The sequence below is a fragment of the Pelophylax lessonae genome (genome assembly GCF_965119305.1).
Source record: "Pelophylax lessonae genome assembly, chromosome: 3".
NCBI classification, from domain to species: Eukaryota; Metazoa; Chordata; class Amphibia; order Anura; family Ranidae; genus Pelophylax; species Pelophylax lessonae.
In genome coordinates, this window is record NC_138770.1 from 253,837,354 (window position 1) to 253,981,532 (window position 144,179).

The window sequence follows — 144,179 nt, forward strand, 5'->3', positions numbered from 1 at the left end:
CACATGAAAAGATATAATAAAATATTTACAAAAATGTGAGGAGGGGTGTACTCACTTTTGTGAGATACTGTATATATATATATATATATATATATTATATATGTGTGTGTATATATATATATATGTATATATATATATATATATATATATATATATATATATATATATATATATATATATATATATATATATATATATATATATATAAACATACTGAATCCACCAAAATGCAAAATAACATATTGTAATTTACCTAGTGTCACAGCGAATTAAACCTTCACTGTGAGCTCCAGGAACATAAAAATGCTACTTTTTTTTTGAGAGCTATGGTGATTGAGATCTCATATCTGTGCACAGGTTCATTACCACATAGAAAATTTAAAAACATTTTGGTACTAGTACTGAGCTCAATAGAACAAGGAAAGAAAAAAAAAAAAATGAACACATGTGTGTTACAGTAATCACATTTTTTGACAGCCATCAAACAATAGTGTGTCCACACCATCTGAAAAAAGTATGAGTTTACACATATAGACACAGTTTATACACCCGGTTCTAACTTTTAATATCTGTTTATTATTTTACTTTAGAAAAAAAATAAATGACAAGACATAACATTCAAAATCCCATAAAAACATAGTATTCCTAGATTATACATACTACAAAACATTTTATATTCCTCTTAATATACGTATAGTTCTATAAATCTTTTAGTCCCCCAGAGAAAAAAAAGAGTGTAAAAAATTATACCTAATGTAGGAGGGAGAACCCGGGGGGCTCCACCACTGGAAGTCTCCCCAGTTCTACCCATCAAAAATCAAAAATGCCAATTCCCTTCCCCCTAAATCTCAAATTGATGAACTCTCCACAAACAAAAACCCTCTTGATTAAAAAAAACCCTTCCAAAAAAAAAAAAAGAGTGGATTATTAATTGATTTAATATTGATTAAGGGGTGAATCCCAGAATACCAGCATACATACGACCAACGCCCGGGGTCTACTCTAATTACCGCATACCCTTTTCTATTTTTCGGTAGCGGGTGGGCAACGTGATCATAGGGGGACACAATTTTTTTATTTTTATTTCTTAATAAAGGACTTGTGCAAACTGGCTTTTGTCTTTAATTATTTTTTTTTTGTACACTTTTTTTGGTGAATGGGTAGGGTTACGATGTACCCGATATCCATTCACATGGGGGGGAGGGATCTAGGGGCCCCCTTGTTAAAGGGGGCTTCCAGATTCCGATAAGCCTCCCCCCCACAGACCCTCACAACCACAGCCCACGGTTGTCAAGAAGAGACCCCTGTCCCCATCAACATGGGGGCAAGGTGCTTTGGGGTGGGCATGTGACCTGGTATGGTTCAGGCTGTGTGCTCGGATAAGGGTCTGGTATGGATATTAGGGGGAACCGCATGCCGTTTTTTTTTTTTTTTTGGCGTGGGGTTACCCTAAAATCCATACCAGATCCGAGGGGCCTGGTATGGTCTGGAGGGCACCCATTACCATTTTTTTCAGCAGTACTGACATAAACTGATATAAACTGAAGTGCCTATATATATAAATAACTTTGTGGTTTCTGATCTCAACAAACTGTAAAAAGCAAAAATATTTCTCACTGCCAGCAATGTATTATTAACTATACTACACTGCACTATCTGTTAAACTCCTAGACTCTCCCTGAAGGAATTCCACTTATAAACCACCCGCTGGCCAAGGGATTCAAACTCACAACCTCTCAATTGCAAGCCTGGTATTCTACCACCTACACCACTGTCAAGCCTGCTTAGGATTAACACACTTTCCCTGCTTAACTAACTAACTTCTATCTTGCCCTAAACGGCAACCACCCCAGAGCCATGATTGGCTAAAGGCACCTGCCTTTGGCTAATCATGGCACAGATGATTTGATTGGCTAAAGCATGGAGGGCAGAGTCCATGCTTTGGCCAATCACATAATGCACTGCCAGTGCGCAGTGCATTATATATGCAGGAACTCGAAGTTCCCGAAAAGAAGCCTATTTGTTTGCCATTCAGGGAACGGGCTGTGTTCGAGTAGAAACTTAGGTTCGACTCGAACATGAAACCATCCCTATGAATAACTTACATTCCTGATCCTGCGCACTGGTGTATGAATTGTGTTAGGATAATGTATTCTAAAAACACATTGGTTAACTTAAAGTGATATTAAATCCTTAGTATTAAGCATTTCAGCGGCTGATTTAATCATTTACTGAGTATGAAGCTTCTTTATTTGTAAACCTTTTTCTATGTTCTAGTGTAAACTGGTGCCATGTCCCAGGTTTCCTGTTACAGGGTGTCATCTTGCAGAATCCTCTGGAGTCACCCCTGCATGTAGGCAGGGCTGTTGTTAGAAATCACAGGGCCCTGTACAGCCTACCAGACAGCCCCCCCCCCCCCCCCCATAAAGATCAAATACATTTTCTTGCTAAATAGCGATGGTTGCAATGCTGTTTTGCAGCCATGGCAGAAATTATACCCTTACTACAGCCACCCCGACACCTGTTTTTGTTATACATTTTTTAAATTGCTGAATGGTCATTTTACATTGTGACATCGTGCTGAAATTGTGAACCAAGTCTTTGGCTTGCAGTGGCAGAGTGCCCCCATTGAACTCAATGGGGATTTTGATAGTGGGTGCTGCTTGTCAAAATCTTCAGCCTGCATTAAAAATTCCACAGCTGTGTAGTAAAACATTGCAGCTACAGTATGTACAGATATTATACAGGAAAAATGTGCTTATTATCTCCACTTTCATTTTCATTTTCTGTACTTAGTATTTCAAACCATAAAATTTAAAGCGGAGTTCCGGCCTCATTTTCTTCTTTTCTGATTCCTGTAGGGAAAAGCATTTTAAAAAAAGAATTGGACATTCATTTTTTTTTTTTGGGGTCACTTACCTTATTTTACGGGCATCTCTGTCCGACTTCCTCCTTCTGCGGCTGCGGCCCCGGACGTCACTTCCGGTTTCACAATGCATCCTGGGAGATGTGTGTCATCCATCCCAGGATGCAATAGGAATGGCCGGCCTCTACTTTGATACAGTGCATCCGCGAGATTGCGATCAACATTCTGGGTAGCCAGAAACCAGGAAGAGGGACACAGCGGGGGACACAGCGGGGGACACAGCGGCTTCAGACGCTCACACCGGAGATGGCCGCGATCTTCAATCAATTTTAAAGGTAAGATTTTATCTATATTCATTTACTGTACTCTACTGTAATGTGGGAATAGTATTAGTGTAATTGGCGATAGCTTAGAATTAGGGGGGTATTTTTATCTCAAAAATGTTTTTGTGGCCGGAACTCCGCTTTAAATATGTTTTCACTCCCACGCAGATACATATCTAGTAGCATAACATGTCACATATGTGCTTTTGCTCAAACTTGATGCATGTTGTGGGCCTATAGTATTGAAAAACACTGATACAACAGCAAACTAGGCAGTGTCATGCAAACAACAGAAAAAACATTTTTCATAGATTTATCATTAAATTAAGTAAAGTCTTAATACAAGCAAACATAAAGCTTATTTTTATTTCTAAGCTACTGGTGCTCTTTGAGGTGATGATTATTAGAAAATCAGGGCAAAACTAAAGAATTGTGAGGGGCGTGGCTAGCGCGGGACCGAGATGGGCGCTTGATTCCTCGCTCCGGCACCAGACGATCGCATCCAGCGCCATCCTCAGCTACTGGGACAGGATCCATACCCAATTCACGCTCAGACACAGCGTGGAATACACCTGCTATGTCCAGGAAAAGAAAGGAGGAGAAAGGATCAAAGAAACTGACAGCGTTCTTTCCTCTGAACCAAATCAAATCCCTGAACCAAACTGAACCAAACCAATCCCTCTGCTGACCTAAAAAAGAAACTCACGACACTCCGACAGGAACTCAGGCCTTCCCTTCTAGACACTTATTAGAGAAACCTACAAAAATCCAAAGCCAAATACTATGTCACCAGTAACAAGGCGTGTAAATTTTTAGCCGCCAAACTAAAGGGCCAATGTACAAAAAACAAAATTAACTCCATCGTACATCCGACCACGGGCGAATTATTACACGACCCTAGAGATATCGCAAATGCCTTTAGTAGCTACTATGACTCCTTGTACAACCTTCAGGCTTCTCAAAGCACTTCCCCTACCCCAGAACTCATCAATAAATTTCTCTATACCATAGCCCTCCCGACCCTTTCTCCTGCACAAGCTGCACAACTTAATGCCCCCTTCACGATAGAGGAGATATGTACAGCCATCACGTCCTTACCTGCTGGAAAATCCCCAGGTCCAGACGGCATTATTAACGAATATTATAAGCTATTGAAAGAGACCCTAGCTCCACACCTATGTGCAGTCTTTAACGATGCCACCTCTTCATCCGTGTTCCCGACAGAAATGCTTACAGCAACCGTAATAACTCTACCTAAACCAGGCAAAGAACCTAATTCCCCACAGAACTTCCGCCCAATATCCCTGCTTAACACTGACATTAAAATATATGCAAAAACTGTAGCTAACAGACTGATGCCAATTTTACCGCAACTTATACACAAAGATCAACCGGGATTCACTACAGGTAGGCAGTCAGCAGATGCAACAAGGAGGCTCATTAATATCATACATACCACCAGAACGCCTTCTCTGCTTCTATCATTAGACGCAGAGAATGCGTTCAATAGGGTCCATTGGGGATACCTCCGAGAGGTGATCAGGCGCTTCGGCATAGATGGCAGAATGCACTCAGCCATTTTCGCATTGTACTCACATCCCTCTGCCCAGGTTCTAATAGATAACTTGTTGTCCAAACCATTTGACATTACGAACGGGACAAGACAGGGATGTTCCCTCTCTCCCCTTATCTTTAATCTGGCTATCGAACCCTTAGCCCAGAAAATACGGACAGATCCACGCATTACAGGCATCACTGTAGGCACTCAGGAACATCGCATCAGCCTATTCGCAGATCACGTTATTCTGATGGTCTCCAACCCCACTACATACCTTCCGAGGATTAAACACATTCTCACAGAGTTCAGAGCTGTCTCTCTATATAAAGTAAATGAAGCTAAATCCCACATTTTGGACCTAGGGGTAGATGGCATAACTAGAAATATCCTAACATGCTCTTTTCCATTTAAATGGACTGATGCCAGTATCACATACCTAGGTATAACTCTTACTAGGTCTACAAAACGCCTATTCCAAGCCAATTATGCCCCCTTTAAGTCCCAAATGTCTAAGGAGCTCCAGTCTCTATCCAAATTTGAACTTACATGATCAGGAAGGTTAGCAGACTTTAAGATGTGCACCTTGCTCAAATTACTATATCTCTATAGGTCCCTTCCCATACCCATTCCTAAATCCTTCATACACTCACTACAGTCTATGCTGTCCCAATATTTATGGCAGGGTAAAAGAGCCAGGTGTGCTAGAATTACATTAATGAAAACTAAATATGTGGGGGGTGCCTCTATGCCAAACCTAGAGGAGTACTACTTAGCAACTATACTGTCACAACTACGCACATGGTTCCAGAACTCTCCAGATAATCTTTGGGGACTGATAGAACGGGATTTAACTCCTCACTACGACCTCACCACATGGCTATGCAGTAAAAAGAGAGGAGAAAAACTTCCAGCTTATATATCCCCAACTATCAGGGCATCGGTATCGGCATGGCTCCACTTGACACACACCAGATGGAAATGCACACCATTCACCACAATCACTCTACCGCTACTAATGATACTCCAACTTGTTCCTGACATAAACTTACACCCGTGGCTGAAAACCGCCCCTGTATCATTAGATGCACTATTTTCTGAAGGATCTCTCAAACCCTTTTCGCAATGGTCCTCTGAACTGCACTTAGAGACAGTGGAATGGTATCGATACAAACAAATAGCATCCTGTCTGCATCAAAACCCTCAGCTTAGGGCCAAGATTCCTACCAACATATGGGGATATCTAACATCTCCCTTGCCAATGGCTAAGGGTATATTGATTATTTACCCCGTACTTGGAGAAAAAAAGCTCATTCACCCAGACTCCCCCCCTCGCAAAATGGGAACAGGACCTAGGGGCTACACCCCATACCAATGGAAGATAGCAGTAACATCGGGATATAAAGCCACACTCAGCGCATCTCTTAGGGAACTACACCTGAAAATATCCCTCCGGTGGTACCTTACACCATCCACCATAGCAAAATTTGCTCCAAACTCCCCATCCACTTGTTGGAGGGGATGTGGCCAAGTGGGTACAATCAAACACATTATGTGGGAATGTCCCCCCATATTCACATTATGGTATTGTAGGAGCCACAATCCCTCCGTCACCCAAGCTAGCCCTGTTGAACTTATCAATCGAAAATCGAAAAGCATTATTAGAAAATGGAAGTGCGATCAACCTCCATCTCTCAGAGATTATCAATACTACTCAAAATCACCACACAATTGAATTACTTATGACCCCTACTCATGAGCTTTATCAAAAGGAAAAGTCCAAAGGGCAACAATGGACACATTGGTATAGAATACACTTTTACAACTAATTTCATCCGATATCATTAGACCCTGTACTTTCTTGTTTGAATGCTAGATGGCAATAGTGTGCATCTTAGGGACAGTAGTTAATATGTGAAAGTTCATATTAGCACTACCAACTTTTGCCGCTAGAGGGCATGGCATGTATACATCATTAATTTTATGTTCCACGGCTTGAACCTGCTGTACACGCATCTCACTACCCTGTTGTTGTTTGGTTATGTTGACGTGATATACTGTTGAATTTCGCCTGCTTGTACATTTACACCTGTTGTTTGAGAAAATTGCAATAAAAATCATTTGAAAGAAAAACTAAAGAATTGTTTTTATTGCATTATAGTATGAAATAATAACTGACTGAAAGTCCCTAAAAAGTTGTGGAACTTTTAGGCAGATCATGAAATGTTTATTACTCAACTTTGTAGGTTAGCATGCATTTAAATATATATAAAAATGTACATAAAAATTAAAGAAAAAATGATTTACGTTTAGCACATGATTTGGGGCTAATAATTTCAAATCGTGCCTTTCAGGGTTTCTTTCATTATTATGTTGATTACATCTTCAAAAATGTTTTCTTCCCCTATAATTTTAAACTGATATCCTGATTGCACCATTTTACATGTTCTTACTTCTAATTTTAATTGCTGCCTATATGTAGTTATAGATTGCACATTTTTAGATATAATTCTGTCTCTGTCTGCAGGAAAGTTTGGTATTCAAACAACCAAAGTTGTTAGTCACTATGTAATTCTGTATACATTAGGCTTTTACTTTATTCAAATAACTGCCCTATTTTAATTGCATAATGTTAGCCACTCTGAATGAAAACACTAGTTGAGTCACTTTGGTGTGCTACATTTAGTGAGTATGAAATGTTTTGCTCCTGGAACTTATGCCTGTGAATTCTGTTTATTGTTCTACAAAATGTGCAGATGCACATTTTGAATTGGCCTATAATTAATCCCTGACTCATTTTGCTTCTGTTTTCCATTTGCATTAGAGGTTCTGTACAAAATAAAACAATTCTATGAAAATGGTAGGTGGGAATGTGTTAATGTCACTTAGCAATCCTTATCACAAATTGGTTGAATAATATAGAAAAACAGAGGATCATCATTAGTGTTCATCACTTGGGGTCTTTTCTGCTTCTTTAAAAAGTAATACAAAATGAAAAGACCACTCCTAAAGGTTGCGGGACTTTAGAGGCAAGGAGAACACAGCTTATATAAAAAATATTGAGTTTAATAGTTCCTTTTAAAAAAGACATGGAAATATTGGACATACATTTAAAAATATCACAGAGAATTATCAAAGGGATTTTCACATAACAATATATTTAGCAGCATAGGTAGATAGTCGCATAGCGAAAGTTACACGTATTTCCAAAGTACCCAACACGTTTCGGGAAAACCCTTTGTCAGGGGTGTAGATATAGGAAAACACCTTTTAACATGTAATATTTTGTGAAACGAGAGAGTAGTAATACAGATAAAGTACAGCTGCAAGAAAAAGTATGTGAACCCTTTGGAATGATATGGATTTCTGCACAAATTGGTCATAAAATTTGATCTGATCATCATCTAAGTCACAACAATAGACAATCACAGTCTGCCTAAACTAATAACACACAAAGAATGACATTTTGCCATGTTTTTATTGAACACACCATGTAAACATTCTCAGTGCAGGTGGAAAAAGTATGTGAACACCTAGACTAATGACATCTCCAAGAGCTAATTGAGATGTCAGCCAACTGGAGTCCAATCAATGAGATGAGATTGGAGCTGTTGGTTACAGCTGCCCTGCCCTATAACAAACACACACCAGTTCTGGGTTTGCTTTTCACAAGAAGCATTGCCTGATGTGAATGATGCCTCGCACAAAAGAGAAAGAATTGTTGACTCGCACAACGCTTGAAAGGGTTATAAAAGTATCTCCAAAAGCCTTGCTGTTCATCAGTCCACGGTAAGACAAATTGTCTATGAATGGAGAAAGTTCAGCACTGCTGCTACTCTCCCTAGGAATGGCCGTCCTGTAAAGATGACTGCAAGAGCACAGCACAGACTGCTCAATGAGGTGAAGAAGAATCCTAGAGTGTCAGCTAAAGACTTACAAAAGTCACTGGCAAATGCTAAAATCCTTGTTAGCGAATCTACAACACATAAAACACTAAACAAGAAAGGATTTCATGGGAGGATACCACAGAGGAAGCCACTGCTGTCCAAACAAAACATTGCTGCATGTTTATAGTTTGCACAAGAGAACTTGGATGTTCCACAGCAGTACTGGCAAAATATTCTGTGGACAGATGAAACCAAAGTTGAGTTGTTTGGAAGAAACACACCACACTATGTGTGGCGAAAAAGAGGCACAGCACACCAACATCAAAACATCATCCCAACTGTGAAGTGTGGTGGTGGGGGCATCATGGTTTGGGGCTGCTTTGCTGCATCAGGGCCTGCACGGATTGCTATCATCTAAGGAAAAATGAATTCCCAAGTCTATCAAGACATTTTGCAGGAGAATGTAAGGCCATCTGTCTACTAACTGAAGCTCAACAGAAGATGGGTGTTGCAACAGGACAATGACCCAAAGCGTAGAAGTAAATCAACAACAGAATGGCTTAAACAGAAGAAAATAAGCCTTCTGAAGTGGCCCAGTCAGAGTCCTGACCTCAACCCGATTGAGATGCTGTGGCATGACCTCAAGAAAGCGATTCACACCAGACATCCCAAGAATATTGCTGAAATGAAACAGTTCTGTAAAGAGGAATGGTTAGGAATTACTCTTGACCGTTGTGCACGTCTGATCTGCAACTACAGGAAGCGTTTGGTTGAAGTTATTGCTGCCAAAGGAGGTTCAACCAGTTATTAAATCCAAGGGTTTACATACTTTTTCCACCTGCACTGTGAATGTTTACATGGTGTGTTCAATAAAAACATGGCAACATTTCATTCTTTGTGTGTTATTAGTTTAAGCAGACTGTGATTGTCTATTGTTGTGACTTAGATGATGATGATCAGATCACATTTTATGACCAATTTGTGCAGAAATCCATATCATTCCAAAGGGTTCACATACTTTTTCTTGCAGCTGTACATAACTACACACAAAAAAAAAAAAAAAACAATATATATAGCAGCATAGGTAGATAGTCGCCTAGCGAAAGTTACATGTATTTCCAAAGCACCCAACGCATTTCAGGAAAACCCTTCGTAAGGGATGTAGATATAGGAAAAAAACCTTTTTAACATGTAATAGTTTTCTGAAATGAGAGAGTTGTAATACAAATAAAGAACAAAAATACACAAAAAAATATATATACAAAAATGATATATGTATACATGTGATAAACATTTATGACAATATATTTGCTGATAGTACACATTGCACCACTGTATCAATAAATGAATACATACCACATAGGAGAATCCAGATGGCCAATCACAGCTACTAATACATTAGTAGGCATGGCTGTGATGGCGCACACCAGTTAAACGCTTGTTGATTGGCTGTTGAAAGCCCGCCATTAAAAGCGCGCCATTACATACAAAACAGGAAATAAAATGACCGAACACGGATTTTAAACCCGAACATACAGTAAAGTTTTCGGGTCCGTGTTCGGGTAACAAAAATCCAATTATTCGGTACGAACACGAATAATACAGTCCGTGTTCGCTCAACACTAATACTGTGTTCTCCTTGCCTCTAAAGTCCCGCAACCTTTAGGGGGGTTTTTTCGGTTTGTATTTCCCTTGGGATGTTGGCAACGAGACACTATACTCTGTAAGGGTGAGTCTACATTTAATTTAAAAAGTATTATTACAACAATCTTTCTGTTCTGACCCATAAAGTGACATTAGACTTTAAAGATCAGGTGGGTAAAATGACAGAATTATGTATTATTTACCTGGACTTTTTTTTTTTTTACAGAGCACTAGGTTAACTATGTTAAATTCTTTCAGCCAGGGCCACCAAAACGGTGCTGTTTATCTTCCATTATAACAAAAATGTCCCAAACCAGATCTCATTTGTGGATAACAGCCCCCTATTCTGCTATCGTATTGATACAAACTGCTTTCCATGCTTACCTAATTAAAAGAACAGAGCTAGTAGACTCTCTCCAGACTCAGAAGAAGGATGCTTCCAGAGCTTTCGAAACTACAAGCCTTACTAAACCTGTCACCTACATCTTTAGCATCACCTTTAACCAGATTAAATCTTCATGAAGATGATTTCTACTGAAACAGAAAACACTTCTACTGAATGCCTTTTTGTTCAGAGTGAATGTATTGGCAGAAACAGTTGCAGAATTTGTTAAATTTATTGCTTGGCATTTAAAGGGCTAATTTCAAGCAAAACCAGTCTAATGCCATCCAGCTGCATTACATTGCAGCTGTATTCATCTTACATATTCCTGACCACATTACTCTGTATACCATACTGTACATTACATACATTTGACCATTACACTCCATGTACATTCCATGTTCCTTATTCCTACACCCTATACACTTTGCTATTCATTACATACTCCTGACCGCTGCACTCTTTACACTATGTTGTATATGCTCACTGCATAGGCTCCATTCGCAAAGCCGTATCTTATCACATCCAAGTAGAAATCCAAGTATGTGGTAAGATACCGCACAGCGTTTTTCAAAAAGTTTTGTAGCATTTGCAAAAAAAACGCTACTAAAATATCACATGAGTTTTTTTTATGAAGACATGCAGTATTTTAGTAGTGAAGGCCTGCAGAAATTTACCATCGGCCGTACCTGTTGTTCCTATCACAGGTTATCAATAGCTGGTTGTGAAGGAGCGGGTGGCCGCCGGCTTCCTTATTAACCAGTAAATGTCATGGTTGTTAAAGAGTGGACGGTCACTGCGTCCTTAACAACCGATCAGTCATCAGCTGTCAGCAGGGTTCCACGCTACCAGCTGAATGTAAAAAAAGAATTGCCGGCAATTAAAAAAAAAAAAGAAAAAAACATCCCATACCCCCTCCTGAACCATACTAGGCCACATGCCTTCAAAATGGGGGGGCGCTTTGGGGCAGGGGGTCTCTGCCACCCAAAACACGTTGTCCTCATGTTGATGGGGAAAAGGGCCTATTTCCCACCACCTTGGCCGGTGGTTGTGGGGGTCTGCGGGTGGGGGGCTTATTGGAATCCGGAAGCCCCCTTTAACAAGGGGGCCTGCAGATCCCAGCCCCTCCTTTGTAAATGAGTATGGGGTACATAGTATCCCTACTCCTTTACCCTCAAAAAAAGGTGTAGTGTAAAAAAAAAAAGACAGTAGGCAGTTTTTGACAAGTACTTTTTTTAAAAACAAAAATAAAAAAAATATTTCATGATGTAGATTTATAGTCAATCACAATGCCCACCGCCAACCCGAAAAATAAAAAGATCTGTTCACACCGAAGGCTCCGCCATCAGACAGTTCTTAAATAACTAAGGGGTGGGGCCACCCAGTGACATCACTAGATGCCCCGCCCCTTGTGACATCATTGGCCAGGGGCATGCTCGGTCAGTCGGGTGGCCCCACCCCTTTGTTATTTAAAAGCTGTCAGACAGCAGAAGCCTCTGGTGGGAACTGACCTTTTTTTTCTTTTTTGGGGTCAGCAGTGGAAGCTGGCATCATGATTGATGATGGATCTAAACCTGGGGACATTTTCTTATTTTTGTTTTTTTAATAAAGAGTTTTTTTTTTACACCACACTTTTTGGTGAATGAGTAGGGGTACTATGTAATATGTTACATTTTGATGTGCAGGTTCTCCAAACAATTAATTCAGTATTTTAGTAGTGTTTTTTTTGTGAATGCTACAGAAATTTTTGAAAAACGCTGTACAGTATCTTACACATACTCGGATGTGGTAAGATACCGCTTTGTGAATGGAGCCCATGCAGTGATCATGTACAAAATAGTGTAAAGAGTGCAGTAGTCAGGAGAATATAATGAATAGCAAAGTGTATAGGGTGGTAATGTATAGCGTGGTATACAGACTGATGTGGTCAGGATGGAATATGTAAGGTGATCATTAATGGAGGGGTGAACTGCCCCTTACCCTGTGTCAGTTGAAGGAAGACTGTCCTTTGAATTGTTGTCACTAAGATAAAGATGGTCCCTTAGATTATGGTGTGTTACTTAACTGAGAGATGAGAAGAGACTCCAGTGCCTAAACTAGGCACTGTTGGGTAGGAAGATAATATATAGAGCCTTCATCAAGCTGGGCATTGCTGACCCTAGGCACCGCAGGGCACTGGCCGGCTGCTTCAGAGGCAAATAGGCATTTTATGGAACAAGACAGAGATGTTTGTATAGGGCGCTACCTGTTTGAGCAGTTATTTCAAAAAAGGAAGGATACAGAACCCCTACCCAAGATATGTGTGCACAAAAAGCTCAGTGGTAAGTGAAGAGCTGAGGAAGCTCGTGAAAGGGGTGGATTGACATGCACCCCTTAAGAATAAAGTGCTCTGTGCAGGATAAATAAACGACTGCTCATATACATAAAAACATGAAATAAGAAAAGTGCACAAAAAGTGTCATAAATAATTTAATGCCTGATGGCAGTGCCAGTGAAATGCATATGATATACAAGAACAAGTGAACAATGGTGTTATTTAAAAATGTCACTGACAGTAGATAAAAAATAAATAGATAAAACACCTTTACAAGTGGTGTGTATAACAGTGATTAGGTGATACTAAACGTGAAATGAAAATGTTTGCAAAAAAAGTGCCACCCGTAGGTAACACTCTCACCCTGTTTCCCTCTTCTGGGCCAAGTGTGCAAGAAAAGCCACAGATAGGGGGGTTTCTTTGAAGATAGTTCCGGGGTTCCTTCAGGCTAGAGCGAGCCGCTATGGGAGCTGCCTCCCTCCAAAGAAGTGGATCTGTGGTGCTCAAGCAGAGAAAAGGGGACCCGATGGCATAGTATATAACAGTAATACAATAGCAAGCATAGGCAGACTCACATTTCGGACCGATCACATCAGCTTCAGTGGCGCCGCTCCAGTAGACGTCTGATGACGAAACGCGTAGGGCGGAGCTACGTACGCCACACGTCACTTCTGGTTTAGTGGTTCGGAGCCGTGGAACGTGGAAGCGGAAGCGTCCCGGCGTCCATTTGTTTGAAGCTGAAGTGATCGGTCCGAAATGTGAGTCTGCCTATGCTTGCTATTGTACAGTATTACTGTTATATACTACGCCATCGGGGTCCCCTTTTCTCTGCTTGAGCACCACAGATCCGCTTCTTTGGAGGGAGGCAGCTCCCATAGCGGCTCGCTCTAGCCTGAAGGAACCCCGGAAATATCTTCAAAGAAACCCCCCTATCTGTGGCTTTTCTTGCACACTTGGCCCAGAAGAGGGAAACAGGGTGAGAGTGTTACCTACGGGTGGCACTTTTTTTGCAAACATTTTCATTTCACGTTTAGTTCACCTAATCACTGTTATACACACCACTTGTAAAGGTGTTTTATCTATTTATTTTTTATCTACTTGTCAGTGACATTTTTAAATAACACCATTGTTCACTTGTTCTTGTATATCATTTGTATTTCACTGGCACTGCCATCAGGCATTAAATTATTTATGACACTTTTTGTGCACTTTTCTTATTTCATGTTTTTATGTATATGAGCAGTCGTTTATTTATCCTGCACAGAGCACTTTATTCTTAAGGGGTGCATGTCAATCCACCCCTTTCACGAGCTTCCTCAGCACTTCACTTACCACTGAGCTTTTTGTGCACACATATCTTGGGTGTGGGGTTCTGTACCCTTCCTTTTTTGAAATAACTGCTCAAACAGGTAGCGCCCTATACAAACATCTCTGTCTTGTTCCATATATTGCATCCCTGTTTTTTCAGGGTTGGGTTTGTGGCAGCTTACACCTGTATTTTTATCCCACCTATATTTGAATCACCCCATAGTGCTGGTCACTTTTGTGTTTTAAATAGGCATTTTGATCCGTCTGTGCATGTTAACCTGAATCCAGGGAGGAAATTCCTCTTCATGAAAACTATGGAGTTATATTCCCACAAACTACTGGATGGATAAGTATACAATCATGCATGCATGCACAATTTGGAACATCCACTGATCATTTGACCTTTCAGGTCACTTTCAATTACTTTGAGGACATACTTCCAAGGTGGTTGATGGAAGGGTTAACCTGAACATTTACTGGTGTGCGAGGAAGGTTATGTTCACAAATATATCTTAAGTTAATCAAAGGACTATGCGACTATATGCCTAGGATACTAAATGACTTTGCTCACTTGGTGAACTGTTTACCTCCTCTGGACCACACTAATCCACCCCTCCCTTTATAAATACAGCAGTTCTTTCAGTTTGAGTTAACCAGAGATCCATGTTTCATCACCGGGCACTGTGAATTACTAATCATCATTTCTCATAAGGGCATTATCATTGGATGGTTGTCATGGTTTAAAATATTTTTGCATCACAATGCATTGAGTTTTTCTTCACGGTTCCATTTACAAACAATGCATTGAATCACCAATTCTAACCCCAACTACTTATTTACAATATTATGCATATACGCTCATAGGGGCCTTTTCAGTACATTGTTTACAGTGAGAGAGGTAGATGCATGTTATTAGGTGTGTATGATGTGGTTCTTGGTACCATTTTAATTCATTACACAATTTGCAGTTATTCAGTTTTCTTTATGTTTTTAAGTAATTAATAAAATAAGATGAGAATTTTCTTTTACAGCCTAGTGAGTAATGATATATACTTTATGTAGTTTTCTTGTGGTTGAGTGAAATCAGGTCATTTAACTTAGCTTTGCATACAGATAACCAACCGTAGGGCTCATTCAATCGCCCTCTTAGCAAACTCAATGACACATAATGTATTATGAGGGGAATAAATCCTCTTCCTTAGAGTTCAGGGATTTTTGCCCTCAAAACACCAGCTCCATGTCTCACTGAGTTGACTACAGGTGGTGTCTAAACCACCTGTGTATCTGTATCCAGTGTATTAGTGATAGTATCTTTGAAACTTTTTGCTATTATGCACCTTTGAGTATACAAAACATTTACTAATATATATATATATATATATATATATATATATATATATATATATATATATATATATATTATTATTATTATTTTTTTTTTTTTTGCAGATTTTGCCCAAGGCAAGGGAGCTTTCTTTTGGTGCTAGCTGAAGATTTTCCAATCTGAAGAGAGCTGCAAGGCCAAAAATATTATCAGTTTACAGTGACACTGGATTATTTATAGTGAGTTGAACAATGTATTAATAATGGGATTGTAGCTATTTAGAACTTAAGTGTTGGCAGTTTTACACATTTTTATTTTCAAATACCAGTCCATGCTCTCTATATGCCAGACACATCCAAGATCTGTGGTCAAATCAGGACATCATAGAAACATCATTTTTTTTTTTTCAAGTTGCATTCAATGATATATACAGATGGAGAGTGAACAAATCCGTAATATCCCATCTCAGCATTAGATAAGTCATTTCAGATCACCTGAAAATCTTTTCTGATAAGAAGGAAGTAGCATCTTATAATCCCTGCTGGGTAAGGCTTTCGTCAAAGCATATCTAAGAGGTATTATTATTTAACAAGCATCTAAACACAAAAAGCAAGAAATTACAAGCTAGCTAAACTGGAGAAAAAATTAGAACATCTGGACTTAAATAATAAAAATAGTAGTCACCTTCTCTTTACCCTATTAAACAAAGTTCTGATCTGAAATTACAATTTTGGCATGGCTTTACTGAGATCATGTCTGACTAATCATACAAGGTTTTCGACTATATCACAAATGTTTTAGACCAGAGTGGTGCTGAGGACATACCCTTTATAAATATCAGCAAAGTATTTCACGGAGTTCTATATAATCACTTAAAAAAAGTTGTACAAGCTAGGACAGTGCGTTTAGAAATGAAGGTAATTTAGAACAGAGACCAGTCTCTAGTCGTGTACCACATGGCTCTGTACTAGGACCTGTTCTAGTTAATCTGTGTTGTAATTGATATAACCACAGGTTTGGTGGGTAAGATATATTGTTTTGTGCAATAGGGCTTATATTCTAGTAGGTGCTTGAAACATGGAACATGATTTGGCATTGCTAGAAGAATGGTCAAAGCAATGGTAACTGCAGTTCATTTTTTCTACATGCAGTATAACGCACTTAGAGAAAAGGTATATTCTGATTAAATATATTATTAGGGGCACAGCTTTGGCCAGAATGAGTAAATGATGAAACATGCGAAAATAAAGGGTGCGCTGATATAGGTGAAGCTGCTACCAAGAAACTAAACCTAATAGTGTGTAAATGTTGAAAAAATTGGTGTGCTAAACATACATTCCTATATTATGAGCCAAAGCAAATAAATAAGGTGTTATATATGGTCACAAATGAATGTGATATAAATGGTGCAAACAAAAAATCCACAGTGTTCCAAATGTATAAAACATATGTTAATTGATATGTGAAAAGTCCAGTGACAAGTGAATGTCCATATTAGTCCAATCAAAATCAATTTTCTCCACCGTGCGACTTCAAAAAAAATGATTGGAAAAAAAAAAAAGTGCTGGAAATCAAATGCTGTTCAAACTGTTTTATACATTTGGAACACTGTGGATTTTTTGTTTGCACCATTTATATCACATTTATTTGTGACCATATATAACACCTTATTTATTTGCTTTGGCTCATAATACAGGAATTTATGTTTAGCGCACCAATTTTTTCAACAAAATGATAAAACATATTTAGGGGAGACTCATTCAGGTGAATGAGCAAATAGTGTGTCCCGTCAGCAGAGACTATAAGAACTTAATACATGTAATCTGAAGGAAGGGAAAGGAAAGACATGACTAAAACTAGGGTTGCGCCGATACTGCTTTTTTAATTGGCGAGTATGAGTACCAATTAGAGTTGAGCGGACACCTGGATGTCCGTGTTCAGAGGGTTTTACCTTGACACCGAACCCCATTGAAGTCAATGGGGACCCGAACTTTCAGGCACTAAAATGGCTCTTAAAAACCAATGGAAAGGGCTAGAGTGCTGCAAATGGCAACAAAATGTAGTTAAGAGCATGGCAAGTGCTCTGCAAACAAATGTGGATAGGGAAATAAGTTAAAACAACAAAAAAAAACAGAAAAATAAAACAATTTTCTTCATCTGTGAAAGACGAGGCCCATATGGAGTAGGAGGGAGGTTGAGGTGGCGGTGGATGTGGCGTTGTAGGTGGAAGTGGCGGTGGAGGGGGACAAGGTAGTCAACACTGCTTTTTTTTAGTCATTTTAAATTAGGGTACACCCCAAAAGAGTGAGAAAGATCAAAAATATAACAATGGCTGGGTAAGGTCGGTATCCATCTCTATTCTGCACAAGGTACGGAAAAGTCCTGTGGGATCCATGCATGGTTCATTTTAATGAATGTGAGCTTGTCCACATTGGCTCTGGACAGGCGGCTGCGCTTGTCTGTGATAACGCCCCAAGCAGTGCTAAATACACGTTCAGATAATACACTGGCTGCAGGGCACGCCAGCACCTCCAAGGCGTAAAGGGCAAGCTCAGGCCATGTGCCCAATTTGGAGACCCAGAAGATGAAGGGGGCAGACCCGTCATTCACTACATGTAGGCGTGTGCACACATACTGCTCCACCATGTTGGTGAAATGCTGCCTCCTGCTAAGACGTTCCATATGAGCTGCTGGTGCTGCTGTTTGCTGTGGCATGCTGACAAAGCTTTTCCACATTTCGGCCATGCTAGCCCTGCCTTCTGAGGTGCTGGCGGTGCCCTGGTTGTGTTGGCGACCTCTTCCTCCTCCTCCTCGGCCTTGTGCTTCCACCGTGGCCCCGCTGTCAGGTGGGAATGCCAGCAGCATCGCGTCTACCAGCGTGCGCTTGTACTCGCGCATCTTGCGATCACGCACCAGTGAGTGACTTAAGGACGGTACGTTGTCCTTGTAATGGGGATCCAGCAGCGTGGCCACCCAGTAATCAGCACAAGTTAGAATGTGGGCAACTCGGCGGTCATTGTGGAGACACTGCAGCATGTAATCGCTCATGTGTGCCAGGCTGCCCAGAGGCAACGAAAGGCTGTCCTCTGTGGGAGGTGTATCATCGGTGTCCTCTGTATCCCCCCAGCCATGCACCAGTGATGGCCATGAGCTGGCCTGGGTACCACCCTGCTGTGAACATGGTTCCATCTCCTCCTCCATCTCCTCCTCCTCATCCTCCTCATCCTCCAGAACTGTGCCCCTGCTGGACAATTGTGTACCTGGCGTTTGTGGGTGCAGGAACCCACCCTCGGAGCCACTTGTGAATGACTGCCCTGAAAGCCTTGGAAATGATCCCTCTTCCTCCTCCTCCTCCTGTGCCACATCCTCTTCCATCATCGCCTGAATCGTTTTTTGAAGGAGGCATAGAAGTGGGATAGTTAAGCTGACAACGGCGTCTTCGGCACTGGACATGTTGGTGGAGTACTCAAAACAGCGCAACAAAGCACACAGGTCTTGCATGGAGGCCCAGTTATTGGTGGTGAAGCGGTGCTGTTCTGCAGAGCGACTCACGCGTGCGTGCTGCAGCTGAAACTCCACTATGGCCTGCTGCTGCTCGCACAGTCTTTCCAGCATGTGCAAGGTGGAGTTCCACCTTGTGGGCACGTCACATATGAGACGGTGAGTGGGAAGGCCGAAGTTACGCTGCAGCGCTGACAGTCGAGCAGCAGCAGGGTGAGAACGCCGAAAGTGCGCACAGACGGCCCGCACTTTCTGCAGCAGCTCTGACATATCGGGGTAATTTTTAAGGAACCTGTGCACCACCAAATTCAGCACATGCGCCAGGCAAGGGATGTGCGTCAAACCGGCTAGGCCCAGAGCTGCTATGAGATTTCGCCCGTTATCGCACACCACCAGGCCGGGCTTGAGGCTCGCTGGCAGCAACCACTCATTTGTCTGCTGTTCCATGCTCCTCCACAACTCCTGCACGGTGTGTGGTTTCCCCCCAAACAGGCAAGTTTTAAAACTCCTCGCTGTCGTTTACCCCTGGATGTGCTGAAGTTGGTGGTGAAGGTGTTACGCTGACCGTATGAGGAGGCGGTAGAGGATGAGGAAGCGGAGTAGGAGGAGTTAGGAACAGGAGGCAAACTGAAGCGCCCTGCAATCCTCGGTGGTGGAAGGGCATGCGCCAAATTGCTATCCGCCTCAGGCCCAGCCGCCACTGCATTTACCCAGTGTGCCTTTAGGGAGATATAACGCCCCTGACAGTGCTTACTGGTCTACATATCAGTAGTTAGGTGGACCTTGCCACAGATGGCGTTGTGCAGTGCACACCTGATTTTTCCCCCCACTTGGTTGTGCAGGGAAGGGATGGCTTGCCTGGTGAAGTAGTGGTGGCTGGGCACGACGTACTGTGGGACAGCCACCGACATAAGGCTTTTAAAACTGTGCGTCTCCACCAGACGGAATGACAGCATTTCAAAGGCCAAGAATTTTGAAATGCTGGCATTCAGGGCCAGGGATCGCGGGTGGGTAGGGGGGCACTTCCTCTTCCTCTGAAGTGTTTGGGAGATGGAAAGCTGAACGCTTCCACGGGACATTGTGGAGATGGTTGGTGACCCAGGTGGTGGTGTTGCTGACAGATCCTCTGTTTGCGGGGTGGCAGGTGCCGGTATCACTACAGAGGTGGATGAAGAGGCCGAGACTGCAGCAGAAGAGGAAGCAGGAGGAGCCAGAGACCTTTCTTGGTTTTGAAGGTGTCTACTCCACTGCAGCTCGTGCTTTACACTTAGATGCCTGATCATGCAGGTTGTGCTCAGGTTGAGAAGGTTTATGCCTCGCTTCAGGCTCTGATTGCACAGGGTGCAAACCACTCGTGTCCTGTCATCAGCACATTTTCTGAAGAACTTCCACGCTAGAGAACTCCTTTGAGCTGGCTTTGGTGCGCTCGGTCCCTTGCTGCGTTGGGCAGTAGCAGGCGTAGTGTCTAGGGCATGGCCGCTCCGCTTCTGCACCCTGCTTCCTCTTCTGCTGTGCTGGTGGCTCTGTGCGACCACCGCCTCTTCCTCCAAACTACTCAGGTCACCTTAAAACAAACACAAAGAAAGGGCGCACCAGCCTAGCGCATTATTCTCAGCAAGCTTTTTAATAAAATAGTTTAAAATCAGCTACTCACAAACATGCATGATAGGTCAGCACATAGATTGAGGAAGAGGAAAGGCCTCGAAACGCGTCAGTCTTCCGTTTACATGTGACATTCGGACTTTTCTATTTTGATGCTGTTTGTTGGAATCTATATGCTGACCTATCATGCATGTTTGTGAGTAGCTGATTTTAAACTATTTTATTAAAAAGCTTGCTGAGGATAATGCGCTAGGCTGGTGTGCCCTTTCTTTGTGTTTGTTTTACAGTGTCTTTGACCACCCCGGTTGTAGAGGGCAGCAAGGCCTAGCCATACGGGATGCCAAGTGTGGGTTCCTAAATTGAAACAGCCTGAGGACCTGATTTTGAGCGCAGGAGCAGGGTGCTTAGCATCACTCTTTTCTTTTTTGGACTACTCAGGTCACCTGCATGACCTTCATTCCATGTGGGGTCGAGGACCTCATCGTCCTCCACATCATCTTCCACCCAGTCTTCACCCCTGCCCTCCTTGTCGGTCTCCGCAATTCTGTGTGCCGCAGCAGTTGGCACCTGCGTTTTGTCATCATCGGAGACGTGCTGCGATGGTCCTTCCATGTACTCATCTTGAGAAATAAGTGGTTGGGCATCGCTGCACTCAATCTCTTCCAATTCTGGGGCAGGGCTAGGTGGATGGCCCTGGGAAACCCTGCTAACAGAGTCATCAAAAAGAAGAAGAGACTGCTGCATGACTTGGGGCTCAGACTGCTTGCCTGATTTGCAAGGGGGTGAGGTGAAAGACGGTTGGACATCGGCTGCAGGTGCCAACTCTGACCTTTCTGCAGTAGACTGGGTGGGAGACAAGGTGAAGGAACTGGAGGCACTGTCAGCAACCCAATCTATGTTTGCCTGTACTTGTTCTTGCTTCAACACTTGTAGAGGCGCATGATGCCCTACCAAATACTGCTGCAGGGTCTGTCGCCTACTCACACTTGAGGAAGGTGTTTCACTTGTGCGTGTAGCTGGCACAGATTGACCATGTCCTCTCCTTGCAACAGTAGCTCTACCAGCAGCACCACGACCCAGGCCACGGCCCCTATTTGACGTTTATCCTCATATTTCTGTAATTTATGATCTTGCCCTAGAAAGGTGTTTATTGAATAGCGGAACAAAACAAAAACAGTACCGCACGGGTGTATCTCACAGTCAAATATGCAAACTATGCCGCAATTTAATTTTTTTTACCCCAAAAGGGTGTTTATTAAATAGCGGTATAGAAAAACAGTATACAAATACAACTGGTGTATCTCACAGTCAAATATGCAAAGTATGCAGCAATTTAATTTTTTTCACCCCAAAAGGGTGTATATTGAATAGCGGAATAGAAAAAAATTTATAAAACGGTGTATCTCACACGTACAAAAACAGACTAGGCCCCGATTACAATTTTTTGTACCCTAAAGGCAGGATGAGGAAGAGGAGTAAGAGGAGTTCGGAACAGGAGGCAAACTGAAGCGCCCTGCAATCCTCGGCGGTGGAAGGAGATGCGCCAAACAAATTTGAAAGGTGTATCTCACACGTACCGATACAGACTATGCCGCAATTTAATTTTTTTTACCCCAAAAGGGTGTATATTGAATAGCGGAATAGAAAAAAATTTATAAAACGGTGTATCTCACACGTACAAACACAGACTAGGCCCCGATTACAATTTTTTTTACCCTAAAGGCAGGATGAGGAAGAGGCGTAGGAAGAGTTCGGAACAGGAGGCAAACTGAAGCGCCCTGCAATCCTCGGCGGTGGAAGGAGATGCGCCAAACAAATTTGAAAGGTGTATCTCACACGTACCGATACAGACTATGCCGCAATTTAATTTTTTTTACCCCAAAAGGGTGAATATTGTATAGCGTAATAGAAAAATTTTTATAAAACAGTGTATCTCACAGGTACAAACACAGACTAGGCCCTGATTACAATTTTTTGTACCCTAAAGGCAGGATGAGGATGAGGAAGAGGAGTAGGAGGAGTTCGGAACAGGAGGCAAACTAAAGCGCCCTGCAATCCTCAGCGGTGGAAGATGCGCCCAAAAAATTTTTAAGGTGTATCTCACACGTACCGATACAGACTATTCCGCAATTTAATTTTTTTTAACCCAAAAGGGTGTATATTGAATAGCGGAATAGAAAAAAATTTATAAAACGGTGTATCTCACACGTACAAGCACAGACTAGGCCCCGATTACAATTTTTTGTACCCTAAAGGTAGGATGAGGAAGAGGAGTAGGAGGAGTTCGGAACAGGAGGCAAACTGAAGCGCCCTGCAATCCTCGGCGGTGGAAGATGCGCCCAAAAAATTTGAAAGGTGTATCTCACACGTACCGATACAGACTATGCCGCAATTTAATTTTTTTTTACCCCAAAAGGGTGTATATTGAATAGCGGAATATAATTTTTTTTATAAAACGGTGTATCTCACACGTACAAACACAGACTAGCCCCCGATTACAATTTTTTGTACCCTAAAGGCAGGATGAGGATGAGGAGTAGGAGGAGTTCGGAACAGGAGGCAAAGTGAAGCACCCTGCAATCCTCGGCGGTGGAAGATGCGCCCAAAAAATTTGAAAGGTGTATCTCACACGTACCGATACAGACTATGCCGCAATTTAATTTTTTTTACCCCAAAAGGGTGTATATTGAATAGCGGAATAGAAAACATTTTATAAAACGGTGCATCTCACACGTACAAACACAGACTAGCCCCCTTTTACAATTTTTTGTACCCTAAAGTCAGGATGAGGAGTAGGAGGAGTTCGGAACAGGAGGCAAACTGAAGCGCCCTGCAATCCTCTGCGGTGGAAGATGCGCCCAAAAAATTTGAAAAGTGTATCTCACACGTACCGATACAGACTATGCCGCAATTTAATTATTTTTACCCCAAAAGGGTGTATATTGAGTAGTGGAATAGAAAAAAGTATATAAAATTGGTGATTTTTCAATAGCACATGTGAACACAGCAGTGTCTTATGTTTTATGTCACGGTCAGCAGCAGGCTATGAAGGGAAAAAAAAAATTCCCCTTTAACGTTGTAATTTTTAAATAGCAGATTAGAACAGCACTCTGTAGTAAAATATAGCTGAACACTGCACACAACAGACTGATAAAAATAAATTTTTTCTCCCTCCTCCTCAGTGGGCTCAAGTGAGGGCAAAAAGATTGTTCACTGCACCACCCCCACACAGCAAAATCGATGTAGATCGCTAACGGACGATTGTTCTGTCCTGTGTCTCCTAATCTCTCCCTGCCTAATCACTCCGGCTTGTCCCTAAAATGCTCAAATATCTTTCCCTGCCTACACTCCGACCTGTCCCTGCATTCTTTTCTGGCACAATGTTGTTTTACCCTGTCTGTCCCTAATCAGCAGTAGCCAGCACCGTTATGTTTGCTCTCTCCCTACACTACAGCAGACTGACGCACTGCGCACTTTGTCTCGAGCTTATAAAGACCTGGGTCACATGCTTCAGCTGGCCAATCACAGCCATGCCATTAGTAGGCATGGCTGTGATGGCTTCTTTGGCACACCAGTTAAACGCTTGTTAATTGGCTGTTGAAAGCCCGCCATTAAAAGCACGCCATAACATACAAAACAGGAAATAAAATTACCGAACACGGATTTTAAACCTGAACATACAGTAAAGTTTTCGGGTCCGTGTCCGGGTAGCGAAAATCCATTTATCCGGTACAGACCCGAATAATACAGTCCGTGTTCGCTCAACACTAGTAAAAATACTTGTGCTCAAGTACTCGCCAATATCAATTACCAATACCTTTGCAGTGCAAATTGAGCCCATACAAAATGCATGGGCTCAAATTGCACTGCAAATAATCGCATGTAATTTAAACAGGAATGAGGTGTGATTCCTGTCTGAATGTCATGCGGTTTCTCACACCGCTCCTGAGTGAACCCAGTCTGAAGTCACAATGACAAGATTGGGTTCACATAGGAGCAGTGGGGGAAACTGCATGTAATTTGGACAGAAAATATATCGCATTCCTGTTCAAATGATATGCGATTCTTTGCATTGCTTTTTGAGCCCATTCTTTTTGTATGGGCAAAAATTGTACCACAAAGGTATTGGTATAAGAGAATTTGCATGAACACGAGTACTCATGGAAATGCTTAGAATTGATAATGATACCTGTATCGGTATTAGGGCAAGCCTACTGAAACCTTAAAACACATTAAGTATTTTCAATATGAAGTTATGATCAAGAATATGAGGGACATAACTTCAAACTAGTAGAACGAAAGTTTGAAATGAATCTTAAAATGTTTTTTTTTTTTATGAAAGAGTAGATTATGAAATAGAATTGTGTAAAAACAAAGAAATAATAATAATAATAAAGGGGTGAACTCAGTATACCATTTTTCTGCCATCACTTTTCTTTTTTTACAGTATATGCCCTTATGAAATTAAAAATGTACATTTATTACTTTAAATTTAAACTAATATTTTTTTATTTTGCCGGCTGTTTAGTGAAGGGGTCCCAAAAGATCTGTTACAAATTCACTGGGGGACTCTTTATTAAAGGTGTGAGCAGGCTTTAGTGGCTACAGTGGCTTACTAGGGGGGGGGGGGATGGGGTTCTAGCTGGGGGTGCCATAGGCACCTGACACTTATTTTTTTGTGTTGCATAGCACTGCCTTGCACAGCCACACCCCCAGTGAGTCTGAAACTATACCTTGCTGAGACTGGGAGATAATAAAGAGAGGAAGTCTCTTCAGTCTGCCTCTGCTCCACCCATCACTCTCCTCACCTATATATCCTTCTGTGAGTAAGTGTACAGAATTCTGTATTGGAGTTGGGGGGGGGGGCAATCAGGGAGAAGGTAGTATTCTCTGCTTGAAGTGTGGAGTAATAATGGGGGTATGGGGACAAGTTCTATACCCAGAGGGGCAGTGTTCAGCACCAAGGAAGCTAATAATGGGAGTTCAGTATTCTATACCTGGTGGAGAGAGAGGTTAATAATTGGGGACAATATTCAGTATCATGGAATATACTGATGGGGTCTATAACCAGGGGAGGGAATATAATTGGGGAAGTACATGGGGGTCTAATGGCGTGGAAGCTGGTAATAATTGTGAAGAGTATTCTTTACTTATGGATATAGGGAAAGGGTAATGAGGTCAGTTTGGGGGTCATCAATCACAAGTGTTCTTAGGGTTCTGAACCGGGGGGGTGGGCATTTCTGCACAGATGACTGTGTACTAGAGAGCATAGCGATGTCTGTACTGAGGGGTCTGGTCATGAGGAGGGAGTCTGTTAGGAATGTTAGGAGGGGACATTTAGGAATGTTAGGAGATCAGCCTGTATTGAGGGGTCTGGGCTGTGGGGGTGTATTTGTACTGGAGGAGTGGATTTGTGTTGGGTAAGGGGTTGGTCTGTGCTGACTGGGGTTTGTATTTGGGGTATCATTCTGTGTAGGGGAATCAGTCTGGGCTGAGGGGTCTGTACTGGGGGTGTCAGTCTGTGCTGAGGGGTCTGTGCTAAGGGGGTCCATCTGTACTTAGGAGTTTGGGTTGAGGGGGTTGAGGGGGTTGGTATGTATTGGATGTTGAGTCTGTACTTAGGGTTTGTACCGGGGTGTATCTGTACTGAGGGGGAAGACTGGAGGGTTTGGAAAGTTGATTGGGTATCCTGTATCCTGTGGAAGATATGGGCTTAAGGGGGGTTGTGCTGAGAAAGGGGGGTAATTTTGTTTGTTCTCTTTAGGATGTCCTGTGTATTACACATTGCTTGTTGTACAGTCAATAAAGTATATTTTGTCAGGCATGCGCGGCAGCTTCCGAGATGGCAGCTTGATTTGGGAGCTCCGTCCCGCTCCAGCCGAGAGACAGCCTCTACGCTAGCTACCGATAGCGGTCTTCATCCCTCTTTTTCCGCCTACACTTTGGACCCATCAGTGACCCCTCCTGCATGTTGGGTGAGCAGTATAGGAAAGAGGTGTCCTGCCAGCTAAGCTTTGGAGAGCAGGCCCTGGGAAAATCCAAGATGGTGGCCGAAACCCCTCCACGTGGAGACACAGAGAACACTGATTCCATAGCAGATCCTCTCCCTGCACCCCAAGACACTTTTGGTCTTCCATCTACACCAGTAAGTAACGTTATCCCCCTGCAGTCTCCCCTGCATCTACTGAATTGCCTATAGACAGAACCTTTGATGAACTGCTGGGCACACTGATGATAAACAGCCCTTTAGGTCTCACTGAGCTGCAACAGGCCTCTCCTCTCCCACAGGGTTATCCACCGGACAACACTCATATCCTTGCAAAAGTTTCTGCAATGTTGGCTAATTAGCCCAAACTGCAGCCAAAATAACAAATACAATTAAAATGGATCAATAGATCATCTATAGACCAAATGGTCGTGAGGGAAAACCAAAATACTGCATGTATTCAAACTTTACAGAAACAGCTGGAAGCAGCCCTGTCTAAAATTGATGATCTTGAGAATAGGAGCAGATGTTCCAATTTTTGTATTAGGGGGTTTCCTGAATCGATTCTTGATGTCCAAAGGTCGGTTAAGACTTTCATTAGGGTTCCCTTCCCGGATATCCCTGACCACAGGTTAGAATTTGATAGAGCTCATAGAGCCCTTCAACCCCCTTGCCAAGATGGTCTTCCCAGGAACGTTGTGATTAAACCATATTTTTACACTGTAAAAGAGGAGGTCATGAGGAAGATCCATGTTTCTGAAATTCTCTCCATTCAAGGACACCCGGATACCCAGTGCAAGTATTTGCGGGCCTGTCTCCCACAACTATCCAACGTCGGAGGTCCCTGAAACCCCTTCTGGAGGCTTTATCCCACAAATCCATGAAATACTGGTGATTCTTCACCTTCCGACTACAGTTCCAATATCGAAATAAATCATACAGTTTTGCATGTCTCCAAGACGGTAAACACCTGCTGCTACAATTTGGCTTAATCTCCCAAGCTTCATCCTCTTCATCGTCTGCTAATCGCCTAAGCTTTTTCAAGCGACCCCCCCCCCCCAAAATAGCCCCCTGACCCCATTCTGGCATAAGCAGAAACAAATAAGACATCAGAACTCCAAACCCCCCTGAGGGTGCCATCCACATTCAAGTTTTTCATCTCACCTACTACAGTCCCCTCTTAATTGGAAGAAAAACTTCCCTGGTTTTGAGATTCTAACTGAGCCCTTCTATATTTTCATGTCTTGGGGGTATCCTCATCTCAAATGATCTTCCACCAACATCTGTTTGAACTTAAGTTTAATTGGATTTACAATTAATAGGGTACACCTCTTATCATGCTCCCTTTCCAGATGTTGTGCTCTTTTGAGTGCGCCTCTTAAGGGTACCATGCCTTGTCTTGTTAAAGCATTTTCGAGGAGACATCTCTCTTTGGTTCATGACATTCATGTCGGTTTAAGATCTCTCCGCTTTAAATGCTTTCTGAACCCATACCTTACATCTTGATAGTTATTTTTCCTGGCTACGTTTTAGTTTGTTTTTACTTTGTGAGGGATGGCCTTGGGCCATAAGATTTATTTTGAGCTTTATTCATATTTTGGTATTATTCTATATTTTTTTAAAACTGAGGATTTAAGGCTGGAGTGGTTTTAGTGCTCCTCCCCCTGTAGGAACACAGAGGTTATAGATGTCTTTGGTGACAACAGGTTAGCGCCCTGTTTGTTTCAGGATGCACTGGTATTTTTCTCATTTTGCAGGACTAGGCATGTCCGGTACTGTGTCCAGAGAACAATCCCAGTTCTGGGTTCTCTTCTCCTCCCCTTCTGCTGTTTTCTTTTATGTTTTTTCATGCTCTTTCTCCTCTTTCAGATACCTTGAACAGTGGCCTCAGCGATTCTTGAACAGTTTGGGACTTCAATTTCTGCGGCTCAGTTTCTCTGTGGACCCTCGGCAGACTTCCTGGGTGTGTGTCCATCAACTGATGGCGTTTAACTCCTCTCCTTTTCATGACTAATCCTGATCAGCAGGGTGGGACTCTTAGAGTGGCACCTCACAATACACATCTTAACTCTCAGATAAAGAGAGGCAAGACATTTCAGCATTACCATTCCCAGGGTTTTGATGTATTCCTTCATCATAAATTTCCCACATTATACATAATGCAGAGGCCAAAAAAATAGGGATTAGCTGTCTTTTTTCCACACTCTCAGACAATTAAGGACTGAGAAGGTAGATACATCCTGGTCAAGGGACATATTGATGGCTGTCTGAAGGCTACACTCCTTTTCTCCTCATTTTGAGGGTCGAATCGTAGAGGGTGGGGACTCTAATATTGCATTCGACCAGCTCTTTTAGAAAAATCAGGGGCATCCCAGTTTAAAAGACCCCCCTAAACAAAGCCTTTGCATAGCCCGGCTTCTCCATTCTCTGGGATTGGTAGACATTTGGAGGGAGCTGAACCCCTGTTCTCTGGACTTCACACACTAGTCGGCACCTCACAAAACATACGTTAGGAATGATCATATTTTTCTCCCTATCATAGACATGCGTATCGCATCTCAGGCATCCATCCGGGACATCGCCTGGTCTGATCCCTCTCTGATCCTATTAAAACTCATTAAGGCCCCTTCCTATTCGGGCCCCCACCCCTGGTAACTTAATTAATCCCATCTAGGCGATCCAGTTAGATGTACTATGCTAGAGAAGGAGTTCTTCCTTCTGAATGATGTGGAAGACATATCTCAAGGGCTCTCTATAGGGGGCACACAAAGCGGTAATCCACGGGAAACTCATTCAGTTAGCTTCCCAATTGAAAAGGTGAGTCTCAGGTTGACTTAGTTAAGCTTGAAAAGGAGTTAAAATAACTTAGCAAAGCCCACAAACGTAACCCTGCTCCCACTTCACTATGACCTTGAACCTGACCCTTACCTTTGTAGCAGAAAAAAGCTGGAGGTGGCAGGAAGCCCGCTATCACATTCAGAAAGACAAAATTGGGTCAAAACTCACAACTAGTGTTGAGCGAACACGGACTGTATTATTCGTGTTCGTACCGAATAATTGGATTTTTTTTACCCGAACACGGACACGGACACTTTACTGTATGTTCGGGTAAAAATCCGTGTTCGGTCGTTTTATTTCCGGGTTTTGCATGCTTTGGCGCTCTTTTCATGGCGGGCTTTCAACAGCCAATCAACAATCGTTTAACTGGTGTGCCTTAAGCCATCCCAGCCATGCCTGCAAATGTCTTAGTAGCTGTGATTGGCCGTCTGAAGCATGTGACCAAGTCTTTATAAGTTCGAGGCAGCCGCCGCAGCAGCGTCATTCTGCTGCTTAGCTAAGGGACAGAGCACACATCAATGTGCTGGCTGCTGATTAGGGAAAGATAGGCAGGAAAAAAACATTTGTGTCCGGATAGAATTGAGGGACAGGTCGGAGTGTTTAGGCAGGGCGAGTTGTAGGCATTTTAGGGATAGAGTCTGCTGAATTATAGGGTCAGTGTCTTCTACAAACTACAATCGATATTGCTGTGTGGGGGGTGGGGTGAATCTGCACTCAATCCTGATCTACGATCTCTTCTCAATGCTGTTAGGGACAGAGTCTGCTGAATTTTAGGGAAACTGTGTTCTACAAACTACAATCGATATTGCTGTGTGGTGTGGGATTGGAGATAGGCAGGTGTCAGTGATCCACATCCATTTTTCTGTGTGTGAGCTGCAGTGAACACAATCTTTTTGGGCTGCAGTGAACACAATCTTTTTGGGCTGCAGTGAACACAATCTTTTTGGGCTGCAGTGAACACAATCTTTTTGGGGTGCATTGAACAAAATCTTTTTGGGGTGCAGTGAACACAATCCTTTTTGGTGTGCAGTGAACACAATCTTTGTGGGGTGCAGTGAACAAAATCCTTTGTGGGGTGCAGTGAACACAATCTTTTTGGGGTGCAGTGAACAAAATCCTTTTTGGGGTGCAGTGAACAACATCCTTTTTGGGGTGCAGTGAACACAATCTTTTTGGGGTGCAGTGAACAAAATCCTTTGTGGGGTGCAGTGAACACAATCTTTTTGGGGTGCAGTGAACACAATCTTTTTGGGGTGGAGTGAACAACATCCTTTTTGGGGTGCAGTGAACAAAATCCTTTTTGGGGTGCAGTGAACAAAATCATTTTTGGGGTGCAGTGAACACAATCTTTTTGGGGTGCAGTGAACACAATCTTTGTGGGGTGCAGTGAACACAATCTTTTTGGGGTGGAGTGAACAACATCCTTTTTGGGGTGCAGTGAACAACATCCTTTTTGGGGTGCAGTGAACACAATCTTTTTGGGGTGCAGTGAACACAATCTTTGTGGGGTACAGTGAACAGAATCTTTGTGGGGTGCAGTGAACACAATCTTTGGGGGGTACAGTGAACACAATCTTTTTGGGGTGCAGTGAACACAATCTTTGTGGGGTGCAGTGAACACAATCTTTTTGGGGTGGAGTGAACAAAATCATTTTTGGGGTGCAGTGAACAACATTCTTTTTGGGGTGCAGTGATCAAAATCCTTTTTGGGGTGCAGTGAACACAATCTTTTTGGGGTGCAGTGAACAAAATCCTTTGTGGGGTGCAGTGAACAGAATCTTTGTGGGGTGCAGTGAACACAATCTTTGGGGGGGTACAGTGAACACAATCTTTTTGGGGTGCAGTGAACACAATCTTTGTGGGGTACAGTGAACAGAATCTTTGTGGGGTGCAGTGAACACAATCTTTGGGGGGTACAGTGAACACAATCTTTTTGGGGTGCAGTGAACACAATCTTTGGGGGGTACAGTGAACACAATCTTTTTGGGGTGCAGTGAACACAATCTTTGTGGGGTGCAGTGAACACAATCTTTGGGGGGGTACAGTGAACACAATCTTTTTGGGGTGCAGTGAACAACATCCTTTTAGGGTGCAGTGAACACAATCTTTGTGGGGTGCAGTGAACAACATCCTTTTAGGGTGCAGTGAACACAATCTTTGTGGGGTACAGTGAACAGAATCTTTGTGGGGTGCAGTGAACACAATCTTTGGGGGGTACAGTGAACACAATCTTTGTGAGGTGCAGTGAACACAATCTTTGTGGGGTGCAGTGAACACAATCATTGTGGGGTGCAGTGAACTCAATCTTTGTGGGGTACAGTGAACACAATCTCATACTTCTGAAGATTTGAGGGTGCTGCCTGTTCCATACTCCCCCTACTCCTCATCTAGCCTTTTAGGGGTACAAACAATAGTAATTGGGGCCTAGTGTGGTTGTGTACGTGTGATATACATACACTTTTTTTGGATCATATTTTCTATTCCGCTATTTAATCAAAAACCTTTGGGGATCAGTTAAATTGGGGGATAGTCTGTGTTGGTACGTGTGAGAGAGATCCACCTTTCCAAGTTGTTGGGGTTCATCTCATACTTCTGAAGGTTTGAGGGTGCTGCCTGTTCCATACTCCCCCTACTCCTAGCCTTTTAGGGGTACAAACAATAGTAATTGGGGCCTAGTGTGGTTGTGTACGTGTGATATACATACACTTTTTTTGGATCATATTTTCTATTCCGCTATTTAATCAAAAACCTTTGGGGATCAGTTAAATTGGGGGATAGTCTGTGTTGGTACGTGTGAGAGAGATCCACCTTTCCAAGTTGTTGGGGTTCATCTCATACTTCTGAAGGTTTGAGGGTGCTGCCTGTTCCATACCCCCCCCTACTCCTCATCTAGCCTTTTAGGGGTACAAACAATAGTAATTGGGGCCTAGTGTGGTTGTGTACGTGTGATATACATACACTTTTTTTGGATCATATTTTCTATTCCGCTATTTAATCAAAAACCTTTGGGGATCAGTTAAATTGGGGGATAGTCTGTGTTGGTACGTGTGAGAGAGATCCACCTTTCCAAGTTGTTGGGGTTCATCTCATACTTCTGAAGGTTTGAGGGTGCTGCCTGTTCCATACCCCCCCTACTCCTCATCTAGCCTTTTAGGGGTACAAACAATAGTAATTGGGGCCTAGTGTGGTTGTGTACGTGTGATATACATACACTTTTTTTGGATCATATTTTCTATTCCGCTATTTAATCAAAAACCTTTGGGGATCAGTTAAATTGGGGGATAGTCTGTGTTGGTACGTGTGAGAGAGATCCACCTTTCCAAGTTGTTGGGGTTCATCTCATACTTCTGAAGGTTTGAGGGTGCTGCCTGTTCCATACCCCCCCTACTCCTCATCTAGCCTTTTAGGGGTACAAACAATAGTAATTGGGGCCTAGTGTGGTTGTGTACGTGTGATATACATACACTTTTTTTGGATCATATTTTCTATTCCGCTATTTAATCAAAAACCTTTGGGGATCAGTTAAATTGGGGGATAGTCTGTGTTGGTACGTGTGAGAGAGATCCACCTTTCCAAGTTGTTGGGGTTCATCTCATACTTCTGAAGGTTTGAGGGTGCTGCCTGTTCCATACCCCCCCTACTCCTCATCTAGCCTTTTAGGGGTACAAACAATAGTAATTGGGGCCTAGTGTGGTTGTGTACGTGTGATATACATACACTTTTTTTGGATCATATTTTCTATTCCGCTATTTAATCAAAAACCTTTGGGGATCAGTTAAATTGGGGGATAGTCTGTGTTGGTACGTGTGAGAGAGATCCACCTTTCCAAGTTTTTGGGGTTCATCTCATACTTCTGAAGATTTGAGGGTGCTGCCTGTTCCATACCCCCCCTACTCCTCATCTAGCCTTTTAGGGGTACAAACAATAGTAATTGGGGCCTAGTGTGGTTGTGTACGTGTGATATACATACACTTTTTTTGGATCATATTTTCTATTCCGCTATTTAATCAAAAACCTTTGGGGATCAGTTAAATTGGGGGATAGTCTGTGTTGGTACATGTGAGAGAGATCCACCTTTCCAAGTTGTTGGGGTTCATCTCATACTTCTGAAGGTTTGAGGGTGCTGCCTGTTCCATACTCCCCCTACTCCTAGCCTTTTAGGGGTACAAACAATAGTAATTGGGGCCTAGTGTGGTTGTGTACGTGTGATATACATACACTTTTTTTGGATCATATTTTCTATTCCGCTATTTAATCAAAAACCTTTGGGGATCAGTTAAATTGGGGGATAGTCTGTGTTGGTACGTGTGAGAGAGATCCACCTTTCCAAGTTGTTGGGGTTCATCTCATACTTCTGAAGGTTTGAGGGTGCTGCCTGTTCCATACTCCCCCTACTCCTCATCTAGCCTTTTAGGGGTACAAACAATAGTAATTGGGGCCCAGTGTGGTTGTGTACGTGTGATATACATACACTTTTTTTGGATCATATTTTCTATTCCGCTATTTAATCAAAAACCTTTGGGGATCAGTTAAATTGGGGGATAGTCTGTGTTGGTACGTGTGAGAGAGATCCACCTTTCCAAGTTGTTGGGGTTCATCTCATACTTCTGAAGGTTTGAGGGTGCTGCCTGTTCCATACCCCCCCTACTCCTCATCTAGCCTTTTAGGGGTACAAACAATAGTAATTGGGGCCTAGTGTGGTTGTGTACGTGTGATATACATACACTTTTTTTGGATCATATTTTCTATTCCGCTATTTAATCAAAAACCTTTGGGGATCAGTTAAATTGGGGGATAGTCTGTGTTGGTACGTGTGAGAGAGATCCACCTTTCCAAGTTTTTGGGGTTCATCTCATACTTCTGAAGATTTGAGGGTGCTGCCTGTTCCATACCCCCCTACTCCTCATCTAGCCTTTTAGGGGTACAAACAATAGTAATTGGGGCCTAGTGTGGTTGTGTACGTGTGATATACATACACTTTTTTTGGATCATATTTTCTATTCCGCTATTTAATCAAAAACCTTTGGGGATCAGTTAAATTGGGGGATAGTCTGTGTTGGTACGTGTGAGAGAGATCCACCTTTCCAAGTTGTTGGGGTTCATCTCATACTTCTGAAGGTTTGAGGGTGCTGCCTGTTCCATACTCCCCCTACTCCTAGCCTTTTAGGGGTACAAACAATAGTAATTGGGGCCTAGTGTGGTTGTGTACGTGTGATATACATACACTTTTTTTGGATCATATTTTCTATTCCGCTATTTAATCAAAAACCTTTGGGGATCAGTTAAATTGGGGGATAGTCTGTGTTGGTACGTGTGAGAGAGATCCACCTTTCCAAGTTGTTGGGGTTCATCTCATACTTCTGAAGGTTTGAGGGTGCTGCCTGTTCCATACTCCCCCTACTCCTCATCTAGCCTTTTAGGGGTACAAACAATAGTAATTGGGGCCCAGTGTGGTTGTGTACGTGTGATATACATACACTTTTTTTGGATCATATTTTCTATTCCGCTATTTAATCAAAAACCTTTGGGGATCAGTTAAATTGGGGGATAGTCTGTGTTGGTACGTGTGAGAGAGATCCACCTTTCCAAGTTGTTGGGGTTCATCTCATACTTCTGAAGGTTTGAGGGTGCTGCCTGTTCCATACCCCCCCTACTCCTCATCTAGCCTTTTAGGGGTACAAACAATAGTAATTGGGGCCTAGTGTGGTTGTGTACGTGTGATATACATACACTTTTTTTGGATCATATTTTCTATTCCGCTATTTAATCAAAAACCTTTGGGGATCAGTTAAATTGGGGGATAGTCTGTGTTGGTACGTGTGAGAGAGATCCACCTTTCCAAGTTGTTGGGGTTCATCTCATACTTCTGAAGGTTTGAGGGTGATGCCTGTTCCATACTCCCCCTACTCCTCATCTAGCCTTTTAGGGGTACAAACAATAGTAATTGGGGCCCAGTGTGGTTGTGTACGTGTGATATACATACACTTTTTTTGGATCATATTTTCTATTCCGCTATTTAATCAAAAACCTTTGGGGATCAGTTAAATTGGGGGATAGTCTGTGTTGGTACGTGTGAGAGAGATCCACCTTTCCAAGTTGTTGGGGTTCATCTCATACTTCTGAAGGTTTGAGGGTGCTGCCTGTTCCATACTCCCCCTACTCCTCATCTAGCCTTTTAGGGGTACAAACAATAGTAATTGGGGCCCAGTGTGGTTGTGTACGTGTGATATACATACACTTTTTTTGGATCATATTTTCTATTCCGCTATTTAATCAAAAACCTTTGGGGATCAGTTAAATTGGGGGATAGTCTGTGTTGGTACGTGTGAGAGAGATCCACCTTTCCAAGTTGTTGGGGTTCATCTCATACTTCTGAAGGTTTGAGGGTGCTGCCTGTTCCATACCCCCCCTACTCCTCATCTAGCCTTTTAGGGGTACAAACAATAGTAATTGGGGCCTAGTGTGGTTGTGTACGTGTGATATACATACACTTTTTTTGGATCATATTTTCTATTCCGCTATTTAATCAAAAACCTTTGGGGATCAGTTAAATTGGGGGATAGTCTGTGTTGGTACGTGTGAGAGAGATCCACCTTTCCAAGTTGTTGGGGTTCATCTCATACTTCTGAAGGTTTGAGGGTGCTGCCTGTTCCATACCCCCCCTACTCCTCATCTAGCCTTTTAGGGGTACAAACAATAGTAATTGGGGCCTAGTGTGGTTGTGTACGTGTGATATACATACACTTTTTTTGGATCATATTTTCTATTCCGCTATTTAATCAAAAACCTTTGGGGATCAGTTAAATTGGGGGATAGTCTGTGTTGGTACGTGTGAGAGAGATCCACCTTTCCAAGTTTTTGGGGTTCATCTCATACTTCTGAAGATTTGAGGGTGCTGCCTGTTCCATACCCCCCCTACTCCTCATCTAGCCTTTTAGGGGTACAAACAATAGTAATTGGGGCCTAGTGTGGTTGTGTACGTGTGATATACATACACTTTTTTTGGATCATATTTTCTATTCCGCTATTTAATCAAAAACCTTTGGGGATCAGTTAAATTGGGGGATAGTCTGTGTTGGTACGTGTGAGAGAGATCCACCTTTCCAAGTTGTTGGGGTTCATCTCATACTTCTGAAGGTTTGAGGGTGCTGCCTGTTCCATACTCCCCCTACTCCTAGCCTTTTAGGGGTACAAACAATAGTAATTGGGGCCTAGTGTGGTTGTGTACGTGTGATATACATACACTTTTTTTGGATCATATTTTCTATTCCGCTATTTAATCAAAAACCTTTGGGGATCAGTTAAATTGGGGGATAGTCTGTGTTGGTACGTGTGAGAGAGATCCACCTTTCCAAGTTGTTGGGGTTCATCTCATACTTCTGAAGGTTTGAGTGTGCTGCCTGTTCCATACCCCCCCTACTCCTCATCTAGCCTTTTAGGGGTACAAACAATAGTAATTGGGGCCTAGTGTGGTTGTGTACGTGTGATATACATACACTTTTTTTGGATCATATTTTCTATTCCGCTATTTAATCAAAAACCTTTGGGGATCAGTTAAATTGGGGGATAGTCTGTGTTGGTACGTGTGAGAGAGATCCACCTTTCCAAGTTGTTGGGGTTCATCTCATACTTCTGAAGGTTTGAGGGTGCTGCCTGTTCCATACCCCCCCTACTCCTCATCTAGCCTTTTAGGGGTACAAACAATAGTAATTGGGGCCTAGTGTGGTTGTGTACGTGTGATATACATACACTTTTTTTGGATCATATTTTCTATTCCGCTATTAAATCAATAACCTTTGGGGATCAGTTAAATTGGGGGATAGTCTGTGTTGGTACGTGTGAGAGAGATCCACCTTTCCAAGTTGTTGGGGTTCATCTCATACTTCTGAAGGTTTGAGGGTGCTGCCTGTTCCATACTCCCCCTACTCCTCATCTAGCCTTTTAGGGGTACAAACAATAGTAATTGGGGCCCAGTGTGGTTGTGTACGTGTGATATACATACACTTTTTTTGGATCATATTTTCTATTCCGCTATTTAATTTAACTGGGCCTCCATGCGAGACCTGTGTGCCTTGTTGCGCTGTTTTGAGTACTCCACCAACATGGCCAGTGGCAATGACGCCGTTCTCAGCTTAACTATCCCACTTCTATGCCTCCTTGAAAAAACAATTCGGGCGATGATGGAAGAGGATGTGGCACAGGATGAGGAGGAGGAGGAGGATGAAGAGGTAACATTTCCAAGGCTTTCAGGGCAGTCATTCGCAAGGGGCTCCGAGGGTGGGTTCCTGCACACGCAAACGCCAGGGACGCAATTGTCCAGCAGGGGCACAGTTCTGGAGGATGAGGAGGATGAGGAGGAGGAGGAGCTGGAGGAGGAGATGGAACCATGTTCACAGCAGGGTGGCACCCAGGCCAGCTCATGGCCATCACTGGTGCGTGGCTGGGGGGATACAGAGGACACGGACGATACACCTCCCACAGAGGACAGCCTTTCGTTGCCTCTGGGCAGCCTGGCACACATGAGCGATTACATGCTGCAGTGTCTCCACAACGACCGCCGAGTTGCCCACATTCTAACTTGTGCTGATTACTGGGTGGCCACGCTGCTGGATCCCCGTTACAAGGACAACGTACCGTCCTTAATTCACTCACTGGAGCGCGATCGCAAGATGCGCGAGTACAAGCGCACGCTGGTAGACGCCATGCTGCTGGCATTCCCATCTGACAGCGGGGCCACAGTGGAAGCACAAGGCAGAGGAGGAGGAGGAGGAGGTCGCCAACGCAACCAGGGCACCGCCAGCACCTCAGAAGGCAGGGTTAGCATGGCCGAAATGTGGAAAAGCTTTGTCAGCACGCCACAACAAACAGCAGCACCAGCAGCTCAGATGGAACGTCTTAGCAGGAGGCAGCATTTTACCAACATGGTGGAGCAGTATGTGTGCACACGCCTACATGTAGTGAATGACGGGTCTGCCCCCTTCAACTTCTGGGTCTCCAAATTGGGCACATGGCCTGAGCTTGCCCTTTACGCCTTGGAGGTGCTGGCGTGCCCTGCAGCCAGTGTATTATCTGAACGGGTATTTAGCACGGCTGGGGGCGTTATAACAGACAAGCGCAGCCGCCTGTCCAGAGACAATGTGGACAAGCTCACGTTCATTAAAATGAACCAGGCATGGATCCCACGGGACTTTTCCGTACCTTATGCAGAATAGCAATGGATACCGACCTTACCCACCCATTGTTCCATTTTTGCTCTTTCTCACTCTTTTGGGGTGTACCCTCATTTAAAATTTTTGAAAAGAAGCAGTGTTGGCTACCTCGTCCTCCTCCTCAGGGCCAGATTAATGTAGGGGCTATTGGAGCTGCAGCTCCAGGCCCCTACCTTTTATATAGGCCCCGGGTTGGCCATATTCACTGTTACCGCTCTTCTGTCACTTGTAAACACAGAAGTCTGGCTTCTATGCTCGCTTCCCCAGGCAGCACCCTCAGAACCTCCCCACACAGCGTGAAGGCCGGACAAGGAGGGACAGTTGGCGATGCATGGATGTGTTTATGGGCTTCAGAGACAGCATCCCATGTTGAATTAGGCATGCATGGCTGCACCCTTCCTCCTCTGGGTGCATGGCAAGGCACGGCCCTTAAGGCCCTTCAAAATCCTCAGCACCAAGCCCATGATGCTGTTAATCCGGCCCTGGTCCTCCTCCACCGCCGCTTCCACCTACACCGCCCATAGGTGTGCGCAGCCTATTGCATTAAGGTGTGCACCCCAAAGTTGAAATACACATGCATGTGTTTGCCAGCAGGGAGAGTAATGTATCGGGGCCATGTACCTGTAGGCAAGGAGAAATAGAGCAGAGCAGGTCCCAGGGAGATCTTTCCCATCTCCTCACTGGCAATGCTATGTGCCCTAGGTGATTAGGGTGTGCCCAGGCACACCCAGCACACCCTGTGCGCACGCCTATGTCACCGCCACATCCACCACCACCTCAACCTCCCTCCTACTCCATATGGGCCTCGTCCTTCAGAGATGAAGAAGAACATTGTTTTATTTTTCTGTTTTTTTTTGTTGTTTTAAGTTATTTCCCTATCCACATTTGTTTGCAGAGCACTTGCCATGCTCTTAATTACATTTTGCTGCCATTTGCAGCACTCTAGCCCTTTCCTTTGGTGTTTTAGAGCCATTTTAGTGCCTTAAAGTTCGGGTCCCCATTGACTTCAATGGGGTTCGGTGTCCGGGAAAAGTTCGGTAAAAGTCCGGGACACGGACCCGGACTTTTTTTTAAAGTTCGGCCGAACCCGTCGAACACGGACATCTAGGTGTCCGCTCAACCCTACTCACAACCAAACTTACCCCTAAATATCATGTGATCTCTATTCCTAAAATTAGAACCTTGTCAGGAGCAATTACCCAAAATCCCATTCATATTATGGAAACATTTCACTATTCTAAACTATACAGTAGTGATATTTCTGCTGACCCCAACCGTCTCGATGCCTTCTTGGAGAGGATTCCCCTTCCTAATATAGTCACCACTCTCTCCTCGATTCCCCTATTTTGGAAGCTGAGGTTCTGGAGGTTATTAATGGACTCAGTACTGGGTCGGCCCTGGGACCTGATGGGTTCTCCACTTGTCAACTCTCACTTCTTATATGGTCCAATTCTTTAACTCTCTGGAGAAAGGTAAGCCTTTGGACCCTGCCTCTAACCTTACTTTTATCTCTGTTATCCCAAAACTGGGGAAAGACCATAGTGAAGTAGGAAATTATAGACCTATGTCTCTGGTCCACAATGACTTGAAAATTCTGTCCAAAATTGTATTCAATCATTTAGCCTCCTTCATAAGTAATAACGTTTATAAAGACCAGGTGGGTTTTATACTGGGTAGGCAGGGCCCAGACCAAATAAGGAGAGCGATAGACATTATTTCCCTGATAAAGTCAGGAAGCTTAATTATTGTCATTAGATCTTCAAAAGCTTTAGATACGGTTTAATGGCCTTTTCTTTTCTCCATCCTTAAAAGATGTGGCTTTGGATCCAATTTTTCTAAAGTGTTGGAAGCTTTCTACTCTCACCTTTCGGCACTAGTCAGGATGCAGGGTATTTATTTGGAGCCTTTACCCATAGTTAGAGGGACAAGACAGGGATGCCCCCTATCCCCTTTAATTTTTGCTATAGCGAGAGAGACCCTGGCTATTGCCATCTGAACTACCCCAACATCCATGGAGTCCATTGTGGCCCGTCTACCTATAAATGCACCCTCTTTACAGATGATATCCTCTTATTTGTCACCTCTCCCCTTATCTCAACTCCTAATATTTTTAAATTGTTACACAAATTTGGTCTAGTATCTGGTCTTAAAATCAATATGTCCAAATCTCAGGCCCTTAATGTGTCAACCTCCCCTGCCTTGGTGGAACAATTGAGGGAATAATAAGTCAATGCCCTATCTTGGTATCAATTTGGCTACCTCTATAGAGCAGCTCTATAGTGTTAACTACTCCCCTCTTTTTAATAAATTATCTAATGACTTGTCACAGTGGTCATCTCTATGTCATCCCTAGGGCTCTCCTGGTTAAGCGGCGAGCGCTCTGCATGGACACTTGAGAGCAGAGCTCCGCACTGACCCAAGGATATAGAGACGCTACACAGCAGCCAGAGACCCGCCACCGCCACCGCCAGCTACCCTACCGGCCGGAGAACAGAGCAGGATGTCCCCCAAACGGAAGGAGGAAAGAATACCAAAGAAACTCACGGCCTTCTTTCTGCAGCCTGCACGAGGAGGCAGGCAAGATGGCGCCGGCGCTCTGGCCCCCTCCTCCTCTCTGCACTACTCTCCCTGATGCAGACCTGTTAACAGAAAGTCATGTGAGCACCAGCTCATCCACCCCACTGAAGCCACTCAGCCCGAATTGCAGCAGCCCTGCAAAGGCTCATATGTGATTGGACCAGGACACCTCTAACACAGAAGTAATCACTAATGCTTCAACCATGTCATAGACACTGTCCCCCATTGCGGCCTTCCCTACCAGCAACCAGCTTGTCCTGGATACATTACTAAAAGATATGTTGATATCCCTCCATACCTCAATACAAGCAGAATTCTTAAAGGTGGCCAAACATCTCACTACTGAAATTAACTCCTTGGGTGACAGAGTCAATCACATCAAACACTCAATGGCTGACATTACTGACACTGTTAATAATTTAGTGGAGGCACATGAGGAAACTGCAGAAGACCACACATGGTTTAAAGCCAAACTGGCGGACTTGGAGGACCACTCAAGATGCAGTAACCTTAAAATGAGGGGCATGCCAGAGTCAATCCAGACAGCAGACTTGCGTAAATTCGCCACCGACCTATTTACCATGATTCTCCCGAAGAGCACTCCACCCCCAGAGACGGGGTCACGAGGATCCACTTCTATCACACAAAGGAACAGATTACTAGGCACACTCCCTGACCCATACAGAGGTATTCAAATTTTCACTAACCTTTCCAAATATAGACTTGACCTCAGAAGATAACTCAACACTATCACTAAGGCCTTACGCAACCACAAGGTGGAGTATAAATGGAAACAACCGACCAAACTTCTGATAGTGAAGGGTGACAGGTCCTACACAAGAAGGCCTAGCTCTGCTTAGGAGGTGGGATATCATTCCCGCCCCCCCCCAGCATGACAAACTTCCCAGACAACACGGAAAAATGACAAAAACATGGCACATCGTCAGCGACAGGGCAAGACATCAGCCTGGCTGAGGCAACTCCATTGTCTCTGGAGTCTACCCAGCTTACTAGACCCCCCTGGGTCCAACCTCTCTCCCCCGCTACTCGGTTAAAGGAACTTAACCCCCCTTGAAAACCATGCAGCACAGCGATGCAAAGTATAGCTGCATTATTTTCCTTTTGTTGCTCGTTTATGTTTTTTTTTCTCTTTCTTGTTTACTTGAGGTTCCAGTCTACAGGTACAAAGTTTCAGGAGCGTCATTGAACACCTGTCCAGAGAGGTTCATCCTGCGGACCCACTGCTCCAGAACACTCCAGAACACTCAACAGCTCTCCCATCTTCATCCCTGTGAGTACAATGCACTGCGATACACTCACACGTACCTATGGCCATAAAAATCTTATCTCTTAACGCCCATGGACTAAACCATCCTGTCAAACGATCTTCGATTGTAAACATTTATGCCCCCAACAAGCGCCCCATAAACTTTCTCAGAAGGACTCTTGCTAAGGCAAAACAAGTACAAAGAGGTCACCTTGTCCTCTGTGGCGACTTTAATGCCATCCCAGATATATCAATGGACACCACTAACCCTTCACCTAGGAGAGATAATCACATGGCCAAATTCATTCATGCCAATGACTTGGCACTGCCATCACCCATCTGAAAAGGGATTCACCTTCTGCTCGGCTGCGCATAATACCTACACTCATTATAGACTACTTTCTGGTAGATAAGTGGCTCCTGTATAAGATTGGGGACTCTGTCATAGAGCTCATTACGTGGTCAGACCACACACTGGTAAGCATTATTATTTTCAACTCAAACTCCCCCTCACCCACTAAACTTTGGAGAGCTAACATGAAAATCTTAAACCACCAACCTAATGCAGACTTAATCACTAAGCATTTGGAGGAATTCTTCCAAAATATTGTGGGGTCTGTGTCAGACCCCATGACATTGTGGAGTGCACATAAGGCCTTTGTGGGCGGTGTACTGATCCAACTGAGTTCCCAGGCTAGGCGGAGGAGGACGTGGCAAATCGATGACCTAACTAGACAAATATCCACACTAGATATCCAAATCCAAAACTAACCCATCCCAGGGGACATTGCATAAGCTTCTGGTGCTTTGTCAAGAGCTTAGAGGTTTACTACTAGACTCATTTGAAGTAATCAATCGCAAAATTAAGGCAACGCACTATTTGACCAACAACAAAGTGGGGAAAGCAATGGCATTGCGCATCAGGGGCCAACGCATAAAATCGAAAATCCCCTACATTCTACTTTCCATTACTAAAACCAAATTGTATGACCCACAATCTATAGCTGACACGCTCAGCGACTACTACAACTCTCTCTATAATATCTCCAGTGAGGCTTCTACCCCCCTACCCTCTTCTGAGGCTATAGATTAATTCCTGCAAAACGTCAAACTCCCCTCCCTTTCTCAAGAACAACTGGAGACACTCAATGCTACCTTCTCGATCACTGAAATTTCAAAAGTGATTGCCTCACTTCCCAAAGACAAAGCGCCAGGCCCCGACGGTCTCCCAGGGTTATAATTTAAATGATTCCACCACGTTCTTACTTCCCATCTCTGCCAGGTCTTCGACAAAGTCGCCTCCTCCTCCTTCCCAAATGAAATGCTTACTGCAACCATTATTGCTCTTCCAAAACCGGGTAAGGAACCAGATAGGCCACAAAACTTTAGACCCATCTCTCTTTTAAACTGCAACATAAAGGTATATGCCAAGCTTTAGCAAATAGACTTCTGGACATTCTTCCCACCCTTATCCATAGGGATCAAACAGGATTCACCAGGGGAAGGCAGTCGACAGACGCTACTAGGCGGCTGATAAATGTTCTTAATTTCATGAACAAAACCAAGTAAATTGGTCTTACCTACGGGCAGTGCTCTCGAAATTTGGCTTCACAGACAGGATTACTTCTGCAATAACGGCGTTATATTCCACACCCTCAGCCCAGGTTTATGTCGAAAATGTACTGTCCCACCCTTTCAATATAACGAATGGGACTAGACAGGGGTGCCCCCTGTCCCCCTTAATTTTCAATTTAATTATGGAACCCCTAGCTGAGTCCATCAGAAACAACACTCAAATCTCGGGAGTACAAATAGGAGAGCTAACACATAAAATCAGCCTGTTCACGGATGATGTGATCCTTATGATCACAAATCTGTCCACCTCCTTTCCGGCAGTACAAAATGAACTTAAGAAATTTGGAGAAGTATCATTTTACAAAGTAAATGAAACCAAATTGCACATCCTTGATTTAGGGTTAGAAGCAATTATGAAACACCTTCTGGAACACCGCTACCCTTACCCATGGAGTGAAGAAGGCATAGATTACCTTGGTATTACCATTCCTAAAAACACTAGATCGCTATGCAACTGTAATTTTCTCCCGTTTAAACAAACTTTTCAAAAGGACCTAGACTCAATAAGCAAATCCAAATTTTCATGGACAGGCCACCTTGCGGCCTTTAAGTTGACCACCCTCCCAAAACTACTATATCTCTATTCCTATAAACATTTCTAATTCCTACATTAAGTCCCTGCAAAACTTCCTTATATATATATGGAAGGGGAAAAAGCCTAGGAGTGCTTTCGCCACCCTCACCAAAAACAAAACAGCAGGCGGGTCCAACCTATTAGATTTGACCAACCTATTAGACTACTTTCATGCATCCCTTTTAGTGCCACTCAAGGATTGGTTTAACGTTGTGGGGACACATTGAAAGAGAAACAATACCATTCCATAACCTGCCTCTATGGCTATGTAGAATAGACCCCAAAATCAAAATTCCCACCCACTATTCCCCCACTATTCAAGCAGCCGCTAAAGCTTGGTGGAAACTGATATCTCACAGATGGATGGAAACACCAACCTCATCACTAAACCACCCCATAGAAATCTTTAAAAACCTAATACCAGATATTAACATCACCCACTGGAATAAAAACCGGGAAGTACACCTAGACAACTTCTTTGACACACAAACCCTAAAACCTTTCAGTGTCATAGTGGCAGAACTAAAGCTTCCCGCTACGCAATATTATCAATACATACAAATTAAAAGTAGTATCAGACATAACCCCCCATATCCACACGATTGCCACTGAAACTTTACCTCTGCCAACAACTATATAATAGGAAATTAATTCCCCTTTTCTATGATACCCTAGGAGAGAAATCAATATTTACTAAATATCCTCCCATACTCAAATGTTAAAACGATCTTCAATGTACATTCCCCATTCAAAATTGGAAGAGGGCACTTAACACCATCTATTGCACCACAAAAAATGCAACCTTGTGGGAAATTACACAAAAGCTAACCAAAAGATGGTACCTCACACCCTCAGTGATAGCATCCTTCACAGGGAATGCCTCCCCTAATTGCTGGAGGGCATGCGGTCAAATAGGAACTTTAATTCATGTCCTATCGGAGTGCCCCTAATACAATATTCTGGAAGGAAATGTTTGACCTCATATTTGAGGTAACGGGCTTCCAACTGCCCCCCCCCCCCCGAAATAGCCACCGTGAACTTGAATATGGACAGGGTTCCTCCCCCTGTGAGAAAAATAACGACACACCTATTATTAGCGGCCAGGCTTTCTATAATGAGAGTATGGAAAGCGCAGTCACCCCCTAACATGTTAGCAGTGGTCCACCTGTTTCAAACTCACTGTACGTATGAATTTATTTTGTCCAATGACTGAAATATTAAAAAATGGGAAAAATTGATCTATTGGTTTGGCAAATATGCTAACTGAACCTCCTGTATCTGTTCACATTATAGTTGTTAACATTGGAATGTGTACCTTTCCTGTAACATGTTCATTATCACTTTTTTTGTTAACCTCTTGTTATCTGTATTTCCTAAAACTTTAATAAAAATCTATTGAAACTAAATTGCAATCTTCCATTATCAGCTTTTTGTGGGGTAAGACAGGTCACTGCTTCTTGAAGGATATTCTATACAGATCTAAACTCCGGGGATGACTGGGTCTTCCCAACTTATGGTGGTACTACCAGGCAGCACAACTAGCTCAGATTTCCATAATTAATTTTAGAAGTGTCAAACCTGACTGGGTTACTATGGAGAGACAATCGGTCCCTCCCTTCACTATGGACTTCCTCATTTGGAGTGCCCCAAAATCCCGACCCCCCATACTCTCCACTCTCTTCACAAGTCTCCCAAAATCTCATCAGTGTGGCACCCGCTTGCTCATATTTTCCATATCCCCCTCTTCCCCCCTAGGTTTGGCATACAGGCTTTTCAATGGTGGACAAACAAAGGCCTATATCAAATTGGACATTTTTTTTTTTTTTATTTCTAACGGTCCTATATCAGTCAGTTTCTCTGTTAGTAAATTAGAGATGCTTATCTCAGAGGAGTTCTGATTCACAAAAATGTCTCACTTTTTACACTCTATTTGGGTTGTAAGACGAATTCCTTGAACAACCACACCATACAAATAATGCTGTTCTAAAGGCATGGAAATGAGAGGAGGTATTTCCTTATCTACTCGGCCTTAGCAGAGTCCACGGAGAAAACCTCATATATGTTGGGATGGGAACGGGATCTTGATTTTGAATGCATTTTTTTAAGGGGTTCTGCAATATCTCATTCATAAAAGGCAACTTGAAAGTTATGTCCCGCTGGTACCTGGTACCCACTCGCCTTGTCAAACTATACTCAGCAGTTTCCCCTTTATGCTTCAGAGAGTGTGGACATATGGGCTCATTGCTTCACATCTTCTGGCAATGCCCCAGAATCAGGGGGTTCTGGAATCAAGTTTTTCACATGATCTACAAAATTACCTTTGGCCTTTAGCCTAGGATCCCAGGACAGCTTTTCTCAATAAATGTATTACCAAAACTCCCAAACTTATCCAAGCCCTGATTAGGTTTATCCTACTTGGGGCTAAAATTATATTTGCCCGGGCCTGGAAGAGACCCTTTATCTCCTTTGTATTGGCACATGCCAAATGGCAAATTTCCTGGATAATGTCTCAAGAAAAGATTGCTAGCATTCTCCAGAATGACCTGGGAACCCTGGGCTACCTACATGAATGTCTCCCTTTAATCCTGAGGACATTTTACTCCCATCTCATACAGATATTATATTCTGACCTCTCGCATAGGTACCCTCTTTTTCTTTCATTCCTCTCTCTTCTCTCCCTTTTCCTTTCCTCTTTTCCACTGCTCTATTTCTCCCCAAACCCCTTACATTATCCATTTTTTTTTTTTTTTATAATTTGGGTTATATTACTAACTTTCTGAATTATTTGCCGATTGTGTCTATGCATAGGTTTTGAGACACTAGAGGTCTTCTTAGTCCTCTCCTAGGGGGCAAGTTGTCTGCCTTTCCTGGGATAGGACTCTGCAGTACCACTTGGCTTTAGGCTCTCTTCGCCTCCCATACCCATTCAGGTTTGCCCCTGATATCTAGCCTATGCCTTAGTGGTGGACGTAACCTGTACATCCTCTTCGTGTTTTTTTTTTTCTCGAGGTGGACCAGGTTGGGCTAGCACATAATATGGGGGTTACACCCACCAGCTAGGCTCTACAAGGTCTTGACAGCTTCTATAGTCTGTAAATGTGTTTTTGTTCTTTAAATTTGTACATTGCATAGCATTCAAGCATTACAATTTCTTCTTTCCTTCAGCACGGAGCAACAAGGACATTGTCATTTTGCATAGGCGGTTTTTCTATGCTTCTCCGGTATGGTCAATCATGCTGTTTTACCTTTTGTTCAAATGCTTTTGTATGTGTTTTCCCTGTATGCATACTTTATCCTTTTCTCAATTAAAAAGATTGAAACATAAAGCATATTTTGTGTGTAAAAGGACAGTGGCATGTATGTTCTGAGTTTAGGGGTAAAAGGCTCAGGTTTTATTTAACTATGCCCCTTTAAGCTCCCTGTACTGTTAACACAATTTGACCACCACCACAATTTGGTGTGGCCTGTGTAGCCGCACTGCTTTGTTTATTCATACCACATTTTTGGGGGAAGGGGGAGGGGGTTGTTAAACAATTTCGGGCCCTAGGTGGCACTTGTGCTAGGTATACCACTTATTGGGGGATCAGGCTTTTATGAACTGACAGAGAGCACAGTGTGCTCTGCGACACACAACAGCTATGGGCAAACTGGCAAAAATATAGATTGAGGCAGATTTTAAGCAGCGCAAACAAACTACATGTTTTTAATCAACAAAAGATGGCTAATACAAAATACATATTAGTAGCAGATGTTTCCAGCTGCCGCAGCCTGAGTGAGGCAACAGAATCTATTGTACTTAATGGATAATTATGTGCAATCTTATCTAATCATGCCTTTCAGAAATTCTATTGTGTATAATTTGTTTTGAAATCTAATTGCATTAAACTTCTTAACTGGATTTATTATGATTTGGAATGCTGTAGAAAAATACACTTTTCTGATTTCGGAAACTGAAAAATGTTTATGACTGACTTTAGTTATTGCGTCATCTGGTAACCTTGCCCAGACTGTCCAAAACAATTTTATCCATTTGCACCATTTGTACCAGAAGTGTTTACCTCTCAGAAATACATCAAATGCCATATTTTTCAAACCTTCCTAGTAGGTAGTAAAACTTCAATTTGGTAAGTACTTGCTTATTGTCAGTACACAGAACATGGAAATGCAATTGTTTTAGTAAATATAAACTGCTAAATCCCTTTTCTCATCAGCAGCTAGAGCAGTCTTGTGACTTCTATCAGTGTCTGCTTAAAGATTGTAGGAGGAGTTTTCATTCTACACTGGCTGTCTTACGAGGTTGTTGGACCCCTGACCCTCTGTCTGGACAGTGCTGATTGGCACTGTGCTAATCACATGCATTCTCCCAAGAACAAAAAAAAAAAAACTCTCTAGCAATACACACCAAACTAAGCATGTGCAGCTTATCCCCTATGCTCTGTTCTATCAGGAGATGGTTTGGGAAAGGTGGAAGAAGGGGAGCAACAGAGAAGACAGGATCAAACAGCCATATACACAATGCAGTGGTTTACCCCTTAGGTTCCACTGTGAGTATAACAAGGATGCTTTACTGCATATACAGACTGATGTTACTGTTGTGGGTTTAGTAACACTTTACATTTACAATTTAAAGTATTTTATTATGTTTCTTAAATAAATGCAACCAATATCTCTTGATCTTGCTCAAAATCTTTTAAGTTGATAGCTTCCTGTACTTCTTGTCTGTGATGAGTTCTTGTCAATTACCTTGTTCATAGCTCTTTTTCAACACTACAGAAAACCTCCCCAAGATGTTATGAAGACGAGGGAATGTATTCTGTAGTCTTGCCATATTATGACCATGTGGATTCTCAATACATTTAGTATGGGAAGTGAGGGCTCTTACTCTAGAACAGAAAGTGTGTACTAGCAGGATAACCAGGTAAACTATAAAAAAAAAAAAAAAAGAGGAGAGCTAACACATAAAATCAGCCTGTTCACGGATGATGTGATCCTTATGATCACAGATCTGTCCACCTCCTTACCAGCAGTACAAAATGAACTTAAGAAATTTGGAGAAGTATCATTTTACAAAGTAAATGAAACCAAATTGCACATCCTTGATTTAGGGTTAGATGCAATTATGAAACACCTTCTGAAACACCGCTACCCTTACCCATGGAGTGAAGAAGGGATAGATTACCTTGGTATTACCATTCCTAAAAACACTAGATCGCTATTCAACTGTAATTTTCTCAAACAAACTTTTCAAAAAAAGAAAACAAATGCAGCCAGCCCTATTAAAGACTGGGAAGCTGCAATATAATACATTTTGGTTTTGGATTTAGATACAGTTTAACCTGTACTGAGGGAAACATGCAGGCTACCATTGATGACCTCTTCCTCTAAAAATACTAGTTGCTGGGCTGCCATACTGTACCCACGGAGGCCCATCATTTCTGAGTCATCAAATTGGAAGAATGTAAAAGTTAGAAGTGCTTTTTTTTGTATTTGTATTTATGGCAAGTAAAATAGATGTGTATTATCCCAAGCTCCCTAACCTAATGAGTCCCTCACTTCTAATTTGTGTCTGATGGCTGCAACCAAATATTTGTGTTTCCCTGAGGAAGTCACATGATTGTGAGGATACGTGTGGGAGGAGTCGGGTGACAGAGGACTGTGTTTATGGAACATACGAGAACATACGGGAGCAGCTGCCCCATCGGATGATCTTTTAAAAAAGCACACTGTCTCAATGTAAGTGTATATTATGCAATAAATGTGAAACCTTTATATTCTACACAATGAGAGTGTATCTTTTATAATGAGGGGACGTGGAGGAAAGGAATTCCTGACAAAACCAGCTCAGAGAGGAGAGTGGAAAGAGATTGAACAGCTGAAGTGCCTGGAAATAACCCCAGCAGGAGAAGTCGATTTTAGACCTGGAAACAGGTCTAAACTGGAGGTAAGCGCAGTGCTGAAAGGTGGTGGGAGTCGCTACACAATTGTATTAACTGAAATCCACAAGGGTATAGTTGAAAAAACTGCGTGATATGAGAAGCACATGTAAAGGGAAAAATATTTGAAAGAAGAAAAGCACTACTAATTGAACTATAGTCATCTGGGCCTGTCACGTATCCTTTTTTTTTATTTTATTGTATACGAAAAAGTTTGTCACTGAATAATGAAAGCAGTTTTGTGGTTTGAAAGTAAGGTTTTGGTTTACAAACATTAACTGGATTGCACACGGATAGCCGCAGCCAACATTTTTGATTTTATTTATTTTAGGCAAGTGACTTTGAATACAAAAGCATGAGGAAAAGCATAACAGCCAGGAAAGTAGCATTTAACCTCTGTACGACCGCCTGCCGCAGATGTACTGCAGCAGACGGCCACTCCTGGGCAAATGGCTGTAACTATACGGGAGTCACGAGCAGGAGGCTAGGGAGTGAGCGCGCGCCTGCGGTGGCATGCTTCCGCCCCCGCTCGTCAGCGGGGAAGCCAATGCAGCAGAGAGGTGGATCTGATTGCCGCTTGACACCTGCGATAATTCCCCGCTGAGAGAAAAGAACGGTCAGCTGTTGTAAACACAGCTGACCGTTCTTCTCCCTGGAATGATCATAGAGCCCCTGTGATCCTTCTATATAGGATTACAGGTCTCTATGGTCATTTCACAAGCCACACCCCCCCCAGTTAGAATCACTCCCCCAGGCTCATATTTAACCCCTTGATCACCCACAATGTTAACCCCTTCCCTGCCAGTGTCATTATTACAGTAACAGTGCATATATTTAGCACTTATTACTGTATTAATGTCACTGGTCCCCTCAAAAGTATCAAAAATGTCAGTCAGGGGTCTGATCTGTCCGCCGCAATGTCGCAGTCCTGCAAAAAATCGCAGATCGCCGCCATTACTAGTAAAGAAAAAAAAAAACAATGAAAATGACATAAATCTTTCCCATAATTAGTAGACACAATAACTTTTGTGCAAACCAATCAAAATACGCTTATTGCAATTTTTTTTTTACCAAAAATATGTAGCAGAAAACAAATTGGCCTGAAATGTTAAAAAATTTTGATTATAAATCAGCTGTCAGCTGTCACTTCCTGTAGATTGTCTGTCAGCAGTCACTTCCTGTAGATTGTCTGTCAGCTGTCACTTCCTGTAGATTGTCTGTCAGCAGTCACTTCCTGTAGATTGTCTGTCAGCTGTCACTTCCTGTAGATTGTCTGTCAGCAGTCACTTCCTGTAGGCCATCCCCCAGCAGCTTTCACTTCCTTGTTGCATCACAGTAGAGGGTGTGATAGGACATGTTCACCACTCTGGACTACACCTCCCTCATTACAATACCACCTTCCACTACTTTTTATACAATCTGATTGTACAATCTCCTTTAGCTCTTCCATAAGCTATGTAGTACAAGGGCCTGCCTGGTTTGATACTGAATGGATTAGCCAGGTGGATCTTCCTATTCCACAGTTCTTGCAAATCTAAAGGGAATTATACAGAGATTGTACAATCAGAATGCATAGTGCGTGTCCATCTTTATACAAGTACATAATAGGAAGTAGACAGAGATGCTCAGTTGTCCCTATACATATCTCCATGTAGCGAAATCTCACATTCCCGCATGAAATTATTTTTTTTTGAAACACGGAGTGTTTTAATTCGTCACGCTTAGCACAGCATATTCAGTTGAATTGCTTACCCTACACACAAAAATCACCCCAGAGAAGCTCCAGAACATTTTTTGGAGCAGTATTACTGCAGTTTTTGGTGTGTTTGCTGCACTTGGGGAGCCTTTAACATGAATACACAAACACAATGTGCAATTGTAGCATTTCTGAAATGCATGACAAAGCATGCATTTGAAACACCCAGATGTGAATGGAGCCTCACTGTTTTTGTGTAAATGCACCAATTTCATTTTCAGGACTCATTCACACCTACATTAGTGAGAGCACATGTTTTTGGCACACACAGGGCAGCCTGTTAATTTTAATGGACTGTACTACACATAGTAAAGTAGCTCATATTTGGTGTGCCCTTAACATTTAATGACACTGAGTGCAACTAGGTAATTATAGGTGTATAAATGTGGCCATATACTATGTACAATCTCTGTATAATGTCCTTTAGGCTCAGTTCACACATATGCGATGCGGGAACCCTGCGATACCACTGCGGGTTCCTGCATCGCATTCAAATCACAGGCAGTTCACACTGCCATATGCAAATCGCTGGGGGTGTCAATAAAAAGTTAACAACACTCCCAGATCAGTTCGCATACCGCAGTGCGAACTGACAGTTCGAACAAGAATCGGATCGCATTGGTGTGAACCACCATGCGATCTGATTCTGCTGCAGACCCAAAAAAGGGTCCTGTGCATGTTCAGTCTGAATCAGATGTGAATTCAGCCATACAATCTGTATGACTGAATTTGCATCGCACAGACATCGTATGTGGTTTTCAGAGCATTTCGATGTCTGTCATTGCTATAGTGTGAACTGGGGCTTAGAGTTACCAAAACTATATAATAGGAGGACACACCATTTATCCAAACACTCTGTATCTAATCAGGCCAGCCCTTGCACTACATGGGCTGCATATGGCCCCAGGGAGTTTGGCATGTGACCTAAGCCTGTTTGGGGGGATTCTGGGGAAGCCAGGCAAATGCATGCATGGAGATATACTGGGGATTCTGTGCAAACATAGTTGATGGGTGAAGGATGTGTGCTAATGAGGTCAGCTGGTAAACACCTTCCTATGTATTACTGGTTTCTCCGTCCCAAATCTACATACCAGCAAGTGATGATGTTTCTAAGAAATATAGCGAGGGCTAAGGTAAGGCCTTGCTCTCAAAATATTTTTCTGCAACTAAGGTACAAATAATATAGCAGTGATGAGGAACCTTGGCACCCCAGATGTTTTGGAACTACATTTCCCATGATGCTTATTCACTCTGTAGTGTAGTTGAGCATCATGGAAATGCAGTTCCAAAACATCTGGGGTGCCAAGGTTCGCCATCACTGGTATATAGGTAGATAAGGGAGCTGAATTTTAGAAAAAAAAAAAAAAAAAACAAGGTGGACTTAACCTTAAAATTCCAGTGCACATGATTTACTGTTTGACGTTAACACAGGTTCATTGGGCTAAACAAACTATCTGCTGCAACATTAGATAAAGTTTACTTGTGCTTTTTAAACTTCTTTTGTATAATTTTTCTCAGTTTATTTGAATTTTTAGGCATATAGTACTTACATGCTTTTCACACTCTTTACAGATGTGAAAAGTGTCATTCTAGTATTTTCTTATGTTATTTTTATAGTTGAAAGGAATTGCAGACATTTCCTATAGAAATTGCAAACGTTATCCAGCACTCCATTACTGTTGATTCTTGGCATAAAATATGGCTCGGAGCTCTGAGCTTTACAAAACTGCAATAGTGTGCAGATGCTATTCCCTGCAGCAACAACATAGTAAAAGACATATGCTCCTTTTAGCACAGTGGGGACAAATATAGATACAAAACATAATTTGTCCTTTGCTGCAATCAAACAGCAGTCATTTGATATATAGCATATATTAAAAAAGGATATACTGTGTATATATATAAATATATATATATATATATTTTTTTCCAGCTGTAAAAAAGGTATAAAACTTATTTCGTAAAGAACTTTAATGTATTCTTTATTATCTTGAGGGGTGGGATTACATATGTTTTCCATATTTTCTGTAAGCCTTCTGACAGTACAATATTAAAATTAACATTTGGAAAATACACCTACAGGTTAATTTAATAGGGGAAAGGCAACATGAATAATAACCAAGAGCAGTACAACCAATTAGAATTTAATTTTCAGTTCTCTGGGTTCAGTAAGCTGCAATCTAATTGCTCACGGTTATGGGCTACTGCATTTTTCAATTCAGTTTTTTGGCTGTTTGGAATAAGCCAGTTTATATTTCTTAACCCCTTTACCTGTGGTACATTTTTACTTCTTATAGACTAGACACATTTTTTTACATTTCTACTATGGGCCTGTTTGTTTGGAAAATGTTTTGTTGTTAATTTAGATAATAATGTAACACATGCATTTTTGTTAAAGAGGTTGTAAACCCTCCAAACCCACTTCAGCACATTGCAATCCTCGTTATTAACCACTTAAGCCCCGGAGGATTTGGCTGCTAAAGGACCAGGGGTCTTTTTGCGATTTTTTACTGCGTGACTTTAACGGACAATTGCGCGGTCGTGCGACGCTGTACCTAAACGAATTTGACGTCCTTTTTTTCCCACAAACAGAGCTTTCTTTTGGTGGTATTTGATCACCTGTGCGATTTTTTGATCACGCGCTATAAACAAAAAAAGAGCGTAAATTTTGCAAAAATAACAATATTTTTCACATTTTTTTATATGAAATTCCCCAAAAAAAAAAGTAAAAATCAAAATTTTTTAACATTTTTCGGCCAATTTGTTTTATGCTACCTATGTTTGGTAAAAAAAATCGCAAAAAGCGTATTTTGATTGGTTTGCGCAAAAGTTATCGCGTTTACTAACAAAGAGAAAGATTTTTGTCATTTTTGGTGTTTTTTTTTTTAACGCGTAATGGCGGCGATCTGCGATTTTTTTTTTCGGTACTGCGACATTGCGGCGGACAGATCGGACCCTTGACTGACATTTTTGACACTTTTGGGGTTACCAGTGACATTACTGCAGTAATCAGTGCTATACATATGCACTGTTACTGCAAAAATGACACTGGCAGGGAAGGGGTTAACTTTATTGGACAGGGAGGGGTTAAGTGTGTCCTAGGGGCGTGCTTTCTACTGTGTAGGGACATTCCTATTGGTGTAAAAGCAAAGATCAACCGTTCTACATAGTAGAACGGTCAGATCTTTACTTTTACACAGGGAGAACTGACAGGCAGCTTGTTTACACAAGCTGCTCTGTCTTTCTCCCTTCACAGGAGCGATCGCAGTGTGACTGGCGGACATCGAGTCCGCCGGTCACACGCACTGACTTGCCTGTGAACGAGCCGCGGCGGGCGCGCGCCTCGGCGGGCGCGCGCCCGCCCGCGATAGGCTCGCAAGTCAGTGACAGGCGAGTGACGTACCGATACGTCACTCTGCCTGGCCGGAGCTGACCGCCGCAGTATATAGTCGTGCGGCGGTCGGCAACCGGTTAAAGATATTCATTGCTGCCTTTAAAAGTTTCCTTACTTGTTTAATCGCCTTGAAATCTGCTCCCTAATGCTTGATTACGTCACCGGCGCATGCGCTTTCCGTCCTGCGAGTCACGGCACGCTGTTAATAGGGAGACAGCACACAGAGCATGCCGTGATTGCAGGACGGAAAGCGCATGCGCCGGTGTACAAAAGTTCTGCTGTCTGCGGCACAGCTTCAAAGACTCGCGAGACTGGGCATTCATGCAGAGCTTCCTGGTTTTCCCCTTGTCACATGGGGAGTAAACCAGGGCTTCATAGAGACTCCTATAGCGGTGTTCTGTCAGCCGCAATCATCTGCAGCTTATAGCCTCGAATTACATCGGCAAAACAAGAGGTATAACACAGCGGAGCTTGGTTGCCATAGTGATGTCGGGTTGAGAAAGAGGCTTGGATAATGCACTGTCACGCATGCCCGAGATTTAAGCAGGGGAAACAATGAAGGGCGGAAATGACATCCGAAGCTGAAACAGAGAACAGTACTGAAGATGGCGCAGCCTAATCCCGGAAGAAACATTCTTTACAAACTACTAAAAAATAGTAAGTAAGAAGCAATTGTGCATACATTATACTGTACATTGATTGTAAATGCATTTTCATATCACAATAGATGAAAATCGCAAAAAGGAAGGCAGAGTTTACTTCTCTTTAAGGAAGGCAAAGCTTTCTTTCGTTTGGCAGTATTACCTTGCAAAAATCTAAAGACAAAATTTGTTTTATTGTAAATGACCTTACTTTTTTTCATATTTTTCCTGTTTAAAATGAAACCAAAATATTGTTTCTGGTAAAAAGCATTGCAAAGTTTTTCTCTATTTTGCAAATTTTTATGACACTGAATAAATTGAAAATTATTTGTTTTTAATAAATGTAATGATAAAAATAGAAAAAAATCAATAAGGGGGGAAGGGAAATAATGAGATAATAAAGGCTGCTTAGTATTACCTGAATAAAGGGTAAACCCCTGGTTAAGGAGTCAAAGAGGGATACATTTTTACAGAATTTTTTTGTGATGTTTCTTTAACTGATGTCATATGCCAAACAAGGGTCACACCTTTGAATTACAAATGAATGAAATAGTGAATACAATGGAAGAATATATTTTTATATTGTATTTACTTCTTTACATTTGCAGACTATCTGCAAATGTCATTTTACACAGACGTGACTCATATTGACAGCCACACCTGCACTGTAATACAAAGCAGTTCCTGGCTGTCATTTTTTCAGGCAGTAATTGCCATAATGGTGGTGGGGGAGTGGTAGCAGGAAAAGAGGAACAGAATGTTAGACATTTTATTCATTTTTCATAAACTGTTTCTTCGTAGCAATTATGCCCGTTGTATTATTTTATTATATTTAACATTTTTTCTATTAAAAGTGGAATTGTACTTTTCAAAGTGTTAATAGTGCTATAAATGCTCTGTCCATGTTTGGGATGTGGTGCAGTTTACTCCTAGTGCAAGCACAAGCAAAAAGACTTTTAAATACACTAGAAAATGGATTCCTTTAAATATTTAATTGTATCCACTTAAGCAAATTGGCCTTGCTCGGAGTTATGCTTTAGAGACTCCATTTTGAATTTCTTATACAAGTAGAGCTCTCAAAGTTGCCTTTGCTTTTACCACATTCTCATGGGTACATAGAGATAACATTCAGTGCTTTAGGCACAGCCAGCTCTGACCTTCCTTACTAGGCATAACGTTGTATTCTATCTTAGGCAGTTGAAACCTGATCTAACCTTATCTCTTAACAATACAAAAAATGTATTTTCCTTTTCATACAACAGACAGCTTCTGCTTTAACATGTTTTTCATTTATAAATGAGTATTTTTTAAAAAAAAGTATTGCCAAGGAGTGATCATTTTGAAGAAGAAGAGATCATTTATTACATTCTCTTCAGAGGTCCTGTCTGCAGTTGAACCCAGGATTTTTGCAATTTCAGGCAGTCTACTAAACTAGCTGTACTAGTTAGGCCTATCTTTTTTTTTTGTCTTTAACCACTTGCCGACCAGTCACTGGGACTGTACTGCGGCAAAGTGGCTCGTTCCCGTCCAGCGACGTAGACCTACATTGCTGAACTCCTCCCCTTGTGGGCGGCGCTCGCGCGCCGCCGGAGGCTCGCTCCCTCTGTTTTCAGTCACAGCGGGAGTCGGGCCAGGGGAGGAGCGGTGGTGATCACCGCTGCTCTTCCCCGATCGTCGGGGAATCGAGTCTGGAGATCCGCCCGCTTGTGTAAACAAAGCGGGCGGATCTCCTAAGTGACAAAGAGTGACAGATTGCAGGATTCAGCGTAGCTGAATCTGCGATCTGTCCGTGTGTCACTCAGTCACCTCCCCCCACACATGTCAGTAAGCACCAGGCATACATTAACCCCTCCCTCTCCAATAAAATTAACCCCTTCCCTGCCAGTGTCATTTTTACAGTAACAGTGCATATGTATAGCACTGATTACTGTAGTAATGTCACTGGTACCCCCAAAAGTGTCAAAAATGTCAGTCAAGGGTCCGATCTGTCGCAGTCCAGCAAAAAAAAATCGCAGATCGCCGCCATTACTCGTTTAAAAAAAAGAAAAATTACAGAAATCTTTCCCTTAGTTAGTAAACGCAATAACTTTTGCGCAAACCAATCAACATACGCTCATTGTGATTTTTTTTTACCAAACATAGGTAGCAGAAAACAATTTGGCCAAAAATTTTAAAAAAATTTGATTTTTACATTTTTTTTTGGGGGGGGGGGGGGGGGAATTTTATATAAAAAAATGTGAAAAATATTGTTATTTTTTCAAAACTTATGCTATTTTTTGGTTTATAGCGCAAAAAGTAAAAATCGCACAGGTGATCAAATACTACCAAAAGAAAGCTCTGTTTATGGGGATGGCGTCACACGACCGCGCAATTGTCAGTTAAAGTCACACAGTGCCAAATCGCAAAAAGTGGCCTGGACGTAAGTCAGCAAAATCCTCCGGTGGTAAAGTGGTTAATCCCATGTTTGTCCTGTTTCTGTTTTGTATGTTACACTGTGATACACCCCTATCTGCTAATACATTTGCTGCAGGTTTACACATGCAAAGGATAACAGTAAAAACAAACACCAATAAGTCGACCTCAAAAGAGTCCCAGGAAAATCTCAGCTTGGAAACCCCAGCATCCTCATGCCACCCTTTAGCCATATGACCCACAGACTTCTTGTATTTACTCTTAAGTTAACTTTTTAGGGTAGCAAGCACAAAATCAGCAGACCAACGGGCAACTTAGCACAATTTATTGCATTCACAGGATACATTAGGGTTTGCCAGACTGGGAATACGTCCACCATTTGTATCAGAAGAACCACCTGCTTATCACAGACATCTAACTATAAAGATTAGTAAACCAGAGTGCCCCAGACCTCTTTACACATTTATGTACCGTATCATCATTAACCTACTGTCGACAACTAACAGTAAATATACTGCGAGTGGGCAGCAGGTACAGGCTCAGAAACATACATGTACACTATATTTTCAAAAGTATTGGGGCACCTTCCTTTACATGCACTTGAACTTTAATGGCATCCCAGTCTTAGTCCGTAGGGTTCAATATTGAATTGACCCGCCCTTTGCAGCTATAACAGCTTTAACTCTTCTGGGAAGGCTGTCCACAAGGTTTAGGAGTGTGTCTATGGGAATGTTTGACCATTCTTCCAGAAGCACATTTGTGAGGTCAGGCACTGATGTTGGACGAGAAGGCCTGGCTTGCAGTCTCCATTCGAATTCATCCCAAAGGTGTTCTATCGGGTTAAGGTCAGGACTCTGTGCAGGTCAGTCAAGTTCCTCCCCCCCCCCCAAACTCGCTCATCCATGTCTTTATGGACTTTGCTTTGTGCACTGGTGCAAATCATTTGGGGTAGGGGGGATTATGGTGTGGGGTTGTTTTTCAGGGGTTGGGCTTGGCACCTTAGTTCAAGCTTGGCCCAATCAGGGCTCAGAATGCACTGTACAGTGCTCAGTGCATTGTAGGGAGTTTATCGGGATGAACACCCTGCAAAATTGAGTGTTCGGCGAACAGCTAAACAGGTAAATGTTCGGCCCAAACTCATGCTCAGACCGAACTGTTCCCATCCCTAGTCACAACTCCTACTTCAGGATTGATCTTTTTCTCCTTGATAAATGATTATTGCAAAATGTGCAAACATCAGAGATCCATACAATAACATGGTCGGACTGCACACCAATTTCAGTCAAGCTGCTAGATAATCCCTTGCAGCCAAACACCTTTTTGTGGCGAGCCAATAGCTTATTATTATAACACCCCGAGCATGCGACAACTCTCTCGGCTCGACTCTCCATATTTTTTGCAAACTCTGTCCCTGATCAGTTTGTTGTATGGAACTCTCACAAAATGTTTATTAGTGATCTTCTGATCTAATTCGGTTCTTGGAAAAATAGGAGGAGGACGCAGTTAAGACTTCTTTGACCGTAATCATTGCAAACTACATGCCACCTATTATTCCACCTCTAACAAAGCAGGGAAAGCTTGAGCCTGCAGAATTAAAGAGCATAGAATCAAATCAAGAATACCATTTCTTTGCAACCTTGCCTCTAAAGAAATATTATTAAATATATACAGTATATATACATATATAAATATTAATAATTCTTAGAATATTACAGATGCCTTAAGATCATTACTATGGCTCCTTGTTTAATATTAAACTTGATGATTCTACTCATCAACCTTCTCTCGCTGAAATTAATGCCTTTCTCAAAAAAATTAAACTCCCCCTATCTATGACTCAACTTGACTCCCTCAGTGCCCCTTTTACCCAACAAGAAGTGTCCTCAGTTATCCGATCTCTTCCAAATGGCAAATCTCCTGGGCCTGTCGGCCTAAGGGGCAAATATTATAAACAATTTTACTCTATCCGTACCCCCATATGTGCTCAATTTACAATAACACTGCCTCCTCCTCATGATTATTTACAGAGATGCTTCAAGCCCTAGTAAAAATGTTACCCAAACCAGGGAAGGAACCTACAGCCCCTCAAAATTTTCGGCCAATCTCCTTGCTAAACCTGGATTTGAAAATATACGCCAAACTAAAAAAACACCAGGCTAAACCATATTCTTCCACATCTAATACACCAAGATCAATCTGGTATTTACAAAATTTCATCAAACCTCTAACGCAAGAAGACACTTGATCAATATTTTACACCATGCAAAAGTTTCTCAAACCCCTTCTCTGCTACTCTCATTGGATGCAGAGAAGGTGTTTGACAGAGTACAATGGAACTATCTCCGCCAGGTGCTACTCAAATTTGGCTTTTAAGGCCCTATTCTCTGATCAGTTCTTGCCCTCTACACTATACCCTCAGCTAGAGTGTACACTTCTAACATTCTTTTGCTCCCTTTCCAAATTACCAATGGAACAAGACAGGGTTGCCCCTTAGCACCACTGATTTTGAAACTTCTTATGGAACCACTTGCAGAACACATCCGCTCCAACCCTCATACCCCAGGTTTTTCTATTGGCAATGCCACACATAAAAAAAATTTGTTTGATGGTGACGTGATACTCTTAATTACCAACATGTCCTCTTCCCTGGCCAAGGTATACCACGCCCTACAATGGTTTAGCAGAGTGTCGTTTTATAAAGTTAACAAGTCTAAATTTGTCATACTAGACCTTGGCCTTGATTGTATCACTAGAACTCTTCTACAGCACCAATTTCCATTTGTCTGGGCAGATTCCACCATATCCTACCTAGGGATTCAACTGACTAAATTGGTTAAGGCCCTTTATCTTGCCAACTACATCCCATTTCTCTCAAAATTTAATCAGGAGCTACAAGCCCTGCAAAAGCATGGATTTTCCTGGACAGTTAGGTTCGCTGCCTTAAAATGTCTATTCTTCCCCTGCTGCTATACTTTTTAGAACTCTACCTATCCCCATTTCCATATCGTATTTCAAATCAATGCAAACTAGTATATAGGGCAGGGAAAGAAACCCAGATGTGCACACGAATTGCTCATGAAACATAGATCAGCATGTGGCTGTGGTTATATCAGTGTTAGTGACTACTATACTGCTACTATACTCTCACAGCTACCTGGGTAGTTTACCACCTCATCTACCACATTGTGGAACAGATAGAGTCCACATACATCCATGGGGGCAACCTGGTTACTGGGAATACCTCTAGGAGCTTCACTCCTAGCTTCCCTTCCTCCCTCTATCCTAGCAATAGTCTCCACTTGGAAAATACTTATTTACACCTCCTATCCTCCCTCACTATCATTGACGCCCAAGCTACCTCCTAAAATCCTAACACATCTTTCCCCAATATTCCTCTGCACCAATTGACCAACCACGGCATGGACCTTTATATCATTCTTCTCGCTCCCCACACCCTTTCCAACCCACCTTGTTCTCTTTAAACTCTGCAAAAACCCCCATGCAAAAACGTATACAATACCCCTAAGGCAAACAGAGGCGTTTCGCTCTTTTACATTATTTTAAACTAAACACGAAAATTCACCAGATCTAGGCCATTTCTCAAATGATACAAAAAGAAATTGGGTGAAAACCGAGGCGTCTTACACCCTGAAGGAGATCAACTAAGGCCACCCACGAGGCAATTAATGAATGATGTAAAACAAGATATATTTTATTAGGCACTTATGCCTTGAAAAACAGTGTTATACAAGTGACAGGATGTGGCACATCAAGATAATAAAAACAATTAAAAACAACAAGCACATATGGTGGATCGTCATGGACTAGAATAACAATAATTGGCTGGTATGTACTGTACAATTCAGACAAGCCTTTCCGAAATCCAGCTATCACTACACAATATTCACCATTATTTCCTATTTTAGGGAATCTATTATTTGCCCCAGGATACCAGGATAACCAATTCAATAAAATGAGAGAGCGAGGGAAATTCCAGGCATCCCACTTTATAAGGTCGGGCTCCTGGGTAACTGTAAATTTATTGAGGGACCCAGGAGGGGACTTTGGCTTGGATTACTGGAGAGCCCTACAATTGAATCACTTCCTACAATCCCTTCCCCCCCTATGGAATTTGACAGGCCTTTTACTAACTTTGAGGATATGTGTGCACAAAAAGGCACGATCTCCTATATACTTTCAAAGACCTATTCTCTGATAATAGCTCCACCTACAGACTACAGGCCGCATTATATTAGTGGATGGGAGAAGGAATTGGGAAGTAGATTAACACCGAAACAAATACAGAATATAATAAAATTCATGTGACGTATCGCCCCAGAGGAGAGGTTAAAGAGGAACTCCTCAGATCCCACGGATTACCAAAACGGAGGCAAGGGATCTGCACAGAAGATTTAGGGAGAGAGGGTATTCGAATAGGGTCATAAAGAAAGCCCGCAAAAAAGTGGCCCTTAGACAAAGAACTGACCTTCTTCAGAATAAGGAAAGTCTCCCCTCCCTACCCGCTGCTTCTCAGCCATCATACCCTCGCATAGTAACCCGATACGGCACCCAGTGGGATCAGGTCAGATCTGTTATATCTAAACACTGGCAAGTACTCACTGTCTCGCCACTAATTGGTCAAATTGTCGGCCCACGTCCGCTGATAACTGCTAAACGAGCCAAGAACTTAAAAGACAGTTTGTCTCATTCAGAATTTGTGAGAACCAAAAAGGGTGAGAATTGGTTAACATCACTAACCCCCCTGAAGGGTATGTTCACATGTGGAAGATGTTCCATTTGTAAGCTGGTGATTAGATCCAAGTCCTTCCTGAGTTGTGACGGGCAGGAGGAGTTCACGATTGACAGTTTTATTAACTGCCAAACGGAACGTGTTATCTATCAAATTATTTGCCCATGCAACAAGACTTATATCGGCAAAACCAAACGTCAGCTGAAAGTGAGGATCTCTGAACACTTAGCAGATATCAGGAAAAAAGTAGACAATAAGACCATCCCATTGCATTTTCTAGAACATCATAATGCCAATCCAGATGGGTTATTAGTGAAAGGTATTTATGCCCTTAAGCTACCAGCCAGGAGAGGGGATTTTGACACCATCTTGTTACAAAAAGAAAAGTTATGGATTTACAAGATGGGGTCACTAGCCCCCCAGGGCTTAAACATAGAATTTAGCCTACAACTAGGGTTGAGCGAACACCTAGATGTCCGTGTTCGACGGGTTCGGCCGAACTTTAAAAAAAAGTCCGGGTCCGTGTCCCGGACTTTTACCGAACTTTTCCCGGACACCGAACCCCATTGAAGTCAATGGGGACCCGAACTTTAAGGCACTAAAATGGCTCTAAAACACCAAAGGAAAGGGCTAGAGTGCTGCAAATGGCAGCAAAACGTAATTAAGAGCATGGCAAGTGCTCTGCAAACAAATGTGGATAGGGAAATAACTTAAAACAACAAAAAAAAAACAGAAAAATAAAACAATGTTCTTCTTCATCTCTGAAGGACGAGGCCCATATGGAGTAGGAGGGAGGTTGAGGTGGTGGTGGATGTGGCGGTGACATAGGCGTGCGCACAGGGTGTGCTGGGTGTGCCTGGGCACACCCTAATCACCTAGGGCACATAGCATTGCCAGTGAGGAGATGGGAAAGATCTCCCTGGGACCTGCTCTGCTCTATTTCTCCTTGCCTACAGGTACATGGCCCCGATACATTACTCTCCCTGCTGGCAAACACATGCATGTGTATTTCAACTTTGGGGTGCACACCTTAATGCAATAGGCTGCGCACACCTATGGGCGGTGTAGGTGGAAGCGGCGGTGGAGGAGGACCAGGGCCGGATTAACAGCATCATGGGCTTGGTGCTGAGGATTTTGAAGGGCCTTAAGGGCCGTGCCTTGCCATGCACCCAGAGGAGGAAGGGTGCAGCCATGCATGCCTAATTCAACATGGGATGCTGTCTCTGAAGCCCATAAACACATCCATGCATCGCCAACTGTCCCTCCTTGTCCGGCCTTCACGCTGTGTGGGGAGGTTCTGAGGGTGCTGCCTGGGGAAGCGAGCATAGAAGCCAGACTTCTGTGTTTACAAGTGACAGAAGAGCGGTAACAGTGAATATGGCCAACCCGGGGCCTATATAAAAGGTAGGGGCCTGGAGCTGCAGCTCCAATAGCCCCTACATTAATCTGGCCCTGAGGAGGAGGACGAGGTAGCCAACACTGCTTCTTTTCAAAAATTTTAAATGAGGGTACACCCCAAAAGAGTGAGAAAGAGCAAAAATGGAACAATGGGTGGGTAAGGTCGGTATCCATTGCTATTCTGCATAAGGTACGGAAAAGTCCCGTGGGATCCATGCCTGGTTCATTTTAATGAACGTGAGCTTGTCCACATTGTCTCTGGACAGGCGGCTGCGCTTGTCTGTTATAACGCCCCCAGCCGTGCTAAATACCCGTTCAGATAATACACTGGCTGCAGGGCACGCCAGCACCTCCAAGGCGTAAAGGGCAAGCTCAAGCCATGTGCCCAATTTGGAGACCCAGAAGTTGAAGGGGGCAGACCCGTCATTCACTACATGTAGGCGTGTGCACACATACTGCTCCACCATGTTGGTAAAATGCTGCCTCCTGCTAAGACGTTCCATCTGAGCTGCTGGTGCTGCTGTTTGTTGTGGCGTGCTGACAAAGCTTTTCCACATTTCGGCCATGCTAACCCTGCCTTCTGAGGTGCTGGCGGTGCCCTGGTTGCGTTGGCGACCTCCTCCTCCTCCTCCTCTGCCTTGTGCTTCCACTGTGGCCCCGCTGTCAGATGGGAATGCCAGCAGCATGGCGTCTACCAGCGTGCGCTTGTACTCGCGCATCTTGCGATCGCGCTCCAGTGAGTGAATTAAGGACGGTACGTTGTCCTTGTAACGGGGATCCAGCAGCGTGGCCACCCAGTAATCAGCACAAGTTAGAATGTGGGCAACTCGGCGGTCGTTGTGGAGACACTGCAGCATGTAATCGCTCATGTGTGCCAGGCTGCCCAGAGGCAACGAAAGGCTGTCCTCTGTGGGAGGTGTATCGTCCGTGTCCTCTGTATCCCCCCAGCCACGCACCAGTGATGGCCATGAGCTGGCCTGGGTGCCACCCTGCTGTGAACATGGTTCCATCTCCTCCTCCAGCTCCTCCTCCTCCTCATCCTCCTCATCCTCCAGAACTGTGCCCCTGCTGGACAATTGCGTCCCTGGCGTTTGCGTGTGCAGGAACCCACCCTCGGAGCCCCTTGCGAATGACTGCCCTGAAAGCCTTGGAAATGTTACCTCTTCATCCTCCTCCTCCTCCTCATCCTGTGCCACATCCTCTTCCATCATCGCCCGAATTGTTTTTTCAAGGAGGCATAGAAGTGGGATAGTTAAGCTGAGAACGGCGTCATTGCCACTGGCCATGTTGGTGGAGTACTCAAAACAGCGCAACAAGGCACACAGGTCTCGCATGGAGGCCCAGTTAAATTAAATAGCGGAATAGAAAATATGATCCAAAAAAAGTGTATGTATATCACACGTACACAACCACACTGGGCCCCAATTACTATTGTTTGTACCCCTAAAAGGCTAGATGAGGAGTAGGGGGAGTATGGAACAGGCAGCACCCTCAAACCTTCAGAAGTATGAGATGAACCCCAACAACTTGGAAAGGTGGATCTCTCTCACACGTACCGACACAGACTATCCCGCAATTCAATTGATCCTCAAAGGTTTTTATTGAATAGCGGAATAGGAAATATGATCAAAAAAAGTGTATGTATCTCGCACGTACACAACCACACTAGGCCCCAATTACTATTGTTTGTACCCCTAAAAGGCTAGATGAGGAGTAGGGGGGGTATGGAACAGGCAGCACCCTCAAACCTTCAGAAGTATGAGATGAACCCCAACAACTTGGAAAGGTGGATCTCTCTCACACGTACCGACACAGACTATCCCCCAATTTAACTGATCCCCAAAGGTTTTTGATTAAATAGCGGAATAGAAAATATGATCCAAAAAAAGTGTATGTATATCACACGTACACAACCACACTAGGCCCCAATTACTATTGTTTGTACCCCTAAAAGGCTAGATGAGGAGTAGGGGGGGTATGGAACAGGCAGCACCCTCAAACCTTCAGAAGTATGAGATGAACCCCAACAACTTGGAAAGGTGGATCTCTCTCACACGTACCGACACAGACTATCCCCCAATTTAACTGATCCCCAAAGGTTTTTGATTAAATAGCGGAATAGAAAATATGATCCCAAAAAAGTGTATGTATATCACACGTACACAACCACACTGGGCCCCAATTACTATTGTTTGTACCCCTAAAAGGCTAGATGAGGAGTAGGGGGAGTATGGAACAGGCAGCACCCTCAAACCTTCAGAAGTATGAGATGAACCCCAACAACTTGGAAAGGTGGATCTCTCTCACACGTACCAACACAGACTATCCCCCAATTTAACTGATCCCCAAAGGTTTTTGATTAAATAGCGGAATAGAAAATATGATCCAAAAAAAGTGTATGTATATCACACGTACACAACCACACTAGGCCCCAATTACTATTGTTTGTACCCCTAAAAGGCTAGATGAGGAGTAGGGGGAGTATGGAACAGGCAGCACCCTCAAACCTTCAGAAGTATGAGATGAACCCCAACAACTTGGAAAGGTGGATCTCTCTCACACGTACCGACACAGACTATCCCGCAATTCAATTGATCCTCAAAGGTTTTTATTGAATAGCGGAATAGGAAATATGATCAAAAAAAGTGTATGTATCTCGCACGTACACAACCACACTAGGCCCCAATTACTATTGTTTGTACCCCTAAAAGGCTAGATGAGGAGTAGGGGGGGTATGGAACAGGCAGCACCCTCAAACCTTCAGAAGTATGAGATGAACCCCAACAACTTGGAAAGGTGGATCTCTCTCACACGTACCGACACAGACTATCCCCCAATTTAACTGATCCCCAAAGGTTTTTGATTAAATAGCGGAATAGAAAATATGATCCCAAAAAAGTGTATGTATATCACACGTACACAACCACACTAGGCCCCAATTACTATTGTTTGTACCCCTAAAAGGCTAGATGAGGAGTAGGGGGGGTATGGAACAGGCAGCACCCTCAAACCTTCAGAAGTATGAGATGAACCCCAACAACTTGGAAAGGTGGATCTCTCTCACACGTACCGACACAGACTATCCCCCAATTTAACTGATCCCCAAAGGTTTTTGATTAAATAGCGGAATAGAAAATATGATCCCAAAAAAGTGTATGTATATCACACGTACACAACCACACTGGGCCCCAATTACTATTGTTTGTACCCCTAAAAGGCTAGATGAGGAGTAGGGGGAGTATGGAACAGGCAGCACCCTCAAACCTTCAGAAGTATGAGATGAACCCCAACAACTTGGAAAGGTGGATCTCTCTCACACGTACCAACACAGACTATCCCCCAATTTAACTGATCCCCAAAGGTTTTTGATTAAATAGCGGAATAGAAAATATGATCCAAAAAAAGTGTATGTATATCACACGTACACGACCACACTAGGCCCCAATTACTATTGTTTGTACCCCTAAAAGGCTAGATGAGGAGTAGGGGGAGTATGGAACAGGCAGCACCCTCAAACCTTCAGAAGTATGAGATGAACCCCAACAACTTGGAAAGGTGGATCTCTCTCACACGTACCGACACAGACTATCCCGCAATTCAATTGATCCTCAAAGGTTTTTATTGAATAGCGGAATAGGAAATATGATCAAAAAAAGTGTATGTATCTCGCACGTACACAACCACACTAGGCCCCAATTACTATTGTTTGTACCCCTAAAAGGCTAGATGAGGAGTAGGGGGGGTATGGAACAGGCAGCACCCTCAAACCTTCAGAAGTATGAGATGAACCCCAACAACTTGGAAAGGTGGATCTCTCTCACACGTACCGACACAGACTATCCCCCAATTTAACTGATCCCCAAAGGTTTTTGATTAAATAGCGGAATAGAAAATATGATCCCAAAAAAGTGTATGTATATCACACGTACACAACCACACTGGGCCCCAATTACTATTGTTTGTACCCCTAAAAGGCTAGATGAGGAGTAGGGGGAGTATGGAACAGGCAGCACCCTCAAACCTTCAGAAGTATGAGATGAACCCCAACAACTTGGAAAGGTGGATCTCTCTCACACGTACCAACACAGACTATCCCCCAATTTAACTGATCCCCAAAGGTTTTTGATTAAATAGCGGAATAGAAAATATGATCCAAAAAAAGTGTATGTATATCACACGTACACAACCACACTAGGCCCCAATTACTATTGTTTGTACCCCTAAAAGGCTAGATGAGGAGTAGGGGGAGTATGGAACAGGCAGCACCCTCAAACCTTCAGAAGTATGAGATGAACCCCAACAACTTGGAAAGGTGGATCTCTCTCACACGTACCGACACAGACTATCCCGCAATTCAATTGATCCTCAAAGGTTTTTATTGAATAGCGGAATAGGAAATATGATCAAAAAAAGTGTATGTATCTCGCACGTACACAACCACACTAGGCCCCAATTACTATTGTTTGTACCCCTAAAAGGCTAGATGAGGAGTAGGGGGGGTATGGAACAGGCAGCACCCTCAAACCTTCAGAAGTATGAGATGAACCCCAACAACTTGGAAAGGTGGATCTCTCTCACACGTACCGACACAGACTATCCCCCAATTTAACTGATCCCCAAAGGTTTTTGATTAAATAGCGGAATAGAAAATATGATCCCAAAAAAGTGTATGTATATCACACGTACACAACCACACTAGGCCCCAATTACTATTGTTTGTACCCCTAAAAGGCTAGATGAGGAGTAGGGGGGGTATGGAACAGGCAGCACCCTCAAACCTTCAGAAGTATGAGATGAACCCCAACAACTTGGAAAGGTGGATCTCTCTCACACGTACCGACACAGACTATCCCCCAATTTAACTGATCCCCAAAGGTTTTTGATTAAATAGCGGAATAGAAAATATGATCCCAAAAAAGTGTATGTATATCACACGTACACAACCACACTGGGCCCCAATTACTATTGTTTGTACCCCTAAAAGGCTAGATGAGGAGTAGGGGGAGTATGGAACAGGCAGCACCCTCAAACCTTCAGAAGTATGAGATGAACCCCAACAACTTGGAAAGGTGGATCTCTCTCACACGTACCAACACAGACTATCCCCCAATTTAACTGATCCCCAAAGGTTTTTGATTAAATAGCGGAATAGAAAATATGATCCAAAAAAAGTGTATGTATATCACACGTACACAACCACACTAGGCCCCAATTACTATTGTTTGTACCCCTAAAAGGCTAGATGAGGAGTAGGGGGAGTATGGAACAGGCAGCACCCTCAAACCTTCAGAAGTATGAGATGAACCCCAACAACTTGGAAAGGTGGATCTCTCTCACACGTACCGTATCACGTACCTGATCAGAGGCCGAGGTGCTGAGAGGGCTTCCCTTGTGGCTAAGTGCAAGGCACCCCTGGAGGTGGAGACAGGGAATGCTGTGCCCAAAGGAACAGGGGTCGCCAGCTGCGGCAAGCTCCGGTGAATAGGTGACTGCGGTGGTTGTAGACACGTAGTGCGTGCTGAAATGCAGGATGCCTTGAAGGTGACTGGAGAAGGTAGCCAGGCGTGCGACAAGAGCGAGGTCAAGATCAAGCCAAGGGGTCAAACACAGTTCATCAAGCAGAAGAGGAGTCCGTAGGAGCAAGCCGGGGGTCATACACGGGAACAGCAGACTGAAGCAGAGTGGGTAAACAAGCCGATGGTCGGAGCCAGGAGGAGAGACAAGACAGGTGAGACAAGCCGGGTCGGTAACAGGTAATCCAAGTAAACAGGAACAGGAACTCAGGAACACAGGAAACAGGAAGCTGAAGATCATCCAGCAACTAATGGCTGGAGCAGGCTGGTTTAAATAGGCCACTGGGCGTCGCTGCATTAGTGTGGGCGGAAGATCCAGCTCTCTTGTGGGAAGTTCCCTGACAGTGCCCCCCCCCAAAGGGCAGCCTCCGGATGCCCAATTGGGCCTGCTTCTCAGGATGCTTGTTAAAAAATTCTCTAAGAAGTTTGGGGGCATGAACGTTATTTGCAGGTTCCCATGAACTTTCCTCAGGTGAATACCCTTTCCACTTAATCAGGTATTGGACCTGTCTTCCCCTCTTTCGGCAGTCTAGGATGGCCTCTACCTCATACTCAAATTCCTCACCCACCGAGATGGGAGGTGGAGGTGGATCACCCCTTCCTGAGAAAGGGCCAGAAGAGGCAGACTTGAGCAAGGAGATATGAAAAACAGGATGGATCCTGTAGGAATCCGGTAAGGAAAGTTCGAAGGCTACAGGGTTGATTTCCTTCTTGATTTTGAAAGGGCCAATGTACCTTGGACCCAACTTCCGTGATGGGCAGGGTAGTTTGAGGTTTGCCGTGGAGAGCCACACTTCATCCCCCACTTTCAAGGCTGGATTCTCCTTTCTCTTCTTGTCATATGACCTCTTATAAACTTCCTGCGCTTTACGCATGGTTGCCTGGAGGGTTAGGTAGTTCTCTTGGATAAAGGTTAATCTATCCTGAACCGCGGGTACCGTTGCTTCTGGTACAGAGTTGGGTAAAAAAGAGGGGTGAAAGCCGTAATTGGCCCAGAATGGGGATTGGTTGGTGGTAGCATGAATAGAGTTATTGTAAGCAAACTCTGCGCAGGGCAGTAAGGCCACCCAATTATCCTGTGAGAAGGAAGAAAAACAACGAAGGTATTGTTCCAACGTTTGATTTGTTCTCTCCGTTTGGCCATTGCTCTGGGGGTGATAGGCAGAAGATAGGCAAATCTTGATATCCAAAGCCTTGCAGAGGGCCCTCCAGAATCGAGAGGTGAATTGTACCCCCCTGTCCGAGACAATACTGTTTGGTACGCCATGTAGCCTTACAATCTCCTTGATGAAGATATGTGCTGTGTCCATGGCTGAGGGAGTGCCCACCATAGGCAGGAAGTGTGCCATCTTTGATAAGCGGTCTACTACTACCAGGATAGTGGAAAAACCTTCAGAAGGGGGCAGTTCTACAATAAAGTCCATAGACAACATCCTCCAAGGCTGGTCCGGAACAGGCAGAGGTCTTAGCAAGCCCCAAGTCTGCGTGAGACTTCCTTTACTTCGGGTACAGGTCGTACAAGAACTTACATAGTCTTTGCAGTCCTGTCTAAGGTTGGGCCACCAATAGGAACGTTGGATCAGTTCTAATGTCTTGCGGACTCCAAAATGGCCTGCCAGCTGGTGGTCGTGGAACGTTTTAAGAACCTGGACTCTGGCTCCCTCGGGTACAAAAATCTTATCCCTGTGCCACAAAAGACCTTCCTGCCTTCTAAGTGTGGGGATTTCGGACTCAGGGTACCGGGAAGAAACCTGTTCCAGGGTGGCCCTTAGATCAGGCTGGATAAGAAGAAAGTTCTGGGGAGACAGAATGGTGCTGGGGGTGGCAGTATTTGGGGTCTCAGGGAACATTCGTGACAGAGCATCCGCTTTACCATTCTTGGATCCTGGGCGATAGGTGAGGTGAAAATTAAACCTTGAGAAAAACAAGGCCCACCTGGCCTGTCGTGGTCTCAAGCGCTTGGCAGATCTGAGATACTCCAAGTTCTTATGGTCGGTGAATATCATAATTGGGTGCGCTGCACCCTCCAGGAGATATCTCCACTCCTCCAGAGCGACTTTGATGGCCAGCAGTTCCCGATCCCCAACATCATAGTTCCTTTCCGGCTGAGAGAGCTTTCGGGAGAAGAAAGCCACTGGATGCAATAGTGCTTTAGGGCCCAGACGTTGAGATAGGACGGCCCCTGTGGCGACTTCAGATGCATCAACCTCCAGTACGTAGGGCAGGGCGGGGTCGGGATGCTGCAGGACAGGGGCAGAAGTGAATAACGCCTTTAATTTATCAAAAGCCTCTTGAGCCTCTTGGGACCACTGGAAGCGGCAGTGTTGGCGGGTTTGCTGGGTAATCGGGGCGATAATGCCAGAAAAGTCCTTGATGAACCTCCGATAGAAATTCGCAAACCCTACGAACCTCTGAATGCCCTTTTTGTCCGTGGGAGCTGGCCACTCCAGGATGGCAGATACCTTCTGGGGGTCCATGGCTACCCCATCAATGGAAATGATCAGACCCAAAAATTGTATAGAAGTCTTTTCAAAGGAACACTTCTCTGCTTTTGCATAGAGTCCGTGTACCCTTAGTGTGGACAGCACTTTCTTGACATGGATTCTATGTAGTTCCAGGGTAGGGGAGAAGACAAGAATGTCGTCCAGGTACACAATCATGAAGTTATCCAGGTATTCTCTAAAGATATTATTCACGAAGTGCTGAAAGGTAGCTGGAGCATTACATAGACCAAAAGGCATAACCAGGTACTCAAAATGCCCAAAACGTGTTCGAAAGGCTGTTTTCCATTCATCGCCCTCGCGAATGCGTACTAGGTTGTAGGCACCGCGCAAGTCCAATTTAGTAAAGACCCGGGCGGTACGGAACCTCTGAAAGAGCTCAGGAACAAGCGGAAGAGGGTACCGGTTTTTAATTGTGATTTTATTGAGCTCTCTGTAATCCACACAGGGTCTGAGGGTATGATCTTTCTTTTCTACGAAGAAAATTCCGGCGCCAGCTGGAGAAGATGAGGGGCGGATGAATCCCTTTTTAAGGTTTTCATCAATGTACTGGCGCAACACCTCAAGCTCAGTCTCTGAAAGTGGAAAAATCCTTCCAAAGGGAACTTCTGCACCAGGTAATAGCTCGATAGGGCAGTCGTAGGGGCGATGAGGTGGTAGTATATCGGCCTTCTTTTTATCAAAGACGTCCAGGAAATCATGGTAAACTGGAGGAACGTCCTGGCTGGAGTCGGAGACTGGCTGGACGGTCAGGCAACTGGAAGGAGACACAGGTTTGGGCATCAGACAGTGCTGAAGGCAGTAGGGGGACCCAAAGGAGATCTCCCTTCGGATCCAGTCTATCTGCGGATTGTGTGCCTGCAACCATGGTATCCCCAGAATTATGGGGAACATGGGGGAACATAAAATATCAAACTTCAGGAACTCTTGATGGCCAGAGTCAGTAATGGTAAGAATAGGTACCGTCTCGTGAGTAACAGGCCCGGATCGAGGAGTGGTACCGTCGGCCAACTGGACCTTGAGTTTAAGTTCTTTAGTCTGAATAGGAATCCGGAAGTCCTTAGCAAGGGTTACATCCATGAAGCAACTACATGCCCCAGAGTCAATTATTGCTGGGAGTCGGACCTCCCCTTTCGCTACCTGTAGGGAGACATGGAGAACAAGATGAGTAAGGGAAGATCCTGGGACTTGCTGATACATGGAGTTGTGTGGGGAAGACTTACTGGGCCTCACAGGGCAGTTGCGGAGAAAGTGTCCAGCCTCCCCACAGTAGAGGCAGAGGTTAGCCCGCCTGCGGCGGAGTCTCTCATCAGAGGTCAGGGCAGAACGAACCATGCCAATTTGCATAGGTTCTCCTTCAGAGGAGGCTGCTGTGGCTGGAATAGGTGCAGGGACAACTGGGACCTTGGGTAGCATCCAGGAAGGCCGGAAGGACTGAACACGTTCAGATCGCCGCTCCCGCAGGCGTCTGTCCAGTTGGATGGCGAGCTGAATGAGGCCCTCCAAACTGGTGGGGCTTTCTACTCGTGCCAGCTCATCTTTGAGGGCCTCGGATAGGCCAAGTCGGTACTGGTGCCTGAGGGCGGCATCGTTCCATTCAGTATCCGCTGACCATTTGCGGAAGTCCACAGTGTAGTCTTCAGCAGGGCGCCTCCCCTGCTGTAAGGTATGGAGAGTGGCCTCTGCAGTGGCCCTGCGTTGTGGGTCATCATATAGTTGGCCCATGGCTTCAAAAAAGGTGTCCAAAGTGTTGATGACAGGACTTTTTTGTTCCAACAGGTGATGAGCCCAGGACTGCGGTTCATCGGATAGCAGAGAGATGACAAATCCCACTTTAACTGTTTCCAGGGAGAAGGTCCTTGGTTGCAGAGCCAGGTAGAGAGAACAGGCATTCTTAAAAGCCCTGAACTTCCTCCGATTGCCGGAAAAACGCTCTGGAGTGGGCACCCTGGGTTCAGGAGGAGGAGCCATCATCATAGGAGTGGGTGAGTGACGCTCCGGAGTCAGTGAGGCTGATGCAAGACCTGCAGAAGGAGGAGCTGTAGTTGCGGAAGATACTGCCAAGTTCTGTAAACGACCCTCCAACTGGAAGTACCCGTCCTGTAGGTTGGTCACTGCTTGGGTGAGGGCTGCGACTTGCTGGCACAGAGCCTCCAGCTGGGAAGCACCTCTGTCGGCCTCTGACATATTCTGGCTGGATGATACTATCACGTACCTGATCAGAGGCCGAGGTGCTGAGAGGGCTTCCCTTGTGGCTAAGTGCAAGGCACCCCTGGAGGTGGAGACAGGGAATGCTGTGCCCAAAGGAACAGGGGTCGCCAGCTGCGGCAAGCTCCGGTGAATAGGTGACTGCGGTGGTTGTAGACACGTAGTGCGTGCTGAAATGCAGGATGCCTTGAAGGTGACTGGAGAAGGTAGCCAGGCGTGCGACAAGAGCGAGGTCAAGATCAAGCCAAGGGGTCAAACACAGTTCATCAAGCAGAAGAGGAGTCCGTAGGAGCAAGCCGGGGGTCATACACGGGAACAGCAGACTGAAGCAGAGTGGGTAAACAAGCCGATGGTCGGAGCCAGGAGGAGAGACAAGACAGGTGAGACAAGCCGGGTCGGTAACAGGTAATCCAAGTAAACAGGAACAGGAACTCAGGAACACAGGAAACAGGAAGCTGAAGATCATCCAGCAACTAATGGCTGGAGCAGGCTGGTTTAAATAGGCCACTGGGCGTCGCTGCATTAGTGTGGGCGGAAGATCCAGCTCTCTTGTGGGAAGTTCCCTGACATACCGACACAGACTATCCCGCAATTCAATTGATCCTCAAAGGTTTTTATTGAATAGCGGAATAGGAAATATGATCAAAAAAAGTGTATGTATCTCGCACGTACACAACCACACTAGGCCCCAATTACTATTGTTTGTACCCCTAAAAGGCTAGATGAGGAGTAGGGGGGGTATGGAACAGGCAGCACCCTCAAACCTTCAGAAGTATGAGATGAACCCCAACAACTTGGAAAGGTGGATCTCTCTCACACATACCGACACAGACTATCCCCCAATTTAACTGATCCCCAAAGGTTTTTGATTAAATAGCGGAATAGAAAATATGATCCCAAAAAAGTGTATGTATATCACACGTACACAACCACACTGGGCCCCAATTACTATTGTTTGTACCCCTAAAAGGCTAGATGAGGAGTAGGGGGAGTATGGAACAGGCAGCACCCTCAAACCTTCAGAAGTATGAGATGAACCCCAACAACTTGGAAAGGTGGATCTCTCTCACACGTACCAACACAGACTATCCCCCAATTTAACTGATCCCCAAAGGTTTTTGATTAAATAGCGGAATAGAAAATATGATCCAAAAAAAGTGTATGTATATCACACGTACACAACCACACTAGGCCCCAATTACTATTGTTTGTACCCCTAAAAGGCTAGATGAGGAGTAGGGGGAGTATGGAACAGGCAGCACCCTCAAACCTTCAGAAGTATGAGATGAACCCCAACAACTTGGAAAGGTGGATCTCTCTCACACGTACCGACACAGACTATCCCGCAATTCAATTGATCCTCAAAGGTTTTTATTGAATAGCGGAATAGGAAATATGATCAAAAAAAGTGTATGTATCTCGCACGTACACAACCACACTAGGCCCCAATTACTATTGTTTGTACCCCTAAAAGGCTAGATGAGGAGTAGGGGGGGTATGGAACAGGCAGCACCCTCAAACCTTCAGAAGTATGAGATGAACCCCAACAACTTGGAAAGGTGGATCTCTCTCACACGTACCGACACAGACTATCCCCCAATTTAACTGATCCCCAAAGGTTTTTGATTAAATAGCGGAATAGAAAATATGATCCAAAAAAAGTGTATGTATATCACACGTACACAACCACACTAGGCCCCAATTACTATTGTTTGTACCCCTAAAAGGCTAGATGAGGAGTAGGGGGAGTATGGAACAGGCAGCACCCTCAAACCTTCAGAAGTATGAGATTGTGTTCACTGTACCCCACAAAGATTGAGTTCACTGCACCCCACAATGATTGTGTTCACTGCACCCCACAAAGATTGTGTTCACTGCACCTCACAAAGATTGTGTTCACTGTACCCCCCAAAGATTGTGTTCACTGCACCCCACAAAGATTCTGTTCACTGTACCCCACAAAGATTGTGTTCACTGCACCCCAAAAAGATTGTGTTCACTGCACCCCAAAAAGGATGTTGTTCACTGCACCCCAAAAAGGATGTTGTTCACTCCACCCCAAAAAGATTGTGTTCACTGCACCCCACAAAGATTGTGTTCACTGCACCCCAAAAAGATTGTGTTCACTGCACCCCAAAAATGATTTTGTTCACTGCACCCCAAAAAGGATTTTGTTCACTGCACCCCAAAAAGGATGTTGTTCACTCCACCCCAAAAAGATTGTGTTCACTGCACCCCACAAAGGATTTTGTTCACTGCACCCCAAAAAGATTGTGTTCACTGCACCCCAAAAAGGATGTTGTTCACTGCACCCCAAAAAGGATTTTGTTCACTGCACCCCAAAAAGATTGTGTTCACTGCACCCCACAAAGGATTTTGTTCACTGCACCCCACAAAGATTGTGTTCACTGCACACCAAAAAGGATTGTGTTCACTGCACCCCAAAAAGATTTTGTTCACTGCACCCCAAAAAGATTGTGTTCACTGCAGCCCAAAAAGATTGTGTTCACTGCAGCCCAAAAAGATTGTGTTCACTGCAGCCCAAAAAGATTGTGTTCACTGCAGCTCACACACAGAAAAATGGATGTGGATCACTGACACCTGCCTATCTCCAATCCCACACCACACAGCAATATCGATTGTAGTTTGTAGAACACAGTTTCCCTAAAATTCAGCAGACTCTGTCCCTAACAGGATTGAGAAGAGATCGTAGATCAGGATTGAGTGCAGATTCACCCCACCCCCCACACAGCAATATCGATTGTAGTTTGTAGAAGACACTGACCCTATAATTCAGCAGACTCTATCCCTAAAATGCCTACAACTCGCCCTGCCTAAACACTCCGACCTGTCCCTCAATTCTATCCGGACACAAATGGTTTTTTCCTGCCTATCTTTCCCTAATCAGCAGCCAGCACGTTGATGTGTGCTCTGTCCCTGAATCTAAGCAGCATAATGACGCCGCTGCGGCTGCCTCGAACTTATAAAGACTTGGTCACATGCTTCAGACGGCCAATCACAGCTACTGAGACATTTGCAGGCATGGCTGGGATGGCTTAAGGCACACCAGTTAAACGATTGTTGATTGGCTGTTGAAAGCCCGCCATGAAAAGAGCGCCAAAGCATGCAAAACCCGGAAATAAAACGACCGAACACGGATTTTTACCCGAACATACAGTAAAGTGTCCGTGTCCGTGTTCGGGTACAAAAAATCCAATTATTCGGTACGAACACGAATAATACAGTCCGTGTTCGCTCAACACTACCTACAACCCTTCCTAACATCCTGATCACCTTAGATTTCACATTGCCATAATGTTTTGACATTATCTAACCTGTTTCAACTACCGCACCTTGTTCCACTCCGATTCTTTCTTTGTTGTACATACACTCTACACTGCATGCTACGGCCACTTAGGCTTTTTGCTTCTTTCCTCCTTCATGCTTGTACTTTGAATAATCTTCCTTTCTTCATTGAGGGAAGGAGGGCACCTGTAGACACTTATCAAATATACTGTAAGTTTAGGTTGATATGCAGTATCCTGTTGGTCTGCATAGAACCCGCTGATGTCAATTGTTCTGTATATATAAGTTGGAGGTTACTCTGCACACCATATGTATCTATTAGTCTTCAGGTAGCCCCCATGAGTATATGGCGGAAAGGAGCATTTAATAATGTGAAATTAGGGATGTACCCCACATTCATGATAAGTGATTTATAATATCAACAGCATATCTCTGAGCTCCATCTTCCTTTCGGCGACTGCGGGAGCAATTGGTTGGGAGGAGGACTTGTGATGGGGATGTGGTGGATGCTGTACATCTACCATTTTCTTGTCACTACTCCAATCATCCATATTGTCCATCTCATTCATAGGACCCGAATTGTATATTTTTATACACTCAACACCTGATTCTCTGCTATGTTTTGAATATTTGCATTCGTTCTTCCCCACCTGTATTTCCACTCATCCTTATTTCTTAATGGACAGTGGATATGGTCTGTCATGGATGTTAAATAGATTATCGGTCTTTCCTGCCACATAGAACCATTATGCTCTCTATGAAGTGTCTCGATACCCATAGAGTTGGATATATGACACCCAGGTTATTTTTACCGCAATTTGAGTTAGTCAACCTAGGTGGTTTTTCTTCTTAACAGGTGATGGGAGTGAGAATTAGCAAGTAGACAAAACTAATTGCCAAAGCCCAAGTGGATACACTCACAACATCAGCAGCAATTTATTTCTATGTATCGCTAAAAAATACACCTGTATATTTCTTTATTTTATTTTGTATATTCACATTTTATTCCTTAGAAATTCAAGCATTTTTCCATGTTAAGATCAGACAATTCACGATAGGTTTATAACCTTTATTTCTATGTACTTATATGTCAAGGATGTTTTTCTGTATTTTTCATGGAAGAAAAAGCTTTGACGCTGGTGGGTAGGCCTTTTATATTATAAGTTCATATTATTTCAAGTGCTGACATCTAGTGGAAAAGGAGGGAGTTTGTTTTTTATGGGCTCCAGCAGAATGATTACACCTGCACCTGATCAATGAACCTGATAATTACTACTATAAATACGGAACACAATCTACCCCACCCTCAGCTCTGAAGAAACTGACGTCTGGTCAGTGAAACACATCAGCGTTGGCGTCATTCGCCCATCGATGCTGGATCTGTCTCCTCCGTAACTCTGGGACTAATGCACGGCGGCTTCCCTGCTGTTCCCCCGCCTCTACACTCTCTACGCCGGACATGACGTCAGGCTGTTGCTCACGGACCTGTACGCCAGAACCAGGAAGCTTGTAGAGTGAGTGCAGTAGGAGAACGCTGGATGAGGAACGCCATTGCCGGCAGACCCTTGGATTCACACACGGAGGTATGGACTTCTATGGAATTTGGCTTTGACAAATAGGTATGATACCCATACAACATTATGGATGATTCCCATTCCACTATCCCCGAATATCTACACTTACTACTTATGGCCAACTGGTCACTAATACGGAGTTGAAGGCTGACATTCCCGCCCTATTATTTTTTGCCATTTACAATCTTCAACCAAGACAACTCTTTGATTTGCTCTGTCTGGGACACTGAACTTAGGTTCCACTACCATTTTCTGGCCTCTGCTTACCCTGGGAACTATTCATTATCCTTTGGCCATCTGGATTATCCAGTCACAGTGTATCAGCAATTAAGGACAGTTGTGCATTCCATTTACTTTTATTTTTTCATCAGGCACCATCTACACGTCCTTTTTTCAGCGGGACCATCTTGTTTTCTTGGTTACACTTTCTATCATCCTCCGGGAACAATCTTTTTACGCAGCCATCCATTGTGGCATTTTTGGGATGGTGATCATCCAGTTTTTCAGCTAGTACAGCCAGCATAGGCTTGTCTGAATTATACATACCAGCCAATTATTGTTATTCTAGTCATGATGATCCACCATATGTGCTTGTTGTTTTTAATTGTTTTTATTATCTTGATGTGCCACATCCTGTCACTTGTATAACACTGTTTTTCAAGGCATAAGTGCCTAATAAAATATATCTTGTTTTACACCATTCATTAATTGCCTCGTGGGTGGCCTTAGTTGATCTCCTTCAGGGTGTAAGACGCCTCAGTTTTCACCCAATTTCTTTTTGTATTATATAAGCCCTCGACCAACGGTAACCCGGGAAGAGACTTGACATTGTTTATATAACACTATTCTATCCTTCGGTAACTAATCAGGGCCAGTATGGGAACACATCCCAGTTTTTCTAGCATTTCTCAAATGAGAGGGGGATCGCGGCACCAGTTACACTGAGCAACAATGGACCAGTGCATTTAAATCAATTTACCAATCTACTTGCTGCTTTGCACTATGCGAACTAACACAAAAACAAACACAAAAAAAGTTCTCACCACTATGTTTGAGAAATTGTGGGATTTCCTGGGACACTATCCATATCAATGCCCACTCCTATCCAACTTTTGGGCTACAATCTTCCAAATTGTTCCCACACTCACACATACCAATGTACCTCCAACCCCAGACCTAGCGTTAATAAGCCTCCACATTGAAACTATTAAACCTTACGCTAGGCACTCTGTAACCTATATCCTCCTGGCAGCTAGGCTTAGCATTGCTAGGTACTGGAAACACCCTCAACCTCCCACTGTGTCAGAATACCTTGCTTTAGTTTAAAAAACATTGCTCCTACGAGCTCATAACAGCTTCCAGCAAAGGCACACATGAAAAGAACTCTCTCTTTGGCAACCTTGGCTCCCTTGGTACCGAACCCATTCCCCAATGTAAATTTCCTCACTCTTGTTGAACTCCCCCCTTAAGGGATACTCTTTGAGCCTTGGCGCACACCACAAAGGCACTGAATTGTCACTGGAGTATCTCCTTAACCGTTTCATGTCATTTCTTATATTGTTACTAGTTCTAGAATACTGCAATACTCACGTATTACTTGACACTGATGTACTTGTTTGCTTCTTTGTATATACACTATTATCGGACCATCACAATGGTTCACTGTTTACCCTACGGTTTATATCTTTTTAATTTACATTCTGTAACTACTTGAAAACTCTAATAAAAATTAATGAATCATGAAATGGCACTGGGGACTAATGTGGATAATGACCTCAATACCAGTATGTTTCTTGATTTTTTATACTAGAAGGTAAGGAAAATATTGTATTTCAAAGTTTGTGGGTGTTTTTTACTTTATTTAATAATAAATAAAAACCCCAGTGGTTAAAAAAAAACACCAAAAGAAAGCTCTATTTGTAAAAAATATATATAAAATTAATTTGGGTACATTGTTGCATGATCGTCAAACTATCACTGATAACTGAAAATTGGCCAGGATAGGAAGGGGGTATAACATGCCAGTTCTGCAATGGTAAAGATTCCAACAGAAATTAGGTAGTTGTTGCCTCACTTCTATATAGATGAGGATTTTTTGGCAATTAGTCTAATGTTTTTTTCCAGATAAAAGTATGTATGACAGCCAGGCTTTTAAAAGGGGTACCCCTACCAAAAAGGCTAAATGTGTCTGTGCACTTTCTGTATCTGCTTTTAATATGCATATTTTGGCCTGGTCAATATATTCAGTTCAGCAGAGTATTCCAGCTTTTCTACCTGATTGATCAATGCATATTACAAGCAGGCATCACTACAGATATATAGATCAGATATATGGTAAATGTACATACTAAGACTGGAAGGGGGTCATGAGTTAGGCCACTTCCCTTAAAAACCCTTAAAAACCAAGCCCCCAAAAACAGTAACATTGGCTTTTTTTGGTAGTATTGTTTTACTACATCTAATATTTTTTACTAATTTTTCTATGTTTTCCCTCCAATGTTCTCACAGATCTGCATGCTGAGAGATGCCTATAGCCTTAAAAGACTTTTCAACATGTCTGAGATATTCTGTTTTGGTAATATTAATGTATCAACAAACTGTCATGCAGTATGTTGCCTCTTGAGGTTTTCTTTTATATGTGTGTTGTAGGTAAATTACATGATTTTTCACGAATGTACTCTTTTTTTTACTAATGCCTTTCCATGAAAGTTGTATTAACCAGGGATTGGGTTTGTTTGAAGAAAAAGGGTATAAAGATAAATGCATACCATCTACCTGAAGCAAATATTTTACAGTTGAAAGAATGATCGATCATGTAGTTCATATATTGTATGAAGAAGAAAGGTATCAAAGTGGTCACTGTAGGATACACATGTCAACAGGTAATGCCACATTTCCTTGTGGGACATATACTGTACAGTTTATATTGATATCATAAAGCTTCAGAAACATATAAATGCACAGTGTTATTAAAATACCACCATAAAACTATGAATAAATATATCTTGAATTGATAATATTTTATTGTGCTAGAATTAACAAACACAGTTTTCAGAAATTGTATGTAAAATGTAGGTATTGTTCAACATTTAATAAATTATTATTATTATTATTATTATACAGGATTTATATAGCGCCAACAGTTTGCGCAGCGCTTTACAATGTGAAGGAAGACAATACAGTTACAATACAGTTCAAAACAAGAGGAACTAGAGGGCCCTGCTCGTTAGAGCTTACAATCTAGAAGGGAGGGTCAAGTGAAACAAAAGGCAATAACCGTGGGGGATGGGTTGATGGAGAAAAGGAGGTACATTTGTTAGGGGTTGGTAGGATAGGCTTCTCTGAAAAGGAGGGTTTTCAGAGATCGCCTAAAAGCTAATAGAGTGGGGGATAATCGGACAGATAAGGTTAAGGAGTTCCATAGGATTGGAGAGGCTCTGGAAAAGTCCTGGAGGCGAGCATGGGAGGAGGTGATGAGTGAGCTAGAGAGCAGGAGGTTTTGAGAGGAACGAAGAGAGCGATTAGGTTGGTATTTTGAGATGAGGCTGGTGATGTAGCTGGGGGCTAGGCTGTGGATTGCTTTGTAAGATGTTGTAAGTATTTTGAATTTAATTCGTTGGGTGAGCGGAAGCCAGTGGAGGGCTTGACAGAGAGGAGCAGCGGACACTGAGCGATTGGTGAGGTGGATGAGTCTGGCGGCAGCATTCATGATGGATTGAAGGGGGGATAGCCTGTGTAAAGGTAAGCCAATGAGAAGGGAATTGCAGTAGTCGAGGCGCGAGATGACCAGGGAGTGAACTAGGAGTTTTGTTGTGTCTTTGGTTAGAAAGGGGCGTATTTTGGAGATGTTGCGGAGGCTGAGGCGGCAAGATTTGGACAGCGATTGGATGTGGGGTTTGAAGGAGAGTTCAGAGTCCAGGACAACACCTAAGACCTTGGCATGTGGGGATGGGCTGATGGTAATGCCATTGATATTGACGGAGAAATCAGGGGAAGGGGCACGAGGTGGAGGAAAAATTATAAGCTCGGTTTTGGATGGATTGAGTTTGAGGAAGTGGTGAGACATCCAGACCGATATATCTGATAGTAAATTAGTGATACGTGAGGAGACTGAGGGAGAGAGCTGAGGAGTGGATAGGTAGATTTGGGTATCGTCAGCGTAGAGGTGGTATTGGAAGCCGTGGGAGGCTATCAACTGACCTAGAGAGGAGGTGTAGATTGAAAATAGGAGGGGTCCAAGAACAGAGCCTTGGGGAACTCCAACAGAGAAGGGAAGAGGAGAGGAGGAAGTAGAATTGTAGGTAACGCTAAAGGTGCGGTTAGATAAGTAGGAAGATAACCAGTTAAGAGTACAGTCACGGAGACCAAAGGCATGGAGTTTTTTGAGGAGGAGGGGATGGTCAACCGTATCAAAGGCAGCAGAAAGGTCCAGAAGTAGGAGTACAGAATACTGTCCATTGGTTTTGGCCGTTAGCAGATCGTTTGTCAGCTTTAGGAGTGCAGTTTCAGTGGAGTGTTGAGGCCGAAATCCAGACTGAAGGGGATCAAGGAGGCTATTCTCAGCAAGGTGGTCGCACAGTCGGTTGTAGACTAGACGTTCGAGGAGTTTGGATGAAAAGGGGAGCAAGGAAATAGGGCGTAGGTTGTTCAGATCGGTTGGGTCCAGTGAGGGCTTTTTAAGTATGGGGCTGACTAGTGCATGTTTTAGAGAGTTGGGGAAGATGCCAGAAGAGAGAGAGAGATTGAAGATGTGGGTTAGAGAGTGTAGAATAGGGCCAGAAGGTGAACGTAGCATTTGCGAGGGAACAGGATCCAGAGGGCAGGTTGTTATGTGGACGTTAGCAAGTAGTTTAGCAACCTCGTCTGTAGTGGCGGGGTTGAATGAGGGAAGTAATGATCGCACTTGTGGGCGTGAAGCATAAGGCATGGAGGAAGGTATCTGAACAGCAACGATCTCCTTACGAATTGTGTCAATCTTCTGTTTGAAGTGGTTGGCAATCTCCTGGGCAGTGAGTGAGTCGGTGGGAGGGGGTAGTGGAGGACGGAGTAGAGAGTTAAAGGTAGCGAAGAGTTGCCGGGGGCGTGATGACAGGCTGTTAATGAGAGTGATAAAATAGGTCTGTTTGGCAGTGTGGAGACTGGAATTGTATTTTTGGAGGGCGGATTTAAATTAAATTAAAAAAAATATTTTTCTGGCAAGACTATAAAAGGAAATGTAAGCTTTTCAATCCAGTTATCACTATACTGTAATTGTCCCTAATCTCTTGAAATAAAGACCTAATGTCAGAAGTTTAATCCCCGGGGATCTAGTGTACAAAGCACTTGATCCTGTTCAAACTTTTGCAGTGGTCCCTTGACCATTTAACTCTGACAGACAGATAAGAGAGGAAAATGGTGCAGTGCAGACAGTATACGCAGTATACAGTCTGTGCAACTTCCCCCTTCCTCCAAAAGCTGGAAATAGGGGCATTTGCAGTTTTGCAGTGTGTTGCAGTTCCATGCCTCCTCTGAACTCTTCTGATGCCTTCTTTATACTGGAAAGGAAGAGCTACTGAGCCCAGATTCAAAGTCAGTGCAACCCACAGCATTGTCATTCACAACACCACAAGCTGACAATTGTACTAATTCTCCTCCAAAATAGCATGCAGATTTTAGAATTTGGCAACCAGAACCGACCTAAAAAATGCCCAAAAAATGTCTGCTGCAAAAACACACCTGGGCGTTTTTGTAGCTGGCGTTTTTTTGGGCATTTTTTGGGGGTCTTTGTAGGCAGGCAAAACATCTGAACTTCTGTATAGGGGTATATATACACACACACTTATATGTATTTATACACATACACACATATAGGTGTTATAGCAGAGAAGCCATATGCCTGTTAATTATTTCATTAGCTCAAGCATAGTGTTCTGTTACTTTCACACCTATATATGTGTATGTGTATATATACATACATGTGTGTGTGTATATAAACCCATACACAGAAGTTCTGATGTTATGCCTGCCTCCAAAGACGCCCAAAAAATGCCCAAAAAAACGCCAGCTACAAAAACGCCCAGGTGTGTTTTTGCATCAGGCGTTTTTTTGGGGCATTTTTTTGGGGTCTTTGGCGGCAGGCAAAACATCTGAACTTCTGTATAGGGGTATATATACACACACGCTTATATGTATTTATACACATACACATATATAGGTGTTATAGCAGAAAAGCCATATGGGTGTTAATTATTTCATTAGCGCAAGCATAGTGTTCTGCTACTTTCACACCTATATATGTGTATGTGTATATATACATACATGTGTGTGTGTGTATATATACCCCTACACAGAAGTCCTGATGTTATGCCTGCCTCCAAAGACCCCCAAAAAATGCCAGAAAAAACGCTTGCTACAAAACCGGCAAGGTGTGAAAATAGCGGAGCGATATCCCTGTTCTATATTAATTCTAATACAAACAATCTTTTTTTTTCTGGTTCTGGACATGCTACAGAGCTGAAACGTCACAGGTACACTTTTTAGACCCCCCCCCCCCCCCAGACACTAAATCCAAAGAAATCTCTTTTTTTTTTTTTTTCAATAATTTTTTCAATAATTGGCTCTCTATCAAAAATGACGATTTTTAAGAACTTTTTTTTGTGTGATTAATAGTCCCTGGGGCATGACCCAGAACCCTAGGCACTTTTTAGGGGCATTTATTGGGTTTTAGGGCTTCAAAATTGTGTTTTTTGATTCCAGAGGTTCGGGTCCCATTGATTTCAATGGGGTTCTGAAATCCGAACCGAACTTTCAGGAAATTTGGGTGTTCTGGTCGAACGGAACTTTTCAAAAGTTCCATCATCCCTAGTCACACCATATGGCCATACTGTGCTTAAGGCCACCACTACGTCAAAGTACCCCATTTTCAGTGGGTCCTACACTATTCATAGAGAAGATAATCCCGCTTCTCATAAAGGAGGGACAGGGCTTGCATTAATAAATAAATTGTGCTTTAGTATAAGGTGGAGCCACATCCATCACTGCAGAACAAAGAAATTATTTTATTTAAAAAAAACACTGCACAGATTGGAATAGAGACATGTCTCCTAGGGAAACCAACATGTTTTAAACAACGAGTGACTATCCAGGGGTAGTATGTGTACACTGTGTACAGATCATCCACAAAAAATTTATTTTCTGGTCATGTGATCAGCTGTTTTTTTTCAGGGTTTCCATTATGACAGGATTAGGGATGATCGAATGGTTCGGGTCGACCATCGGTTTGACCCGAACATTGACTGTTCGAAATTCGCCCGAATTCCAAACTTTTTGTGGAAAAAGTTCGGAATTCGGCAACCAGAACCGACCAAAATGCAATGGGACAGGAACTGGGCTTTAAAAGCCTGTGATTGGACCAGAACCATCAGTAAAAGCCAATTGAGGGGGCAGGAGGGTGCTAGGAATGTGATTGGAGTGACTAGGGGGTCCAGAGGCCAATCAGTAGTGAATACACCCCCAGTATATAAGATAGCCCTGCCAAATCTCTAGCACTGTAATACAGGGCTGTGGAAGAGAGTGGAAGCAGTTCTGTTACTCCTGCTTCAAAAGTGTCATTTAGCAATTATTAGTGTGAGGAAAGGGATATCTACTGTAGTTAGGGTACTATTTTCCACTATAGTTAGATTCAATAATCTAGTTTCTGTAGGGAAAGTGTTAAGTGTCAGGGTGACCGTAGTGTAGTGTAGGGTGAACTGACTCTGACTGCTATGGCAGGGTGACCGCCATAGAAAAAAGATCGTTTGTATTAGAATTGCAATAGAGCAGGCATAGGGCTCCGCTACTTTCACACCTGGGCGTTTTTGTTGCAGGCGTTTTTTGGGCATTTTTTGGGCGTCTTTGGAGGCAGGCATAACATCTGAACTTCTGTATAGGGGTATATATACACACACACATATATGTATATATACACATACACACATATAGGTGTGAAAGTAGCAGAACCCTATGCCTGCGCTAATGAAATTATTTGCAGGCATAGGGCTCCACTCCTATCACACCTATATGTGTGTATGTGTATATATACATATATGTGTGTGTATATATACCCCTATACAGAAGTTCAGATGTTATGCCTGACTCCAAAGACGCCTAAAAAATGCCCAAAAAAAACGCCTGCAACAACACACCTGGGCGTTTTTGTTGCAGGCATTTTTTTGGGCATTTTTTGGGCGTCTTTGGAGGCAGGCATAACATCTGAACTTCTGTATAGGGGTATATATACACACACACATATATGTATTTATACACATACACACATATAGGTGTGATAGGAGCGGAGCCCTATGCCTGCAAATAATTTTATTAGCGCAGGCATAGGGTTCTGCTACTTTCACACCTATATGTGTGTATGTGTATATATACATATATGTGTGTGTGTATATATACCCCTACACAGAAGTTCAAATGTCATGCCTGCCTCCAAAGATGTCCACAAAAAAGCCCAATAAACGCCTGCAACAAAAACGGCCAGGTGTGAAAATAGCGGAGCCATATCCCTGCTCTACTGCAATTCTAATACAAACAATCTTTTTTTTCTGGTTCTGGACATGCTACAGAGCTGAAACTTCACAGGTACACTTTTTAGACCCCCAGACACTAAATCCAAAGAAATCTCATTTTTTTTCCAATAATTTTTTCAATAATTGGCTCTCTATCAAAAACGACAATTTTTAAGAACTTTTTTTGTGTGATTAATAGTCCCTGGGGCATGACCCAGAACCCTAGGCACTTTTTAGGGGCATTTATTGGGTTTTAGGGCTTAAAAATTGTGTTTTTTGATTACCGAAGTTCGGGTCTCATTGATTTCAATGGGGTTCTGGAATCCGGACCCGAACTTTCGGGAAGTTCGGGTGTTCTGGTCGAACCGAACTTTTCAAAAGTTCGATCATCCCTAGACAGGATTGCGACTGAGAATGTAATCATAGCAGACACATTGTCCATTTAGGACACAGGTAGCTGATGAAGTACTGGTGTCAGTGTTGACCAAACAGCTGGACATAGATCTCAATTTTACTACCATCTTAAAATTTATATCACTTTTAATATATATATATATTTTTTTTTACAAAGTGGAGGTTTTTTTTTTAAAGGGGATCTGTGTTTTGTCAACACAGGGCTTGCTTTTCCCACCACTTTGTTCATCCTCCAGGAGCAAAGAAAAACCCCATAAAAACTAAGTGTTTTCAGAGTCATAGTTTACACTGGACTTTTTATATGACATATACGTTTATTAGCCCAGGGCTGGCACATAAAGTAGGTCAGGTGCTGCTCTATATTCAGAAGTACTGGGTATTTACTTAAACTTAGGCCCCTTTCACACTATTGCAACGCAATTTTGCCGCGATTTCGCGGCCGCGATTTTTGCCGCGATTTTGAAAGCATGGGCAAGGCTATATGCCTCAAAATGCATTAAAATCGTGGCAAAGTAGTGCAGGAACTACTTTGAAGTCGGTGCGACTTCAAAACGCACTGATATGAATGGGGCTCATTGAAAATAATGGAAAACGACTTGTCATGCGATTTTGCGGTCCAAAATCGCGGGACAAGTCGCACTAGTGTGAATGGGGCCTTACTTTTATTGTATTTTGAAAATAAATGTTATTATTATTATTTAAAATAAAATTGTATGCAGTATTTGTGTAACGTCTACAATGTACATTTTGAGTTACTGGTTGTTTTATTTCAGTGATAGCAATTCATAAACAGCTGTGTGAAGCCTCCTCCTCTGGCAGATGAGTGTTATTAGCATTGTTGCTGAAGGACTGAATTGTTAAAAAGGAGACTGCATTGTACTCTTTTTATTAAACCACCTGGAACCCACTGGTACACATATGCTGACACGAAGAATCAGCAACACACAATCAGCTCAGTAAGTTATATTACTTTAAGTTACACATACTGTGTGGGAGCCATTCATCACTTTTTCTAGTTTTTGATTATGAGAGTGGGGTAGGGCTCACTCTACTACTATTTTTTACTTTTCTCCATGATTTTCCCCATCTCAAGGCCTTTCTCATACATCTCTGATGTATCAGTTACACAATAACTGAGAAGGGGGAGAGAAGCGCAACAACCCTAGTGTGTAGCATTTAAAGTGTAATTTTAATAAAAAATATAAAAAAGCACTCACAAGGATAAAATAAAGCTCAGTCAGGTAGCCTCTGGGACCGAGATCAAATACGCAACCAAGATGTCTTGCCTTTGCCACTGACAAGGGATTGGAGATTAAATGGAAACATGGAACCACTGCTGCTGGAAAGCCAAAGCCTCTACCTCTTTAGCCTATGAAGAAGAAGCAAGGTTACTTTGAAACGTGTTCCGGTTCCAACTTCAGCATTTTCCTACTACATAAGGTGGCTTCATACCCTGGGCCCCTGCGTTCCATTCATGACTTTGGCTTTTTAGTTACATCGGTTACCTGCTTCTATTCCATCTCCACTCCCATAAAGCTCAGCATGACAGTCAGGTAGCCTCTGAGACAGAGATCAGACACACAACCAGGATGCCTTGCCTTGCCTTGCCTTGGCCACTGGCAAGGGAGCAAAGCTGGAATGGAAGCAGGGAACTGCTGTCACTGGAAAGGCAAACCCATGAATGGAACACAGGGCCCTGGGTATGAAGACACCTTATGTAATAGGAAAATGCTGGAGCTGGAACTGGAACACCTTTTAAAGCAACCTTGCTTCTTCTTCATAGGCTAAAGAGGCAGAGGCTTTCCAGTAACAGTGGTTCCCTGCTTCCATTCAATCTCCGCTCCTTTGCCAGTGGCCAAGGCAAGGCATCTTGGTTGCGTATCTGATCTCTGTCCCAGAGGCTTACCCGACTGTCATCCTGAGCTCTATTTTATTTTTGTGAGTGTTTTTTTTTATATTTTCTAATCAAAATTACACTTTACATGCTACATTATGGTTGTTGTGCTGCACTCAATTTTTGTGTAACTGATACCTCAGCGTATTCCCCAATGTATGAGAAATGCCTTTCAAAGAGGCACAGCATTAATTTTAGTTCAAAGCAGAGTTCTTTTTATTATTATTAGAGTTGAGATGAGGAATATCATGGAGAAAAGTAAAAACTAGTAGTAGAGTGAGCCCTACCCCACTCTCGTAATGCAAAACTAGAAAAAGTGATGAACGGCTCCCATACAGTATGTGTAACTAAACTAACTTACTGTGTTGATTGTGTGTTGCTGATTCTCTATGTCAGCATATGTATTTCAGTGAGTTCCAGGTGGTTTAATTTTAACAGTACAATGCCGTCTCCTTTCCAACAAAGCAGAATGTGTTTCAAAGCAACCTTGCTTCTTTTTCAGAGGCTAAAGAGGCAGAGGCTTTGGCTTTCCAGCAGCAGTGGTTCCCTGCTTCCATTCCATTTCCGCTCCCTTGCCAATGACCAAAGCAAAGCATCATGGTTACGTGTCTGATCTCTGTCCCAGAGGTTACTTGACTGTCATACTGAGTTCTATTTGATCTTTGTGAGTGCTATTTTATATTTTTTATTAAAACTACACTTTACATGCTACACTATGGTTGTTGCTCTTCTCTACCCCTCCTCACTTTTTGTCTCCCACAGCCACACAGCACACCCATGTTGGAATGAATCAGCACTTCCAGAGTTAGATTAGTAGTGTGCTGTATAGCACTCTGGGCTACCCGCAGCCTCTAGCTTATATAAGCTTCATCTGTCATTTTGTTTCACGTTGTATAATACAGTTTTATATTGTTTCACATTGTTTTACATTGCTTCACACTGCAAAGCTATATCTTGCTCATTAGCGCACTGATTTCTGACCGCCGCATCTGTGTATGGGGGTGGTTTCAGTTCAACTGTGATTATTCTGGATGTGATTATTCTGGATGTTCCCAAATTTGATACTTTTTTACCTGAGTTACACTATAATGCTGGTGTCATTGGCACATGAGAACACAGAATTGAAAAAAGTGAAAAGGGACTAAGAAAGGAAGCATAAAATAGAGAGATCATAAAAACATATTGAAAGGCCATTAAGAAGAATCACAGTAAGAACAGGCAAGACGAGTCTGTAGACAGTACTTTCTGATTAGAGTTTGTAAATATAGCATTTGTGTCTTTTATTAATTAGCAGCTATAAAAACATATATATTTTACTATAGATAAAATCTTTCCTTTAGCATGTATACTTGAAGGCCCCTTTCACACGATTGGACCAATTAGGTCCACCTGTCCATTTTTCAGGCAGGTGGATCTGATCGGGACACCCATTCTCCTCTATGGAGAGGCGGATGTCAGCGGATATGTGCCTGCTCACACCCGTCTGTCATCCAATCCGACAAGATCTGCTTAAAACAGACAGATGGGGATGAGTTCGCCATCTGTCCAGTGGGTCAGATCAGATGGCATCACATGAAAACTGACATGCTGTCTATTTTCATCCGATCTCCCCATAGAGGAGAGCGGGGTTCTGACAGGTCCGTCTCTGCACAGTGAGCAGAGACGGACCTGTCACCCGCATGCTCAGCGGGGATCAACGGAGTGATCCCTGCTGAGCTAAGAAGTCAGTTGAGCGTATCCTCCCCCTGTGAAAGGGGCTGAGGATTTGGATTCTGTGAGTGTTCACACATAACATTAGAGAATTAAAATACTTTCCAGCAGAATTTTCTGTAAAGGGAGATTGGGCATTAAAATGGTTGAACAGTGAATTATTCAGACATACTGTAAATGAGTGAATTATAAAAGACACTAGGCTTGAGGTGAAGGACAATAATTCCTAAAAGACCAAAGATTTTCTGCTTCTATAATCAGAAAATAAATCTCTGGTTTTAAATCTAATGTACAAGGAAAAAGGTAGATTAACTTTCAAAAGTAGATCAGAGAAGCATTCAAATAAAATATTCAGGAAAATCTTTTCAGCAGGATTGTCACTTATTGCTCAAAATCTGTTACACATCTATTAAAAAGACTGTGCTGTACTTGACCTTGAGCATTTTGTGCTGATGTAAAAAAGGAAGGATATTTTCTAACTATATATTTTTATATTTTATATAGACAATTTGTATTTTCTGCATTAATAATATTAAAAAAAATATTTTATATCGCTTTCACCTTTTAAAAGCTTGCTATATTTTTGTTGCTATATTAACACATATATATAATAGTTTGTACAAGTTTCCATTCTTTTTCTGTTGCCAGGGCTGATAAAAAATATACTTTTGGTCAGTTTAATAAATATTTCACATAAACATTTTATATGTTCCCTGTCAGGCAGCTAGCAGGAAAGTCTTTAGACTCTTCCCCTTGTTTTCTTTTCTTGCTGAAAGAAGATTTTTGCTTACAGATAAAGGTACAGGTCAATAGTTAAAAATACTCATGAAGGAAAGAAAGAATAATGCTGGCCTTAAACCTGTAGTATATTATTAAAAAATTGTCATGTTAAGAATGTATAATTTATTATCTAAGAGTTTAAATGGAAAATTAAGCAATATTTTTCAACCAGAGTAAGCAAAAAACTTGAAGGTGAATGATGGACATATTTTGTTGAATCTAATGGGAATTTGTAAATTTCTAAGTATTGAATATGCTCCCAGCCAAGGCAAATCATTAGTAGTCTTATGCACATGCACTTATCAAAGTTAGCCTGGAAGTAGAACAGTCATTCTATGAAAATAAAGACATTAACATGGTACTCAAATAAAAAGTTTCTCAAAATTAGTCGAGGTCCCTGAAGACAATATTAAATGATCGAATTAGAAATTGTTATACTTTATTGTCTGAACATTAAAATGAAATTCTACAGGTTTAAGGCCATCATTATACCTAGTTGTATAAAATGCCCTTCTGTATCATCCCTGAGAAGCCACACCCTTACTTGTTCTGGCTCCACCAAGATCTTCACTGGCCTGTACAGTGCCAGACAGCCTCTTCTTGAGAATATTCAGTGTGGGTTCTGCTGCTCCCATGCATGTCCATGCACTGAGATGTCTGCTCATTCTCTTAGAAAGTTCATACCCTGCCTATACATCATAGAAGTCTCTTCATTTAACAATGCTTTTTCACTGACTGACGTTGCAATTCTTTGCAGTTCCATCTTACCCAAAGCCTGATGCACAATGTTTTGGAAGGAGTGGGACCAGATACTGTACATAACTTTTGATGATTCTGGGCACGTAAGCTGACTTTTAAGAGTTTTTAAAGACTTTTACAGTACATACTGATGTCGCGAACCGGCAGGACTGGTAGTGGATCCTCTGGACCAGAGAGGCGATGGCGCGGGTTGTACTAGAGGACCGGTTCTAAGCAGTTACTGGTCTTCACCAGAGCCCGCCGCAAGGCGGCATGGATTTGCTGCGGCGGTAACTACCAGGTCGTGTCCACTAGTAACAACTCGACCTCTCTGGAAGCTGATATGGCGTGGTACACAGGGAGTAGGCAAGAGCGTAGTCGGACGTAGCAGAGGTCAGGGCAGGCGGCAAAGGTTCAAAGGCGATTAGTCGGTAGCAACGGGTTCGGCAACAGGCAAGGCAAACTAACACAGTAGGGAACGCTTTCTCAGAGGCACAAGGCACAAAGATCCAGCAGGAAGCTGTGGGAGGAGAAGGTATTTATGGGCAGTGCACAGGTGAAGCCTAATTAAGTCAGCACTGCCTCTCACAACCTTAACCCTTAATAACCACTTTGGGCCAGGCACCAATCACTGGTGCACTGGCCCTTTGATTCTAAGAGTCCCGGCGCGCGCGCCCTAGAGAGCGGGGACGCACACGCCGAGACGCTGGAGTGCTGCCTGGGGGCATACGCTGTGAGCGCTCCGAGGCCAGCAGGGGGCCCGGAGCGCTCAGCGTAACAACTGATTTTAGGTATAATTACATTGTTATAAAAAAAAAAGCACAGAAGAAAGATGGGAACACTTTATCTATACTGTCAATAATTAAAACTAGATTGCATAATGTAGTAGTAAAGGTAGCCAATTAAAAAAATCAACATTTGTGTTTAGGAGCTGAAAATTAAGATTAACAATAAGAGTTAAAGGCTTGAAACATCAACATCCAAAATAAATAGTGCCCAAGTGATCCTGAACTCAAGTGTGTGAATCCAACTGTTATTTCCCAAATGATACATACTCAGCACAAATACTTTAGCTGGATAAAAACAGGGTTTACCAAGTTCTCTCCTCTTGCTTAAGGATAAAAAACAAATAGAGCACATTGGAATCTTTGCAATAAGTGAATACATTTAAAAATCTATCCTAAAGAAAGTTAGATTTTGTCCATATCTTACATATCTTATTGAATAGGTTGTTGAAAGAAAAAAAAATATGATAGGCAAGGTAGTAAATGTCTGACTACAGTAAAAAAAAAAATAAATAAATATTCGCTGGGGCTGACATTATTTTGCAAATCATTAGACATGAACAAATGGGTGTGACCAAACCCTATTTGAGCATATGTCTTCTATAACTACCCAAACCTCTGAGTGTGACAACCCTCATAGAACCCCAGAAAATAAAGTAGGGCAGAGGCGGTGTAATGCTACAATTTTGACTAAAGAGGGGTATACTGTACATGTACAGATTTTTTTTTTTGTTACAACCAGCAGGTTGAATGAATAAAAAGAAAACTGACAGACCCCCACATCAACACAAATAATGTTAATGCAGGGATCTCTTCTGCTGTTCTATATTATTTGGACAGGAAAAAACTCCCCCCCATAAGAATACACTGATCAGCCAATGGCTGCAAGCGCTGATGAAATGCTAGTTTTCCAGCATCACAGTTTGACAGAAGCTGGACATTAGAATGGCTTCTGTTGAACAAACAGAGACACACATGTTTCGAAATTCAGCTGATTCCTATTGTACTGGCTACATTTTGGTACATGTGTACTGGGCTTTAGTTAGCTTATTCACAAGTGAATGTAGTTACCAGTACTTCACATTACATTGCCCAGCATTTCTATCATGGTTATATCTAGTAAACAAGTGATACCTAGCAATCTATCATCAAGTGTACTGTGGTTGCTCAGAAAAGTCAAAGCTATTATTCAGAATGTTAGGAGATGTACATACAGTAGTTCTGTCTTCTTTTATAACATACCATGACTCGATTGCTATAGATGGTGCAGTGTAGACAGAGACCCTGCTAATAACTTCTGCTGATCCTTTATTATAATAAATTAGGATGTAATAAAGAATAAGTTCCTTTGTTTGTATGGTTTAGGAGATCAGTGTATGTGTCACATGCTGTAAATGTTTCTCAGAGCACTTGGCACAAAGGAGTGATGATGTCCCTTTTCTATAAAAATTATTGGCAACAGTCGGTGTGGTATATTTCTTAGGGGTGTGGGCTTTCAGGGGTGTTACTTCAGTTCTTCCAAGATTTTTACTATAATAAACACAGAAGCTTTACAACACCCCTCAACTTCTCAATATTTATACCACTGCAATTTTTATTTTGTCCACACTCCAGTGACACCGTAACATCCTAATGTCTACACGGTGCAGATGCTTACCAAATATTTGCAAACAGAAGGCTCCTTCAGAATCTGCAGGTTAAACACAAACAGCCCCCTGCATCAACTGCCACTCACAATCCTGCTTAGGAACATTGGGGTTGATTTAGTAAAACCGGAGAGTGCAAAATATGGTGCAGCTGTGCATGGTAGCCAGTCAGCTTCTAACTTCAGCTTATTCAATTAAGCTTTGACAATAAAACCTGGTGTGACGAGACCAATCTCGCCACTGGGCATTGGAGAAGGCTGATTGCTCGCCTCCTGCAATGTGACTATGGACCCTCTCATCAGCCCATGCTAAACGTAAACCCCATGGCGATTTGACTGTGTTTGTGGCATCTGAGCGCTGTTTGGATATGTTGAGCGCTCAGATCCAGGCTATCTGGGGATGGGTTGAATGTGGGGGTTCTGTTCAGTAGACTGGGAGTTATGCATTTTTGTGTCTTTTTGTGTTTCTTTAACCATGTGGCTAATGGAGTCTTGCCTCTATCCTGGAAGCTAAACCTTATTCCTGTAAACTGTAAGGCACAGGAAGTTCACTCCTAATATGGTCATTCCAGGAAGTCCAATGAGGAGACGGACTGTCTGAGGTGGCTCTCCATTCACCTATTGTTGGGTGTGCTAATGAACTTGCCTGCTGTCTGCTAAGAGATGTATTGACACTCAGAGTAATGTGTATTGAGGGCTCGTTAGGGAACCATTGTTCTGTGTCTGGCTATTGTGTACATTGATTGCCCCCTGGGGGCTTCTGTCTCCTTGCACATGGCAGTCCTTCTGGTCAAGCTATCTGACCATTCACTGCTGACTCATTTTCAAGCCCTCATTTGCATGGCTGGAGAGGACCTTATGGGGAACTGCAGGTACTGTGCAATTGACCAATGGAAAAGCGGTTGTTGGGGGAAGGATGTTCCAAATTCTGTATAAAAGTGTGCTGTGTTCTTCCAATAAATGTTGTTCCTGTTTTAACCTCAACGCGGAGCCTTGTCTCGTTATTGGGGGGATTTGTTGTATGCTGTTCCAGTTTGACTGCTAGGAGTGTAAACCCTTCATATGTTTTTTCCTATTCAGCTGTATGCAGCATTCATAAGGTTCCAGCTACACTGTTTGCATCATTCCTTGGTTTCCAGTTCGGGAGTTTGGTGTCCTGCAAGTTGCTGTGCCTGTAGCTCTGGAAGGGGAAGATCTCCTAAACGGTTTTAACCCTTTTGTGTCCAAGGGTGCCGTTACAATTGGTGGCAAGTGGTGGGATCGTTCCCACAGCCAGAAGGACAGCTACAGGAGACACCATTCCATGGATTTACAAGTTGGGGGCAACGCATGTCTCAGTACAGCAACCCTTAAAGCAACAGGATGGAACCAGCAGTGGAGTACAGATATTCTCTGAAAGAATATGACCGTATGGTGTGGTTACGGCTGAGCTTCTTCGGACCCAATCCACTGGAGAGATCCAAACGGTTCGTGAGGAACTTAGTGTTCATGTCTCTGCTAGACAGGGCAGAGAGAGAGGGCCAGCTAGCACGTTGGGAGGACCTCCAGCGGCAGGTACAGTTAAGGGAAGAGGAGAACACAGTCTCCATTCCCCAGCGGCAGCCTGATTTATTGGGAATTGGGAGCCCAGTCTCCATTCTCCAGCGGCAGGCTGAGTTACAGGGGGCAGAGACAGTCGGTCCTGTCGCCCAGCAGCAGATTGATTTGTTGGGAATTGGGAGCCCAGTCTCCATCCCACAGCAGCAGAGTGTCCTGCAGGAAACAGAGAGCCTAGTCTCCTTTCCCCAGCAACAGGACAATGTATTGGGAGCAGAGACAGTCGGTCTCCCTCCCCAGGGGCTGGAAGTATATTTGGGAGAGGAGCTTACCCCCTCTCCCCATGGACAGTTTGATTTGTTGGGAATTGGGAGCCCAGTCTCCATCTTACAGCAGCCGAGTGAAGTGCAGGGAATTGGGAGCCCAGTCTCCATTCCCCAGCGGCAGGCTGAGTTACAGGGGGCAGACACAGTTGGTCCTGTCCCCCAGCAGCAGATGGATTCATTGGGAATTGGGAGCTCGGTCTCCATTCCACAGCGGCAGAATATTTCATTGGGAATTGGGAGCCCAGTCTCCATCCCACAGCAACAGGGCTGTTTAGCCAAAGGGGAGACAGTCGGTCTTCCCCCACAGCAGCATGGTGGGTTATCTAAAGGGGAGACAGTCGGTCTCTCCCTACCGCAGTATGGTGGTGTATCTAAAGGGGAGACAGTCGGTCTCCCCCTCCAACAACCAGGCTCCAACCAGGCTACTTCAGTGGTACTGATTGCAACAGGGCAGAGTACCGCTGGTCTCTGCCCACTCAGCAACCCACCAAGGCAGTCTACCAGTCCCCCACACAGCCAAGGTGAGGCACCTGGACATGGACAAATTTCTCTTCTAGGTGTAGTAACCACTTATTTTGGGTGGGCTGTACTGCTGTTTCTGTTTTGTGGGTGGGCTGCTGGACTAACAAGGGCACTGACCGGCAGAAGGTCAGATACCCTGTTAGTCTGTTTGAAAAAGGGGAGAAATGTGACTAGACCAATCTCGCCACTGGGCATTGGAGAAGCCTGGTTGCTCGCCTCCTGCAATGTGACTATGGACCCTCTCATCAGCCCATGCTAAACGTTAAACCCCATGGCGATTTGACTGTGTTTGTGGCATCTGAGCGCTGTTTGGATATGTTGAGCGCTCAGATCCAGGCTATCTGGGGATGGGTTGAATGCGGGGGTTCTGTTCAGTAGACTGGGAGTTATGCATTTTTGTGTCTTTTTGTGTTTCTTTAACCATGTGGCTAATGGAGTCTTGCCTCTATCCTGGAAGTTAAACCTTATTCCTGTAAACTGTAAGGCACAGGAAGTGCACTCCTAATATGGTCATTCCAGGAAGTCCAATGAGGAGACGGACTGTCTGAGGTGGCTCTCCATTCACCTATTGTCGGGTGTGCTAATGAATTTGCCTGCTGTCTGCTAAGAGATGTATTGACACTCAGAGTAATGTGTATTGAGGGCTTGTTAGGGAACCATTGTTCTGTGTCTGGCTATTGTGTACATTGATTGCCCCCTGGGGGCTTCTGTCTCCTTCCACATGGCAGTCCTTCTGGTCAAGCTATCTGACCAATCACTGCTGACTCATTTTCAAGCCCTCATTTGCATGGCAAGAGAGGACCTTATGGGGAACTGCAGGTACTGTGCAATTGACCAATGGGAAAGCGGTTGTTGGGGGAAGGATGTTCCAAATTCTGTATAAAAGTGTGCTGTGTTCTTCCAATAAATGTTGTTCCTGTTTTAACCTCAACGCGGAGCCTTGTCTCGTTATTGGGGGGATTTATTGTATGCTGTTCCAGTTTGACTGCTAGGAGTGTAAACCCTTCATATGGTTTTTCCTATTCAGCTGTATGCAGCATTCATAAGGTTCCAGCTACACTGTTTGCATCATTCCTTGGTTTCCAGTTCGGGAGTTTGGTGTCCTGCAAGTAGCTGTGCCTGTAGCTCTGGAAGGGGAAAATCTCCTAAACGGTTTTAACCCTTTTGTGTCCGGGGTGCCGTAACACCTGGATTTAATGCAAAGCTGCACCAGCTTTTACACTCTCCAGTTTTTGTAAATCAACCCCATTAAGTCTCACTTGACTGGGAAAGACTAGAAGACAATGGCTGCATAGGGATGGGTAATCATGTTCCCTAATCTTCCATTCACTGATGGTGAGTTATTGTACTGGATTGGCTCTAATGACAGTGATGGAAGGCTGGGTGGCCCTCTATGCATTGCTGCCTAGGTACTATGGAATTGGAATGAGGGGTGATTAATGAAAAGACTCCTGCCGGCCAACTTAGTCTGCAAGTTCCAAACGCTGCATGCTGGTGGAACTAGAATTATTAGTAGTAACTAGCAAACAAACTTTTTAACATTATTAGGTAAGGTAAGCTATAATTTTAATAAAGCAAGGCCAGTGGATGTGGTGTATCTGGATATCGCCAAAGCGTTGGCTACAGTACCCCATAAATGCTTAATTTACAAATTGAGGTCTGTTTGGCATTGACAATAGTGTGTGTACCTGGACAGAAAACTGATTACAGGAATAAGTCCAAAAGGCAATGATAAATGCCATATCTTTTGAATGGACTGGAGTTCTAAGTGGGGTACTCCAAGGCTCTGTCCTGGGACCAATTCTGTTTAACATGTACATAAATGACAAAGAGATTGGAAAAAATTGTTCCACCTCAGTTTATGCTAATGACACAAAGCTAAGCAGGGTAATAACTCCACTGCAGTATATAGCAACCTTATAGAAAGGCCTCAATCAAATAGAGTGGTGGGCAACTACATATAAGGTTTAATATTGATAAATGTAAATCAATGCTTGTGGAGACTAAAATATGAATGCATGTTACATTCTAGTGCAATAACCTGTAAGGGAATGTAGGATGGAGAAGGAACTGAGGGTTCCTAGTAGACCACAGACTCAGCCATAACATGCAATGCCAGGCTGCAGCTGGAAAAGCTAATAGAATATTAGCATGCAATAGGAGGGGTCTCTACTGAAGACACAAAACTATAATACTAACATTTACAAGACTCTGGTTCAGCTGCTTCTTGAGTATGCTGTCCAGTTCTGGTCACCAGTCCTTACAAAGGATGTGCTGGACCTGTAGAGAGTCCAGAGATGGGAAACAAAACTGATAAGAAGACTGCAGTTATGAGGAATGACTACATACTTTCAAATTGTTCTCCCTGGAGAAGAGACACTCTAAAGTGGATATGATTGCAATATTCAAATACATTGAATAAAATTATAAATGCAACCCTTTTGTTTTTGCCCCCGTTTTTCATGATATAAGACTTTTTCTATGTGCACAAAAGACCCATTTCTCTCAAATATTGTTCACAAATATGTCTAAATCTGTGTTAGTGAGCACTTCTCCTTTGCCAAGATAATCCATCCACCTCACAGGCGTGGCATATCAAGATGCTGATTAGACAACATGATTATTGCACAGGTGTGCCTTAGGCTGAATTTCTTTTTGACAAGCATATCCCCACACAGGTTCTACCCTTTTTAGACATGTCCTTCCCTTTTAGGTTTTAAGCTTACATGAGCAGGGTCTTTCTAACTGGGATAAGCCAAACTTACCTCGGTTTGGTCAAGGGCAGGATTCCAGACCATGAGTAAGGGTAGTTTTTGAAGTCAATAGGAGCTGAATTTGAAAACACAATAATGTCAATCTTCTAGGCTAATAGGTAAGATAATTCAGGGAATTGTCTTTACTTAAGCCAAACACTTATGCTAAGTAAGGGAGGACCCCATACAAATATATATAGTTATATATAGTATACAGTTATAGTCAGTTGGGTTGAAAAAAGACACAAGTCCATCTAGTTCAACCAATAAAAGAGCGCAAAAAAAATACAATCATACAATCCCATATACACAATCCTATTCCCTACAATTAATCCAGAGTAAGGCAAAAAAAAAACAGCAAAGCATGATTTAATTTGCTGCAGAAGGGGAAAAAATTCCTTCCTGATCCCCCGAGAGGCAATCAGGTATTCCCTGGATCAACTTAACTATAAATGTTAATATCCAGTTATATTATGTATGTTTAGAAAATAATCCAGGCCTTTTTTAAAGCAATCCACTAAGCTGGCCAGAACCAGCTTTTGAGGGAGTCTATTCCACATTCTCACAGCTCTTACTGTGAAGAAACCTTTCCATATTTGGAGATAATTATTTTTTCCTCTAGATGTAAATAATTTCCCCTTGTCCTCTGTGATGACCTTAAAGCGAATAACTCAATACCAAGTTCATTATATGAACCCGTATGTATTTATACATGTTGATCATATCCCCCCTTCGATCTCCTCTTCTCAGGAGAAAATTAATTCAGTTCCTTTAATCTTTAGTCATAGCTGAGCTCCTCCATGCCTCTTATCAGTTTGGTTGCCCTTCTCTGCTCTTTCTCCAGTTCCCCTTCTCTGCTCTTTCTCCAGTTCCCCGGTATTATTTTTGAGAACTGTTTCCCAAAACTGAACTGCATATTCCAGATGAGGTCCTACTAAAGATTTGTACAGGTGCAAAATTATATCTTTCTTTCTGGAGTCCATATCTCTCTTAATACAAAGAAGGGCTTTGCTTTCTTTGGAAACTGCAGCTTGGCATTGCATGCTATTATTAAGCGTATGACCTACCAAAACCCCCAGATTTTTCTCCACCATTGATTCCCCCAGTTTTACTCCCCCTAGCATGTATGATGCATGCATATTCTTAGCCCCCAAGTGCATAACATTACATTTATCAACATTAAACCTTATTTGCCCAATGAAACAGTGCATTGAGGTCAGGTTGTAAGTTGGAGACATCCTGTAAGCATGTTATTCCACTGCATAGCTTGGTGTTATCTGCAAAGACTAAAATTGTACTTTTAATCCCAGACCCTATATCAACTATAAAGGTTTTAAAAATTAAGGTTTCAAACATTGAACCTTGGGTATACCGCTAATAACCTTATACCATTCAGAGTAAGAATCATTACCACTACTCTCTGAATTCTGTCTTTTAGCCAGATTTCTTTCCATTTACAAACTTAGCTTTCCAAGCTTGTAGACTTTTTCTTACACATTAGCCGTGTGTGTGGAACTGTGTCAAACATTTAGCAAAATCCAAGTATACTACGTCCACAGCCACCCCTCTGTCCAAGGTTTTACTTACCTCCTCATAAAAATAAATCAGGTTTGCTTGACGACTTCCGTCTTTCATGAATCCACGCTGTCTGCTGGTTAAGACATTTTTTTTCCAGCAAGAACTCATTAATGTGGTATTTTATTAAACTCTCCAGTATCTCCTCCCGAATATAGAATTTAAACAGATCTATAGTTACTTGGTAATGTTATATGTTCTGGTGCAATAATGTCTAAATCCCTTTCCCCTTCTTTAGATACTTTATAAGCATCCAATACTCCTGATGAATGGACGGAGGTCCAAGAAACGCGTCGAGGTTACACAAAAACTCGGATGCAATAATTTATTCTCTTATTCTAATCATTTATGAATTGATATATACAGTGTTTCCATATTGAAATTAATTTTTAGAGATCCCTTGTGAGATCCTATTTTATTGTATTTATATTCTCAATATGAATTGTATACTGTTTAACATATATTTTCAATAATTGTCTACTAAATATATGAACTGTATAACTGTATGTCTTATAGAATAAATATTCCTTTTCTTTATTTCATGCCTCATTCAAAGTCCCGTTACTCTGGTTCTTTCCTTTTTTGCATACATTATAGGGATGGAGGCTACTCAACTATATTCTATGTGGCAGATCGAAACTCTGTTTTTCATGTGTTGGGAAAAGTTTTATGGTGTGCAAATTAGCAAAGATAAAATATATATGTAAACAACTCTTAGTAAATATGTGGTAACGATTCCTTATAAATAAAATCATAAATCACTAAAATCATCAAACTAGCACCATATGCAAACACATACAGTATCTCACAAAAGTGAGTACACCCCTCACATTTTTGTAAATATTTTTTTATATATGTTTTCACTGAAGAAATGACACTTTGCTACGATGTAAAGTAGTGAGTGTACAGCTTGTATAACAGTGTAAATTTGCTGTCCCCTCAAAATAACTCAACACACAGCCATTAACGTCTAAACCACTGGCAACAAAAGTGTGTACACCCCTATGTTAAAATGTCCAAATTGGGCCCAATTAGTCATTTTCCCTCCCCAGTGTCATGTGACTCATTAGTGTTACAAGGTCTCAGGTGTGAATGGGGAGCAGGTGTGTTAAATGTGGTATTATCGCTCTCACTCTCTCATACTGGTCACTGGAAGTTCAACATAACACCTCATGGCAAAGAACTCTCTGAGGATCTGAAAAAAATAATTGTTGCTATACATAAAGATGGCCTTGGCTATAAGAAGATTGCCAAGAACCTGAAATTGAGCTGCAGCACAGTGGCCAAGACCATAAAGCAGTTTAACAGGATAGGTGCCACTCTGAACAGGCCTCATTATGGTCAACAAAGGAGTTAGCGCACATGCTCAGCATCATATTCAGAGGTTGTCTTTGGGAAATAGATGTATGAGAGCTGCCAGCATTGCTGCAGAGGTTGAAGGGGTGGGGGATCAGCCTGTCAGTGCTCAGACCATACGACCGCACACTGCACTAAATTGGTCTGCATGACGTCCCAGAAAGAAGCCTCTTCTTAATAATCTTAATTGAATTAAAGGAGCAGTTGCAGCCTATGGCGACCAATGAGGCTTCATCTTCCATTAAAGTGATAGCAAAGGTTTGTTATTTTTTTTTAATAGCAAACATGTCATACTTACCTGCAGTGGTTTTGCACAGAGCAGTATTGATCCTCCTCTTCTCGGGTCCCACTGTGGCATTCCAGGCCCCTCCTCCTACCAAGTGCCCCCAGAGCAAGCAGCTTGCTTTGGGAGCACCCAAGCAGCCGCGCTCCTGAGCCAGCAGTTCTGCATGACCATTCACACACAAAGCCATGGCTCAGGCCCACCCCCTTTATCTCCTCATTGGCTCACTGGCTGGTATTGACAGCAGCGGGAGCCAATGAGAAGTGAGAATCCCCGTAGAGCCGAGGCTGTTGTGCACATTGCTAAATTACGATGAGGCTAATGTAAGTATTGGTAGTGGGGGAGGGCACTGCACGCAGAAGGTTTTTTACCTTCATTCATAGATTGCATGAAGGTAAAAAAAAAACCTTGAGCCTTTACAACCACTTTAAATGTAAATTAAACCATGATATTTGGTTTATGTGGGCAACTGCTCCACTTTTTTATGTTTCTTTGCTCCAGTTTAAATCAGTCAGCTCCCATATAATATGTTCAGGGTAAAGGGTAAAATATGAAATGCAGACAGAATTATAATAAGCATTGGGCTTGGGGGAATCAATAGGGTCACAAAAGTGGCTGCCGTTGCGGAAGATGGCCGCTTAGTGTGCTAGCTCCACAAGCCACCCGAGACACACGCCGCACCGAGGGCTTTCCTAGCCCCTACGAACACACATAGGAGAAGGTGAACCTCCGCTGAAGCACCAGAGATGACGCGCCACAAGAAAGACTCGGCGCAAACTTCTTATCTGGCCGGGTACTTCATCTCCCAGGCACCCGGTCTCCGACAAAATGGCGCCGGCAGCGCGGGACGAGCACGGAACAGCAAGCAGGGAGAAGGCCTACTCCCCAAGCTGTCCCCGATCCGGCCGCCTCTACCACAGAGACAGAAGGCCGGGAACCCTGACAGTGGGCAATCATCCGGATCTCCATCGCCGCCGTCACCATCCTCGAGGAGCCCGGCAAAAAACAGGCAGAGAATGAACTCCCCACTGCCTGACTTCCATGGGGCCTCAGGTATGGACCTTTCCCAGCACTCTCCCATGCCACCTGCACTCCAGCCCTCCATGAGAGACCCCCTATCTGGGCATTCCTCTGGGGGCAACCCTATATCAGAAGCCACAATGAGGGACATGTTATACTCCTTGAGGGCATCGATGCAAGCAGACATGCAGCTACAAACGAAACAAATCACTGCTGAAATCACAAATTTGGGATCCCGCATTGACCAGGTCGAGCACTCGGTCCAGAACCATGCTGAAACCATCAATTCAGTGATTGATAAGCTTAACTCACATACTGAGGAAATAGCACGTTTGCAAAACAAAGTGGCGGATCTGGAGGACCGCTCCAGACGTAATAACTTAAAATTGCGGGGCATATCTGAAGCGGTTACACCTGACCATCTACTACAGCATGCCACCTCACTTTTCAAGGTGTTGGTCCCTTCACTGTCAGATGCGGATCTGCTAATAGACAGAATCCATAGGCTACCCAAGCCTGCCTTTCTGGACTCAAATGTGCCGAGGGACGTCCTGCTCAGGGTCCACTTCTATACGGCAAAAGATAAAATAATGCTAGCATCCAGGCAGCAGGGGACGCTCCCAGATCCCTATCGTGATGTGCAAATACTGCCTGACCTTTCCAGACACACGCTACAAGCCAGACGTAACCTGTCCACTATAACAAAGGCGTTACGTAATCACCAGATACAGCACAAGTGGAGGTACCCGGCGACACTTTGGTGGCCCATGATGGTTCTACCAACACGATCAGGACTCTTGATGATGGCCTGAAGTTACTCCGAAGATGGAACATCCTCCCTCCAGATCCGGTAATTGTCCCGGACCATGCACCTCTAAGACCACTAGAAGCGGAATGGAATGTTACTTCCCGCAAGAGGTCCTCCTCCAGACCTTCCTCAAGTCATCCCAGCCCTAGCCGCTCCTGAACTCACAACTGATGTCTCAGGCCATGGAAGATGATTCTCCCTATGGCCCTTCCTTGTTCTAGTTGCGAATTCGTTCGCTCTCGAGCTGCTGAGACGGCTCCTTTTTTAGGCTCTGTCCTTTTTACTTTTTTGTTTATTTTTGACCTGGTTATTTTCTCTACGTGTACTTACCTCAACACACCATGCCATGCACCAGTACCAACAATGGGTGATCTCCTCTCTATCTTGGAACTGTCAGCATTGCAATGACCATCAAGTTAGTGTCAATTAATGCCAATGGCCTAAATCACCCTGCCAAGAGACGTTCGCTGTGGAAAGAAGCCACCTCTCGCCAAGCAGATGTGCTAGCAGTGCAAGAAACCCATTTTGATATCAACGCAACACCTCGATGCGGACATAAGGCATACTCACAAGTTATTTTGGCGTCCAGCACCGAAAAGAAGAGGGGGGTCATGTTCGCCTTCAAGGACTCTCTGTCGTTGAGGATACATAACTCGGTCTTGGACCCTAATGGCAGGTACATCATTTTAACCTGTGACATCAATGAACTGCCGATGACCCTAGTGAATGTATATGCACCAAATACCCACCAGATCCGATTTCTTCGCAGGGTCCTCAAGCAAGTATCTAACATGCTGTATGGTCATTTACTCATGTGTGGGGACTTTAATGCTGTTTTCGACCCCGGGTTGGACTCTTCGGCGTCCCCCCGGAGTCGACAGCAGTCACTGGGAAATGTTCTGCATGAGGAAAAATTGTATGATGTGTGGAGGTGCCAGCATTCTATGGAGAGAGATTATTCTTTTTTTTCTGCTAGACATAATTCATACTCTCGCCTAGACATGTTTTTTGCAGACCTATTTTTGCTAGAAAAAGCATCCTCCTCTGTGGTTGGCGACATATTATGGTCGGATCATGCCCCGGTGGAACTAACCATAGAGGAGGCTGAGAAGTGTACCAACTCCTATATCTGGAGATGCGATATACGTATGCTACAAGACAAGGAATGTAAAGTACATATTGCTAAACAACTGCAGGAGTTCCGAAGTGTAAATGACTCCTCTGTCTCTGACCCGTGGGTGCTGTGGGGCGCACAAAAAGCCTTCCTGAGGGGGGTGTGCATCCAGCAGCAGGCACGACTTCGGAGACGGAGGAAGGATAAAATGTCACAACTGATACATCAGATCCACACCTTAGATAGTGCAAACAAATTAGACCCTGATCCATCTAAATCCCACTCCATTGCTAAGCTGCGGCAAGAACTACGTCTCTTGCTATTGGAAACCTCCAACAGACACCTCCAGTATCTAAAGCAAAAGCATTATCATCAAGCCAACAAAGCTGGCAAATTCCTAGCCTCCCAGGTTAAACGCAAGCAAGCCAAAGCCAAATACCAGATCTGCCTCAAAAGTGACACACCCACAAGCTATAGCTGATGAATTTGCTGACTTTTACAGCTCCCTTTACAATCTAAAAGATAACCCCTCTGAAATACATCCATCGGTGGAAAACATTGACCGTTTTCTCCGTAAAGTATCCCTTCCCTCACTGTCAGCCTCCCAGCTGCAAACCCTTAACTCTCCAATCACCACCCCTGAAGTCCTGTCTAGCATAACGTCCTTGCCGAAAGGCAAATTGCCCGGACCAGATGGTTTTTCAAACGAGTTCTATCAACTCTTTGCCCCTCACTTGACCACCACCATGACGGCAGTGTACAACAAAGCTATGGAAGTAGCTGCTTTGCCCCAAGATATTCTCTGTGCACACATCGTTACATTACCCAAACCTGGAAAGGACTCCAACACGCCAGCCAACTTCCGCCCCATATCCCTCCTAAATTCGGACGCGAAGATTTACGCACGCATTCTATCTAAACGTATCCAAACATTTCTCCCTGAACTCATTCATAGAGACCAAATGGGATTTACCCCAGGTAGGCAGACGTCCGACGCCACCAGGAGATTGCTAGGAATAATGCATCAAGCACAATCTTCTAAAACCCCATCCGTACTGCTCACTCTGGATGCTGAGAAAGCATTTGACAGGGTCCATTGGGGCTACATGAAAGCCACCCTGCAAAAGTTCGGGTTCTCAGGTCCCATTTTGTACGCCATTATGGCTCTATATTCACATCCCACAGCACAAGTCTACACGTCAGGTATATTGTCGAAACCGTTCGCAATCACAAATGGTACACGTCAGGGCTGCCCTCTATCCCCCACGATATTTAACTTGGTCATTGAGCCGCTAGCGGAAACAATTAGATCCCATTCCCTCATCACCGGATTTAAATTGCCATCCTATCACCACAAAATTAATTTATTTGCCGATGACGTAATTATGATGCTTACACACCCAGAACGATCCCTTCCGGCTGCATATGCCATACTACAAGAGTACAGTAAGGTTTCTTTTTACAAACTTAATACGTCTAAATCTACGATTCTTAACCTAGGAGTCCCCCTCAAAATCCAGACCAACCTCCAACAAATGATCCCGATACCATGGTCTTCTACGTCCATTCACTACCTAGGTATAGATCTACCAGCTGATCCCCTCAAGTTGCTCCCCATTAATATTAGCAGACTACTGGCCAAAATTACTGCAACAATCTCCACGATGCGCAACTCATTCTTCTCATGGAGCGGCAGGGTTGCGGCCTATAAGATGTTTATTTTACCCCAAATTTTGTATCTTTTTAGGGCACTCCCCATCCCTTTCCCGATAACCCACATTACCAAATTTTCCAAACAAATGTCTTCCTAAATACGAGCAGGGAAAAGGCCGCATTGCGCTTTTTCGATCCTGACCAAGAAAAAACAATTTGGGGGGGCGGCGGTTCCTGACCTCCACTCCTACTACAAAACCTCCATCCTCACTCAAACGAGACAATGGTTACAAACCAAAGAAGAACCTATGTGGGTGACTCTGGAAAGGGATGTAGCTCCGACGAAAGACTTGAGCACCTTACTCTGGAGTGACAAATGGAAGGAATGGAACCTCGATGTTCTCCCTCCTACTATGCAAGCAACACTGAGAGTGTGGCGCATTGCTCCGCACTCCCTATACATTAAAGATGTTTCTACAATCTGCCCACTGCCCTATCTGTGCTCCGGCCCTACCTACCAGATTTGCCAGTTAGTCAATTGGCGAAGTGGAAAACAACGCATATTAACTCCTTTTATCACACTGACACTCCCATATCTATAGCCGACATGATCACCAAGAATAACATACCATATCACCTACATTTGCATGTCATGCGCATATCCCATTTCCTACGGTCTCATCCTCACAGACCTATCTTAGTAGATAGTAGGTTGTGGGACTTGTTTTGTTCACTGCTGAATCCTCAAGCCCACCCAAACTTTCCCATTACTACGATCTACTGTTGGACAACACCACGTTTTACAAATCCGCTCACATGTTTAAGTGGGAAGGGGATCTGGGTACCACATTCCCCATCTCGCAGTGGCGCGCAGCCTTGGCCGCGATCTATAAGTTCTCGCATTGTGCAAACCACTGGGAGATGACGCTGAAGATCATAAATAGGTGGTACTACACCCCGTACCGGCTAGCCGGATTCTCACAATCCTATTCCCAATTGTGTTGGCAGGACTGTTCACAAGTAGGAACCCTGCCACACATCCTCTGGTCATGCCCATCTCTCAAAAGTTATTGGACTCGAGTATTCCAGTTTATATCCACTCATACTGGGTGCCTCCTTAAACCCTCCCCAGAGTTAGCTGTGCTCCATCTGGGAATTGACAAACTACCGACACTGTACAGGCCCTGGGTAACTCACGTCCTACTGGCAGCTCGTACGATAATCCTGAGAAAGTGGAGATCAGCAGAGGCTCTTAACCTGTCTGACATGGTCCAATTACTTAAAGCTAACTACCAGTTTGAGAAAGCACTAGCAGTCAACAGGATGAAGTTACAATCCTTCAACTCCCATTGGGATTTTTGGGCCACCACGGTGAAATGATGATGTTTATTATTATCACTGCATGTTATCATTGAAGTTATTGTTTGAAACTGTTTAGATGGAATCACCAAGCATTAATCACAATGTTGAGGAATGTACACCTGTATGTATATCTGTACTATTATTACTTACATCGTTTTTTTTCTTTATCTGTTATGTTTAAAACCTCAATAAAGAATATTTGCAAAAAAAAATAGGGTCACAAAAAATTTTCTCCTCTAGGATCTCTTTATCTGTTAAATGAAAGTCTATATATGTGAAGCAATATTTAGCTTTTGTGCAGAAACTTTAAATACTAGTTATTATTCTTCCTGCTTAGCATCCATTTTATTTTATGTGTACTAGTTTATGTAGTTTTATAAAATAAAATCAAATTACTTTCTTTTTCTTTTATCAAAGAGAAGCCATTACGAAGTTGTGCCATGTTTAAAAGTATAGCCTAACTTTTCTCAAAGGTGGAACAAGGTCAGAATCATTTTAGACATTGTAAAGAACTTAAGAGCGATCTGGCAGCATTTTTATATGGTATATAAAAGCTTGCTGTATATTTTAACCTTTGCTGGAGTTTCATGACAACAACTGCAGTCACAATGATACTGCAATATTATACTCTGTAGATCACACCCTTAACTTGAGACACAGTATTTGTTCAACAAATGAAAGCTTTTGATACCGTGAGTATGAAGTCATTTCTCTGTCAAATGTTAATAAATTCATTATCTAACATCAAACATTTTCCAGGATTTAGCTGAAAATATTAAGAAAACAACACTGTTTCTTCAAACCCATTTCTTAAAATTAAAATTTAATGCTAGAGTAACCAATTATTTACTGGTTACTTGTACTGTACAATTCTAGTAATTGGACACCAGGGAGATTATCCAATTGCTGTTGATTAAAGAGGACCATTAATAAAAAAAAAATAAAAAAAACATATTATTGATATTTATTTTCCTGCTAAAGCAAAACAGCAACTCTAAGCAACATGCAAAATCCTTTAGCGGGCAGCCAATGCAATCTAGGAAAGCGTATTGTTTGCTAAAATCAACAAGTCTACACAAAAGCCGAAATCTAGGCTAAGCTGTATTGTCTAAATACAACAACAATGCACTTTCTTTCTTGAATATTTGTGTCCTTGATATGTTTCTAAAAATGTCTGTGCAGTAATTTCTGCATGTTTCCTCTGCGCAATTGTTTCATATAATAAGCAACAATCACTGCTGCTCTCTCTCTCCTTGTGCAGGGTGACTTGTCTTGTATCTGCTCCCCTCTAGTTTCCTGCAAGCAGAATTAAAAGAGTGGGCTTGCTTTCTGTACAGGCTATGTGCTTTAAAGTGATGATACTAAAGCTACATTTTCTTTTCTTACTGCCCTGACTCCCATCATTAGAAAGTAGGTGATCTTTCTAATGGGGACATACATAGCATGGCAAATTGTATATACTAAAAGTATATGGGAAACAACCCATTTAGCTTAAAATATAAATTTAAGGCAACATGTCTGTTTATTTATGTATGTATGTAAAAAAAAATATTAATACTTTTTTCTTTTTTATAAATGATCACATAATCTCCATTCTCAGCTACATAAGTGGCTTATAGAAGTGGATGTGGAGACTGTCAGCAGAAAAAAGAGAAAGATCAGTACACAGATCTTCCAAGTGAAGAGCTGAGCAGGGGGCATGTCAGCAGAAGTCTAATCATTGGAGGCCAGGCATTTTGTGCTCCCAGCACAGCCAGAAAACTGACCACACTGGTATGTATATGGTTTCATGCTCAGCATGGTCAGTTTGAAATAAGAAAGCAGAGTGACTGGCAGGATCACCAAGTATTTCACACAAACAAGGAATTACAAAGATACCTTTTAACACAAGTACATAGTACAACAACACATATCAGGAATATAAAATGTTGGCATAATATACACTTTAAATTTCCTCTATTTTTTCTTTTATAGCTGGCTATGTCCAATATAGAGTGCGTTCCTTAGGGTCCTTTCACACGGTCGCTCCGCTGCTTTAGTCCGCTGCCGGACTTTTTTTTTTTTTTTTCACGGAGCGGATGACATTTGTGTCATCCGCTCCGTGTGCCCGCATATCATCCCATCTGTTTGCGGATGATATGCGGACATAATGTAAGTATATGGCATTGCGGATGTCAGCGGATGACACCGCTGACATCCGATTTTCCTTCCTTTCCGTTTTTTACACGGATGAAAAAATAGGGTTCTGTTCCATTCGAAAAAACGGAACAGAACTGAAAGGAGGAAAATCGGATGTCAGCTGATGGTATTCCGCTGACATCCGCAGTGCCATTCACTTACATTATGTCCGCAAATCATCCGCAAAAAATAGGATGATTTGCGGACACACGGAGCGGCCATGTGAAAGGACCCTTACTTTCTGCTCTGACACCTGTAATAAATAAATAAAATTCAAAAGTACTCAATCAGTAAGTGAAGGGAAATCTCCCAGGTGCAGATATAGAAAGCAATGCAATATTGATGAACAGTATCACAATAGGTCTACAGAGAGATTTTGATCGGCTAAACCCTAAAAGCTTTAGATTAGGTGTTTTCAGAATAGAAAGGGAACATATTAAAAAAATGCATTAATTGGTCAACTTACCAATTCGTTTTCTTCACTCAATGTAAAGCTTCTTTTGCCTTTTTTTTTTTTTGGCAGCAAAGCTGACAGAAAGAAATATGCATTTCTAAGCCCTTAAAAATTAAGGCTAATAGGGTGTATTACCAACCCTACTAGGCCAGAGTGCTATGAAGTCATCAGAAGATTGATTGTGACCTAATTGCAGAGAAACTATAATCAGCATGCATGCAATAGATTCACAAAAGAAGGTGGCCCTCAGCCAAACTATAGGGAAGCAGACTTATTCTCAATTATGAACCCTTTGATATAGTGCTATACATACCTTTGTATGCTGGCCTCACTAACATGCAGTCTCCTTCATTTTAACTAATGCTTTCAATTTTCTTTCAACCTTATTGGTCTAAAACGTAAATGTGCAGTAGAGCAGGACTCTCTGTGATCTGGTCTCTTGACCCAATATGCTATTTTATGCATACTACAATCTTTATTACTGGGGTTCTTGCTCCTCTATACATATCAGATAATGAGAGAACATCAGTAATTTATAGCTTACCAATCTTATACATAAAATGTTTCTAAACTGACAACTTGAACAAATTATTTGACTTTGGATCTACTGTTATCTCTTTTATGGTGTCATGCTATTTTTCGCTGTCTCATTGGATATTGCTTATCCTTTGGTTTGACACTCTGTTAGATAAGTTTTTGTCATGATGTTTTCATTTACTTTCACAAGATTGTGTCTTAACTTGACTTCCTTACTATTCCTTAAGCTCTGGTTGAATGCTTCTCAATAGGGGGTTAGGGTGATGCTCTGAGGGCAGAAACATTTTTAATGCAGCATTTACAAATTGTAAAATTTAGATAAATATGAACTACTGGAGTTTTATATCTAGTGCCTACAGTTTCTATTTGATTCAGAGATCAATAATCCTAAAACGTTAAAGGAGATCTTTTTTTCTTCCTATTAATAATATTCTTATCCCCAAATTGAGATCACTGCACCCAGCCAGATCTAGGCACAGGTTTTTGCAATCTTTTTCAGTAAAAACACAAAATTCATAGTGGAAAAAGAACCTAAAGATTCAGAAGGATGCATCATCTTTTTGTGAGAGAAATTCCTAACTCCAGCCAAATCTCTGTTATACAGAAAGTGGTAGAGGAACTTTAATAGTTTGCATCAGGTATGCTAAAACTTTGGGTGATTTTAATCTGCTTCTTAACTCAATACTTGATACATTCAATGACAAACCAGCAGTATCAGCAGAGCACTAAAGAAGCTTAAGAGACTCCCACAAAGACTCCATCTTGTTGACACCTAGTGTACACTTCCTCCTCATGGAAAGATTGCCCCTTCTACTTAACACCACATAATAAATACTCATGTATAGGCTATTTGTTTGTATATAAAACAAATAACCTAAGCTAACTAAAGCAGAGAAATGAATATAATTCTGTGGACCACAGCTCTATCTCTTTGACCTTGAACCTTGCCCTCTATCTCCATTCATCTTTATCTTGTCTTTGCAGCCTTTTTCCAGAACCAGAAATCAAAAAGGAGATATTCACAGGGCAAAGATAATAAAAAAGAATATAAAGTCACAGCCTTTGCCAATAATTTACTTCCTCTCACATCCCCATGTTTATGGTATACTTAAGGAGTTTGAAGTATTTGGCTCTTTGTCACATTTTAAGATGAATTACTCTAAATTGGAGGCACTTACCCTAACCCTCCCTTAACAAGCCAAAACCAGCTTACCAAGGCCAACTCTTTGACATCCTGATGGAAACACCAAGCTATTAAAAATCTGGATATTTTCTGACGCTCTAAAATAAGCACTATTTATGAAAAGAACGCCATACCCCTTCTTCATGTTATTGAGAGATTTGAGGACTTGGTGTACAAAATTATTTTCCTGGATTGGTAGAGGGACCATTATTCAAATAAATATTTTACCCTGAATACTGTAGCTTTTCCAGTCTATCCTTATCTTCTTTTTTTTTAACCGCTTCCATACAGAGCAGTTAGACCCCCTTCCTGCCCAGACCAATTTTCAGCTTTCAGCACTCTCACACTTTGAATGACAATTGCTCAGTCATGCTACACTGTAACCAAACAAAATTTTTATCATTTTTTTCACACAAATAGAGCTTTCTTTTGGTGGTATTTGATCACAACTGGGAGTTTTTTTTCCGTGATATAAGCAAAAAAAGAGCAAAAATTTTGAAGAAAAAACACTTCTTTTTAGTTTCTATTATAAAATTTTGCAAAAAATTTATTTTTCTTCATACATTTGGGCCACAATTTATAATGCTACATATCTCTGGCAAAATTAACCCAAATGAGTGTATATTATTTAGTCTGTGTGAAAGTTATTGAGTCTAGAAGCTATGGTACCAATTACTGAAAATTGATCACACCAGATGTACTGATGGCCTATCTCCTTTCTTGAGGCCCTGAAATGTCAGGACAGTACAAATACCCCCCCCCCCCCAAATGACCCCTTTTTGTAAAGTAGACAGTCCAAGGTATTTAGTAAGAGGCATGGTGAGTTTTTTGAAGTTATAATTTTTTCCCACAATTCTTGGGAAAATGAAGAAAACATTTTTTTTTCTTTTTTTTCCCCAAAAAGTTGTCAATTTATAAGCTATTTATAACACATAGCATGTACACAGCAAAAATGACACCCCAAAATTAATTCTGCTACTCCTTCTGAGTATGGTGATACCACATGTGTGAGACTTTTACACAGCCTGGCCACAAAAAGAGACTCCACGTCCAAGTAGCACCATAAGGCATTTTAGGAGCATAAATACACATAAAACTTTCTTACTACCTATCACACTTTTCAAGGCCCTAGAGCACCAATACAATGGAAAAGTCCACAAAATGACCCCATTTTGGAAAGCAAACACTCCAACGTATATTCTATGAGGCATTATGGGTCCTTTGAACATGTCATTTTTTTCCACAAGTTTTTGGAAAATGTGGGAAAAAAATAAAACCTTTTTTTTTTTACACAAAGTTGTCAATTTATAGGATATTCCTAACACATAGCATGTACATAGCAAAAATGACACCCCATAATACATTCTGCCACTCCTCCTGAGTATGGCAATACCACATGTGTGAGACTTTTTCACCGCATAGCCATATAGAGGGGCCCAACATCCAAGGAGCATCATCATGCATCCTAGCCACTTGCCTAGGCCTATTTTTGACATTTGGTGTTTACAAGCTAAAATCAGTTGTTTTTGCTAGAAAACTACTTAGAACCCCAAAACATTATATATTTTTTTTAGCAGAGACCCTAGAGAAATGGAGATTATTGCAATATTTTTTATCACACCGTATTTGCGCAGCGGTCTTCCAAACGCAATTTTTTTGGAAAAAATTCACTTTTTTGAATTAAATAATAAGAAACCAGTAAAGTTAGCCCAATTGTTTTCCATAATGTGAAAGATAATGTTACGCAGAGTAAATAGATACCCAACATGTCATGCTTCAAAATTGCACACGCTCACAGAATGGTGACAAACTTTGGTACTTAAAAATCCCCATAGGCGACACTTTAAAAATGTCTACAGGTTGCTATCTTAGAGTTACAGAGGAGGTCTAGGTCTCAAATTATTGCTCTTGCTCTAACGATCGCGACGATACCTCACATGTGTAGTTTGAACACTGTTTACATATGTGGGCGGGGTTTCCGTATGCGTTCGCTTCTGTGCGCGAGCTCACGGGGACAGGGCGCTTTATTTTTTTTTTTTTACTATTTATTTTATTTATTATTTTTTATTTTTACACTGTTTTTTTAAAAAAAAAATGATCATTTTTATTTCTATTACAAGAAATGTAAACATTACTTGTAATAGAAAAAGGCACGACAGGACCTCTTTTTTGTGAGATCTGGGGTCAAAAAGTCCTCAGATCTCACAAGTACACTAAAAGATAGAAAAAAGAAAAAAAAAAGAAAAAAAAATTAAATAAAATGAAAAAAAAAGGGACCTTTAAACTGGTTGCTAGGCAACGACGTTTGCCGTAGCTCCGGTCCTCCAAGACCATAGAGTCGAGTGAGAGCAAGCTTGCCCTCATTCGACATCCTGTCTGTGTGGATCCGGGACCGGATAGTTTTCCCCGCTGCCGGCGGGTCCGGTAAGCAGGGAAAAGGACCAGAATGCGGCGTGAGGGGGGGCACCTCTTCCGCCACCCCGGAAGGGTGATCCTGCGCTTATCGGAAAGCCAACCGTCCACCGTTTAAAAAAATACCAGGGTTATGGCAGCTATCTGCTGCCATAACACCGGTATTTAGGTTTAAACGGAGGACGTATATAAACCTTTTTGGACTTAGACATGGTGGCTGTATGAAGGGTGACAGGTACTCGGGTACTTTGCTGGGCAGGTGACAGGTACTCTGGTACTGATGAGCAAGTGGCAGGTACTCGAGTACTCCGATAGGCAGGTGACAGGTACTCGGGTACTCTTATGGGCAGGTGACAGGCAGGTGATAGGTACTGATGAGTAGTACTGATACTGATAGGTGATACTGATACTGTACTGATGGGTACGGATGATCAGTACTGATACTGATAGGTGATAGGTACTGATGGGTACTGATGAGTACTGATGAGTAGTGATGGGTACTGATGAGCAGGTGGCAAGTACTCAGGTACTTCAGGTGTGAGGTACTCTGATGAGCAGGTGGAAGGTACTCGGGTACTCTGATGGGTAGGTGACAGATACTCGGGTACTCTGTTGGGTAAGTGACAGATACTCGGGTACTCCAATGACGGGTACTCGGGTACTCCGATGACGGGTACTCGGGTACTCCGGTGACAGGTACTCAAAGTACCCGAGTACCTGTCATCAGAGTACCCGAGTACCTGTCATCAGAGTACCCGAGTACCCTTCATCAGAGTACCCGAGTACCCGTCATCAGAGTACCCGAATACCCGTCATCAGAGTACCAGAATACCCGTCATCACAGTACTCGAGTACCCGTCATCAGAGTACCCGAATACCTGTCACCAGCCCATCAGAGTACCCGAGTACCTCTCTGTATCCCATCAGAGTACCCGAGTACCTGTCACCTACCCATCAGAGTACCCGAGTACCTGTCACCTACCCATCAGAGTACCCAAGTACCTGTCACTAGCCCATCAGAGTACCCGAGTACCTGTCATCAGAGTACCTGATGGGCTGGTGACAGGTACTCGGGTACTTTGATGGGCTTGTAACAGGTACTGGGGTACTTTGATGGGCTAGTGACAGGTACTTTGATGGGCTAGTGACAGGTGCTTTGATGGGCTAGTGACAGGTGCTCTTTATTGGGGGGGGCAATCAGTGTGTTTGGGGTGCACTGTATTTGGTAACTAGCTGTTACCACAATCTCCTCCTCACACAGGATCAGTGTGTGAGGAGGAGAACACGGTGACAGCTAGTTACCGTGTTCTCTGTTGACATTTGTGACCGGCTGTGATTGGACACAGCCGGTCATGTGGTAAAGAGCCAATTTCATTGGCTCTTTACCTAGATCGGGGATGGGCTCTGTCCGAGGGACGAGCCTAGCCCCTGATCGGCGCGCTGCGCGCCCCCGGGGGGCGTGCATTGAGAAGGGAATGAGCGGCTCGCGCTGGAGCCGCTCATGTGATCGGCTGTGATTGACACAGCCGATCACGTGGTAAACAGCCAATTTCATTGGCTGTTTACCGTAATCGGGGTTGGGCTCAATCCAAGGGACGAGCCTCACCCCCGGGGGCGCGCAGTAGCGGGGAGATCCAGGCGCCGTCATATGACGTCCGCCCGGATCGAGAAAGGATTCCTGCCGCCATCATTTTACTATGGCGCGGTATGGAAGGGGTTAAAGAAATACAGGCGTTATTGACAAACTTTATATGATCACGTAGGAAATTAGGAATCTGTTTTTATTGGAGGACTAAACCTAGATCACTAGAGGACATGGGTTTAGCCAATATATAGCTGTATTACCTATTGACCCATCTTTCCAGGATAATATGATAGATATGTAATAAATAAACAATCTCCAAGACTGCCTCCCACTTCCACTAGCTCCACAGTTCTCACAGCAAGCCCTTTCATAACCTGAATATCTCACCAGGCCTTAAAAATCCTGTTCTCACTAGAGACATTGTAGTATCACCCCAAGAGTTGTAGATCACCTTTACAATAACAAATTACTTAAAAGACAGGCTTTTCTCATGGCCTTTAATAATAGACCCTGGTCCATTTGGACCTACCTAAAAATCACAGATTTAATTCTAAATAACCCGCATAAAAACATTTTTATACCCAAATTGTCTAGTCCTTTTGAAACTATCTGCTCTTATAAATGCCCATTCCCCCATTCAATCTTGTGGATATAAAATCTGGTTAAAACTCAGCTGCATACCCAGACAAAAAAAAGATGGGATGTTTTAAAATTTTAAAATGATGCTGCTAACTACCTTAATTCAGAATTATGCTGTGCGGTCAGGTGGCCTCCTGCTGCTCTCCTCCCCTGATCTAAGGACTACAACTGGAGTAGACAGCACAGCGGTCATCTGACCTCCGGCTGATATCAGAGGGGAATCTCAACCAGTAACTTCTGAAAACTTTTCAAAGTTTACTAGACTACAAGTAGCAGATCCTTAAACTTGCTTGCCCTTTACCATTTCTGCCACCCCTGTAACCCTTTCCTAACCCTTTTCCCAAATGTTACCTTTTCCCTCCTAATCCTAATACTGTCTCAAACATCTTACCTCATACTCCCCCCTCCCCTTACTATTTGTTTGAGTTATTTTTACACCTTCCATTTGAGGCTGTATATTGCAGTTCCTCCTTATCATGTATACTTAAAAAATCTAAATACAGATTGAAAAAAAAAAATTCTTAAGTTAAGTAGGGAAGGCTAAACCCTTGTCAGATTTATTTTTTCTGTCTGTGTTCCTGTTGCAGGTTTTCTTTACTTTCCTGTCTGATAAAACACTGTCAGCAAGACAGGAAATGAGGGTATTCTTAATGGAGTCCTGGACAGAGGAAAAACTCAACAGGGATCCAAACCTAACAAAAATAGTTTGAGACTTAATGTACAGTTTATTACAAATTCTGGTCCCAATCAGTATGCTGTTTCACATGATGCCTGCTTTGCTCACTCTCCGTCCAATGTAATCTGTCTGCAGTGTTCATGCTCCTGGAAAAAAAAAATAAAGATGTTATCAAAACTATAAAAATAAAATGAATGTAATTTTTAAAAAAATTTTCATAGATAATTAAAAACGGAACAGAAAAGGAGAAAAAAATAGAGGGGCGTGGCCGGAAGTGGATCGTGGCGGCTGTGTGAGTACAGAGCTCCGCCGGCTTCGATTACGAATCCGTGGCAATCCTCGTCCTATTTACCCCATAGAGGGAAATATTTCACACCCATCTGCCACCCGACTTCCAGAGGTCCCGGCAGGCACAAAATTTCCGGGAAAAAGGCACTCATTCGCAGGCATCCGGCCGTGGCCTAGTCGCGAGTGAAGCCGCAGCCTTTCCTGAAGCGGCATCCGGCCGCATCCGTCTCGGATCCCTACACCAGAAGAAGAAACACCCGTGTCTAGCACCGCACTATCAGCGAGGAAGCCGAACCAGCCGGGATTTCCAGGAAAAAAGGCACCGATTACACACATCAAGCCGAGGCCTACACACGTGTGAAGCCGCGGCCTTTCCTACAACGGTTCCCGGCCGCTTCCGGACTCCTGGATCGATTCACCCTTGCATAAGCACAAAGGACCAGATGACCACCAAGGGACCGTGCACTGCCGCCCTGCTCTCCCAACAGCACACTCCAGGCCACAATGACCACATCATTCAAGGGGAAATGGGACCGAGCATCATCCACCAGCCGATCTCGTTCACCCAGAGACCCAGAAGCACACAAGGAGAAACAGTTTGCGGAGATCTTCAGAGTACACCAGAAGGAGGCTCCTTCTTCATCACAAACCTCAGGTAACAAAATGTCTGCCTCCACCTGCATCCCGAGCCAACCTGACTCTCCCCATACCTCATCCACCGCCAGCAACCCATCTGCTGCCATCCTTCCTCCTATTATCACCCATCCATCTGCTACCATCCATACACCTGCTGCCATTAATACACCCACAGTCACCCATCTGTCCGCCATCGTCCATCCACCTAATGGCACTCAGCCACCCGCTGCCATCTACCCTCCCAATACCTCCAATACTACCAGGGCTCTATGTTTAGATGACCTGAGATTACTTGCGGATGACATCAAATCCTCCTTTAACTCTGCCATAGCGGAGCTCCGCAGAGACATGCAGAACATTACCAGCAGATTGGATGAGGTGGAAGACCTCACGGACCGACACGAATCTGAAATAGATGATGCACAAAAAGCCCTTACCTCCCACTCAGTTCAGCTAAGAGAAATGAATAGACACTTGGAATATTTGGAAAACAGGGGCAGAAGGCATAACATAAGAATAAGGGGCCTTCCAGAATCCATTGAAACCCCTAATCTCACAAGATCTGTCTTATTCATTTTTAACGATCTGTTAGAAAGACCACATGACTCAGAAATCGAGATGGAAAGATTGCACAGGGCCCTCAGACCCAGAGGTAGAGAAGGAGACCCACCTAGAGACATAATAGGCTGTGTGGTGAATTTTCAATTAAAAGAAGAAATTCTGAACAAAGCCAGGCTTCGGGGCAGGATCACCTTTCAGGGAGCTGAGATTAAATTGTTTCAAGATCTGTCGCAGATCACTTTGCAAAAGCGAAAATCCCTTCGCCCCCTCCTTGATATTCTGAGAGACAAAGACATACCCTATAAATGGAAATTCCCATTCTGCCTTTCGGCAGGAACCAGGGGGGGGGGGCTTTGTTTCCCTGAAGATATACCAGCCTTTTGTGATTCGCTACGCATTCCTCTAGTTCACATCCCGGATTGGAACTTCCCTTCCCCTCCGCAGAGGCCCCGTCATGAAGAAGCCATGGATATACCCCCTCAAGATTTTGCCAGATCCTCCAAACGCAGAAAAAATTCACCTCATAGATCACCCTCCCTGGTGAATCGCAGTTCCCCAGGGAGAAGCGGCGTTCCTTCTTCACCAGTCCATAGGAAGCCCAAAACAGAATAATCATCACCGCAAAACACCTTTCTTTAACCTGATCTTACTGAATTTTGATGGAGCGGGTGTCTGCCTCCGACTCTAGTTGCTTCTCAAAAATCTAAATCTCCTTTAACGTCTTAATTATTAGAAATACCCAAAACAGACCTCTGTTGTCCATTTCAAAAGTGATACACTCTATTGCTGGACTTCTACCCACGATTCTTATAAATATGCCTACCAGAAGTATCACTCTATGCATTTAGACAACATTACCTAACTCACAGCTCATGCTGATAGAAAAAAAAAAATATATATATATCAGTAAATAAGTAGCGAATCTCTCAGACATATTTAGACGGTTTGGGTCGCAGGCGGACACCTGGCTCTCTTACATACAAGTTTTTGTTCCTGTAAGGTTTATAGTTACCTGGTCATTGTATTGTCTGTTTCACTCATGCTCTTTCTAACTATAATGTATGGTTGGACTAACAATATTTTCTAGGAACTGCTCTGGAATTTTTCCACTAGATGGCGATGTTGAATTACGAATAACCCACTTTCATATATGCTTGACTGTTACACTTTGTCCAGTTTATTCTACTTGAAGGTATGTTTCTACTTTTCATGTTACACATGCCTGTTCTGCAGGCCGTGATCCTAACATTGCGGCTTTGGAGAACAGATATTGACATATACTTTGTTGTTCTCCTTCCAGTTTGCACTTAAAGTTATACTCATACTAGTCCTACCACTCTACACTTACAAATACACATCCTCACGTTCTTACAATGTAGTTGTATACACTCTTACACATTCCACTCGGTGATCCTTTGTATTCGGTCCAGTTATCCTCACTCTAACTCATACTCAATGATTTATTCAACCCTGGCAGTCAAACTGCATAATAATATTGGCTATAATTACGGGAGTTGCAGGGCGTGCACTGCCTTAAACTCTCTTAGGCTTTATTGACATCAAAACTACAGTGTCACCTTCCTAATCCTTCCACGCACCTAACCAGTTCAAGACATTCTTGAACTACACTAACTGACCTTTATTAGTGCTGTAGCTGGTCTACAAACACTGTCAGACTACTTCTCCTAATTCCTATATTTCCCGCCTCCCTCCCCCCTCTCTGATCCTCCTCTCCTTTTCCGTACGTCTAAATCTCATGCTCACCAAATAATTAAAGAGTAGTGACTCATAAATTTCCCAATAAATAGATATAAATTAATCTAAACAGATGGCTCCTACACGTAAATCTAATTCACAAGGAGACACAATATCCAGACCCGCCACCCTGAAATGTGTCTCACTCAATACCAAGGGTCTCAATATTCCTGGGAAAAGATCCCAACTCTTGCTGTCTATGAAAAAACTTAAAGCAGACGTGATCCTACTACAGGAAACGCACTTCCGATCTGACAAGATCCCCAAAATTCATTCAACAGATTTTCCAACCATGATACATGCAACGAATCCCTTGGCCAAAACCAAGGGGGTATCTATCCTCGTGTCTAAATCATTGCCCCTTAAAATCTCAGACACTTTAATTGATCCAGAGGGCAGATACCTTTTTATTAAAGGACATATCTGGCAAACCCCAATAACAATCGCTAACATTTACAGCCCAAATAAAGCCCAAGTTTCCTTTTTTAGGGATACGTCTGCTTCCCTTGCAGCCTTCCAAGAGGGAGTGGTGATCTTGGGAGGTGACTTCAATGTGGCCCTTAAACTGCTTGAGGACACCTCCACGGGAACAGCTTCTTTGCCATTTGCGGCTTTGCGTAGAATCAAGCTGCAATTGCAGGAACTCACTCTACATGACACATGGCGAATCACACACCCCAACACCAAAGATTTTACATTTTTTTCAGCCCCTCACAATAGATACTCCAGAATAGATTATTTCTTCATCTCCCAAAAAGATATCCCTTTTATCGACAGCACCTCCATCGAACCCATGTTTATATCAGACCATCACCCAATTACACTGAAAATAACTCTTCCAAACACTAACCAATTCACCAAAACTTGGAGACTAGATCCCTCATTACTAGCCGATTCCAAAAATACAGATAAAATTTCTACCCAAATCTTAGAATTCTTCCATCTGAACGATACCCCTGACTCCTCTCCTTTATCACAATGGCAAGCTCATAAATGCAATCTCAGAGGACTATTCCTCAAGCTTTTAGCACAACGTAAGAGAACCCATCAAAACTATATCAATTCTTTACTACAAAAAATAAGCTCTCTAGAATCATCACACAAGAAATCAAAAGCCCAATCCACTCTTTCTGAACTAGAAGAAACAAGACAATTACTGAGAAACGAATTTAACAAAAAATTCAGAAAAAGATTCACCCTATCCCAAAAATTATTCTATGAATTCGGTAACAAAAGTAGCAAATACCTAGCCAGAGCCTTGGCTTCCAAAAAAAGCTCACATATAGTCCATTCCCTAACTTCAACACAAGGTGAGAAGCTCAATACAAACGAAGATATAGCAAAAGAATTTGCAAAGTACTACACCAAGTTGTATAACCTGAATGATCCTTCCACTCACAACTCACATCCCCCAGACAAAACACAATTGTTTAAGGATTTCCTGTGTAAAAACGGCTTACTTGCTCTCTCCCCGGAGCAAGCTGGAGACATTGACGGACCTCTTACGCCTGATGAATTCAACACTGTAATCAAACAGATGAAGCTGGGTAAAAGTCCAGGACCTGATGGACTACCCTTAGTGTACTACAAAACCTTCGCAAACACTTTGGTAGACCCTTTTCTCCGAGCCTTCAATTCCCTTGCCTCATCTAAATATGATAACCCATCACTTTTAGAAGCACACGTCACAGTGATCCCCAAACCAGGAAAAGATAACTCCCAACCATCTAACTTTAGACCCATTTCTCTACTTAACGTAGACCTAAAAATTTACGCGAAAATCTTAGCAAATAGGTTACTTCCCTTCATCCCTTCCCGCTGTTCTCCCGACCAAGTTGGCTTTATCCCGGGAAGAGAAGCAAGGGATAACACTATAAAAGCGATAAATATTCACCACTATCTGACCTCGCATAAAAAACGGGGCTTTTTCTTGTCCTTAGATGCGGAAAAGGCGTTTGACAGGCTGGCGTGGGACTACCTAGAAGCGGTACTGAATAATCTGGGATTGGGTCCCAGACTTCTAAACTTTATACTAGCTCTTTACCATAATCCATCTGCCAGAGTAAGAGTAAATGGCCTCCTGTCAGACGTCTTCCCCATCACAAATGGAACGAGACAGGGCTGCCCTCTTTCACCCTTGCTATTTATTCTAACATTAGAACCTTTATTGAATTCCATTCGTACTAATGATAATATAAGAGGAATCGAGATAGAGGGCAAACATTATAAAGTTGCAGCTTTCGCTGATGACATCCTTCTCTTCCTTTCCAACCCTCACATCTCTATCCCACACTTACTTCAATCCCTCAAAACATACCGTGACCTTTCGAACCTTAAAATAAATTATTCAAAATCCCAAGCCCTTAACATTACTCTCTCCAATAGCCTAGTCAAGAAATGTGAAAGAAACTTTCTTTTTAAATGGACTTCTGACTGCATCACATATCTTGGAATACAACTTCCCAAAAGACTCTCAACATTATTTGAACTAAACTATGTCACCCTTATGAAAAATATTAAACAAGACCTATCCTCCTGGCAAAAAGCGCATTTCTCCTGGTTTGGGAGAGCTTCAATTTTCAAGATGAATATTCTTCCTAGATTTCTTTATCTTTTCCAAACCCTCCCAATACATATACCGATACAATTCTTTAAACAAATACGCTCCCAATGCAGAACCTTTATATGGGACCGTAGGCCTCCCAGAATCAATTTCACACAACTCACGAAACCTAAACTAAAAGGAGGCTTGGGTATCCCTGATTTGCAAAAATATGCATATGCTTGCCATTTACAGCGTATTGTGGAATGGAGCACCCGAGGCAGAGAGAAAGATTGGGTGCCATTAGAAAACTTCTTCTCTCACTCTCCCTTGGCGACCCTTCCTTGGTGTCCTTTTGAATCTATACCCTCAAACACGCTTACTCACCCCCTGATAGGTCCTACCTTAAAATGTTTCCATAACATCTACAGAACTCAGAACATCACCTCCATCCCAGGTCTCCTCTCACCCATCTTACACAACCCTCAATTCCCACCAGGTCATAAAAACTTGCGTTTCGCCCACAATTCTTTCAATGACCACACAAGGATTATACATTTTCTTTTTTTTTTTTTTTTAACATTAAGTTTTTATTGAAGTTTTTTTTTTTCAAGAACAGGGTTATACAAAGAACAATGCAGAACAGTGCAAAGCATAGAGATGACATTAGCATCGAGTGAAAAGTACAACGACCTAATATAATCGATACATCCGTAAATAAACAAGCAATAGGACATCACCTCTTGTATTCATTGCCTAATCTGGTCTATTTCAAGAAGGGGGAGGGGAAGAGAGAGGTGAGGGGGGGGGGAGAAGATGGAAGTGGGGGGGGAGGAGGGTATAAGGATTTGAAGATGGATGAGGGAAGGGAGAAGAGAGAGAAGAGAGAGGGGAGAGGGACTATGGACTAGATGGACGGGGTGGGAGGGGGAGAGAGTGGGAGAGCAAAAGGGGGGGAGGGGAAAGGGGGGGGAGGGCGGGGGGGAGAGGAAGGCAGAGAGGGAGAAGGAAAGGCCAGGAATGGAAGGGCGGATGGAAGGTAAGGAGGGGAGGAAGGGGGGGGAAAGGGGGCTAGTAGCTATACTGTTCAAGTATCTTCAATTAACATATTTCACTCTTTAGCTATCATCAAGTCTGCATCTGCATAACAAACTTAGTACTACAAGGGCGTACAGTTATGAACTAGAATAGGTGGGTAGTTGGGGGAGGGGGGGGTGGTCAGCTCAGATCGAGTTTAGATAGACATTTCAATTTGTAGAAATCCAAGAATACCACAACCTCCAGTTTGCGTCATATTCAGTCCCTTTGCCCGCCTTTCGTGCAAGCATACTTTCATACATTTGGTTAGTCTTGACCAAGTCTAAGACTGCAGATACGCTAGGCGTCTCAACCTCTCTCCATTTACGAGCGATTAAACCTCTAGCAGCTAAGAGGATATGTGACACTACACATCTACAATCCTTGGGAAATTTGTCTATGCCCACGTTTAGAATAGCTAGTGCTGGGGAGGGTCGAGTGAGGACACCTGTGATATCTGAGATAATGGAAAATAGCTTGTTCCAGAAGCTGGTTAGGTTCTTGCAGGACCAAAATACATGTTTAAGATGGGCTACTTCACCACATTCCCTCCAGCAAAGAGGAGAGTGATCTGGTATGAACTTGGAAAGTCGGTAGGGTGTGAGGTACCAACGCAAATTAATTTTTTGAGAAAGTTCCCAATGATTTACACAAGAAGAAGCGGATCTGACGGAGCGGAGTGCGTTTCTCCATTGTTCTCCAGTGAAAACCTCTCCCAGATCCTCCTCCAATTTGATCAAGGGTGTCGTCTTACGAAACACTGTTTTCTGTTGTAAACAGTTATAAAATAGGGACGTTCCTTTTGTCGCCCGTGAGGTGCCCAACAAAAACATCCAGCCCGCAGACGGGAGATATAAATGTGGGGACGGTAGAGAGCGGAGCAAGTGGGATATGCTCATGTATGTGAGAAAGTCAGTAGGGATGAGGCCATATGTGGTCTGCAGTTCGGAAAACGGTTTTAAGGTGACTCCGTTCAGCAAGTTGTCAACCGTGGAGATACCCCTCGCCACCCAATGTTTAAGAGATAAGTGGGGCATGATTAGTTCCAAAACATGTATAGGTATGGGTACTTTCACAAGTAGAGAGGGGTCTGGTGTGGACGAGGCAAACTCTCTCCAGGCCAGGAGAGAAGCTTGAATCGATAACGGCTTGTCCTTCAGTGACATAGGGCGCCACCTATTGGCCAGGAGCACCGATCGCAGGGACGAAGAGGCACAGAACTCAGTTTCCATAGCGCTCCATGTAGTCCCATGCTCGGATGAAACCCATGCACGTAGTTGGGCTAGATGTGATGCCAATAAATAGTCCTTAACATCTACCATGCCCATTCCCCCCGCCGACCAATGCTTAACCAAGAGAGTATGCTTACTCCTAGGACGTTTCCCCCTCCACACCAGCCCCCTCAGGGCAGCCTGCAGTTGTGTAAGAAATTTACATGGGATGGGGACTACTAATGTTCTAAAGATATAAAGGATTTGCGGCAGGAGGAGCATCTTGAATGATGCAAGACGTCCTGACCAAGTAAGTTCTGTTTTGGAAATTCGAGCACACTCGGCAGCTATTTTAGTTATTAAAGGCGGTAGGTTGGCCTCAACTAGTTGAGAAGGTTTCGGGGTTAGTTGGATACCCAAGTAGGGAATGCTATGTGTTTTCCACGTATAAGGGTATTGTGCGGTCAAGTAACAACACTGCTTCGGGGGTATAGCTATCGGTAAAATCAGCGATTTCGTGAAATTCACCTTATAATATGACACCAGACTAAATCTTTGCAATATGTCGTGGGTTGCAGCCAGGGATCGAACAGGATCCATTAGGAATATGATGACGTCATCTGCGAATAAGTTCACCACATGATGTCTGGATCCTATACGTATGCCGCTGATGTCATCCGAGGACCTGACTGCTTCCGCCAGTGGCTCAATTAGCAGATTAAAAATTGATGGGGACAGCGGACAACCCTGTCTGGTACCATTCGTAATGGAAAAAGGTTGAGAAAGCATATTGGAGGTATAGACCCTGGCAGATGGGTTCGAATACAGTGCAAGAATTGCTGAAATGATGGGACCCTGAAAGCCGAACTTCAGCAAGACCTGAGACATGTACGCCCAATGTACTCGGTCGAATGCCTTCTCCGCATCCAAGGACAGCAGCAGAGAAGGCATCCGACCAGAGTTCGCTTTTTCAATAAGGCCAATCACTCTTCTCGTTGCGTCCGAGGTCTGGCGACCCCGCACAAACCCAGCCTGGTCCGCTTGGACCAGGTCAGGCAAGACAGGGTGCAGCCTCAGCGCAACAACCTTTGCGTACAGTTTAAAATCGGTGTTCAGTAAGGAAATCGGCCTGAAATTCGGGGGGGACGTAGGGTCTTTCCCCGGTTTAGGCAATGTCACAATGTAAGCCTGCAACATTTCTTGTGGTAGTGAGGCAGAGGAGACAGCATTCTCGAACACCAGAGACAGGTGTGGACTGAGCACATCACTAAACATCTTATAATAGAGGTTAGGCAATCCATCAGGGCCAGGCGATTTCCCACTCGGCAACGTGCGGATAGCCTTTGCTATTTCAAGGGGTGAAATCTGGGCATTTAGAGCCTGAAGTTGTTCAGGAGAGAGGCGGGGCAGATTTATGGAGGACAGAAAGTCCGAAATGGATTGATCTGTAGGTTGCGGGGTGGAAGGATCATCTTTTAAGTTATATAAAGAGCTGTAATAGCTTGCGAAAGAATCAGCGATTGCCTGAGGATCCATGATCTTTGCCTTGGTGGCGGGGTCAAGCAAGTGTGCGATTCTGTGTTTGACCTGTTTCGCTTTAAGGCGGTTGGCCAGTACCTTGCCCGCCTTGTTACCATATGAATAGTGGGAAAGTTTTAAAGCTCTTTAGAGTCTATCCTGATTATCAATTAGTAATTGTCGGAGTTCTAGCCTTAGTCGGGAGAGCTTTTGGGCTAACGGTTGTGAGGGGGAAGCCTTATTCAAAGGTTCTAATTTTTTGATCTCGTCCAGAATGTGGTCAAGTTGCTGACTCCTCTGTCTCTTAAGCCTAGAGCAAAGCTGTATAAGAATACCTCTTATGAAGGCTTTGTGAGCGCACCATACAGTCGCATGTTCCGCCACAGAGCCAGCATTGTTACAAAAATACTCATTCAAACATTTAGCAATATATTTGGCATGGTGCGGAGATTCCAGAACTTGACTGTTGGCTCTCCATAGATACGCAGGGCCAGGCGCCCCGGACTCACGTAATACTACGGAGACCGGGGCGTGGTCCGACCAGCTAATGGCGTGTATCTCTGCAGACACCGTCATCTGAAGCAAGCGTTTATCAACTAAGATCATGTCTATTCGAGAGTAAGAATTATGACATTGGGAGTGGTAAGAATAGTCCCTTTCACCCGGGTGCAGACATCTCCATGAGTCGTACATATCCATAGAATGTAATAAAGGCTGTAAGGCTGGAGGAGCACGTCGGGGAGATGAGGTGGTGTCAATTTGCGGATCAGATGTGATGTTAAAGTCCCCACAGATCACAACGGAGCCTCGTTTCAGGGTAGTGGCCATACGCAAAATCTTCCTCCAGAAACGGAGTTGATGTGTATTGGGGGAGTATGCATTGATCAATGTTAGTGGCACGTTGTTCACCTCACAGATAACTATAACATACCTCCCATTGGGATCAGCTTTAAGGTCCACTAATGAGAATGCCACGGAGTCTTTAACCGCAATCAGTACTCCTTTTCTCTTGTGGGAAGCAGATGCCTGGAAGATGTGCGGAAAGTTCTTGTGAGCTATGGTGGGGGCAGAGGTTTGCTGTAGGTGGGTTTCCTGTATACACAGAACATCGCTCTGAAGCTTCAGCACCTCAGACCACAGAGATGACCTCTTGGCTGGATGGTTCAGGCCCCGAACATTAAAGGTTGTTATTTTAATGGGCATATACTGTCAATATTAGAGGGGTTAGAGTACCTGTAGCTAGGTGCATCAGATGAGCTTCAGAGTGGAGATCAATGGTGGTGCTGGAATACACATCAGGGCGACGGCTGTCGAGTGGTTCCAGATGTAGAGACGTTCCAGGTTTCCTTGTGATGAGCTGACCACATTGGTGGAGGGTAGGGAAGCACTTATAGGGGGAGAAAACAGAAGGAATAAACAAAGAGAAAGTCAGTAAAAAAATGAGAATGATCTCGAATGCAGTCTTGCTGCATAACATTGCGAGGGGGAGAAAGTACTAGTGGCCTGAGCAGCCGTATGCCCAGGGACATTCAGGTGTTGGTACCGTGAGGCGGCGTTCCCTTGGAGGATTTCTTCCCCTTCTTCCCATATGTGACCTTCTGCCACTCTTCTGGGAGAGGGGACACCCTATTTGACGGTGTAGAGAGATCAGCTCCAGGAGCAGGGAGAATACCCCATGATTGAAGCAGATCCAGGCCAGCTTGTAGAGATGTGATGGTGTGGGCTTTGTTGTTGTATGTGACAGTCAGTTTGACCGGAAACCCCCACTTGTAGATAATTGCATGGTTCCTCAACGCCTTAGTAAGCGGTTGGAGGTTTCTCCGTTTTTGGAGAGTATGTTGGGATAAGTCAGCGAACAGCTGAATCCTGGCATATTTCTCCGGAACAGGAGCCATCTTGCGGAATTCTGACATCAAACGGTCTTTTATATGGTAAAAATGAATCCTCATGATAACATCCCTTGGAATGTCTTCAGAAATGTGGGAAGGTTTATGGAGGCGATGTATGCGATCAATCACCAGCTTGGAAGAAGGTGCAGATGGTAGGACTGCATGGATCAGATCCCTGGCATATCGCTCTAGATCATTGGGCTGCACAGATTCGGGGATCCCCCGGATCTTGACGTTGTTACGCCGTGACCTGTCCTCCATATCTGCAATTTTGTTCTTCAACTTGTCTATTTCTTCCTCATGGCTGTAGTGGGAATCAATTAGTTCGTTATGGGATGCCGCAAACTCCCCCATTTTGCCCTCCACTTTGTCCATGCGGCCTCCCAAGGCCCTGACCTCTCCTTTAAACGATTTAACACAGTCCATTAAATCAGCGTGCATAGAGGCCCTGAGAGACATCATCATGTCTCTTAGTTTCACCTCCGAGACCGGCCGGTCACTGACAGGGAAAGAGTCTATATTGGAAGCAAGCTCCCTGGTAGAGTTCAGAGAGGAAACCTCCTCATGGCTTACCTCCCCAGATGGTGAATCCTCTATCAGCCGTGGCCTGCTCTTTGCCAGGCTCCCGGTGAGCGGTGTTGAGACCGTTGGAGATCGGGGCTGGCCTGCCTTCTGGCCCTGTGGAGGTGTAGGGCTGGGATGTGCCGGAGAGGTCCCGCTTGAGGAGGCCGGGGAGCTGCTGCCGGCGCCATCTTGGCTCCGTTGCTGGCTTTGTGGCATGAAGAAGTGCTGGAGTTGACGGGGTTGCCCACCGTCCTTCTTCTTCCTGGCCATAGCGATGGATGCAGGAGGCTTTAGTGAATCCTATGAGGGTCTTGACAAGGCGATCGTTGAAGATAGGATGCCGATGTTGCTGGATATTGTCCCTGTGTCGGCGGAGCGGCGAACTCACACGTCCATACGGCTACGCGGCGGCCACGCCCCCTCCGGATTATACATTTTCTTAACAGAGGGAAGATTCGCTCATACGAGGAGTTGACTTCCCTCCCACATTTTTCAGGGATCCCATTCTGGAATTATGTCCAAATCAGAAACTTTGTGCTTCATAGCCTAAAAAACATCATTAAACCCATTAAACTATCATCTTTTGAAGAATTATGTTTTGAACCGAACCATAAACCTCATCTAATATCGAAATTATACTCTATCCTCTGGGAAAACACAATCCCAGGAGATAGCTTTTTTTGTGAAGTATGGTCAACCGATCTACAGACCACTGTATCAGATGCCCAGTGGACGAGGATTTTTTATGCTGTCCACAAGGGGTCCGTCAATGTCTCCACCCAAGAGAATAACTTTAAGCTTCTATCACGATGGTATCGTACACCCTCTCTCCTTCACCGTTGGAACAAGGACATTGATAGCAAATGTTGGCGTTGTCATGAAAATGAAGGGAGTTTGCTTCACATTTGGTGGAACTGCCCCGTTATCCAAGCATTTTGGAAACAAACACATAACATTATTCATGAAATAACGCTCACTTCCCTACCATACTCACCTCTCTCATACCTATTCCATTTACAACCTCACGCCAATAGAAAATACTGCAAATCCTTAAACATGTTCCTAGTCAATGCAGCTAAGCTATGTATACCAAGACACTGGGGCTCCCCTCTGGTCCCCTCCCTTAAAGACTGGATCATGCAAATTAACAAACTGGCAGAGATGGAAGAGCTCATTGCCATCTCCCATGACTCACTATTCAAATATGCCTCCACCTGGAATCCTTGGAACAAATTCCGAGAATCAAACACGTACATCTCAATTATGAAATGAAGACCCCTTTTCCACCTAAAATACAGCAACATGTAACCCTTTAATCTATTTACTCAAACTTCACAATAACTCCCTAACCGTCACCTATACATTTGCCTTCTTATATTGAGTCACTACTCCCATTATCCAATCCCCCTCCCCCCCTCCCCTCATTCCTCACCTCTACCCCTTCTCTACCCTTATCCTTCTCATTCCATGGGAGAAGTTGGTGCTGGGAACCAACCTCTCCCCTTTATCACCTACAGCTAACTTCTGCATAATTCAATTATATTGTTCAAGTAACTGAATTTATCTCAAAATCTGCAACTCTATTCTGCTTTTCACTTAGCAACTTGATGAAACAAAAAATACTCCCTCAACCGCACCTATTCTGTTATGTTATGCATACTCATGCAAAAATTTTCTAAATTCTGTTATTTGGAAGTGAAATTCTGTTATATGCATTCCTGTTTTTCTTCACTTACACCTTGAACACCGAGAATGTTGATCGGATTGTTCAACTGTTTGTATGATTTATTACCATATTCTTTGTATCAATAAATCGTTTTGGAAAAAAAATAAATAAATAAACATTTATAAAATACCCCCATAAAAAAAAATAACAGAAAAGGGCAACAATGGCCAATCAGCAACAGAATTTGTCGCTGTCAACACAAAAAAAGTATCCTTAACAAAGATTGTTGGGCCTATTTCCTATTTTTCAGTGAATACACTGGGTGTTACCCACTATAATGACATTCACAGTAATAGAGCACTGAATATCACAGGGGGTAAAAACTGTCATTTCTAGCCTACCTTTGTAACCCCACTGCATAGCTCTAGCAGCAATGTAGTGTACGTTACAGAAGCAATATTATTCTCTTTCTGAAATTGCTGTGGTCTGTCCCTATCAGCTTTACAACACAACTGACAAAAGGCTGACAAAATTGAAAAGGCTGACAAAACTGACAAAAAGCTGACAAAAGGCTGACAAAAAACTGACAAAATTCAAAAGGACTGGGTGGCCATGGAGAGGCACTGCTCCCAGTATCTGACCCAGTTCCTGCTATGGACGGACCCTCACAACTTCCCTTCTGAAGTTAAACACCATCCCCTAATCAACACCACCCTTACCATCTATCACAAGCTAGCGAAATCACATAACTTATCCACCAATCCGAGCCCTCTAACCCCGGTTTCCCACAACCCAGACTTTGTTCCGGGTCTTAATATAACATGCTCTGCTGACCATCCTTTGCTCATTAAACATTGCATTCGCGATCAAAAAATCCTATCTCTTCACGAACTAAACAACCTAAAACCCCAAAACATCTCATTGAACCAGTGGAATTATATCCAGCTGCACAGCTTTGTTCAAAATAATAAAAAGAAAATGTTGTGGGCTAGACAACTAACTGCTTTTGAGAGGATATGTGAGAGACAGTCCCCAATATCGAAAACGACATCGATGACCTATTAGTGGCTTATAGCCCCGTCGCCAAATTTTGACGACAAACATAAGAAACTATGGGAACTCGAGTTATCACGCAAAATTTCTGATAGGGAATGGGAGAAAGCCTGTGTATTTATACACAAATGCTCCCTGAGCACAAAAACTCAAGAAACGTCATATAAAATCCGCACGCAATGGTACATAACACCAGCGAAAATGAAGACGTGGTCCCCACAGTACTCTGGAAGATGTTGGAGATGTCTAGCTCACACAGGCACTTTTCTACATATTTGGTGGAATTGTGACATAATCAAAACCTTTTGGAACAAAGTTGTGCTTCTGATCAAACATATCACTGGTTCTACCTTAGAATTTAATGCGGCAAGCTGTTTATTACACATCAATAAACTCTCATATAGGTCATATAAAAGGTCTCTAACGAGACATCTACTCAACGCGGCCAAATCTCTTATACCTTTACACTGGAATTCCAAATCCGTCCCCTCGACTAAGAATTGGGTAGACAAGGTAACTTCCACATATGGAGGAAACTCTAGCCATCAAAAAAGAAAATAGCGGACCCTTCCATGACATGTGGAGACCATGGTTGATATTTACTCTTTCTTCGGATTTCAAAAAACTGATTGAAGATTAGTGATCTCACAATCAACCCTCATATTCCACCTGGACCTTTAGTATACGCTTCTACAATGAGCTACTTGATCAAGTACCACTTATCAATAGTACTCCATTACCTCCCCCTCCCCTCCCTTTTCCATTTCCCTCTCCTTCTCTTTCCTTTTTACTCGTCTTCTTTAATTCCTATCTTCGCTTCCTTCCCTGCCCTCTAGTGGCCTTCTTTGAGACAGGCATATGTCTTTGGTCCTGTCTCATCTGAGAGAGGGTATCTAGTTTAGATACCCCCATTATACCTCAGGAGCTGACTTAGATGTTTAATGTTGTTGCACTAACTTTTGATCCAACATGACATGATGTTGTAATTTAAGTACCTGTTGTACAGTTATACCAAAATGTCATACTGCCATTGTTAATACTGTACATGTTTATTATTGCTATTCAATAAAGCTTTTATTGAAAAAAAAAAAGAAAGGCTGATGGAAGAACTGACTTTTTAAGAAGGGGGTTGACATAATTGCAAACCGATATCGATAACCACACTACACAAGCTGACCAATCATGGAATGCATTATGGGGGTTTTCTGTTTAGGTGTACTGTGAACAATCACATTTCCTGTTGAACTCTGTATTGACCCCAACTTGAATCTCATAATAATTGCTTTTACCTGTTATAGTTACATCCTTGCTGTCCCTGCTGATGTTTGCTTGATCAGGGCTCATAAGGCCTTCCAATAAAACAAAATCAAATATAAAAATGAAAATGATGAAAAATGCAAATCTGTTAATGTTTAAACAAAGACATAAAACAGTGGGAAAATATTAATGTGGGACATTCTCAGGTTATTAACTATATAAATGGGGCTGTTTCATCAAATAGTATATAAACTGTCTCTCAGAATCAGTTGTTAGTTTCTGCTCTTTTTATTTTGTTTCAGAGAATTTTGGCTGTTCACTCCTTGGTTAGGACCTTTTTAAAGGAAGTCTCCCATTTAGCTGACCGTGTTCACTAACTACCTCTGTCATATGTTTGAATGTTGAAGGAAGATTTATGGGCAGCTAGGTGGGCAGCTTATGACCATAGGATTGTATGGTTAATTTTTTTTCTGCTGCCTGTCACTCTGTCCCAGCCACCTAATGTCTAAAAGTCTCCTGCCATGTAAACAAAGTTGCCGGTAATAAGTAAAATAAATGACACAGGGTTCACTCCATAATTCATCAGGCCTTTCTGGTATTGTATACATTTTAAGAGGGACAAAAACAAAACAAGGTGTGGTGTCCTCCACAATTTTATACCAGACCATTATCCAAGCATGCAGCCTGTTTGGCAAGAAATGGGGAGATACACATGCACCCTCTCCTCCAGAAATCAAGCTAAGCCACAGGGTGGACCCCCACTGACAAAGAACCTTGTCCTCATGTTGATGAGGACATATTACTCTAGCACACAAACCTGGCCTCTGAATCTGGAAGCCCCTTTTTAACAACAAGCGGCACCAAAATACTGGTCCTCCAATGTGAATGAGTAAGTACATAGTACCCCTACTCATTCACAAAAAAATGAAAAGTAAGTTAATAAACGCATACAGTTTTTGAAAAGACCTTCATATCCTATGATGTATATCCACCAATAACCATGTTGTCCAGTGATGCATATCCACAATAGTCACGATGCCCAAGGACCTGCCATAAAAAAAAAGCAGGGGTTCATTATTCGGTTCCAAATTTTTGCGATGATTGAAAGTTCTGGTGCAAACAGGGGGTCATTCGGCCCATTCCTACCATAGACACACTCCTAAACTCTGTAACCAGCCTTCCCAGAAGAGTTGAAGCTGTTATAGCTGCAAAGAATGGACAAACTCAATATTGAATTCTACAGACTAAGACTGGGATGCCATTAAAGTTCATGTGCTTGTAAAGGCAGGTGTCCCAATACTTTTGACAATATAGTGTATCCCTGGTTTAAAACAAAATCTACTTAAAATTTATTTTCTTAACTTAAAAATGTACCTTCTGTTGCCCTCAGCCTCCTTAAAAGCTCCAAATGCCTTTTTATGTTGTGGGCTGACTTACTGTTAGAGGGTTTCTACTTGGTCCAAATATATGTAGGAGCATAGCCACCCTCTTTTGCCCACTTTCAAGATGGTCTAGGGACTATGTAGGGTGCATTGAGCAGGGCATATGACCACAAATAAGGCACACTGTTTGTTCCAAACAAATGGAAGTGAGGGGGTAAAGGAGAGATTTGTGGGCTCATGCAGGATGTTGGAAAAAGCATAAAAACACAGTAAGAAACACTTTCATGAAAAATTCATTACAAGGCCATTAAGTAGTGGATGTGTTTGGTTTATTTTTGGAGAGTAAATATATAATTTAGTGTCACTTTAAAGGGTTAGTTCACCTGTACCAAAAACCAACCTAATGCCAGAGAAAGTGCTGTCTGGTTTCTTTCAAGCTGCACATGTGCAGTGTGCAGCCACTGGGCTCATCATAAGTGAAAAGAGAGAGTACACACTACACATGTGCAGCCTGAAGGAACAGAATGGAGCTCCCTCCTGTTGCACTTGGGGGCTCTGGTCCCAATGACTCTTCCGTCCATACAGTAAATGAAAATGGAGCCGTTACAGGCTGTAGATGATTTTTAGCATCTTATTTTCATTGCGGTTTTGGCGTACATTCTTAAAAGTGACAAGGAGCCCTGGCTGGAAGCTAGGTTTTGCATTCTATGCTGCTTTACCCATATGGGACAGCATAATGTGCTTTTTGGTAAAGGGGAAATAACCCTTTAAGGAAGTTTGCATTTGGTAATATAACTGAAAAACACATGAAACAATTGCAAAATAAAAGATTAAACATGTTTAATTTACCAATGCCAGCTTAACTTTGCTATCCAGCAAACAGTCTACTAAACATGTAAACCAGTCACTAAAATTAAAAAAAAAAAAAAACTATCAATAAATGCTAAAGATAAAACCATTGCACCAACCTAGGAGATTATACGGAGCAAGCAAATATGATCGATCAGAGATTTATAAAGAAAGGATATGACAAAGGCTTTAGAGAGGAAAAAATAATAGAAGTATCCCAAGTGGATCGGAACCAGTTAGTTAAAGAAAATCCACAAAAAGACCATCAGCCTGATCAAGTCCCCATTCTCCTGGATTATAGCAAGCAACACAAGAAGATTGAGAACATCATACGACGCCACTGGCATATATTACAAGCAGATCGACATCTCCAGACCATACTACCTTGTTCCCACCATATTGCTATACTAAGTATAAGTATACTAAGTATACTCCCACCATATTGCATCATATGTTTGTCTAAGGTTTGCCCCCCGACTATATAATTCATGCCATTTTCTGGTTTCGCAACTGCCACTCGTTTTTACCTTGCTCCAGCCATTGATACATCTATTATGTAGAAAAGTCCCCCCCTCTCCCTCCCCCACCCCAGGTTTTTGCTCCCATCTTTACTTGTCTTATCCCATTGGTGGGGGTTTATTTTCCATCCCCACCTTAGACACCGTTTTACATAGTGGGGCACTCATCATTCTCAGCGGTGTCTGAGGCTAATAATTGCTGTTCTTAACGCACCAGTTATTCTCAACCATTAGTATCCTGTCACATATTCTATTTATCTTCCTGCTCCATAACTAAGTATCTACTGTATAGACAGTATCCATTCATGTGTATATGACAGCTTTTTTATTGCGATTATTGCAACATTACCGGCATCTCTGGGCTTTTACGGTCTTAGTCGTCAGTTGTTCTTAATTATATTTTAAACTTTATCATATACTTTTTATTTTATTTTTTCTTATATCCCCTGGTCTAGCTTTTTGACATTTGATCATGGGCTGAACTGTGTTTCCGGGTTGTCCATATGCATTAGTTTTGTATATTATATATTATACCTATGGCCATCCAACCTGTAATATCTAAGAATCATGTAAATATGTCTGGTTCTGCTGTCTTTTACTCTGAGACCAATAGAAAATGGCAGACGTGCCTTCTTCTGTACAGATTGAGGTGTTTTTCCCCAATCGAGACCAATAGAAAATGGCCGACGAATCCTTTTTTGTATAGCCGACTACAAAGAAATGGCCATCACTGTATACATCCCATTCCATTATAAAAGGACATATGGTCCAGCCTATCGACGTCCCCTGATGAAGTCACGTGGGCATGATGCTACGCGTCGGAACTGAGCGATAGGTATACCGGAAATGCTTGCAGGTTACGAGCTCGCGGCTCGTGGATCATGTATTTGTTGCTACATTTTTAAATGTGAGTGTCTTCAGCTACCTTTTATTTTAATAAATTGCTAAAGAGTTTTTACACTATTGGGAGCCTTTTTTCCTTTTCATACCCATTGCCTTATATGCCTTTGGATATATTTGGAGAGCCTGCCAGATAATTTCAGACAGGACAACCGCCCACCCACAATCACAGTTTTTCATCAGCTGGGTGTACAAAGGGATTAACTCGGGAAGCAGCAAGAAGATTTAAAGGGAAAGTTATTGATTTACGCTGTAACCTTAGAGCTGTAAGATGAAAGGCTAGTACACTTAGAGGTGTCACTTTTATTTTGGATCTTTCATACACCAATCATTTTTTCAACTTTGGATGAACATTGGTCGTTGCTTTCACTTCTTTCACGGTTTTACAGGGACTCACTCATCCTGTTGATTGTTATTAATTTACATAACTGAATCATCTTTATTTATATTATCAATTGTTGAGATTTCTTATTTGTGTACTCACTGACACATTTCTATTTTCAGGAAAACGCACCTTTATTATCAGTGTACTCATCAACATATTTCTATTTTCAGCACATGCACCTTAGCAATTGTTATCTGCATGTTTATATATTGACATGTATCAACTTTTGCACATGTACTTTAACTGACATTTGCACATGTTTTATACTTGAGGGCATATGATAGCACAGCACCACTATATTTTATTATTATCAATAAATGTTGTATTACATGCTTATTATACTCACTCAGTCACTATGAGATTCGTTTTCTGTATTTTGCAAAGAATCCTGTTGTTCCCTATCTCCCCCCTGCTGTCCAAATCTCCCATTCAGCTAGGGATTTTGCAGATCAGTGTTGGCAGCTCTGCACATGCTCAGATGTCAGTGAGTTTCTATGCTAAACATTTCATCCCTATCACATCTGAGCAGCCAATGTGACTATAGAGACACATGTGGGTGTATACACAGTAGTAAATGACAGCCCACTCCCTCCCTCTTTCCCCATGCCCACTAACCATCTAAACATGATAAGGGTGGTATAATAAATATAGAATGATACAGTAACCACCTCCCTCTTATTCTAAGACATAGGCTGGAGGGGCGTGAAACAGCCTGTAACTGTCAGAAATCCACCCACACCATGTCATTGCCAAAAAATAATAAAGATTTAATTTCAAATATATATTTGTATGACAACTTAACACAGTTTATTGATATTAATTATTTATTTTTACTCTGTATTCCATAAGATGTTTTATCATTTTAATTTGAACACGTGACCAGCAGCAGAGAACTAGGCTCCTCCTGCTTATGTTTCCCTGCAGACAGGCTGGGAAAGATCTGGGTCATGTGACAGCCATATATCGATTAGGAAAAGAGTACTTAGGTTTTTTTTTTTAATTTAAATAATTACAGTATCATCATCCACATACAGAAATAGAAGGGGCAATGTACATTTAACAGCATGTGTTTAGTATCACTTCAATTTTTCAGAGCAGACTTCCAAAACTGGAGCAAGCAAAGCTATTGTATTGTCAAGGTAAAATGTATCATTGTGATAAAATTTATACATATCATGATTAATCATGTTGGGCTCTGCCTTTGTCCTAGCCTGACTTTGATAAATGAAAGAAAGAATTTAAACCATGGACATAACAAATAGGATGGAAACTTTTTACTGTTGAACCCCAATATGGTTTTGGAAATCATAAAGCCAAAATTAAATGATACAATTACTTTTTAAAAGAATAATTCTTGAAACCACACTATTTTTAAAGTACAAAAATGTCACACTATTCTTTATTATTCACTACAAAATGCTCTTTATCAAATTCACAATATTTTATATGTTTAAAAGAATAGGTATCATGCTTCTTGGTTCTTATTTTCAGTGTATATACATTTATGTAAGACTAAGATGCCAATTAATAGGTTTCAAAAGTAATTATTGCATTAAATGGTTTCTACGTGTCACTAGCTATAAAACACCTTTCTTACACAACTAAATGTTAGGGGTAAATGTACCCCTAAGCTCATCACACATGCTACAATCTGGTTGTACAATCTCATTTTGATTTACCAACAACTATGTAGTCCAAGGCCTGCCTGATTAGATATAAATTGATTGGATAGCATATATTTAACCTGTTTTTATTGTAACTTTCCATAAGTAAAACAGAAAGAGCATATACTGTTAAAAAAAAAGAATAGAGACCTTACAGTTACAGCATACCCATTAAGTCAGAATCATAGTGAAACAATGTACTGTGCACATTCAGTGGTGAGCTGTAGATAAAACTGTGGAAACAAAAACAATTCTGAGAAACCAACAGTACTGCATATAAAACAGGTACATGTTATGTATGCGTAATATATGTATATTTATGTTGCAGTCTCAAAAATTGGGCTGTAATTCACAAGGAATCCACAGTCAAAGACCTATATGGTATATTGAAAAGTTCACATTGACAGAAGAGCATGATTTCAGAAAAAGAAAGAAAGGGAGAGAAAGCAGGAAGAAAAGTAGGGAAAAAGTCCCTGTCATGGGTCAAAACAGGGGAGAGATTAATGTATGCTCAAAGGGAACCTCATATAAAAGTTGAAAAGTTTAATGAGTATCTAAAATGATTCCACACTGTTCTTGTGATTTTAAATGCCTCTTCAGCACCCCTTTCCCAAGAGACCATTTGCATATGACAGATAGAATCCATTTTACATGTCCACTCAGACATAGGAGGAGCATGATGTTCACACCAGTATCTAGCAACAGTTCTTGCTGAGTTTAGGAAATGGCACAGCAATTCATTTTTAATGCTTTAAGAGCCAGGTATCAAAGAAAGTACACTGATTTGAGAAAGTTAGGTACACTATTGCCCACCAGCTTAAAATATAATTTAAAGTATTTAATCCCAGAAGGGAACAATTAGTGGGCATGTACCCCCAGATATGGGTCATTGTTTCTGTGCAGCATTATTTCAGGATTGAGGGGTATATGTTATTTAACTCAGAAAGCCATTGATACTTGGAAAGTATTTTCTAGTTACACTCCTGTGCTCTTGTTGATAATAAAGCCGTATGCATAAAGGTTGAGATTTTTTTCAATTCCAATTGATCCACTGCAGAGCCAAGTTCCTCCTCCCATTCGGAAAATAAATATTAAGTAGCCGGGAAGTATTCTCTTATAAGAAGCTAGGAACAGATTTGATTGCAGATGTGGAAAAAAGGGGTAACTTTTGGATAGCAAAAAATAGAATACTTCATTCTGTTTTTTTTTTTGGTTCCACATTCATTTATGTATTGCTGTATTGAGATGAATGAGAAATCATGTAGATGGGGGGACCATTATCATTTGAAACCCAGTGTAATATGAATAATTTATCCATTTTATTAATATTTACATGCTCAAACCAGGAGAAATTAGGTTAGAAGTATTAAACCCAAAACCAGAAAAAGAATAATATTGCTGCTTATCAATCATTTGAGTTGGTGGTTGCATCCGTTTTCTTTTCTTTGGCCTTTTCCCCTTTATTGTCACCTGGTCATCTGGCCAGTTATCCACCTCCTGTATTAGTGAGACACAACTCTGGAAATATGAGAACAGGAGGCACAGCAGACAACAACATTGTCAGCCTGGGTGGGAGGGGAGTAGTAAATGTATTAGCAAATTTAGATGCACTAATAAATTGAAGCCAAACTCCAGCTCACACTTTATAGGTAGTTACAGCCAACAGTCGTTTTCCTTTTGGGATAATGGTTTTGCATGAATAAATGAAAGCTGATCATTTTGATCAACCCTGGTAGTGTTAAGTGGTTTGTCTC